General features: G+C 42.1%; 1 protein-coding gene and 1 long non-coding RNA gene across 4 annotated transcripts; both read left to right on the top strand.

Moving 5' to 3' along the window:
- Window positions 1–21419: 21419 nt before the first annotated feature.
- LOC101800730 (zinc finger RNA-binding protein) lies at window positions 21420–79176 on the top strand. 3 transcript variants are annotated; one of them, XM_038169590.2, is made up of 20 exons: window positions 21420–21546; window positions 21758–21842; window positions 37240–37525; window positions 39182–39323; window positions 41462–41680; window positions 44317–44564; window positions 45568–45759; window positions 48131–48419; window positions 50904–51097; window positions 51636–51755; window positions 53000–53145; window positions 53517–53679; window positions 55347–55552; window positions 55800–55950; window positions 58899–59040; window positions 70702–70799; window positions 71617–71712; window positions 75208–75319; window positions 75887–75984; window positions 76678–79176. In XM_038169590.2, exons 1-20 carry the CDS (start codon window positions 21510–21512, stop codon window positions 76855–76857), a joined length of 3204 nt encoding a protein of 1067 aa, XP_038025518.1. In that variant the 5' UTR covers window positions 21420–21509; the 3' UTR covers window positions 76858–79176. The 3 variants fall into 3 exon arrangements, 2 of the variants coding, with proteins under 2 accessions (XP_038025518.1, XP_038025517.1); XM_038169589.2 differs by having other exon boundaries at window positions 48131–48431; XR_011805573.1 differs by lacking the exon at window positions 70702–70799 and having other exon boundaries at window positions 48131–48431; window positions 76678–77521.
- A 32592-nt stretch (window positions 79177–111768) lies between these two features.
- Window positions 111769–123109, top strand: LOC140000537 (uncharacterized). The gene is made up of 2 exons (XR_011805577.1): window positions 111769–113843; window positions 118892–123109. It is a non-coding gene; the product is annotated as an uncharacterized lncRNA (long non-coding RNA).
- Window positions 123110–142884: the final 19775 nt, after the last annotated feature.

The raw sequence follows: 142884 nt of genomic DNA, 5'->3' as shown, positions 1-142884 counted from the left end.
AGGCAGGGACTAACTTGTTGAGAAGGGATTTGATGATAAATTGGGCATTCAACTAGTAAATTGTTAGACTGGAATAACAGTGTTATTAATGGAGTGCTCTCAGACCCTGAGAGCAAACATATATTCACCTCTGACTGGAAAGACCCTGAAATGGGGGCGGAAGCAACAATATAGGTGGACAATTTTACCTCAGGGCTATACAGGGCCACCTATCTATTTGGGTAAGTTCTAAAAAAAAAAAAAAAAAAAAAGACTTTGGAGCAATTACAACCTCCCGAGTAGGTATTAATGTTAACAAATATGTGGATTGTTTTCTATTGTCAGGACAGGAGAAAAGAGTTGTGAAGAAAGCTACTAACAAGCTATTCAACTTTCTGGGAAAGCAGGGCTTGGGAGTATTAAAAAAAAAAAAATAATAATAAATTACAATATGGAGAAAGAGAAGTCAGGTATTTAAGGCATCTAATGTCTGAAGGAAAACAAAGAATAAATGCAGAGAGGATTCAAAGAATTGTTGAAAATTAAGAAAGAACTAAAAAGTTTTAAAAGAAAGATTTTTTTTAAGAAATCAGGAGCCATGAAGTCTGAAGGAAAATGGATACTCCCTGATGGGAGAGAAATGCTGAATAAAGTGATAATGAGGCAAATATTAACTGTTTTACATCAAAAGAGTCATTGGGAGGTGCAAGCAACGTGTGATGTTGTGCTAAAAAAGTATGTCTGTATAGGAATATACACTTTAGCGAAGCACAAATGCAGAGGATGTACTATATGTCAAAAGGTAAATAAAAAGGTCTTCTGTAACCCATCTAGAGGGGGATGGGAGCCAGGGATTTGACCTTTCCAAAGTATACAGGTAAATTTTACTGAGTTACTTGTTTGTCCTAATTGACCACGTGACTGGATGGGCGTAAAGCTTTACTGCAAGGGTTAAAGCAGGCCTTAGAGATTGAGTGGGATTTTCACAGCCCCTGGCACCCCTCCTCTTCTGGGAAGGTGGAGCTAATGAATCAGACATTAAAGAAGCAATTAACTAAACTAGTGTTAGAAATCCAACTTCCTTGGGTAAAATGCTTACTCCTACAGGTTTAAGCAGCACCAAGAAAGGACATAGGAATTTCACCATATGAGATGCTGTTCAGATTGCCCTATCTGGGCAGAAGGGATGAGATACCACAATTCGAAACCAGAGAGTTTTCTTAAGAACTGTATTCTGGGGTTGTCCTCTTCTTTGTCATTTCTCAGGACCTGTGGGTTGTCGGCTCAAACCCCACCTTTGGAATTCCCCATTCACCACCATCACCCAGGAAACCGGGTCCTGATTCGGACCTGGAAAGAGTCAACTCTGGCCTGAATGGGAAGGACAATTACTAACCACTGAAACAGCCGTAAGAACCGCGGAAAAAGGTTGGACTCACTATACTCGAGTGAAGGCATCCGTCGACGCTAGTACCTGGGAAGCTGTTCCTACAAAAGACTTGTTGGAAGTTGAAATTGAATAGAAAAATCTCATAGTGGACTCTGAGCAAGATAAGAGCTTACAATTGTAAACTAACCTTTTATTTTCACAGGTAACTAAAGACTGTGACTTGTGATTGAGAGAAAGAACAGACCTATAGTGAATTGCAGTGCTCCCAAGGGGGGGTTGTTATAGTAGTAGTGTACATCTTACTTTTTGTATCAATAATTATTTGGAAACCTAAGGTTTAAAAATGATGACAGGGAAAAATTGATTACTAATTTTGTTTTTAGTGATTCTAGGCCTCAGAGAAGGCCTTGGTCAATTGGCAACTTGCAAAAGGCATGACTAGATAATAGCAAAAACGAGATACCCCATCAAAATATGGGTGACTCTGACAGAGGGTTATGTACCACATTCTGTCACGTTTGATGTTTGTGAGGTGTTAGCTTGTGGAGATTTAAATGCCCAATGACAATTGAGCAGAGAGAACCAATAACTGAAAGAGACCCAACAGCCAGATTGAGAATACTGTATGGAAACAATCCTCTATTGCCATCAGAGAAAGGGAGAAACTCAAGGAGAAAACAGGAGAGAAAACAGGAAGCCCTCTGAAATGTGTCAGTTCAAACAGGGTATGGGGATGTGAATGCCTGGATAGAATGGGTCAAATATACCGTCCAGAGTCTCAACCGTAGCTACTGCTATGCTTGTGCCTCGGGATGACCGATTGCCCAGATAGTGCCTTTCCCATGGTGGTGGACCAAAGACTCCCAAGGGATGCGATGTATGATTGCATTGTACCAAGAAAAGACTGCCTGGGGAAATGAGGCCTGTAAGTCTCTCTTTGCTGTTCCTTGCATGATAACAGTATCACGGTTCCCCCTGCATTCTCTACAGCTATAGGTAACCATACAGCTTGCCTCTCACGGCAGGGTGTGAGTGCTACCTGGCATCTACGAGAATTTGCCTTGTGCTACCAAGGACTTGATGGGAAACTGCTCAAGACTAGAGATCCCCAGGGCAGATCTCTGGTGGTACAGTGGAGGGAAGATCTTATGGTCCACCCTACCACCTAATTGGGAAGGCACTTGTGCACTTGTTCAATTAGCTATACCCTTCACCCTGGCATTTGAAAGAGAAACATCACAAATACCCAGAGGAAGTAAAAGAGGCTTAGGAATATCATTTGATGATAGAGTATACATAGATTCTATTGGGGTACCTAGAGGAGTTGCAGATGAACATAAAGCCAGAAATCAAATTGCTGCAGAGTTTGAGTCACTGTTCTGGTGGGTAACAATCAATAAAAATGTGGATTGGATTAATTATTTCTATTATAATCAGCAGAGATTCATCAATTATACCAAGGATGCGATGAGAGGAATCGCTGAACAACTAGATGCCATCAGCAAAATGGCTTGGGAAAACAGGATAGCATTAGATATGATGCTCGCAGAAGAAGTAGGTGTGTTTGTGTGTGTAATACTGAGCAACCATTGTTGCACTCTTATACCCAACAATAGTGTCCCAGATGGCTCGGTAACAAGAGCATTGCAAGGGCTTACCACCCTTGCCAGTGAATTGGCAGAAAAAAAAAATAAAAAATAAAATAAAAAATAGGCATATTTGCAACATTGATCGTAGTTGTAGGAGTTTTGACAGCCATTGGTTGCTGCATTATCCCCTGTGTAAGAGGACTAGTACAGTGGTTAACTGAAACCGCACTATTGAAACAAATGACCATGGAGCCACCACCTTACTCAGATAAGGTGATAATGAGGAGATGGAAAGCAAAGAATGCAAAGAAGAAGAAGTCTATCAAATTGCACCTTAGAGAAAGGTTTTGCAAAAATCAACAGTTTATAAAAAAAAAGAAAAGGGGGGAATTGTGGGAATAGAAATGTTGTTTTTGCAGAGTTACATTGTTTAGAAGGAGGGAATGTGGTACTGAGATATGCTTACAGTGATAAGAAAGTTTAGCAGGCGACCTAGTAAAATGCAGACAACCAGTCTCCTTAGGACAATTAGGTGAAAATCACGGTGTCAAGTCAAGTCAGATAAGTGAAGAAACATTACCACTTCAAGCAGTAAAAATGTCAAAAGAAATTTGAAATTTAACAGGCCGGCAACTGAAGACTATGCATTGTTTGTGAAGCATCAGATAGATTGTGAACCTGGATTACCCACTCAGTGGGGAAACAGGGGAGGGTCCTGCCATCAAAAGGTATATAAACTGTGTTTTGGAACTAGTAGATGCGCTCTCTCCTGCTTGTGGGGCGCCCGCCATTGCAATCGCGAATAAATTACTACTTCACTGAGATCCTCGCCTGAGCCTAAGTTATTGGCTACAGAGTGTTTCTCACACCCTGACCTCCCTATTAAGAGTTTATGATAGTAAACAATCTCCCTTCCCTTTTCAATTCAGGGCATTCTCATTTAAAATGACCTATTTGCCCACATTTAAAACATCCTTTCTGTACCTGTCTCTGTCCTGGCTGTGGAGGAAGTGGCCACTGATTTTACATTCCCATTCTCTTTTTCTTCTTCATTCCACCCTTGTCTTTCTTAAAAAATCTTTTCCCATTGGTTCCCCCTTCTATCCCACCACTTGATTCACCATGGAGATCATCATTTTCGCCTTTTGTTTCTGTTTCTCATCTTCCCTTCTAACATACACTTTCTGGGCTTCCCTCAATTTTTTTTTTCTAACGGCTGTTCAGTTAATTCCACCCCTCCCATTTCTGAAGTTCACTTTCTATGTCCAGCCACACTTTCATCACAAAATTAATCTTCAAGAGCCCCTGAGCTATGGGGTCGTCAGGATTCATTCCTGAATACTTTCGCATCCTGTCCCTGAGCCTTTCCAAGAAACCACTTCACACAGTCCCCACTACACCATATCCCTAAGCTCTACATCTAAACGTCTTTTAAAGACTTCCAGGGATGGTGACTCCACCACTTCCCTGGACAGCCTGTTCCAATGTCTAACAACCCTTTCGGTAAAGAAGTTCTTCCTAACATCCAGCCTAAAACTCCCCTGGCGCAACTTAAGCCCATTCCCCCTCTTCGAGTTTCATCTTTACTCTGCTGAACCTCAAAGGCTTTAATAAAATTCTGAAACTTAGGTACTGCCTCTCTAATTCCTCTAATTACCATTTCTCTCAAGTTTCTCATGTTAACCCTATCCTGCACATTATTGTTGTCCCAATTAGGGTCCACATTTGGAAATTTTTGCTCTGCTGGAATCACTCCATCTCCTGGAGGATGATCCTTTTCCCATTCCTGCATTGCTGCTCTTCTAATCATTCCTCGTTCTTCCCCTGAGAATAGCAGATTCAGAATTGCCATAATTTCTCCCCAGCAATATAGGTTGGGTCCCAAAAACTGATCTAACTGTTCTGCTAATCCAATGGGGTCCTCAATCAGAGATTTCATTTCCTTTTTAAAATTTTGCACTTCTCCGCTAGAAAGGGGGGCAAATACATATCCTATCTGTCCAGATCCCAGCAGCACTTCACAGAAAGGATACATAGCAGCTTCAGTAGATTTAGTAGTATTAGTACCAGGGAGTGGAAAATTCTCAAGGTCTTTTTTACGTGGTTCCAATTCTTTTACAAGTCTGCAGTACCTCCTGTTCCCAGGGCTAATGTTACTTACAGTTCCTGTCTCTTCCCTCAGAGAAACTGCTACAGCAGCCACTGCTGCAGCTTGGGGGTTATAAGGAAGAGGTAAGTTATCCAGAAGGTCCCATTTATCATTTGTCTCTTCCTCTTTCTTTCCCTCTTTATTCTGATTTTTACTCACATCCAAATTTGTTCTTTTTATCCAACAAGCTGCATACTCCGATTCTTCTTCCAAAAATGGGAATTTGTTATTAACTGTGTTGGGTCTGTCTGAGCTGGAGTCACCTTTTCCCTGCAGCAGCCCACACAGTGCTGTGCTCTGCACTCGTAGCTGGAATGGCACTGATATCACTCCAGTGTTGTGTCTATTGCTGCGTAGTGCTGGCACAGCATCAGGACTCCTTCCAAGACCCCAAGAGCCAGCAGGCTGGGGGTGGGCAAGAGATGGGGAGGGGACATCGCCGGGGCAGCTGACCTAAACCAACCAAAAGGATATCCCATAACAACTGATGTCACACTCAGCAATAAAAAGGGGGGTTCTCATGGGGGAGGGGGCTGTTCCTCCTGAACAACCACTACGCGTTTTGAGGCCCTGCTTCCCAGGACGTGGCCGAACATCGCTCACTGATGGGAAGTAGAGAATAATTTTTTTCCCCTCTCTCTGTGCTTCTGCGCAGACTTATTGTTTCTGTGGTTTCTTTTTTCCTCCCCATTCCCTTTTCCTTTAATTAAACCTTTCTCATCTCAAACCTCGAGTTCTCTGTGTTGTATTTTCTCCCCCTTCCTCTTTGAGGAGAGGGGGAGTGAGAGAGCGGTTGTGGTGGAGCTCGGCTGCCCACCTGAGTAAAACCACCACAGCCCTTTTTGGTGCCCAACGTGGGGCTCAAGGGTTGAGATAACAATAGCATTGGTTGAAGTATTTACAACTAACATACTGGTAGTCACAACGTTTGGTTTTCCATTAATATTTTTCTGTGTGACTGTGTTGTATGTAGTCCATTCCCTGTTCTCTTTTTTCCTTTACATCCGATCGGAGAAAGTGTTGAAGTCTGTGCTTGGTTTCTTTATCATGATGTGCTGTAACATACTGGCCTTTAGTTTTGTCTGGTACTCAGGCCCGGCATTGTTATCTTCCTGGTCTCATGGATATTATCTTTCTGGAAATATTAAGAATTACAACGCCTACTTTTTTGCCCCTAGCAGTCAATCTGTGAATAATATCGGGTGTGGTGCCTTCTACTTTTCTCCCTGTGGGCTAATTACAACAGCCTTTGAGTATTTTGGATACCCTTGATCGGATATTATCCTCCTATTACTAGTTCTAGTGTTTGTCTTCTTCCCCAAGGTAAAGAAATTTATTAAGAATATTATCCAAGGACCTGTCCCCAGACAAAGTAGTTGTGGGTGGCAAGGCGTGTGGGGGGATTTGGGCAGGTACCTGTCATGGTTTTCTCCTCCAATGGTTCTAAATTTCACCCCTGAACAAGTACAAAATCCAAGAAAACTGGTAAAATGTTTGAAAGACGTATGCCCTGACCCTGGCAATACTAGAGAACTCCACCAGCTTGCTGCACTCTGCTGGGGTCTGGCTTACGCCTATCAAATGTCAATTAACATTGCTCAGCACTCTCAAGGGGATAGGGAAGTTCCTGAATTTGATGATGAGACAGCACACACTGTGACCACCCCAGAGGACCGACCATCTATGGTATCAGTCGCCCCTATAGTAAAGACAAAACAATGGAAACGGAAATCAGGTCGTTTAGTAAGGGAAGAAGCTCCTCCTAAGGATGAGGGAGAAGAGGAAAAGGCAGGCAGCTCTACAGCAGCGTCATCATGGCAACATCAGGGAGAAGAGACTGAAATCATAGATGAATCAGAAACTACTCGATCTCTATCCTTGAGTGAGCTGCGAGAAATACGAAAAGATTTCAGTCGTCATCCAGGTGAGCACATCCTCACCTGGTTGCTTCGATGCAGGGACACTGGGGCCAATAGCCAACAGCTAGAAGGCAATGAAGCCAAGCAGCTGGGATCCCTCTCTAGAGAAAGACTCATTGATAGAATAATTGGGAGAGAGGCACAAGTTCTCAGCCTCTGGAGGCGACTCCTAACAGCTGTGAAAGAAAGGTATCCCCACAAGGAAGATATTGTATACCAAGTAGGCAAATGGACCACTATGGATAAGGGCCTCCAGCACCTGCGGGAATTAGCTGTGCTGGAGATGCTTTATAGTGATTTAAACAATGCCCAGACACCTAAAGACCCTGATGAAGTCCAACGCACAGCATCCATGTGGCGGAAGTTTGTACGGGCTGCACCCTCATCACATGCCAGCACACTGGCAGCAATGGATTGGGAGGAGGGGACGGGGCCAACTGTGGATAACGTGTCCAACCAGCTTCATAAATATGAAGAAAATCTCTTTGCCCCAGTACGGGCCTGCATTTCACCTGTGGAGAGACTGTCCCAACGGTTAGAACACATAGCTTCCTCCTCACCTAGATGGAAGAATCTTTCGGCCATCAAGCGCCAGCAGTCTCTGGCTCAAACAAGGGAGAATCCGGGACACACACCGCGGGGTACCTTGTGGTTTTATTTATGTGACCGGGGGAAGATATGAGGAAGTGGGACAGTGAACCGACCTCAGCCCTAGCTGCACGGGTATGTGAGCTGCGGAAAGATACAGCAGCAACAAAGGGGGCCCCTAGGAGGATTGCTGCCCCAGTTTCTGTTGGGCAGTCCCCCAGAGGCAGTAGAAGGGCTAGTATTACTCCTGACCCTGACGAAGAGACCTCTGATTCACATTTGGAAGAATTAATTGATAGATGCTCCAACCAGGACTAGTGGGGCCCTGCCTCTGGCCAGGTAGAGGAGAGGGACAACCGGATTTACTGGGCTGTGTGTATTCGATGGCCTGGCACACCGGAACCGCAGAAATATAAAGCTTTAGTGGACACAGGCGCACAGTATACCCTAATGCAGTCAGGCCACCAAGGGGCAGAACTCATCTCTATCTCTGGAGTGATGGGGGGATCCCAAGAGCAAACTGTATTGGAAGCTGAAATGAGTCTAACTGGGAATGAGTGGCAAAAGCACCCCATCGTGACTGGCCCAGAGGCTCCATGCATCCTCGGCATAGACTACCTCAGGAAAGGGTACTTCAAGGATCCAAAAGGGTACTGGTGGGCTTTTGTCATAGCTGCCTTGAGCACAGAGAAGATTAAGCAGCTGTCTACCCTGCCTGGTCTCTCACAAGACCCTTCTGCTGTAGGATTGCTGAGGATTGAAGAACAGCAAGTGCCAATTACGACTACAACTGTGCACCGGCGGCAATATCGTACCAACCGAGACTCCCTGATTCCTATCCATGAGTTAGTTCACCATCTGGAGAGCCAAGGAGTGATCAGCAAGACTCATTCACCTTTTAACAGTCCTATATGGCAGCGTGAAAGTCTAATGGCGAGTGGAGGCTAACAGTGGACTATCGGGGCCTGAATGAAGTCACGCCACCACTAAATGCTGCAGTGCCAGACATGCTAGAACTCCAGTACGAACTAGAGTCAAAGGCAGCCAAGTGGTATCCTACAATCGATATTGCTAATGCATTTTTCTCTATCCCTCTGGCAGTAGCATGCAGGCCACAATTTACTTTCACTTGGAGGGGCATTCAGTACACTTGGAATCGACTGCCCCAGGGGTGGAAACACAGCCCTACCATTTGCCATGGACTGAGCCAGACGACACTGGAACAGGGGAACGCTCCTGAACACCTGCAGTACATCGATGATATCATCGTGTGGGGTAACACAGCAGAAGAAGTTTTTGAGAAAGGGAAGAAAATTCAAATTCTCCTGAAAGCTGGCTTTGCCATTAAACAGAATAAGGTCAAGGGACCCGCACAGGTAATCCAGTTCTTGGGGGTAAAATGGCAGGATGGACATCGCCACATTCCGACGGATGTGATCAACAAAATAACAGTTATGTCTCCGCCAACTAGCAAAAAAGAAACACAAGATTTCCTAGGCCTTGTGGGATTTTGGAGAATGCATGTGCCAGGCTATAGTCGGCTTGTGAGTCCTCTATATCGAGGAACTCTTTCGAGTGGGGCCCTGAGCAACAACAGGCCTTTGAACAACTCAAACAAGAAATAGCTCGTGCAGTAGCCCTTGGGCCTGTCTGTACTGGACCAGCTGTGTAAAACATACTTTACACTGCAGCTGGGGAGCATGGCCTCACCTGGAGCCTCTGGCAGAAGACTCCAGGAGAAACTCAAGGCCGACCTCTGGGGTTCTGGAGCTGGGGCTATCGAGGATCAGAAGCCAATTACACCCCAACTGAAAAGGAAATATCAACAGCATATGAGGGGCTTTGAGCTGCTTCAGAAGTTGTCGGTACAGAAGCACAACTCCTCTTGGCCCCACAGCTACCTGTGTTACATTGGATGTTCAAAGGGAAAATCTCCACTACAAATCATGCAACCGACGCTACGTGGAGTAAATGGGTAGCATTAATTACACAGAGTGCTCGAATGGGGAAACCTAACCGCCCGGGAATCCTGGAAGAGATTATGGACTGGCCAGAGGGCAGGGATTTCAGAGCACCGACAGAAGAAGTAACTCGTGCTGAAGAGGCACCACCATACAATGAGTTGCCAGAAGACAGAAAGCAGTATGTGTTGTTCAATGATGGATCCTGCCATGTGGTAGGGAGCCATCGGAAGTGGAAAGCTGCTGTATGGAGTCCCACACGACAAGTTGTGGAGGCCATGGAAGGGGAAGGTGAGTCGAGTCAGTATGCAGAAGTGAAAGCTATACAGCTAGCCCTAGAAATTGCCGAAAGAGAAAAGTGGCGAGTACTGTATCTCTACACTGACTCATGGATGGTGGCAAATGCACTGTGGGGGTGGCTGTGACAATGGAAACAGAACAACTGGCAGCACAGAGGTAAACCTATCTGGGCTGCTACCCTGTGGCAAGATATTGCTGCCCGGGTAGAAAACCTGGCTGTAAAGGTACGTCATGTAGATGCCCACATGCCTAAGAATCATGCTACCGAAGAACATCAGAACAATGAAGAAGTAGATTGAGCTTCGAAAATTGAAGTAGCTCAGGTGGACCTGGACTGGGGATGTAAGGGGTGAGCTGTTTGTAGCTCAATGGGCCCGTGAAACATCAGGACATCTAAGGAAGGATGCCACATACAGATGGGCTCGTGATCGAGGGGTGGACCTAACCATTGAGGCCATTACACAGGTTAGGTTACCCAGTGTGAGACCTGTGCTGCAATCAAACGAGCCATGAGGGTAAAGTCTCCCTGGAATAGGGGGAGATGGCTTGGATTTCGATACAGCGAGGCCTGGCAGATTGACTGCATCCAACCACTCCCACAAACCCGCCAAGGTAAACGTTACATACTCACCATGGTAGAAGCAACTACTGGGTGGCTGGAAACATATCCAGTAAACCATGCCACGGCCCGAAACACTATCTTGGGCCTGGAAAGACAAGTGCTGCGGCGACATGGTACACCAGAAAGAATTGAGTCCGACAATGGGAGTCACTTCAGAAACAATTTGGTCACTTCCTGGGCCAAGAGACATGGCATTTGTGGGATGTGGGTGTATCACATCCCTTATCACCCACAAGCCTCTGGGAAGTTTGAGAGGTACAATGGACTGTTAAAAACTATGCTGCGAGCATTGGGTGCTGGGACGTGGAAACATTGGGATATAAATCTACCAGAGGCCACTTGGCTAGTTAACAACAGGGGGTCTGACAGCCGTCCTGGTCCTGCTGAAACAAAAGCCCTACACATTGTGGGAGAAGCTAAAGTCCCTGTAGTGCATGTGGGAAAGTGGATGGGGAAGGTGGCGTGGGTTGCCCCTGCCAAGGGAAAAGGCAAACCCACTCGTGGGATTGTCTTTGCCCAAGGACCAGGGTATACCTGGTGGGTAATGCAGAAGGATGGGGATATCAAGTGTGTGCCTCAAGGAGATTTAACACTGGGAGAAAATTAATCTGTAATCCAAGTTATGTGTTGTAGGAGGACACTGCAGAACCAATGACAGGTCAACTTCGCAAGGAACCGGGCAAGTGCAACAGTGATGTGAGCTAAGCTGGTGCTGGTGTCAAGAAAACCAACTTCTCCTGCCCTGAGTGACCACTTTGACAGATGAAGCTGAAACCATCAACAGTTTTTATGAAAATGTTGGGAAAAGACCTATGGAATAAAGGGAAGTACAGACATATAAATGCTTCAATGGACAGAAAACAATGGTGATGAGAACATCTATATACTAAACTGTACCTGATTGTGACACAAATGTTATGGAATAAGGGGTGGAAGTTGTGTTGGGCCTGTCTGAGCTGGAGTCACCTTTTCCCTGCAGCAGCCCACACAGTGCTGTGCTCTGCACTCGTAGCTGGAATGGCACTGATATCACTCCAGTGTTGTGTCTATTGCTGCGTAGTGCTGGCACAGCATCAGGACTCCTTCCAAGACCCCAAGAGCCAGCAGGCTGGGGGTGGGCAAGAGATGGGGAGGGGACATCGCCGGGGCAGCTGACCTAAACCAACCAAAGGGATATCCCATAACACCTGATGTCACACTCAGCAATAAAAAGGGGGGTTCTCGTGGGGGAGGGGGCTGTTCCCCCTGAACAACTACTGCACGTTTTAAGGTCCTGCTTCCCAGGACGTGGCCAAACATCGCTCACTGATGGGAAGTAGAGAATAATTTTTTTCCCCTCTCTCTGTGCTTCCGCGCGGACCGATTGTTTCTTTTGTTTCTTTTTTCCTCCCCATTCCCTTTCCCTTTAATTAAACCTTTCTCATCTCAAACCTCCAGTTCTCTGTGTTGTATTTTCTCCCCCTTCCTCTTTGAGGAGAGGGGGAGTGAGAGAGCGGTTGTGGTGGAGCTCGGCTGCCCACCTGAGTAAAACCACCACAATAACTATCTAATTGGAAAAAATATTGCCAGGATCTTATATGCTACCATCACTCAAATAACTTAACAATGTGATCTTTGTCTCCAGACTAACCCCAAAAATGCCCCCAAATTAAAACTGTCAAATTGGAAAAGGCCATGGGCCAGGGCAACAGTGGCAAATTGACTTGTTTGAAATTCCAAGAAAAGGGGGGTGTTGATATTTACTGGTGTTAACAGATACCTTTTCAGGATGGCCAGAGGCTTTCCCCACTAGGGCTGCCAAAGCCTGAGAGGTAACTAAGTCTCTTGTAGAGAAAACTTTGAAACCACATTGGGAAGGACTATATCAGGTGCTCCTTACAACCTCCACCGCAATTGAGATCAAGGAACAGAGTGCCTGGATTCACCATTCTCAAGTGAAGAAAGCTCTAGAAGCCCCTTGGAAAGTAACGCCAGGTGACAGTGAACTGAAACTAAATCTCAGTCGAGCAAAAAGAGGACATTACAGTCAGGAGTATTTAATAATATAGTTAGCAGGAATTTAGTTAACAGAATTGTTTTATTTCTATGGCTTATAAGTTGTAATTGTGATTCAAGAAGGTGCCTCTATGATAATAGAGAATGGTGAGTGGCCTTGGTCCAAAGCTGTAACAACAGAGGATAAGAGCATTAATGGAAAGTTAGCAGTTGTGGTTATTTGGTGAACAGATGGTGACCATTTATATACATTATAAGAGTGGAAAAAATTAGGGGAAGAATGGACACACCAAAGAACCGTAGGGGACGAAATTAAAATAGGGTGCCGAATGATTAATGGAACGACCCACGAGAAAGTAACGGGGATTTTAGTAAAACCGATTTCCAGAAGTGGCCAACAAGAAGGTTGTATCCGTCCAGGTAAATCAGATTGCTGGTATAATTTTATATTAACACAGACTGTAGTAATTAGCTGTTTTTGGCTGTACTTCCTACAACAGCGGGACAAAACTAAAACAGCCTCTACAATCATCCTTATTGGCATTGGGAACTAGCCAATAGCAAGTTTCAAAGGTGTCACCGAGATGGGAAAAGGCTAAGACCAAGACCACTAACTAATAATAGATGCACTTAGTATGGTTCAAGATAATGTATCTTTAGCTGTTAGTTGTATGCAAGCACAGTTATGGTTGCAGGCAACATCTGCCTTGATCATTAGGGAAGGAAGTGAGGGCATTTTTCTGGCTGAAGTCCAAAAGACTGTTTGGGACAATGCCAAAGATTTTGAGAAGAAGTTCCAGTCTTGGTGGACTCTGGTAAATTTTACCTGTGATCCCATTGTTAACATGGCTACTGCCTTTGTGCTTACTATAAGTAATGCCACAGTTTATGTTATCCACCCCATCATTGCACTAGGATTAAGCCATGAGGAGACAGTGCTCTATCCTTCGGAGCATAGAACATGGGCACAGATGGAGAATGGGAAATGGCAGTCTGTAAATCTAGAATCACGTGTTACCTGGGAACAACAAGGATTTATTTGTGAAAGCAACACAATTGATGCTCAGGATGTATGTCTTGACACGGAGCAAGGTGTTTGCCACTTTGAAATTCATCCAAATACTAATCAAAAGACTGTGCATGTATATGTTGGTCAAGGCCGTGTGTGTTTAAGAACTGCTTGTGATTTTGTAGAAGTAGATAAGGAGGACATAACTCTCCCTAGCAAAAATCATTCTAATTTTTGTATTTGTAACTTTGTTAGAATTGTAAGGTGTGATTTTCTATATTTGGCACCAGTGGTATCCCACCAGTTGATCAAGTCTAACAACACAATGCTATTACCTACACCTATTGGGATGAACCTCGCACTAGTGAAGCAACTAGTTGAACACCAAGACCTGATTAAAATTTTAAAAGGCATTCAGGAAAATGGAAAGAAAACTCCAATCACTGTCCATCATGATACAAAGGAAATAAGCAGAGTTTTGCAAAGAGTAAAACAAGACACAAGTCACAACTGGTGGGACACACTCTTTGGATGGTCGCCAACTGCAACTGGGATTTTGAACACATTGAGTCACCCAATTATTGTTTTATTGATATTAGTTGGTATATGTTTAATATTGTCCTTTGTAATACTTGTTTGGAATTGGAAATTGTTACAACAAATGGCTATATTAGCTTCCTTGACAAAAGTGCATGGCAAAGCATTGAGGGGTACATATCATAGAGACTGGGAAGAAGAATTTTTGTATTAAGTAAAAGAATTTACTACATTTTCCAGAAAAGGTGGGACTGAAACATGGGATTAGAAATTAGAGAGCGATTGATTAAGAATGAATATGTAGGCAACATTCATTGCTTAAAATGTGCTATATTTGCCTGTGTTGCGCTTAGGCCTCCAGATAACAGGAGCCCCTCGGACCCCAAGAACCAGATCAAAACAACGTTATGGCCCAGATTGTGACCAAGGCCTCAGAGAGCATGCGCAAAGAGATGAGGTGAAAAGTTCAACCCTGATGAAGACATCTTACTTCATCCCCATGACCCTCAGCGCCCACCACCACAAGGCACTGAGCAAGCGCAGACAAGAGGAATTTATGGAAATGACTTCTTGGAACTAATTTTAATACTAAGCGGGGACAGGTTATGCATATGTATAGGCGTATTGGGAAACTTCATGCATATGTAACTCTTTACTGCATATAACCACAGCAAGTTGCCATGTCAGGTGCGCACGACTTTGGAGGGACTACTCCCTGTGCTGCCCACCGCTGAATAAACATACCTACTTTACAATCATATTGATTGTGGAGTCAGCTTTCCACGAGTCAGTTATATGCAAAGTTGTTTGACCAATGAAAAGGTGTTTTTGAAAAGAACTGCTGTGGGGAGAAGGCTTTAAGAGGGGAGCCTGTCCTCGAGATAAATAAAAAGGCAACATGATGAAGTCATGTCATCAATAAAAAAGTAGAAAGAAGGAATGAAAAGAAACAGGTTAGCAGAACGGAGACCAGGATGGGAACAGGCACATTGATCGCCTCATGAAGATGGGTTCGGCCAAACTCAGCAAACCACTAAAAGAAACTCGTACAGAAAGTCGCTGGAAATGGCACGCCGGAGCTGGAAAGAAGCTCAAGCTGAGAGAAGCAGACCTGTGCACACAACTGCCTCTCGCTGGTAAGCAGTTGCACATTATGGGGAATCATATGTCCTTAGGAACAAAGACTGTCCTGGAAACCTTACAGCTTATTCCCTTTATTAACAATCGGGCAGTTTATGATCCTGAAACATGGGACCAAATTGAGGTCAAGGTGTGGGACTCTGCAACTAAAAACGACAAGGTGGCAGTGGGATTGCTTGGCACCTGGCGAGCTATCTCTGAGGCCTTAAAGAGCCATGTGAGACCACAGTCACAAACGTGTGGTTTGCCAGACAGTGAGGGAGCTGCGGGCTCCTTTACTGATCCGACTGCTACAGCATCAGCCGCTCTGCTGCTACAGCCATCGAAGGCTTTTGCTGTTACGCCCCCTGCTGACCTGAACGTGCCTTTTGACCCAGGCCCTATTGGCCTTGAAAAGGAGATGGACATGTTTTTCTTCGATCCGGGAAGAACGGGATACATAAGGCCCGAAGACCGAACGGGATTGTGGGAATAGAAATGTTGTTTTTGCAGAGTTACATTGTTTAGAAGGAGGGAATGTGGTACTGAGCTATGCATACAGTGATAAGAAAGTTTAGCAGGCGACCTTGTAAAATGCAGACAAACAGACTCCTTAGGACAATTAGGTGAAAATCACGGTGTCAAGTCAAGTCAGATAAGTGAAGAAACATTACCACTTCAAGCAGTAAAAATGTCAAAAGAAATTTGAAATTTAACAGGCCGGCAACTGAAGGCCATGCATTGTTTGTGAAGCATCAGATAGATTGTGAACCTGGATTACCCACTCAATGGGGAAACAGGGGAGGGTCCTGCCATCAAAAGGTATATAAACTGTGTTTTGGAACTAGTAGATGCGCTCTCTCCTGCTTGTGGGGCGCCCGCCATTGCAATCGCGAATAAATTACTACTTCACTGAGATCCTCGCCTGAGCCTAAGTTATTGGCTACGGAGTGTTTCTCACAATTTGGGGGCTCGTCTGGGATCCAGTCACCTACTGGGGAGCCCCACCGCCGCAGCAGCAGGAAGGCATGCCCCGCTGATTTCAGCGGTCCTGTGCATCGACGGTGGCGGTTCTGCGGAAAGCTGACAGAGGGCCCGAGACTGGTTAAAGAGGCAGGATCCGTGAAGTAGTGGGGAAAGGAAGAAGGTAGGCACTCCGGGTTTTTAAGAATCGATCCGGTAACTCTGTGCACAGACCAAAGTAAGAAATATTAAGTATTGCCTTGGGGGTCGGGTATCTGGTGTACGGTAATCCTTGCACGGGGAAGTGCTTGGCGGTACACCCCCATTTTTCAGTACTGATTAAGGAGGTATTGGGGAGGCATTGGGGAGGCAAGGACAATCCCCAGACATGGACTGTATATCTCGAAACAAGACACTGGAACTCATGATAAGGAAGCGGCAGACGGACAGAGAAACAAATGTAAGGACTATAAATCTCAAAACTGGACATTGGAATTCATTATAAAGATACAACAAACGGAAGAATTGGCAACAACCAGCTCTCGCAATTAAGAAACGTGCCAATTCAGCAGATTCCTGACCAAAGGTGAAAAGTACACTGTGAGGAAGACTCGGGGTCTTCCTCCCAAAGACCCCTGCCCACAATTCTTGGGAGGCTCTACGCAGGTGCAAGGTGCCAAAAGGCTAATTAGCATGAGAAGCGAGGGAAGGTGGGGATAGGTAATGCATATGTATAGGCGCTTGTAGAATATTGATAGATTGATTGTATAAATTCAAGACTGCTTTCAGCTTTGGGTATGCACGATAGGTGGAGAGATCCCCCGTGCATCCAGCGCTGCAATAAAGAATATACCACTTAAAGGAATTTCGGCTTCGATCTTTGAATCACAAGGAGGTATTAATGTTAACAAATATGTGGATCATTTTCTATTGTCAGGACAGTGTGAAGAAAGCTACTAACAAGCTATTCAACTTTCTGGGAAAGCAGGGCTTGGGAATATTGAAAAATAAATTACAATATGGAGAAAGAGAAGTCAGGTATTTAAGGCATCTAATGTCTGAAGGAAAACAGAATAAATGCAGAGAGGATTCAGGGAATTGTTGAAAATTAAGAAAGAACTAAAAAGATTTAAAAGAAAGATTTTTTTAAGGAATCAGGAGCTATGAAGTCTGAAGGAAAATGGATACTCCTTGATGGGAGAGAAATGCTGAATAAAGTGATAATGAGGCAAATATTAACTGTTTTACATCAGAAGAGTCATTGGGATGTGCAAGCAATGTGTGATGTTGTGCTATGAAAGTATGTCTGTGTAGGAATATACACTTTAGGGAAACACATATGCAGTGGATGTACCATATGTCAAAAGGTAAATAAAAATGTCTTCTGTAACCCATCTAGAAGAGGACGGGAGCCAGGGGTTTGACCTTTCCAAAGTATACAGGTAAATTTTACTGAGTTACTTGTTTGTCCCAATTGACCACGTGACTGGATGGGTGTAAAGCTTTACTGCAAGGGTTAAAGCGGGCCTTAGGGATTGAGTGGGATTTTCACAGCCCCTGGCACCCCTCCTCTTCTGGGAAGGTGAAGCTAATGAATCAGACATTAAAGAAGCAATTAACTAAACTAGTGTTAGAAACCCAACTTCCTTGGGTAAAATGCTTATTCCTACAGGTTTAAACAGCACCAAGAAAGGATATAGGAATTTCACCATATGAGATGCTGTTCAGATTGCCCTATCTGGGCAGAAGGGATGAGATACCACAATTCAAAACAAGAGAGTTTTCTTAAGAACTGTATTCTGGGATTGTCCTCTTCTTTGTCATTTCTCAGGACCTGTGGGTTGTCGGCTCAAACCCCACCTTTGGAATTCCCCATTCACCACCATCACCCAGGAAACCAGGTCCTGATTCGGACCTGGAAAGAGTCAACTCTGGCCTGAATGGGAAGGACAATTACTAACCACTGAAACAGCCATAAGAACTGCGGAAAAAGGTTGGACTCCCTATACTCGAGTGAAGGTATCCGTCGACGCTAGTACCTGGGAAGCTGTTCCTACAAAAGACTTGTTGGAAGTTGAAATTAAAGAGAAAAATCTCATAGTGGACTCTGAGCAGGATAAGAGCTTACAATTGTAAACTAACCTTTTATTTTCACAGGTAACTAACGACTGTGATTTGTGATTGAGAGAAAGGACAGACCTATAGCGAATTGCAGTGCTCCCAAGGGGGGGTTGTTATAGTAGTAGTGTACATCTTATTTTTTTGTATCGATAATTGTTTGGAAACCTAAGGTTTAAAAATAATGACAGGGAAAAATTGATTACTGATTTTGTTTTTAGTGATTCTAGGACTCAGAGAAGGCCTTGGTCATTTGGTAACTTGGAAAAGGCATGACCAGATAATAGCAAAGACGGGATAGCCCATCAAAATATGGGTGACTGTGACAGAGGGTTATGTACCACAAGCCGTCACGTTTGATGCTTGTGAGGTGCTAGCTTGTGGAGATTTAAATGCCCAATGACAACTGAGCAGAGAGAACAAATAACTGGGAGAGACCCAACAGCCAGATTGAGAATAGCTGTATGGAAACAATCCTCTATTGCCATCAGAGAAAGGGAGAAACTCAAGGAGGAAACAGGAGAGAAAACAGAAGGCCCTCTGAAATGTGGCAGTTCAAACATTTGAGATTCAAACAGGGTATGGGGATGTGAATGCCTGGATAGAATGGGTCAAATATACCGTCCAGAGTCTCAACCGTAGCTACTGCTATGCTTGTGCCTCGGGATGACCGATTGCCCAGATAGTGCCCTTCCCATGGGGGTGGACCAAAGACTCCAAGGGATGCGATATATGATTGCATTGTACCAAGAAAAGACTGCCTGGGGAAATGAGGCCTGTAAGTCTCTCTTTGCTGTTTCTTGCATGATAACAATATCACCGTTCCCCCTGCATTCTCTATAGCTATAGGTAACCATACAGCTTGCCTCTCACGGCAGGGTGTGAGTGCTACCTGGCATCTGGGAGAATTTGCCTTGTGCTACCAAGGACTTGATGGGAAACTGCTCAAGACTAGAGATCCCTAGGGCAGATCTCTGGTGGTACGGTGGAGGGAAGATCTTACGGTCCACCCTACCATCCAATTGGGGAGGCACTTGTGCACTTGTTCAATTAGCTATACCCTTCACCCTGGCATTTGAAAGAGAAACATCACAAATACCCAGAGGAAGTAAAAGAGGCTTAGGAATATCATTTGATGATAGAGTATACATAGATTCTATTGGGGTACCTAGAGGAGTTGCAGATGAACATAAAGCCAGAAATCAAATTGCTGCAGGGTTTGAGTCACTGTTCTGGTGGGTAACAATCAATAAAAATGTGGATTGGATTAATTATTTCTATTATAATCAGCAGAGATTCATCAATTATACCAAGGATGCGATGAGAGGAATCGCTGAACAACTAGATGCCACCAGCAAAATGGCATGGGAAAACAGGATAGCATTAGATATGATGCTCGCAGAGGAAGGAGGTGTGTTTGTGTGTGTAATACTGAGCAACCATTGTTGCACTCTTATACCCAACAATAGTGTCCCAGATGGCTCAGTAACAAGAGCATTGCAAGGGCTTACCACCCTTGCCAGTGAATTGGCAAAAAAAAAAAAAAAAAGTAGGCATATTTGCAACATTGATCGTAGTTGTAGGAGTTTTGACAGCCATTGGTTGCTGCATTATCCCCTGTGTAAGAGGACTAGTACAGTGGTTAACTGAAACCTCACTATTGAAACAAATGACCATGGAGCTACCGCCTTACTCAGATAAGGAGATAATGAGGAGATGGAAAGCAAAGAAAGCAAAGAAGAAGAAGTCTATCAAATTACACCTTAGAGAAAGGTTTTGCAAAAATCAACAGTTTATAAAAAAAGAAAAGGGGGAATTGTGGGAATAGAAATGTTGTTTTTGCAGAGTTACATTGTTTAGAAGGAGGGAATGTGGTACTGAGATATGCTTACAGTGATAAGAAAGTTTAGCAGGCGATCTAGTAAAATGCAGACAAACAGACTCCTTAGGACAATTAGGTGAAAATCACGGTGTCAAGTCAAGTCAGATAAGTGAAGAAACATTACCACTTCAAGCAGTAAAAATGTCAAAAGAAATTTGAAATTTAACAGGCCGGCAACTGAAGGCCATGCATTGTTTGTGAAGCATCAGATAGATTGTGAACCTGGATTACCCACTCAGTGGGGAAACAGGGGAGAGTCCTGTCATCAAAAGGTATATAAACTGTGTTTTGGAACTAGTAGATGCGCTCTCTCCTGCTTGTGGGGCGCCCGCCATTGCAATCGCGAATAAATTACTACTTCACTGAGATCCTCGCCTGAGCCTAAGTTATTGGCTACGGAGTGTTTCTCACAGGATACATAAGGCCCGAAGACCGAGTTGCTTGACAACTTAAAGCAAGACATAATGTTCCCACTACTAGCCCTGGAATTCTCCAGGTTTTGTAATCAGGAAAAGGAATGAAAAATGGAGACTATTTAGTCATGGAACTTAAAGGATTGTTTGTTACCTTTTCTGATTGCACATGTATAGGCATATTTGGGTGTAGTATGTAAAAGCAGTGTTCTGTATATTTAGAAGTTTCGATGTGTGTGTGTGCACGTTGGTAGAGCATAGACTCCCCGCGCACCCAGTGCTGTTTACTTGCCTTTTGTTAATATTCCTTTTATAAATATTACTAAATTCAGATTGAGATGAGACTTCATTTATAACCGTACTGACACATCCAGTATGTTCACAGGGAAAATAGCAGTATGTGGCAAGCGTGGTGGTGAGCCCTTTCACCTGGACTTCATCTACTTGGGTTACCAACTGCTGTGTGTTCTGCCTGTATAGGCAGGAATGAGAAATCCGCCCTATAGTTTGACATAAAAGTTAAGGGGTACGTCTGTGGTGTGATTATGGGCGCAAAACACAGGGTAATGGAGGGAATAAGGAGAGCGGTACATGCAACGCTCCCTCCCGCGTGGGTCTGATGGATCAGGACTACACTTCCCAAGAGCTTTTGCACATCCCGCGCATGCGCGGCAGCTCCTGCGGCGTCAAGCACGCGCATCTGCGGGCGAAGGCAGCAACGGGCCGAACTACAGCTCCCAGAGGCTTCTCTCATACGTCGCATGTGCGTACGGCGCCGGCCCGTCCGTACTCCGCAGTTGTCGCCATAGGTGGCTGGAGGGAAGGGAGCAATCGTGGTCGTCAGGAGGAGGAGAGGAGAGGAGGAGGAGGAGGAGGAGGAGGAGGAGGGGGGGGGGGGGGGGGGGGGGAGGGGGAGGAAAGGGTGAGTGAGTGAGTGAGTGAGTTCAGACGTCGTTGCCGCCACCAGCTCGGACTCATGATTCCCATATGCCCGGTAGTTTCGTTCGCCTATGGTAAGTAACAGCGCTTGGGGAGGGCGGCTGCGAGGTGGGGGGGGGGGGGAAGCGGAGGGTCCTGAGGCACCGTGTCTGACTAGGCGCTGTCACGCTCGTTCTGTCTCTTGTCCGTCTGTCCACTTCTCTTACCCCCTGCTTTCTCTTCCTTCTTCCTCCTGTTATGGCCCTGTCTGCCGCTGCCGTCTCCTCTCGGTTACCGCCACCGTAGTGCCCAGCCGGCTGGGAGAAGATGCCAAAATGGCTACCGGCAACTACTTTGGATTCACCCATAGTGGGGCTGCTGCTCAGTACAGGTAACTGCCGCCACCCTTCCCTTCCCCGCCCCACCGTCCCTTTCCTCGGCCAGGCCCGAAGCCCTCTTCTCTCCCCCTTTGGTCCCTGAGGGGGTGGTTCTCCCCGCCCTCTCGGGGGGGGGGGAGCCTGGGGCTTGCCACCTTTGCCTGTCCGTCTCTGGGAGCCTCTGCTGCACCGTGTGCCCCCGGGCTGGTTGTGCTAGGGACCCTTTTGCTCGCCCGCACTGTCATGGGTGTGTTTGCTTATCCTGCTGCCACCCGTGTCCCCTGTGGTGTGGGGGTGGAGAGGTGGAGCTGGGCACCACAGAGGAGGAGAATCAGTGGCAGGATTAGGGCTCAAGGCTTGCATACCTGGCGTAGTTTCAGGAAAGTGCAATTTTATGGAGGTCTTGCAGTGATGCTCAAGTTGATGCATCTATTCTTTCCTGGAAATGGATGTAAAATGCATTTGTTTTAATTTACTTCCGGTGTTGAATAGTTAAAGGAAGGGATTAAACTTAGCATGTCTTCTAGTTCTTTTAAGATGAGGTGCTCACAGCATATTTATGTGTTACTTGACAGTTATAGTGAAATTTGAAACTGGGTCCTTGTGGGATGTAGAGCAGTTTTTAAATAGCATAGAGGATTTTCTTTTCTTGATAAGAAAATAAATGATCTTTAAGTGAATAATAAACTATGAGATCCATATGACTGCAGTTATGAAGTGGAGATTAATTTTTAAAATTACTTTTCCTTTTGTTGTGGAGCTGAAGAGCTGTATAGATTTAAGAACCCAAACAACTCAGTTGGAGTTTCCTTCTGCATTGCAATATTAAAGTATAATTGGAATAAAGTTGAAGTTCAAAACTCTCTTCCTTGTTAATCATAAATGCGTTCTTGAGGAAAGAAAAACTGATCAAAAGGTTTTTCCTTTCTTACCACAAGTATATCAGTAAGACTCTGTGTTCTATAAATGGTTTGTATGTGTATCATGTCTGAGTGTGATGAGAGACAGTGATTGGTGTTCAAGTGGTCTTTTCATAAGAGAGAAATTTAATATTTTGAGCAGAAAACACAGAAATTGCTTAAAGCATCTGAAAGGGGGTCTTACCTTCATAAAGCATGTTTGACAGGTCCTTAGTAGCTTATTTACTGAGTACTACAAAATGTATGTTCTACTCTAGCATATTTTAGAGGTAATGGCATCAGGGTAAGATAATTGAAGATTTAATATTGCAACAAGCTCTTTAAGATTGTTACCAGTATTCGAAGTATCATAACATATAAAAATAATAAAATTCCTGCCTCATTAGAGAACAGACTTGTAGAGAATACAGATTAATGTTTATCTGATAGCTAAAGTGCAGGTGGGCCTCATAACTCTACAGTAGACTTTTTCTGGTCACAGAACTACTCCATGGTTTTCAAAAAGTTGATCAAAACAGCAGGTTGTTTTAGGAGAGTAAATTAGACACTTGCAACTGCAGACCTTATTTTTTTTTGACATAGGCTTTTTAGAAGTTTTACTCCTGTGGGTATTATAGAATGTAACAAATGTTCATAATAAACATGATTAGTCACGTTTTTGGGTTCTCTCTTGATAAAATGGCTGTCAAAAATTCTGATGCATTGGGAGAACTTCAGGATAGAACTTTAAAAGCAATCTCAGTGCTTCTTTATTATTATTCTAGGTTGTTTGTGGCCATGGTGGATCACTTAAATACTCTCCCATCCTTTGTGTGCTGGATGAATGATTGGTAGCTGCTCAGATGTTAGAACTCCGTTTGGGAGATTCATGAGCAGAGTGTTCAGGAGTTAATAACATGTTTACTGTTGTAAGATGTAAGCAGTATAGCTCCTGAGTTGACTAGATAAGAAAGGGAATAGATGTCTTTTTTATTTGCTCATAAATATTAGTTTTCATAAAGCATGTTTGAAACTTACCTTATTTCATGCTTAAGGGCAGAAAAAGAGCTAAGTGCCCTTTAAACCTATAAATAATGGATTAGAAGCATTCTTGTTTCTTTTAGTGTTGTTACTGCATAAAATTTCCTGCTGCCCGCTTCATTTAGAATTCTTCTATGAACTGTACGTTAATAATATCATGACTTAATGAGAGAAGAATTAGATTATGCAAATACCTATACAGGAAATTTCTCTGCAATAGCTTTACTTTATGTTGATGGTGGTATTAGGACCTAACATCATAAATCTGTGTGCAGTGCAAAACTCATCTGTTACTTATTTCAGTAACCGTATTAATCTATTTAGGAGTCTGAAATAAATGTGTAACTTGGTGATACCAGTCCTCTTCTCTTCTGTGCGCACACTCCATAACTCACATGAACCACTGTATCTCCAATTTGAAATGAAGAGCTTAATATTGGCTTGTATTTCATGTGTAAAAAACAATATTAGCATTCTTGATTTGGTGCTGTAGAGTCATTGTTACGCTTTTATTTGAAAGTTGGCTGATTGAAATGTGGGGATGCTGGTGGAGAGATGAGAGCATTGAGAAACATTTGGATAGAAAAGTGAGTTTTTCTTTGCTTGCAAATGTGATGGTATCATTTAACCAACCTTGTGTTAAAATTTTGGTTTCAAGAAGATAGAGTAATTCTTTGAATTTCATCTTAGTGATGTTCTTATCAAGGCTCTGCTGTAATGAGACAGGTGGGAGATCCTTGGGTAGTTAGGAGTGATTTGTTAACTTTAAATTGCCCTCAAGTAGCGTGAATATTATACATTCAGTATTGTGAGCTGTAACACACAAGGGCAAAGGAAGATGTTTGGGTCCAGAGCAGATCATGATGCCTGTGAGTTTAGGTTAAGATGCAATCTTCTAGGCAGCCATATGGAAGTGAATTCTTGCAATTATAGCTAGTCTGGCATTCAGGTACAGTGCTTAAAATGAATGGGGAACAAAAGTAATAATTTTATCATGGGATGAACCTACTTATATCAGAGTGTAAAAATTGTAAATGCTTTCTTTCTGTGAATTTTATGACTGTGGTGCCTTGAATTGCACCACATCTTAAAGGATATGTGTTTTTAGCAAAAAGAGCTTCTTAATATGATCAAACTGTGTATGATGCTGATTCTCCTTTGCTCAGTCTATGATAGTCTTAAGTGTTGTCTTAAACATGCTGTTCTATCTGTCTTAATGTACACAAGAAGCCTCCATTAAGCTAGTGCTGTTTATGCAAAGATTTTGGTAGACTTGTTTCCAAACCAGTGAGGTGCCACCCTCGAGTGAGATCTGCCAACATTAGTAAGGCAGTAAGGAGCCTCTGGGTTTGTTAGCGTGGGCTGTGTGCCGGTACTGCAGTTGACTATTGACAGGGAATCAGAGGAGGTGGTGGTAACTGGGGAGGAAAGGTGCTTCAGTAATCAGAGGAAGTTTTGTCATTTGGAAGAGTGAAGTCTGCCAATGAGGTGAAATTTGCAACAGGCTCATGATTTTAAAAATCGAGCACTTGGGAAAAATTTTCTGTTAATATTAAGTCCTTTGTAGTTGTAACCTCAAAATGTATTGATGATTGCAGGCTTAACTCTGGGGTGTTAAATTATTTGTAAAAACTTGTTACCTAGATGCAAAAATGGTAGGGTAAAATGTAGTTGAGTTATTGGTACCTAGAAAAGCGAAGTAGTGGCTAAAGGCAGGAAATATAGAACGCTTCAAGAATTGAATACATTTTTCCTTACTAGTGAAGTTTCTCTCACTTAATAAAGAGCTTGCCATTTTTTTTTTTTTTCTGACAGGGAAAATGTCTGTAGCTAGTATTTTTCAGGCAGATGTGATGTCTTGAGCTCAGTTATTTTCGTGTTGTGCTATCATTGTGAACATGGCTGTTAACTAGACTCTTGAATAAAAGCAATGTTTTGATGATGAAGGAAGTAATATAGGGAAGAGCCATCTGTTGTATGCAACTGAGTATGGGGGTGGTAGATACAGAGCATTTATTGCATCACTGTTTTAGATGCTAGCAGTTATGGTCTGATGTACAGAGATAAACGTTACCTGATTTGATTGGTTTTAAAGCAGGTAGTGAGAATAAATGTGAAGATTAAACAGTAATAGTATATTCAAAAGATGAACATTTTAATCTTTGAGATGAATTACTGGTAGCGTATAATTTAGCTATACGGTGGTAATTTCAGATTCCTTTTGACTTTTTTGCTGTTTGAAGTGGTAATGTTTCTTCACTTATCTGACCGTTTTATTTGACCATTTTATGCTGTGTATTGTTAAGTGTGTTCAGGAGAAAAGAGTTGAATGAGGATTATTGTTTTTCACTCTGCCCTACTTTCATTAACATACCTGAAACTTCATCTGACCAGTTATTCAGTAGTTCCTCTTTATCCACTTCTCTAAAGAAGCAGCAGGTTGTAGTGCTTCATTCAGTTTTTGGAGAGTTAGGTCATACTTGTTTCAATCTTAATATCACTAAAAGAAAAACTGCAGAATTATGTTTTTAGACAGAGCTTTGCTATTCTGCTATTGATAGAATAGTCTGTGAATCTTTGAAAAATCCTGCAGTTGGGTCTCAATAAGTACAGTTTCCTTAATGCTAAAATGTTCTAAGAAGTTAGAATTTTCAAGATATAAGGCTTAATTGTTTTGTCTAGATATTCGTATTTTTAAAATTATGCTTAAAAGTAGTTTAAATGTCGTGTTAAGCTAGCCTGCAAATCGCTTCTTTAAATGAAAAAATATGCAAGAAACATAGTTAAGAAGTTGTCATTTCTGAGGAAGTTCATAATTTGGATTGAGACAATTGGTTTTAGCCTTAGTTTTAAATCTGTTAGAATAGTACTCTTCAGAAAGTTAAAACTAAATATACAACAGTGTCTTTTGCCTCTAGAAATAGAGATTTCTATGTTCAGTGCTCTAAACCAAGCTGGAATAGCAGCAGTTATAATGTATGTGTTGGTTGTTAGTACATAGATACATAGGAGATGACCATTTCTATATTCCTTGGGCTTATGTGCACATGAACTGTAATTCATTTTCAAGTTAAATCAGTTGGTGTGATGAAATGCAAGGCTTATAGGGAGCCTTATTTGTGCTATCCTTTTTATCTTTCATGTGCTTCGTACCCTCTATGGAAATACTGTTTTCTTCTGAAAGTAAATTCCCTTGACAATAAATGCTAAAGATATTGTATTAAGATTCTTAATACACAGCTTACTTTATTTTCCACATTAGGATGCCTGTGGAGTATCTTACAGTCTCAAGTCACCTGAAGTTATTACCTGATAACACATGGATATAATGCTATTTTAAATTCTCCTGATATTAATAAATAAATGAAATAAAACAATAAATAAATCTTTCTACCTTCAATGTATTTTTTTTATTTTTTTTTTAGCAAAGCTTCAATTTTAATAAAAAAGGTCAATATCTGGAAAAGGACAGGAGCAAAGTGTTCTCAGGGGAGGATTTAATATTTATTTCTTAAATTTAAATGCTCTTAATTCACTTTCAGTGCTTAGTAGTACTTGGAATGGTCCTTCCCCTTCAGGACAAAGTTTTGATTCTTTCCAGGTTCGAATCAGGACCCCATTTCCTGGTTGATTTGGGGGTGGGGTGGGGTGTTGAGCCAACAACCCATAGGTCCTAAGAGATAACAAAGAGGGCAACCCCAGAATACAGTTCTTAAGAAAACTCTTGTTTTGAATTGTGGTATCTCATCCCTTCTGCCCAGATAGGATAATCTGAACAGCATCTCCTTTCTTGGTGCTGTTTGAACCTGTAGGAGCGCTAAAGGTAAGCATTTTACCCAAAGAAGTTGGGTTTCTAACACTAAATTAGTTAATTGCTTCTTTAATGTCTAGTTCACTTGCCCCACCTATCCAGAAGAGGAGGGTTGCCAGGGGGTGTGAAAATCCCACTCAATCTCTAGGGCCTGCTTTAACCCTTGCAGTACTTGTGAAATGAAATGACGTCCTTGATCTGAATCAATGTTTTCAACTATCCCATATCTAGGGACTATTTGCTCCATTGATACCTTAGCCACCGTGTTCGCAGTGGCAGATACCAAGGGGAAAGCTTACACCCATCCAGTCTCCCTACTTCAGGTAACTCAGTAAAGTCTACCTGTATACTTTGGAAAGCTTGAAACTCTGGCTCCCGCCCCCCTCTAGGTGGGTTACAGAAGACCTTTTTATTTACCTTTTGACATATGGTACATCCTCTGCATATTTGCTTCACTGAAGTGTATATTCCTACACAGTCATACTTTCTTAGCACAACATCGCACATTGCTTGCACCTCCCAATGACTCTCTTGATGTAAAACAGTTAATATTTGCCTCACTGGTGCTTTATTCAGCATTTCTCTCCCATCAGGGACTATCCATTTTCCTTCAGACTTCGTGGCTCCTGGTTCCTTAAAAGAAATCTTTCTTTTAAAACTTTTTAGGTCTTTCTTAATTTTCAACAATTCCCTGAATCCTCTCTGGATTTATTCTTTGTTTTCCTTTAGACATTAGATACCTTAAATACCTGACTTCTCTTTCTACATATGGTAATTTATTTTTCAATACTCCCAAGCCCTGCTTTCCCAGAAAGTTGAATAGCTTGTTAGTAGCTTTCTTCACAACTCTTTTCTCCTGTCCTGACAATAGAAAATGATCCACATATTTGTTAACATTAATACCTCCCTGGGAGGTTGTATTTGCTCCAAAATCTGTTCTGGAACTTGCCCAAATAAATCAGTGGCCCTGTAAACCCCTGAGGTAAAACTGTCCACCTATATTGTTGCTTCCGCCCCCATTTCAGGGTCTTTCCAGTCAGAGGTGAGTATATCTTTGCTCTCAGGGCCTGAGAGCACTCCATTAATAACACTGTTATTCCAGTCTAACAATTTCCTATTTGAATGCCCAATTTCATCATCAAATCCCTTCACAAGTTAGTCCCTACCTTGGGTAGATACAGTAATTGCCCAGTGATCATTTTATCCCCTAGTCTCTGCTTGGTATCCCCCAAAGGTGGCACTGATATCCCAGCCCCTTCTGCCCCCATCACTTTTTAGGGTTTCATTAGTGAATTTAATCCCTGATACTTTACAAGCCGGTAATGACCTAGCTGCCCCAGTGTACTGGGTTCGATGGCAAGGTTCGGGGGGGGAACTGCAGTGGCAGCCCCCATGAGAAAAACCCAGAAGCCTCCCCGTGGCAGATAAGGGACAATTTCATCCGGCCCGAAAGGGGCCCACTGCTGCCCAGAGCCAAGCCATGAGCAACACAGTCTGTGCCTCTGTGAGAGCCCATCCAAGAAAACAAACAAACATAAACCTGCTGTTCCAAAGCAGCTGGGAGAGCGAGGAGTAACAAACCTCCCTGCAGACATCAAAGTCAGTGCAGAAGGAGGGGGAGGAGGTGCTCCAGGCACCAGAGCCAAAGCCCCCCTGTGGTCTGTGGAGAGGCCTCTGGTGGAGCAGGCTGTCCCCCCCAACCCCCCCCACTCCTGATACTTGGGAAACTGGCCAAACACCACAGCAAATATACCAAAACTTCTAGACTGTTACTTAGATAATGCCTACATCTTTCCCTGTGTGAGAAACACTCTGTAGCCGATAACTTAGGCTCAGGCGAGGATCTCGGTGAAGTAGTAATTTATTGCAATGGCGGGCGCCCCACAAGCAGGAGAGAGCGCATCTACTAGTTCCAAAACGCAGTTTATATACTTTTTGATGACAGGACCCTCCCCTGTTTCCCCACTGAGTGGGTAATCCAGGTTCACAATCTATCTGATGCTTCACAGACAATGCAAAGAAAACAATATATACAAAGAAAGCATCGTCAATACAGAAGTAGCTTTACAAGAAGCTGTTCTGAGGAAACCAGACTGGAAAGAAAGCACTGGATAGTACAGCTGAACCTTCATCTGAATTGAGGATTGTGGCCATCCACAGTCATAAAAGACAAGTAGGTAGTAAATAGGTGCAAAGATTCACTGCAAGAAAGATCAGTGGAACAGAGGGGGTCTGGCAGAATAGTCTGAGAGAGGATTTGAGTTGTGTGATGATCGCTTGTCACTGAACAATGGTAAAACCTCTTGTAAGTTAATTGACAAAGTTGGCACAAAAATCTTTAGATATAAATTAATTATATGGAAGCGTCTGGTCATCTTAATGTTAAAAGGTTTTCAGCAAGAAAATGGGAGAAAAAAGAAGCCCATAAATTTGAAAAAGATGTTGTGAATTTCTGTAACATAATGAGTAGTTCTTTCAAAAAGGAAGAAGCAGGCAGTTCTAGAATATTTTTCTTGTAATATTGCAAACTCAATCACTAGCTTAATCACTTGCATGTTATAAATGAGGTCTCAATTCAGTCTGAATTTTGTAATATTTATAAAACAAATATTTGTAAAAGATATAAAAGGCAAGTAAACAGCGCTGGGTGTGCGGGGAGTCTATGCTCCACCAACAAGCACACACAAACATCAAACATTCTAAATACATGTATACAGAACACTGCTTTACATAATAACCCGAGTATGCCTATACATACATACAATCAGGATAGGTAACAAACAGTCCTTTAAGTTCCATAACTTAACAGTCTCCATTTTCCATTCCTTTTCTTGCTTCAGGCCTTATGTATTCCGTTCTTCCCAGATTGAAGAACATATCCATCTCCTTGTGAAGGCCAAGAGGCCTGGGTCAAAAGGCACGTCCAGGTCAGCAGGGGGCGGAACAGCAAAAGCCTTCGATGGCTGTAGCAGCAGAGGGGCCCATGGCGTAGCAGTCGGATCAGTAAAGGAGCCCACGGCTCCCTCACTATTTGGCAAACCACAGGCTTCTGACTGTGGCCTCACATGGCTCTTTAAGGCCTCAGAGACTGCTCGCCACGTGCCGAGCAATCCCACTGCAACCTTGCCATTTTTAGTTGCAGAGTCCCACACCTTGACTTCAGGTTGGTCCCATATTTCAGGCTCATAAACTGTCTGATTGTTAATAAGGAGAATAAGCTGTAAGGTTACCAGGACAGTCTTTGTTTCTAAGGACGTATGATTCCCCATAATGCGCAGCTGCTTACCAGCGAGAGGCAGTTGTGTGCGCGGGTCCGCTTCTCTCAGCTTGAGCTTCTCTCCATCTCCAGTGCCGCCTATTTCCAGCGACGAGCTTCTCTGAGCGGTTTGTTGAGTTTGGCCGAACCTATCTTCATGAGGCGATCAAAGCGCCTGTTCCCGTCCTGGTCTCCATTCTCCCAGCCTGTTCCTCTTCACTTCTTTTTCCTGCTTCTTTACTGATTCAAAGATCGAAGCCAATATTTCCTTAAGTGGTATATTCTTTATTGCAGCGCTAGATGCACGGGGGATCTTTCCACCTATCGTGCATGTCCGAAGTAACAAGCCATCTCATATTTATTCAGCAAAACGATGAATATTCTATTAACGCCTATACATATTCATTACCTAAACCCGCCTACTCTCGCTTCGTATGCTAATTAGCTTATCAGTCCTTGCGCTTGCGCAAAGCCTTCCAAGAATTGTGGGCCCGGGTTCTTCGCTTGCGCAAAGCCTTCCAAGAATTGTGGGCCGGGTTCTTCGGGACGTGGGCAGTAGTCTTTGGGAGGAAAACCATAGGTCTTCCTCGTGATGCACTTTTCACGTTTTGCTTAAAAATGCCAGATAGGATGAATCAGTTGTTTTCCAAGCTGAGTTGGCTTTCGGCCTAACTGAGGGTCGGCAGATAACGGGATGTCTCAGTTAACAAGACATAACAGACAGTTGACTCAAGTTATCTCAAGTCTCAGCCTGACTGAGGGTCGACAGATAACAAGATGTCATCTATTTTGTTCTCATTAATTTTTAACCACAAGATTTATTCTATCCTAAAGTGAGTCTATACAATATCATTACTGATGTAACTTCATCGTGTTGCCTTTTTTTTATCTTGAGGTCAGGCTCCCCTCTTATACCCTTCTCTCCACAGCAGTTCTTTTCAAAACAACTTTTCATTGGTCAGACAACTTTGAATGTAACAACAGCAAACACCCCGAAACATCCATGCCTTAATGGCTGAAGAACAAGAGAACCAGCTGGAGAACAAGCAACAGGACAACATGGATTCTCCTGAATCACCCTTCTTTGTTCCCTCTAAACTCTTTTATATTCCTGATGGCCTCATTGTTAAGAGTCTAATGTTATCTCAACCATGGGGCTTTCCAACCCCCCATGGCCACATTCCCAAATCTTCCCCTTCTTTATTAATATCAACCATTTTCTTCATACGAATCACCACTCCAGATATATAACATTGCAGAAGCAAGAGGAACAGTTTTGCTAAAGTGAAAATGGTGATAGAACTAAGCCTTAGAAATCAAATGATTGGGGCTGTTCATTCTATACCATGATAAGGAAATTTAATACAAAAATAGCAAAGAAGAAATGAGACTGAGCAGAATTGTGATGGAATTGTATGTGATGGCCAGATTTGATATATGGGAGGAAGGAAGAGTGAGAATGAGGATAGGGTGGAGCAAGACTGTCCCTTCATTGGCAGTATTGCACTGTTGATGAGTTCAGTTGTAATCCAAGTGAAAGTATAAGGCTTCCTGTTTTCTCAGTAATATATTTTGAGTAGATGCATGTGATACTGTGAATTACTTTTGAACGTGTGAATATTTTACACTTTTGTGCTGTTAGGTACGTAAACAATGCAGCCTAATTTTATAGATTATCATACACTTTTACCATCATAAAATAGTTTTCATGAGTTTTCTGACAGTGATTTCTGACCCAAAGCTGACAAAACAAAGGCACTACCTATATAAATCAAATAGGAGGAATTGTTTCAAGCAGTGACTCGAGCTACACCAAAGTATTTTAGGTCTTATCCTTCCACTGTTACACCAAGAAGCTAAAAATAAAACGTAATATAATATTTAATATTAATACATATAAATAACATTAATATATATAATGTAATATAATCATGAGTACAACTCACAACTGAGTTGAATTTGGATGTAATGTAAAGGGTCTTTTAAACAATGAAATATCAGGGGACTATGGTGGGAAGAAGGTAGAGCCTAGACATGGAAGTCCAGTAGTAATAAAAATTTCTCTGTGTGTTTCTGACATAAAAATGGCTTTTTGATATGTTAAAGTCAATGTGTTCTGCTGTAATTAAATGACAAATTTTATTTTTAATTACTAAACGCAGTAGAGTTATGGAAATGTTTTTAGCAAAAATATCTACAGCAAAAAGGTGCTTTGTTTCTGGAAGTTATGTCAGAGATAATATTGCTGTCTTTTGGAAAAGCTGTCTTGACTTCTTCTTGTTCCTTTTGTGAGAAACACTCCGTAGCCAGTAACTTAGGCTCAGGCGAGGATCTCAGTGAAGTAGTAATTTATTCGCGATTGCAATGGCGGGCGCCCCACAAGCAGGAGAGAGCGCATCTACTAGTTCCAAAACGCAGTTTATATACTTTTTGATGACAGGACCCTCCCCTGTTTCCCCACTGAGTGGGTAATCCAGGTTCACAATCTATCTGATGCTTCACAAACAATGCATGGCCTTCAGTTGTCGGCCTGTCAAATTTCAATTTCCTTTTGCCATTTTTACTGTTTGAAGTGGTAATGTTTCTTCACTTATCTGACTTGACTTGACACCATGATTTTCACCTAATTGTCCTAAGGAGTCTGGTTGTCTGCATTTTACAAGGTCGCCTGCTAAACTTTCTTATCACTGTAAGCATATCTCAGTACCACATTCCCTCCTTCTAAACAATGTAACTCTGCAAAAACAACATTTCTATTCCCACACTTTTGGTTTTGAGCATAACCATGCTTCAATTCCACTGTGCCATTGTGTATGTTTCTTTCAAGTAAGATATCATTTCTGTTTTCTTTAAAATAGTGTATGCTATCTCCTTGACAGACACGAAATTGGATTTGAATTATCTTTTAATAGTTCTATGGAGTTGTAGAACCCTATGATTATTAAATATTAGTGAATAGCAGTGCTGGAAATGTATGGAAAAAAATCAGAATAATCACTGAATCCCCATTTCATATAATTATTCTACATAGTGATATTTATCTCAGTTCACTGTATTTGTTCAAAAAATCAGAACAGATATTGTAAGCTTTTAATCATAATGCATGGGTAGGGATTGAAATAAGACAATAACATTTGTTTCTGTTCAAAAAATAAACCCATCATAAATTTTCTGTTTCCATTGTTAGTAATTACTCGTTCTTAGTAAATAGCCACATATTAATGTCCTACCTGCAAATTTTAGAAAGGCATGTTAGTCTCAGCATGTGCCTGGAAGATTGCCAGAGTTCTGGTGGAAGTCTTCTTCCTTGATCTGGCTGTCTTTTGATGATCCTTCATGCGGTAAGGCAGTGGACTCCTGTTCAAGTGGGGCTGGTATTTTATAATTGTAAACTTTTGTGGGAAAAGCCTGGTATCACAGGTATGTTTTTAAAGTGTCTCTGCTTTAACTTTAAGAGTTCTGAGCTAATTTTCATGGAAATCTTTACAACCTCATAGCTTTAATATAGTGTCGTGGTTCTGCTCGAGTGGGCAGCCGAGCTCCACCACAGCCGCTCTCTCACTCCCCCTCCTCAAAGAGGAATGGGGAGAAAATATGATGAAAAGAGCTCAAAGGTTGAGATAAGGACAAGATCACGCAGTAATTATTGTAACGGGCAAAACAGACTTGGCATAAGGAGATAGTAAGATTTATTGCTTATTACTAACAAGCTAGAGAAGTGAGAAACAAAGGAAAGAAACCAAAAGCACCTTCCCCCCCATCCACCCTCTTCCATCTCCTCCCCCTGAGTGGCGCAGGGGAACAGGGGAATGGGGGTTATGGTCAGTCTATAGCGCTTCTCTGCCGCTCCTTCTCGGTCACTCTCGTCCCCTGTGCTGTGGGGTCCCATCCACGGGACACAGTCCTTGATGAACTGATCCGGCGTGGGCTTCCCACAGGCAGCAGCTCTTCCAGAACTTCTCCAGATATGGGTCCGTACCACGGGGTCCATCCCTCAGGAGAAAACTGCTCCAAACTGGGTCCCCCATGGGCAGCAGCTCCTGCCAGGTCACCTACTCCTGCGTGGTCTCCTCTCCATGGGCTACAGGTCCGGCCCGGAATCTGCTCCGGCAGGGGTCTTCCACAGGCGGCAGCCTCTGTCGGTGCAGGGCCACCTGCTCCACCGTGGTCTCCTCCACGGGCTGCAGCGTGGAACCCTGCTCCACCGTGGTACTCCATGGGCTGCAGGGGGACATCCTGCTTCACCATGGTCCTCACCACAGGCTGCACGGGACTTCTGCTCCGGCGCCTGGAGAACCTCTCCCCCTCCTTCTTCACTGACCTTGGCGCCTGCAAGGTCGTTCCTCACTCCTTTCACTCTCCGAGCTGCTGTGTGGCGCAGTGTTTTTTTCCCTGTCTTAAATATGCTCTCACAGAGGCGCAAAACAACATCACTTATTGGCTCGGCTCTGGTCAACAATGGGGCCCTTACCAAACATGGGGCAGCTTCTAGATCCTTCTCACAGAAACCACCCCTATGGCCCCCCTGCTACCAAAACCTTGCCATGTAAACCCACTACATATAGTTTACTGAAAAACATAATGCAAGTGCAGGTCAATAATGAGCTGTCATAGAAAAGTAGTATTTTTCTTCATTTGTCAGGTGGTTTTATTGAAGAACTAATGAAGCAGAAGCTTGTCAGGCATGAAAAGATAATAGTTTAAAACGTTGAATGAAAGATTTCTTTTTCACTGCTTCAGGAAAAAAAAAACAACACAAAACCAACCCACAAACCCTCTTCTTGTAAATGAAGTCTCAACTCAATCTGAATTTAGTAATATTTATAAAAGGAATATTTATAAAAGGTATAAAAGTCAAGTAAACAGCGCTGTGTGTGCTGGGTGTCTACGCTCCACCAACACGCACACACGAACATCAAACATTCTAAATATACAGAACATTGCTTTTACATACTAAACACGAGTACACCTATACATATGTACAATCAGAAAAGGTAACAAGCAATCCTTTAAGTTCCATGACTTAACAGTCACCATTTTCCATTCCTTTTGAACAATATGTCTCACTTTAAGTTGTCAAGCAACTCAGCCTTTGGGCCTTGTGTATCCCGTTCTTCCCAGATTGAAGAAAAGCATATCCATCTCTTTTTTAAGGCCAATAGGGCCTGGGTCAAAAGGCACATCCAGGTCACCAGGGGGCAGAACAGCAAAAGCCTTCGATGGCTGTAGCAGCAGAGGGGCCCATGGCGTAGCAGTCGGATCAGTAAAGGAGCCCACGGCTCCCTCACTATCTGGCAAGCCACACGTTTGTGATTGTGGCTCCACATGGCTCTTTAAGGCCTCGGAGATAGCTCGCCAGGTGCCGAGCAATCCCACTGCAACCTTGCCATTTTTAGTTGCAGAGTCCCACACCATGACCTCAGCTTGGTCCCATATTTCAGGCTCATAAACTGTCCGATTGTTAATAAGGAGAATAAGCTGTAAGGTTACCAGGACGGTCTTTGTTTCTAAGGACGTATGATTCCCCATAATGCGCAGCTGCTTACCAGCAAGAGGCAGTTGTGTGCGCGGGTCCGCTTCTCTCAGCTTAAGCTTCTTCCCAGCTCCGGTACGCCTATTCCCAGCGACTTTCTGTAAGAGCTTCTCTGAGCAGTTTGCTGAGTTTGGCCAAACCTATCTTCATGAGGCGATCAATGTGCCTGTTCCCATCCTGGTCTCCATTTTGCTAACCTGTTCCTTTTCATTCCTTTTTTCTACTTCTTTATTGATGACATAACTTCATCGTGTTGCCTTTTTTTTTTTTTCTTTCCATCTTGAGGGCAGGCTCCTTTCTTATACCCTTCTCTCCACAGCAGTTCTTTTAAAAACAACTTTTCATTGGTCAAACAACTTTGCATATAACAACAGCAAACACCCCGAAACATCCATGCCTTAATGGCTGGAGAACAAGAGAACCAGCTGGAGAACAAGAAACTGGAGACTGCATGGAGTCTCCTGAATCACCCTTCCTGATGGCCTCATCGTTAGGAGTCTGATGTTATCATCAACCACAGGGCTTTCCGACCTCCATGGCCCCACTCCCACATCTCCCCCTTCTTTATTAATATCAACCATTTTCTCGACACAAATTACCACTCCATATATAACACTCTCTAAGAAGAATGTCATTAGCCACTTGATATTTCTGTATTCACAGAAACTTCAAAATGATAGTGTTTTTTTTTAATGTGAGTAGAAGAGAGGTAATACTAGCTATTGAAGCGTATGTACAGGTAGATAGCCATTCCAGCTTTGTTTGTAGAACAGGCAAATATTAATTAAATCCAGGATTTTGAAATGCTTATGTATTAGCTTAATATGTTGAATTAACCTAATTATTTACTTACTGTCTTTTTTCCATGTAGCCAGCAGCCAGCATCGGGTGTAGCCTATTCCCATCCAACTACAGTTGCTAGCTACACTGTCCATCAAGCCCCAGTTGCTGCTCACACGGTTACTGCAGCCTATGCCCCAGCAGCAGCTACGGTTGCAGTAGCTAGGCCTGCTCCAGTAGCTGTCGCAGCTGCTGCAACAGCTGCTGCATATGGAGGCTACCCTACAGCACACACAGCTACAGATTATGGTTATACACAGAGGCAACAAGAAGCTCCACCACCACCACCACCTCCTGTCACTACGCAGAATTACCAGGTATGCTTAAAAAAATCTTCTGCTTAATGGTTTTTAAATTTGTATGTTAAAAGGAAGAGGCCTGTTTGGAGAGAGATTTGTTGGTACTTTAGACAGCTTCCCACTCTTGGACTGGCTTAAATGTAGTATGACAGCATCCTGTTACTGGATTGTATTCCTTCTCAGTTCATGAGTTAGTAAACTTGCAGTATAAATCAGTGTGCTACATTGATTTTGCAGCTGGAAGATTTCAGTCTGTAGAGGTCATGTTGGGACTTTCTAACATATGTGTTTATTCCTGTTCGGATTTTAGAAGTGTCAGAAGTTGCAGTTTTTCCTGTCTGTCTAGATTCACATAATACAGGTGTATCTGCACATCAGCAATCCTAGCCCGTTGGTTTCAATTAGACAGTTTAGATGCAGAAAGAGGAGGGGTTTTACATGGCCGTGTATTTTTCCATTGGAAATGTGAGCATTATTTGCATTTTTAACAGCTTTTTTTCTACATTAGCATTTGTTAGTCCAAGCCTTCAGTGGATATCTCTAGGCTGGTGTGTTTATGCACAAGAATTACATAAATTTTGTGGCATGGTTCATATTTAAAATTTGCATTTACTAGTGAGACAGAGGACATTGAAACAGTATGTCCCTTGTAATATTTCCTTAATATATTAGTTGTAAAATTATCAAGGCATTATATAGATTCTAATTAGTGGGTTTGTTTGTTTAAAAGGATGATTCTGTTGCTTTAGGTTATCATTTCTTTTGTGCAGCTTTTAGAATTTGTTACATATAGTAATGAATTGTAACCTAGGAGTCCTTCCAGTTGGGTGTATATTCACGTCATTAAGGTAGTCAGTTACTCGATGTATTCAGAGAAGAGTCCCCTAAATTAAAGAAAATTTCATGTCAGTAGACTTCAGTTAACGTAGCTTATGCCCTGCTACCCATCAGTTGGTCAGCTAGTCACACTTTACCGTAAATATGGTATGGATGAGAAAATATGTATACATATGTAGTGGTTTCCAGGCTCACCTATTCTAAGCTTACTAGCCATCTTCTGAGTTCTGGCTGTATTGAATGGGCTACTTGCCTTACCCTTGTAGACTAGTTATGGTTCCCTAACGGAACAGCTGATATGTCAAAAAATGAAGAAGGCTTTGAAAGTCACTTCCACACTCTTAACAAATATAACCAAGAAAACCATTATAACTATTTTTAAGGCAAATATAGGATGATGTTTGTAACCTTGTGACTTTATTGTGGTTTATAGAAATTAACATTTTGTGGAGATTGGTGGTGGTTTTTTTCCTTCATATTTTTTTTAGGAATTTGATATAGTTTCTATGAAAAACTAATGAAAGTAGTTGCTTTTCAGTTACGAAATAGCTTGGAAGGGAAAGTGATTTAATTAAGTGAGGTTAATTTTTATATAAAATCTGAAAAAGACCATCAGGTTTGTATTCTGGCCAGAAGCATTTGTAAACATTTAATTTCTTTAATGCATATATCTATGTATGTTGTCTCCATGAATAATTTTTTTTAAAAACTATCTCATTTAGTGTAGACTAGAAGGAAATATATTGTTTTTATTTTTTGACTCTGGTAATGAGCTTTATTACTCCAGATACCTATTTTAAGGAGAAAATCACTGTTTTCTTTTTTGAAAATTTTTAGGAATCCTATTCTTATGTTCGATCTACTGCCCCAGCTGTAGCTTATGACAGCAAACAATACTATCAACAGCCAACAGCAACTGCTGCGGCTGTGGCTGCTGCCCAGCCTCAGCCTTCAGTAGCTGAATCGTACTACCAGACAGGTGGGTTGCACACTTCCAACTCCTGTCATTATACAGTGTGAGTACTACATTAATACCTTAAAAATATGTATTTGAACATTATCACATTACCCAGATTTTTTTTTTTTCACGTAATCCTTGATAATTGTGTAGAAGAATATGCTGCATCTGGAACTTGAATGTTAATGCTGTAACTTTCTTTGGATAGCTGGACATTGCTGTAGCTATCTTTGAATTTTGGATTGTTATTAAATGCACACAAGGCATACTTCTAGGCAAACGTTTTGCTGATTTGTCTAGAAAGTTTGCTGAGCTATGTGCAGATAGTCAGTGGTGGGTTCAGATGATACTTTGGTTAGACTTTATTTGTAGTTCTGCAGTTACTTAATGATGTATGTAGTTATTTAATTGTTGGTATCATGACTGCTACAAAGTCTTTTTATATGTTAATGAAAAGTAATATGAAGGTTTAGATGTTCTTTAGCTTAGTGTATTCCAGTAAAAACTAAATTCGAAGGTTATTTGATGTTATAAATGAGGTCTGAATTCAATCTGAATTTCGTAATATTTATAAAACAAATATTTCTAAAAGGTATAAAAGATATAAAAGGTATAAAAGGCAAGTAAACAGCGCTGGGTGTGCGGAGAGTCTATGCTCCACCAACACGCACACACGAACATCAAACATTCTAAATACATGTATACAGAACATTGCTTTACATAATAACCTGAGTATGCCTATACATACATACAATAAGGATAGGTAACAAACAATCCTTTAAGTTTCATAACTTAACAGTCACCGTTTTCCATTCTTCGGGCCTTATGTATCCCGTTCTTCCCAGATCGAAGAAAAACATGTCCATCTCCTTGTGAAGGCCAAGAGGCCTGGGTCAAAAGGCACATCCAGGTCAGCAGGGGGCAGAACAGCAAAAGCCTTCGATGGCTGTAGCAGCAGAGCAGCTGATGCTTTAGCAGTCGGATCACTAAAGGAGCCCACAGCTCCCTCACTGTCTGGCAAGCCACACGTTTGTGATTGTGGTCCTACATGGCTCTTTAAGGCCTCAGAGATAGCTCGCCACGTGCTGAGCAATCCCACTGCCACCTTGTCGTTTTTAGTAGCAGAGTCCCACACCTTGACCTCAGCTTGGTCCCATATTTCAGGCTCATAAACTGTCTGATTGTTAATAAGGAGAATAAGTTGTAAGGTTACCAGGACAGTCTTTGTTCCTAAGGACATATGATTCCCCATAATGCGCAGCTGCTTACCAGCGAGAGGCAGTTGTGTGCACAGGTCCACTTCTCTCAGCTTAAGCTTCTTCCCAGCTCCGGTGCACCTATTCCCAGTAACTGTACGAGCTTATTGAGCAGTTTGCTGAGTCTGGACGAACCTATCTTCATGAGGCAATCAAAATGCCTGCTCCCGTCCTGGTCTCCATTCTGCCAGCCTGTTCCTCTTCACTTCTTTTTCCTGCTTCTTTATTGATGTAACTTCATGTTGTCTTATCTTTATCTTGAGCGCAGGCTCCCCTCTTATACCCTTCTCTCCACAGCAGTTCTTTTAAAAACAACTTTTCATTGGTCAAACAACTTTGCATATAACAACAGCAAACACCCCGAAACATCCATGCCTTAATGGCTGGAGAACAAGAGAACCAGCTGGAGAACAAGAAACTGGAGACTGCATGGAGTCTCCTGAATCACCCTTCTTTGTTCCCTCTAAACTCTTTTACATTCCTGATGGCCTCATCGTAAAGAGTCTAATGTTATCTCAATCATGGGGCTTTCCAACCCCTATGGCCACATTCCCAAATCTCCCCCTTCTTTTTTTTAATATCAACCATTTTCTCGACACAAATTACCACTCCATATATAACATTTGAGAACATGGCAGCGTAGCTGAAAAACAAAATAATCTGAGGCCTACTAATGTGACCTGAGACATATTTACACAGTTGTGTGTTTTTTGCACAATTACACAGTACATAACCATGACTGTTAAAATAGTGCTAATAAAGGAACCAACCAAAAAAACACCTCTCCTTGTTATGTTTAATTCCCAGAATGTTATTAGGTATCATTAAGCATTACTTAATATGGTTTACACTTCATTCAACTAAAGCCTATGTTTGTATACTTCTGTTTTCTATCCTCATTAGCTCAGAAAGCAGGATATAGCCAAGGGGCAGCTCAATATACTCAAGCCCAACAAACGCGACAAGTGACGGCTATAAAACCTGCAACCCCAAGTCCAGCAACAACTACATTTTCTATATATCCAGTATCCTCTACTGTACAGCCAGTGGCAGCTGCAGCTACTGTTGTTCCATCCTATACTCAAAGTGCAACGTACAGTACAACAGCAGTTACTTACTCTGGTAAGAGTTTTGTGTATTATGCTGCTGGGATCTTTTTCACAGAGGATTACGGGATTTAAATACTCAAAATGTTTGTGTTCAATTGCATCATAGTCTACTGAGAAGTATCAACCAGTTGCATCAAAATGTTTTGCCAGTATAATGATTTATCTTTAAAAGTTTTTATGCTTAAGTATGCCTATTTTTTTACATGTGAAAATATAGAAAGTATTAGCATTGCTATGTACATGGTGTTTTGTGACTTGTTTAAAGTTTTGGAGAGAGAAGGTGGGGGAATAGAAAAAAATGGAGAGACATCCACACAAATAAAACCCAGGGAAATTGGAAGAGCATGATGCTATTGTTATAAATGAAGTCTCAACTCTGAATTTAGTAACATAAAAGAATATTTATAAAAGGCAAGTAAACAGCGCTGGGTGCGCAGGGAGTCTATGCTCTACCAACACGCACACGCACCTGTCGAACTTTCCAAATATATATAGGACATTGCTGTTACATATTTACAAGAAACCCAATTATGCCTATACATATGGATATCCTATCCCCACTTCATATTATAATTCTCTTTGTGCTGGTCGTTGTGGGTGAAAGGCTCACAGTTTCCCCATCACCATTAGCAACCTTTTGTTCCAGACTGCAGGAGCGGCTTCGACTGTCTCCCTCTTCTTCTGCACATGCTCTGCCCACCACAAGGTTCCCAAAAGCAACAAAACGTGATTGCTTTTCCCTCATTTCGTTAACCCTTGAAACCACACTAATAATATTATTATCATATAACATTAAACAATAAATGTTAACAGTTCTAACCAGCAACCCCCCCAGCAACTTCCGTGCCTTAACAGAGGGGAAAACAAGCAACCCCAGACGGCAGGGCGTTGCCTCAATCACCTTCTTTGTTTCCTCTAAACTCTTTACATTCCTGATGACCTCATCGTTAAGAGTCTGATGTTATCACCAACCTCGAGGCTTTCCGACCCCCATTGCTACATTCCCAAATCTCCCCCTTCTTTATTAATATCAACCATTTTTCTGACACGAATTACATATATAACACTATCAAACCAACAGGGAGAACCAATCCAATATAAATCTTGTAATTTTGGGTTCTGTTGGCACAAAATGGGAGGAGAATGGGTGCTAAAAAACAATCAAATAAACAAAAAAACACTTTTCTTTAAACATTAGAATCCAAAGCCTAGTTAAATGTGAAAAGAAACTTCAGGTTTATGGCCAGATGGTGATCAACTGACATGTTATATCTACCTTGAAGTTTTTGGTTTTCTGTTTAAAATGGGATTTTAAAGGGACTTCCTTGAAAGAGAACCTGATCAGAGGATTAAAATAGTTGAACCAGTAGATGTAAAAAGTTTATGGGAAAACTATCTCAAAGATATGAAAGCCCGGTTTCCTTGATTTATTCAGCTTTGAGACTAGAAATCAAGGAGTGCATATCTAGGGTGTGCTGCAGAGGTTTTAGCAGACAAGTAGCTTTGCATTGAAACAGTTTAAATCACTGAGGTAGAATGTAATAATAGCGCTAGCAGTTCTATCTTTTGTATTTTTTTTTGCCTTCCTCTACATAATTTGTCCTCCTTTTTGTTTTGGATCTTGAACAATAAATCTGCTTCCAAAAGACTATTTATTCCATTTGGCCTTTGAGAAATATTTTGTTCTTGTTATGTCGTGAACATGAGCCGGCAGCGTGCCCAGGTGGCCAAGAAGGCCAACGGCATCCTGGCTTGTATCAGGAATAGTGTAGCCAGCAGGACCAGGGAGGTGATCGTCCCCCTGTACTCTGCTCTGGTGAGGCCACACCTTGAGTATTGTGTTCAGCTTTGAACCCCTCACTACAAGAAGGACATCGAGGCCCTGGAGCATGCCCAGAGAAGGGCCATGAAGCTGGTGAAGGGCCTGGAACACAAGTCCTATGAGGAGTGGCTGAGGGAACGTGGGTTGTCTAGTCTGGAGGAGAGGAGGCTCAGGGGAGACCTTATTGCTCTCTACAACTACCTGAAAGGAGGTTGTGGGGAGCTGGGGGTCGACCTCTTCTTACAGATAACCAGTGATAGCAATAGAGGGAATGGCCTCAAGTTGCCCAGGGGAGGTTTAGGTTGGAAATTGGGAGACATTTCTTCTCAGCAAGAGTGGTCAGGCATTGGAATGGGTTGCCCAGGGAGGTGGTGGAGTCACCGTCCCTGGGAGTGTTTAAGGAAAAGTTGGACGGGGTGCTTAGGGACATGGTTTAGTAAGTGACATTTGGTAGTAGGGGGATGGTTGGACCAGATGATCTTGGAGGTCTTTTCCAACCGTAATGATTCTATGAATCAGTCTTGCCAGATGTACGAGGAATTTTCACATATTCTTTAGGGATGATCCAGCAACATAACTATGTCTCTGTGAAGATGTCCAAAAAAAAAAAAAAAAAAAAAGATACAAGTGGTATGCTATATATTTGTGTACTGTGAAACATCAAGAAAAACTTGGACTATGTAACGAGATATCAATAAATTGTTTATATCCTGTCCCCCCACCTCTGTTACACAGTGTGCTTGTAAGTAGTGTGTTATGTAATTGATACATGATGTACTATACAGTGATGTAATATTTATTTTATTTATTTTATTTTGATCTTTGAGGTACCTCTTATTCTGGCTATGAAGCTGCTGTGTATTCAGCTGCATCGTCCTATTACCAGCAGCAGCAGCAGCAACAGAAACAGGCGGCAGCAGCTGCTGCTGCTGCTGCTGCAACAGCTGCTTGGACAGGGACCACCTTTACAAAAAAGGCATCATTCCAAAATAAGCAACTGAAAGCAAAACAACCTCCCAAAACACCCCAGATCCACTACTGTGATGTTTGTAAGATCAGCTGTGCTGGACCACAGGTACTTGTATTATGTAATATTCTGCTATACGTTTTTTCGTCATAATTTCTTCAGAAAAAAAATGACCCCCTTTATAAAACTCCTTAAATTTTAAGGACCTGATTCTGCAGTTTTATTAAAGGAATAATTAAATGAAAGTTTGTGCTATTATAGAGTTACTACGTGAAGGCAAAAGATGCATCCTGTTAGCTTGTACAGAGAACCTTTAACAATACTTTGAACTCCAGAAGTATTATAAACTATGAATTTGATTTGCTTTTTTAGCACAGCAAACTTCTTAGGAAACACTTTTTTTCAAAACTACTCAATTATATAAATTTTGTGAATGGGAAGCCCGAAAATTTATTTTTCATGGTATTCTGTCATCTCAGTGTAGTTTCACAGTGGGTACAAGTGTGTAAAATGTAGACATCAATTCATGTAGTATCTGTGTGTGTTTGGCTCAACAGTTCTTTAAGGAAGTCTGTCATTATTTCCCACCCTGTCTCTCTAGGTTGTCAGTGACGTTATAGGAGCAAATCTCAACTTCTGCATTTCATTTTCACCACAGCTTTTTGTGCTACCTTCTTTTGAATCAATTTTTTAGCTCTCAGGATACACTTAATCAGTGTCATCATGCAGGTTGAGGAAAATTCAAAATCAAGAATAATTCAATGTAGTGCAGGAAACTGCAACTGAGATACAGTTTTGTGATCATCTCAAGTTTTCAATATTAATATCTTTTGAACTGTACTTGATTGAGGAAGTGAGCAGGTAGGGGAGGAGAAGCCCGGTTGTATTACTTCTAAAAGTGGAATTCTGGTAGTGGAGAAGAAAATTTCTTGTTCTTGCAAGTGGCCTGTTTATGCCTTAGAGCATGTAATATAAAATAAATGTTCAAAGTAGGAAGTAGTTCTTATACAAAGCATGTATTTTATGTTATGGTCTATTCTATGTGTATTCACTTGAAAGATGAACAAGCAGTACAAAGGTAGCTTACTGTGTATATTATTTATTTAATCAGACTTATAAAGAACACTTAGAAGGCCAGAAACACAAAAAGAAAGAAGCAGCATTAAAAGCTTCCCAGAACACCAATAACAGCAGCACATCTGCTCGTGGATCTCAGAATCAGTTGCGCTGTGAGCTTTGTGATGTGTCTTGTACAGGAGCAGATGCATATGCTGCCCATATCCGTGGAGCAAAACATCAGAAAGTAAGAGTCTTCTTTGTTCTTATTACACAAGTCAGTTGTATGTTTTTCCCCTCATCTTAGAGGGGAGAAAATAAGCAGACACAATATAGTTTGAATAAGTTTGTTTTAAAATGTTTATTTCTGCTTTTTGTTTCAAATGTAACTTTAAGCTCACTATTAGAAGGGCATTGTCGGGAGAAAGGGAGAAAAATACTGCTGCTGCATCAATAAGAAGGGGATGTATTAGGGAAAGTATGGAAATTGTAGCATGAAGGTGTAGAATAAGGTGGGGAAAAGAGTCAGTGAAGACGTGGTAGCATGCTTGTCTTCAGTAACTCTTTCCAAGACTTTTCTCAGTAGTCAGCTTACTTGCTTGGTGCTGTGAAGTTCACAGTGCGTTTTGAAATGCTGTAAACCGAGTCAGTGCCAAGGGACAGGATAATTATGCACCTTGGCATTTCTTGCAAACAAAATTGGTATATGGGAGCACAGAACAGTGCACTGTAGTAGTAGACTTCATAGTGTGTGTTTGGAATACTTCGGGTAAGCATGCTTTCCCTACTGTCTGGGTGCAGGTATGTAGGTATTCTGGAAAGAAGACTTGGTCTTCACTGTGAACCCCTGTGACCTGTATTTTGAATTTGGCCATACAATAGTAAATAGAATAGCACTGTAGTCTGTGTTTATATATTTATTGCGGTTTAACCCAGACAGCAGCTAAACACCACACAGCCGTTCGCTCACCCTCTCCCCTCCCTCTCTGGGATGGGGGAGAGAAATGGGAAAGTGAAGCCTGTGAGTTGAGATAAAGACAGTTTATTAAGACAAAAAAATAATAATAACAATAATAATAATAACAGTAATGATGATAATAGTACTACTACTAATAATGTGTACGAAACAAGTGATGCACAATGCAATTGTTCACCACCCGCTGACCGATGCCCAGCCTATTCCTGAGCAGCACGGCCCCCCCACCCCGGCTAGCCACCCCTATGTGTTGTTCAGCATGATGTCAGATGAGATGGAATACCCCTTTGGCCAATTTGGGTCAGCTGTCCTGGGTTTGTCCCCTCCCAGCTCTTGCTGCACTCCCAGCCTGCCCGTTGGCAGGACAGAGTGAGAAGCCGAAATGTCCTTGGCTTGGTGTAAGCACTGCTCTGCAACAATGAAAACATCAGCATGTTATCAGCACTCTTCTCATCCTAATCCAAAACATAGCACCCTACCAGCTACTAGGAGGAAAATTAACTCTGTCCTAACTGAAACCAGGACAGTATTACAGATTTTCTTCGTTACTTGGGCAAGATTAATGTCAGTAACAAATACAGTATTAATATTCAGCTTTTACAGCTCTTACCTTTCTAACCTAGAGCACTGTACAAAGTGGCATCAGTAACATCATTCCTATTAAAATAAATAAATCTCACAATGCATTTAAAAGTTTCCTTAATATGATTTTTGTTAGTGCAAGAACAAATATAATTTAGACGTGTCTAGTGTTTTTTTTATAAATACATTGAGCCATTATTTTTTTTGTGGTGTCCCTAGTAATTGGATAGATATATGGAGTTTGGTATGTTATCTTAATACATGTGGATGTAGCTTTCTTTTCCTTATAGATAGTCACTATCTACTGCTAATTTAGGTTGTCATCTGCGTAAAACTGAAATCTCAAAGGAATCTATTACTTTGGTACACTGTGAAAAATCTTGTGCATTCTACTGCAGAAGTCATTTTGAAGAGTTCCTTAAACTTGAAGTTATAGCCTGTATTCCAATGGGGGAAATATGATTTACTTTAAAAGAAAAAAAAAATGAGCAAAAACCCAAGAAGCGTATGTATACTGTTATATGCGTATTATTGTTGTCTACACTTTTGCATTAAAGGTGTGTCTAGCAGATTTTTTATTGCTACTTTTAAATCTTTCCCAATCTTTAGCTTTCATTTTGCATGTTTAGTTTTTATGGACTGCTTGTATTCCTTTTTCAGGTGATGGTCAGCTCTTTCAAAAAAGTAGTTTAATGTATTATGCTTTTTGAAGAGAAGAAAAAGCAACCGGACAGCAAAACAGTGACATGGAAACATTTTGAGCAAAATTCCTCCTTCAGTTTTACTGGCCTTTCAGTTTATTGGCTATCTTATCCATGTAGCTTTTGGAGTAAATACTGAATTTGCGATGGAAATAAGCAATCTGAGACAACAGTTAACAATTTCCTTGTTACAGATGACAAAAACTTCTACATGTTCACCTTTTCTTGCCAAGATCACTTTTTATTTTTATTTTTTCAATGTTATATTTGTTTGTGTTACAGCTTCCATAGCCTATAACAAGTTCATTTTTTTCTAGTTGTCCCAGGGAGAGTATATGAATTTCTCTTTTTTCTTATAGGTAGTAAAATTGCACACAAAACTTGGCAAACCCATTCCTTCAACTGAACCAAATTTGGTTACCCAGGCTACTTCCTCAACATCCACATCTGCTTCCAAACCAGCTGCATCTGCTTCAAGCTTATCAACTAGCAGCAGTACTGTGAACTCCTCTGTTACATCCTCTGCAGTGAAAATTCTTATTCCCACGGCAAGCACACCACTTAACACGGCGTCCAACAACAAAATATCTTCAACTGCTGCTAATATAGCTGTAAAGAAAACATCTACACCGAAAATAAACTTTGTTGGCAAGTACAGAAGTCAGTCTTTATTTTGAAACCTAACCTATTCCTTATATTTTTTAAAGATCTTAGTTTAGTAAATACAAATGTATTGAGTTAACTATGCATGAGTAACTCCTGATAGGTGAAAATAAAAATGTGTATAAAAGTTCTGCTTCATAATTTATGGTGCAAGTCGATGGGGCTGGATGGGATCCACCTGAGGGCACTGAAAGAACTGGCAGAATAGCTGACCAAGCTGCTTTCCATCATTTATCAGCAGTCCTGGCTATCAGGGACGTCTCAGTTGACTGGTGGCTAGCAAACGTGACACGCATCTACAAGAAGGGCTGTGGGTAGACCCAGGAAACTATAGGCCTGTTAGTTTGACCTCAGTGCCAGGGAAGCTCATGGAGCAGATTATCTTGAATGTCATCATGCGGCACTTGCAGGGCAACCAGGTGATCAGGCCCAGTCAGCATGGGTTTATGAAAGGCAGGTCCTGCTTGACGAGCCTGATCTCCTTCTATGACAAAGTGACATGCTGGGTGGATGAGAGAAAGGCTGTGGATGTGGTCTACCTTGACTTCAGCAAGGCTTTTGACAGTGTTTCCCACAGCATTCTCCTCAAGAAACTGGCTGCTCTTGGCTTGGACTGGCGCACGCTTCGTTGGGTTAGAAACTGGCTGGGTAGCCGGGCCCAAAGAGTTGTGGTGAATGGAGTTAAATCCAGTTGGAGGCCGGTCACTAGTGGAGTCCCCCAGGGCTCAGTACTAGGGCCAGTTCTCTTTCGCATGTTTATCGATGATCTGGATGAGGGCATTGAGTGCACCCTCAGTAAGTTCACAGATGACACCAAGTTGGGTGTGTGTGTCAATCTGCTCGAGGGCAGGAAGGCCCTGCAGGAGGATCTGGATAGGCTGGACCGATGGGCTGAGGTCAACTGCATGAAGTTCAACAAGGCCAAGTGCCAGGTCCTGCACCTGGGACGCAACAACCCCAAGCAGCGCTGCAGGCCGGGAGATGAGTGGCTGGAAAGCTGCCTGGTGGAGAAGGACCTGGGAGAATTGGTTGATAGTCGGCTGAATATGAGCCAGCAGTGTGCTCAGGTGGCCAAGAAGGCCAGCAGCATCCTGGCTTGTATAAGAACCAGCAGGTCTAGGGAAGTGATTGTCCCCCTATACTTGGCTCTGGTGAGGCCGCACCTCGAGTACTGTGTTCGGTTTTGGGCCCCTCACTACAAGAAGGACATGGAGGTGCTCAAGCGAGTCCAGAGAAGGGCAATGAAGCTTGTGAGGGGTCTGGAGAACAAGTCTTATGAGGAGCAGCTGAGGGAGCTGGGCTTGTTCAGCCTGGAGAAAAGGAGGCTCGGGGCGACCTTATTGCTCTTTATAAGTACCTTAAAGGAGGCTGTAGTGAGGTGGGGATTGGTCTATTCTCCCACGTGCCTGGTGACAGAAGGGGGAACAGGCTAAAGGTGCTCCAGGGGAGGTTTAGGTTGGATATTAGGAAGAACTTCTTTACTGAAAGGGTTGTGAGGCATTGAAATGGGCTGCCCAGGGAAGTGGTGGAGTCACCATCCCTGGAGTTCTTTAAAAGACGTTTAGATGTAGAGCTTAGGGGTATGGTTTACAGAATCACAGAATTTCTAGGTTGGAAGAGACCTCAAGATCATTGAGTCCAACCTCTGACCTAAGAGGAGTTTAGTGGAGGACTGGTTAGTGTTAGGTCAGCAGTTGGACTAGGTGATCTTGGAGGTATCTTCCAACCTAGATGTTTATGTGATTCTGTCTTCTGTCCTTTTGTCTCTACCTGACTTTTCCTGGAGGCTTCTTCCTCCTTCATAAAAGTGTTTTGGTTTCTTACATAGTAGTTGATGGAGTATTGCAGTTTATAGTCCAGTTGGTCCTAATTTCAGTTTACAGCCTGGACTGCTATGGCAGACAGGCAGTTGATTACTGGGCAGCTGAAACATCCTTGTAACAGTGGAAGTGTATAGTGAAAACTTTTTGAAATTAGCATGATAGACATACAGAGATGGGAAGTAGATGTTCTGAAATAAGCTGTTCTCCTCTTGAAGGAAAAACCTATGCAGTTGCAACATTGAGAGCATAGTACCTTTGTTAATACACAAATTATATGGTTTTTCAAATATGGTTTTGGATCCATTTACAAAAAAAAAAATATTAAAATGTCTTTGTTCCTTTCGGTCCTCTCTCAAAAAAGCATGTTAGTGAATGATGAAAATTACGTAAAGTAGTAGGTTTTTGTGCTAAAATTAAAAGCTAATACTACGTGCTTTAAACAAACTTGAATGTTTTCAAACTTTTATTTATTAAAAAAACCAACACTTATATTTTAAATATGTTTAAGTTTTAACTAGTTTTAAAAGACTGATAAAGTTTTGGGCAGAACATTGATACTTGCAAATAAACTCTTCAGTCTGTACATCACGTGTAATCATGTTTGCATTTTATGGAAGTTAAAAAAATTTAATATTTTAATTTGTAGGTGGTAATAAGCTTCAGACAACAGAAAGTAAACTGGAAGAAATGAAATCAGCTGAAAGTGTTAAAACAACTCTTGTTGCCACGGTACAAACACAGGAAGTAACACCAAACACAGCAACTGAACCAGTGACTCCTGCGACTCTTGCTGCCCTGCAAAGTGATGTACAGCCAGTGGGCCATGACTACGTGGAGGAGGTATTGATGCAAAAATATGTATTATTTTAACTATTTCAGTGAAAAATTGTTCATTATGAAACAAGGCATCACACCTGCAAAGGTTTGTGCATATATTCACATTTTTGTATTGTATATGTTTTGAACTGAGCGGGGGACTCTTCACGTTGGTGGTATGAGACGTGGATCAAGTCGATAGGATCAGAATCTGATGTAAATCTTTCATTATTTTTCATTATTTGATTTTTTTTTCTAATTTTCATTATTTTTGTTTTGCTATTATTAATTTCAGCTCAATATGTTCAGGTTCAAGTTTAAAGCTGTGTGCTCATTGGAATGGAAGAACTCGGTTCGTTATGGAGCACAATGGTGTCTCTGGCAGAATTGAAAGCTAGCCTTCTTTCAGTTACTGTGTGAACTTTTTAGTATGTGTTATAGATGAGTACACATTATCCAATGTTACTGAATTCAATTCATGTTTACATCATTTTTGAGTTTAAAACAAAAACAACAACAACAAATAAACACAAAAACAACTGTGTTAAACTTTATTTTCCAGGTAAGAAATGATGAAGGAAAGGTGATCCGCTTTCACTGTAAACTTTGTGAATGCAGTTTTAATGATCCAAATGCCAAGGAGATGCACTTAAAAGGGAGGCGGCACAGACTTCAGTATAAGGTTAGTAGAAATGTTTATGCTTCTATCTGAAAATCCATCAGATTGTAATCTAATTGTACAGTCTTACGTTTAAAGAATGCCAAACTAAGTACTCTGAGTAAACAGCATTTTAAAGAAGGTAGAGAAATATATTGATTTTCTTTGGATTATAGTCTTCAAAAAAAAAAAATTGTGCCAGGGGAGTTTTAGGTTGGATGTTAGGAAGAACTTCTTTACCGAAAGGGTTGTTAGGCATTGGAACGGGCTGCCCAGGGAAGTGGTGGAATCACCATCCCTGGAGGTCTTTAAAAGATGTTTAGATGTAGAGCTTAGCGATATGGTTTAGTGGAGGACTTGTTAGTGTTAGGTCAGAGGTTGTACTCGATGATCTTGAGGTCTCTTCCAACCTAGAAATTCTGTGATTCTGTGATTCTGTGATTCAAAGCAGTAATGCAGACTATGAAACTCCATTTTGATTTTGTTTGTTATTAAACATTTTGAATGTTGCTTTTGGGAACCTTTGCAACATTGAAATATGGTACAACATATGCAAGCAACAGTAGGTTCTTTTATGTTTTTTACCATTAATTTCAAGCAGTGTAATAGAATAGTGCTTAATGTTTTTGGCAGGATAGACCACACAAACCTTTTGTGGAGACATTTGAGAAATGAGCATTGGAGCTTTTTTTCCAGTCATGAGTGGAGAGCCACCTGTATTGATATATGGTGTGCATTTTGATTATTATGAAACAATGTAAGAAGAATCTACTGTGGTCTCAGGAATTGTAATGGGCCTGTGTAATCATGAAAGGGATGAAAAAAGAGAATTGCTAGAAAAATGTGTTCAGTAACTCATGATGATACATCTGTATGAGGTACCTTTCAGGAATTAGGGTGTCAGGAAGCACACAGTAGTTGAGAGGAAATGTTTTTTCAGGCTACACATTAGTCACCTGGCTACAGAATGAACAGCAAGTTACTTGGTCTTTCATGTAACATTTTCATCTTAAATTACTTTGTTCCTGATGTAGGTAAAGAGGGGATTCATGCTATTTGTAATATGTTATTTCTTTAAAATACTGGACATGATTTTCGTCAACTACTCATTCAATGTAGTTCTAAAACTGCATTTTACTCCCCTTGATTTTATTGTAGACAAGTAGTGTGTGTTAAACATTCCAGGAAAAAATAAATAAATTTGTAAATTTGAGTAAATTTGAGATGACGAGGAAAACCAGCATTTCATTCATTTTTTTCTGAACTAGAAAAAAGTAAACCCAGATTTACAAGTAGAAGTAAAGCCCAGTATTCGAGCAAGAAAAATTCAAGAAGAAAAGATGAGGAAACAGATGCAGAAGGAAGAATACTGGAGAAGGCGAGAAGAGGAAGAACGCTGGAGGATGGAAATGAGGTAATGCATTGTTTTATCAGTAAATGAGACAAAGCTGAAGTCGGATTAAAACTAACTCTGCTTCTGTAGTTAGTTCTTTTGAATGATGTGGGAACTCTGTACTGTCTTGTTTTAAATTAAATTGTCATTAATTCACTGGGGTTTTCGTTTGCTGGTCTTTGAGCCCTCTGAGGAATGTGGACTTACTAGAATTATTTTGCTATAAACAGACTCACTTTCAAAAAGCCATTCCTTTTTACTTACCCTCTGGAATTCCCTGGTATTTGCACAATTACTAGAAATGAGTTAGTGAGGACATCCAAGAATTTATTTAGAATGTTTGGAAGTACTAACAGCTATGTAAAGAGAATGCTTTGTTTCATGCACTTCAGGCGATATGAAGAAGATATGTACTGGAGGAGAATGGAGGAAGAGCAGCATCACTGGGATGACCGTCGCAGAATACCAGATGGAGGATATCCTCATGGTCCTCCAGGACCTCTAGGCCTGCTGGGAGTTAGACCAGGAATACCTCCTCAGCCCCAAGGACCAGCTGTGAGTTTCTTAACTTGAAGGGAAAACAATGAAATCTTACTTACCAGGAGGCACAGTTAAGGACTATAAATTATTCAGTGCAGAGTTGTCTCCATCCTTTCTTAATAAAGGATTCATAAAGGTGAAGAAAAAAAATTATATGCTAATGAAATTATGTAGATGAACCTTTCTTCCAAAATAAGTCCACTTAATATGACAATAAGATGCCTCGAAATATACTTGAAATATACTCGAAAAATACTGATGCTTCTGAAATACAAGTCTTTCTGGATTTGTGTATTACTTTTATTTAATTGCATTATAAAACATTATTTTCTTGATCTTTAAAGATCCCTTCCAACCCAAACCATTCTATAATTGTGGACAAATGTATTAGGTAAAAAGTGGTTGGATCATGAGTCCCAGAGGATAATGGTTAGTGGTGGGTACTACTCTCCTTTGAGGTTGGTAACAAGTGGAGTACCATATGGGTTTATCCTGGGATTTGTCTTGTTAGTACCTTATCAGTCATCTGAAAGGTGATGGAGTTTAGTGTGTGCTCATCAGGTTTGCTGCTGACATGAAACTTAATCGGCTCAGGGTGGGGAGAAGAACCTATACCTTTAAGGACAGGACTTCTGTCCAGATGGACCTAGGCAAGCCGGAGGAATGAGTTGACAGGAGCTTTACACGATTCTGCAAGGACAAATGGCTAGTGCTGCACCTGGGCAGGAGTAACCCATTGCACTGGTGAAGGCTGGGAAGTGACAGGCTGGGTAGTAGCCCTACAGAAGGGAACCTGGGGATCTTGGCAGAGAACAAGCTGAACATGAGCCAGCAATGTGCTCTGACAGCAAGGAACACCAACAGTATCCTGATTTGTATTAACAGGAGCATAATCAATAGATGATAGGAAGCAGTCAGCTTTCATTAGACCCAAGCTGCAATACTGCATTCAGTTTAGGGCATTCTAGTACAAGAAAGATACTGATAAATCATAGCAGGTTCAGTGTGGGGTCACCAGAATGACTGGGGACTGCAGCATGTGTGCTACATGGAGAGACAAGGATCTTGCCACTTTCAGCCTGGAGAAGAGAGAGCGTCAGTAGGTCCTAAGAGCCTTCTAATGTCTGTGCCTTAGAAAGACGATGGAGCCGGGTTCTTTGTAGTGGTGAGATCAAGATAGAGCCAGCTTAAGCTGAGATGAGAAGTTCAGACTGAATACAGGAAGTAACTTTTTCACAGAGAAGTTGTGCAGCCTCCATCTTTGGTGTTTTTTCAAGACATGACTGGATAAATCCCTAAACAATGTGATCTGATCTTATAGCTAACCGTTGTTTGCACAGGAAGTTGGACTAGAGACCTCCTGAGGCCCCTTACTATTTGAATTCTTCTTTCTCTGAAAGAAACCATAGATACTTTATTTTGCAGCAGTGAATAAGTATGCAAGTATTTAGCGGTTAATAAAAAGACAATAGATACTTATTTGGGAGAGAGGAGTACTTTGGATCTGTGGATTTCAAAATTTGTTTTATTTCTATAGTTTCTTCAGACATGATTGTGAGCAGTGTAAGTTGTTAAGGACATCTCAGTTCATGTTTTGTTACATTTCAGTCATTTGAGGCTTGAATATTCTATGAACTTTGAAGTGTTCCCACATTTCAGAAATACACTTTATCTCTGTTTAGCCTCTATGCCGCCCTGACTCCTCTGACGACCGTTACGTGATGACCAAACATGCGGCAATATATCCAACAGAGGAGGAACTTCAGGCAGTCCAAAAAATCGTTTCTATTACTGAGCGTGCTTTGAAACTTGTTTCTGACAATATGACTGACCATGAAAAAAACAAGAGCAAAGAGGGAGATGATAAAAAAGATTGCAGTAAAGACAGGTATTTTTTTTTTTTAAGAAATGCATCTTTTGTTTCTAAAATCATGTTATGTTTTTCCTTGTACTGTTCTTAGTGCTTCCAGGGATCCTGTTCTCTTTAAGTTTTTATACAGCAAATTTTGATTAGGACTGTGTCCTCAGGAGTATGTGGAATATTCCTATTTCATTTCATTTTTCTATCTTCATGACTAGCATTTAAAATAATAGTAAAACCTTAAAGCAATTTCTAACTGTAATTTACTTCACAGAGCTTTGAAAGGAGTTTTACGGGTAGGCGTTTTGGCTAAAGGTTTGCTGCTCCGTGGAGACAGAAATGTCAATCTTGTTTTGTTATGTGCTGAGAAGCCTTCAAAGACTTTACTCAGTCGTATTGCTGAAAGTCTTCCCAAACAGCTTGCAGTAAGTAGAGTTTAGATTCTTTCATCTGATTTTTTGTAAAGATACTTAAAAAAAAAAATCTGTCCTCAAGTCATATGTCTGCAGGGCTGACAGCTGCTCAGCTGACAGCATAGCTCAAGTTGAGTTTCTTTTGTTTTTCTGGGTGTTTCCATCTGAATTCAGTGACCACACTGCATGTTTTGCTTTCTGTACATTGTGTTTACAATTGTCTAAGTGTTTATGCTAGTGGTGTAGTATCAATCATCATTTAATAGAGTTCATTTAATTGGAAAATATATAAACAATTGAATAAATGAATAGAAGAAATGAATAATTAAATGAATAGAATAAATGAGTAGAAGATGACTTTCTATTGTCCAGTTACCACCAGTGACAGAGGTAATTTGTGCAGTGTTATAGAAAGCTTACTGCCTGAAGGTCAAAGTTCTCCATTAATGCCAGTGTGTTTCCAGTATGTGTGCTTCATAGTTCCACAGTTAACAGATTAAGTCTTGTTGCTTTTTAATGTTGTACCGTTCTTAAAAGTTACAAAAAAAAAGTCCTAAACCATTCAGTGGAACTCGTATAAACTATTTGCTATATTTCCATAAGAAATGTGTAAAAGTCTTTGCTCCCTACTGAAATAAAGCCTGCTGTTATAAATGAAGTCTCAACTCAATATGAATTTAGTAATATTTATGAAAGGAATATTTATAAAAGGCAAGTAAATAGCGCTGGATGTGCGGGGAGTCTATGCTCCACCAACACACACCCATGAACATCGAACTTTCTAAATATACAGAACATTGCTTTTACATACTAAACCCGAGTACGCCTATACATATGTACAATCAGAAAAGGTAACAAACAATCCTTTAAGTCTATTACTATTAATGTCCATGACTGGGGGAGCATAGTTGAAGTTGGTAATCCTGGTTGAAGTGCTCCCATATCTTCCATGATTTAACAGTCTCCATTTTCCATTCCTTTTCTTGATTACAAACACCAGAGAATTCCAGGGCTAGTCGTGGGAACAATATGTCTTGCTTTAAGTTGTCAAGCAACTCGGCCTTCGGGCCTTATGTACCCCATTCTTCCCAGTTGGAAGAAAAACATATCCATCTCCTTTTCGAGGCCAATAGGGCCTGGGTCAAAAGGCACATCCAGGTCACCAGGGGGCAGAACAGCAAAAGCCTTCGATGGCTGTAGCAGCAGAGGGGCTGATGGCGGAGCAGTCAGACCAGTAAAGGAGCCCACATCTCCCTCACTGTCTGTCAAACCACACGTTTGTGATTGTGGTCCTACATGGCTCTTTAAGGCCTCAGAGACTGCTTGCCAGGTGCCGAGCAATCCCGCCGCAACCTTGCCGTTTTTAGTTGCAGAGTCCCACACCTTGACCTCAATTTGGTCCCATGTTTCAGGATCATAAACTGTCCGATTGTTAATAAAGGGAATAAGCTGTAAGGTTACCAGGACAGTCTTTGTTTCTAAGGACATATGATTCCCCATAATGCGCAGCTGCTTACCAGCCAGGGGCAGTTGTGTGCACAGGTCCACTTCTCTCAGCTTGAGCTTCTTCCCAGCTCCAGTGTGCCTATTTCCAGTGACTTTCAGTACGAGCTTCTCTGAGCGGTTTGCTGAGTTTGGCCGAACCTATCTTCATGAGGCAATCAATGTGCCTGTTCCCATCCTGGTCTCTGTTCTGCTAGCCTGTTCCTTTTCATTCCTTCTTTCTACTTCTTTATTGATGACATAACTTCATTATATCGTGTTGCCTTTTTCATCTTGAGGACAGGTTCCCCTCTTATACCCTTCTCCCCACAGCAGTTCTTTTCAAAAACAACTTTTCATTGGTCAAACAACTTTGCATATAACAGCAACAGCAAACACCCAGCAACTTCCATGCCTTAATGGCAGGAGAACAAGAAACTGGAGACTGCATGGAGTCTCCTGAATCACCCTTCTTTGTTCCCTCTAAACTCTTTTATATTCCTGATGGCCTCATCGTTAAGAGTCTAATATTATCATCAACCACTGGGCTTTTCTGACCCCCATAGCCCCACTCCCACATCTCCCCCTTCTTTATTAATATCAACCATTTTCTCGACCACGAATTACCACTTCATATATAACGCTGCCCACCTTCATTATAGAAGGGTTGCTTGTAGCATCAGTGTTTCAGTAGTCTGGTAAATTGCTTGGCAGAATCAGTGGCATGGTAGAAGCATTAGGAGTATCAAATTAATTAGGAAATAATTTTGGGTCCTGCTCAAAAGTTACAAAGAAAGAAAAGCTAAAAATTGCACATCTTGGTCTGTCTTTGTGGAGAACTGACTTCTAGTTTGTAAAAGGAGATGACAGAGGTGCCTATACCTTCCTCTTGAGATATTTAGAACTATTAAATCACTAGCAAGAACCAATTAAGAATAACTACCTTGTTATTCTTATGTTTTCCCCTGGTGTTTATCTTGCTCTTTGTTCTCATCTGAGGATGTTGCGACAGCCAAGTATAGAATGTGCCTAGCAGTACCCAACCTATAAGTGAGAGCTGGAAGGAGGGGAACCACTGCAGCTTTGTGCTTTTTAAAGACTTGTATGTTTGAACAGGAAACATACCCAGTAGCTGTTTCAAGTGGCACTGAGGCTTTTCTTTATTTTAAATGCTGTTCATGTTACATAATTTACTTGGCGTATGAATTTCCTTTATGGATAGTTTTCCCTTTTCTTTTGCATGCTTGGTGAGTGCTTTGTATTTTCATTAATGATTTGGTAACAGTAAGTCCACAAATCTTTGTACATATGTATATATATTTTTAATTGCATATACTGTGACTTTTATGAATAGAGATACCTGCTGCTTATAATTAATACTGTATTTCTGTCTTTCTGTTTAAAAAGACTATATTGAAGTCCATTTTCTTCTCCATACTTTTCTTGGTGCTAATAGAAATCTGTTTCCCAATATTTAGGTAATAAGTCCTGAGAAATACGATATCAAGTGTGCAGTCCCAGAAGCAGCAATAATTTTAAATTCATGTCTGGAACCCAAAATGCAAGTTACTATCACGCTGACATCTCCAGTCATTCGGGAGAAGAACATGAGGGATAGAGGTTGGGAAGTTGTTGAAGATGTTACTTCTTTCTTATGTATTTTATATGCTTAACTATTCTGCTTAAGATGGCATTAAGGTCCTGGAAGGTAACATGCTGGCACAACTAATACCCATTGAAAACTTGTTTTTCAACAACCAGTCTCAGTAGTCAACAGTTGGTTAAAAATAAATGTTTATATGATGCATTTATTTAATTTTTTGAAATTGTAACTTTTATGTCCAACCTCAGCTTTCTGGAAAAGGTACAAACTTGACTATTTTTTTCCCTCTTACAAAATTACTTGAAAAACTAGGTATTTTACAGCAAATGGCTATAAACTGGCTTTGTAGAGCAGTCTTGTCCTAAGATAAAGATTGTATCCTTTTAGAAAATCAAATCATATGGTCTTGTATTTAAACTGGATCAGTATTACCATCACTTACACGTTCCAATTAGCAGTACCACTTAAAATACACTTATGTAATAATTTTGATGGTAATGGTGCTTCTAACCTTAAAAGACAGTGTGATTTTTTTCCAGCTCTCTGAGGTTGCTTTTTGGTCTGGAGTGCTTTTTGAGTATATTTAAGCTCCTGGCATTACAATCAGTCTTCTGTCCAACTGGCGAACCCAGACTTGTACAATAAGAATTGGCTTTGTCATTGAGCTGAAGCAGAAGGTGGAGCTTATAAATCAATTTACATTTCTGAAGTCCACAGTTTCTCTGGTGCCAGCAGTGTTGCTTTAGATTCTGTTCTGTAACACTTTCAAAGCTCCAAAAGCTTTTAAGCCAACAAGCATGTTTAATGTCTGAAGTACATTGGTTCTTTTTGTTTACGGGTCAGATAAAATTAACTTTTGTTTCCTTTTAATCCTGTATTTTCATAGTTGAAAGACATCATGGTGTGAGAAACACTCCGTAGCCAACAACTTAGGCTCAGGCGAGGATCTCAGTGAAGTAGTAATTTATTCGCGATTGCAATGGCGGGCGCCCCACAAGCAGGAGAGCCTGCCTACTAGTTCCATAACACAGTTTATATACTTTTTTTCCTCGAGGACTGGGACCCTCCCCTGTTTCCCCACTGAGTGGGTAATCCAGGTTCACAATCTGTCCTATCCGGTGCTTCACACACAAGACCCGGCTTTCAGTTGCCAGCCTGTTATAAGTCAAGTTTCTTTTGACTTTTATACTCTTTGAGGTGGTAATGTTTCTTACACGGTGATTTTTGCCTAATTCCTCTAAGGATTCTGGTTGTCTGCATTTTACAAGGTCGTCTGTTAAGCTTTCTTATCACTGCAAGCATATCTCAGTACCACATTCCTTTCCTCTAAACAATGTAACTGCAAAAACAATATTTCTATTCCCACAATTCCCCCCTTTTCTTCCTTATAAACTGTTGATTTTTGACAAAACTTTTCTCTAAGGTGTAATTTGGTAGATATCTTCCTCTTCTTCACTTTTTTGCTTTCCATTTCCTCTAATATCATCATCTTATCTGAGTCGGGTGGTGGCTCCATGGTCATTTGTTTCAATAGTGCAGTTTGAGTTAACTGCTGGACAAGTCCCCTTACACAGGGAATAATGCAACAACCAATGTCTGTCAAAACTCCTGCTACTATGATCAAGGTTGTAAATATGGACACTACCATCCCTTTCCATTTACCAAACCAAGATTCCAACCATCCGGTGATGGAAGTGTCTGCTCCTGAGTTTTCTGCCAATTCACTGGCAAGGGTGGTAAGCCCTTGCAATACTCTAGTTACTGTGCCATCCGGGGCAGTATTGTTAGGGATAAAAGTACAATGGTTGCCCAGCATCGCGCACACACCTCCTTCATATCTAATGCTATTCTGTTTTCCTAAACCATTTTGCTGGTGGCACCTAGTTGTTCAGCAATACTTTTTATCACATCCCTTGTATAATTTATGATTCTCTGCTGATTATAATAAATATAATGAATCTAATCCACATTCTTATTGATTGTTACCCATGTAACATGTAACCCATGTACAATGAAGTCTCAACTCAATATGAATTTAGTAATATTTATAAAAGGAATATTTATAAAAGGAATAAAAGGCAAGGAAACAGTGCTGGGTGTGCGGGGAGTCTACGCTCCACCAACACGCACACACAAACATCAAACATTCTAAATATAAAGAACATAGCTTTTACATACTAAACCCAAGTCTGCCTATACATATGTTCAATAAGAAAAGGTAACAAACAATCATTTAAGTTCCATGACTTAACAGTCTCCATTTTCCATTCCTTTTCTTGATTAAAAACAAGTCTCCATTTTCCATTCCTTTTGTACAATATGTCTTGCTTTAAGTTGTCAAGCAGGCCTTCGGGCCTTATGTACCCCATTCTTCCCAGTTGGAAGAAAAGCATATCCATCTCCTTTTCAAGGCCAATAGGGCCTGGGTCAAAAGGCACATCCAGGTCACCAGGGGGCAGAACAGCAAAAGCCTTCGATGGCTGTAGCAGCAGAGGCCACACGTTTCTGATTGTGGTCCCACATGGCTCTTTAAGGCCTCAGAGACTGCTCGCCAGGTGCCGAGCAATCCCGCCGCAACCTTGTCGTTTTTAGTTGCAGAATCCCACACCTTGACCTCAATTTGGTCCCATGTTTCAGGGTCATAAACTGCCTGATTGTTAATAAAGGGAATAAGCTGTAAGGTTACCAGGACAGTCTTTGTTTCTAAGGACATATGATTCCCCATAATGAGCAACTGCTTACCAGCCAGGGGCAGTTGCGTGCGCAGGTCCACTTCTCTCAGCTTGAGCTTCTTCCCAGCTCTGGTGCACCCATTTACAGTGACTTTCAGTACGAGCTTCTCTGAGCGGTTTGCTGAGTTTGGCTGAACCTATCTTCATGAGGCGATCAATGTGCCTGTTCCCGTCCTGGTCTCTGTTCTGCTAGCCTGTTCCTTTTCATTCCTTCTTTCTACTTCTTTATTGATGACATAACTTCATCGTGTTTCCCTTTTTTTATCTTGAGGCTCAGGCTCCCCTCTTATACCCTTCTCCCCACAGCAGTTCTTTTCAAAAACAACTTTTCATTGGTCAAACAACTTTGCATATAACAGCAACAGCAAACACCCAGCAACTTCCATGCCTTAATGGCAGGAGAACAAGAAACTGGAGACTGCATGGAGTCTCCTGAATCATCTTCTTTGTTCCCTCTAAACTCTTTTATATTTCTGATGGCCTCATTGTTAAGAGTCTAATGTTATCTCAACCCCGGGGTTTCAGACCCCCATGGCCACACTCCCACATCTCCCCCTTCTTTATTAATATCAACCATTTTTTCGACAAGAATTACTACTCCATATGTAACACCTACCAGAACAATGCTGAATCAAACCCTACAGCAATTTGATTCCTGGCTTTCTGTTCATCAGGAACTCCTCTAGGCACCCCGATACAATCTATGTATACTCTGTCATCAAATGATACTCCTAAGCGTCTTTTACTTCTTCTAGGTATTTCTGATGTTTCTCTTTCAAATGCCAGGGTGAAGGGTATAGCTAATTGAACAAGTGCACAAGTGCCTTCCCAATTAGATGGTAGGGTGGACCGTAAGATCTTCCCTCCACCGTACCACCAGAGATCTGCCCTGGGGATCTCTAGTCTTGAGCAGTTTCCCATCAAGTCCTTGGTAGCACAAGGCAAATTCTCCCAGATGCCAGGTAGCACTCACACCCTGCCGTGAGAGGCAAGCTGTATGGTTACCTATAGCTGTAGAGAATGCAGGGGGAACCGTGATACTGTTATCATGCAAGGAACAGCAAAGAGAGACTTACAGGCCTCATTTCCCCAGGCAGTCTTTTCTTGGTACAATGCAATCATACATCGCATCCCTTGGGAGTCTTTGGTCCACCACCATGGGAAGGGCACTATCTGGGCAATCGGTCATCCCGAGGCACAAGCATAGCAGTAGCTACGGTTGAGACTCTGGACAGTATATTTGACCCTTTCTATCCAGGCATTCACATCGCCATACCCTGTTTGAATCTCAAATGTTTGAACTGCCACATTTCAGAGGGCCTCCTGTTTTCTCTCCTGTTTTTTCCTTGAGTTTCTCCCTTTCTCTGATGGCAATAGAGGATTGTTTCCATACAGCTATTCTCAATCTGTCTGTTGGGTCTCTCCCAGTTATTTGTTCTCTCTGCTCAATAGTCATTGGGCACTTAAATCTCCACAAGCTAACACCTCACAAGCATCAAACGTGATGAATTGTGGTTCATAACTGTCACAGTCACCCATATTTTGATGGGCTATCCCGTCTTTGCTATTATCTGGTCATGCCTTTTCCAAGTTGCCAATTGACCAAGGCCTTCTCTGAGGCCTACAATCACTGGAAACAAAATTAATAGTTGATTTTCCCCCGTCATCATTTTTAACCCTTAGGTTTCCAAAGAATTATCAATACAAAGAATAAGATATATGTAGTACTAGAACAAAAACCCCTTGGGAGCACTTCAATTCGCTATAGGCCAGTCCTTTCTCTCACTCGCAAGCCACACTCATTAGTTACCTGTGAAAATAAAAGGTTACTTTAAAACTGTAAGCTTTTATCCCACTCACAGTCCACTATGAGATTTTTCTCTTTGATTTCAACTTCCAACAAGTCTTCTGTAGGAACAGATTCCCGAGTACCAGGGTCGACAGATGCCTTCACTCGAGTATAGTGAGTCCAACCTTTTTCCGCAGTTCTTATGGCTGTTTCAGTGGTTAGTAATGGTCCTTCCCATTCAGGCTGGAGGTTTGATTCTTTCCAGGTCCGAATCAACACCCGGTTTCCTGGGTGATGGTGGTGAATGGGGAATTCCAAAGGTGGGGTTTGAGCCAACAACCCACAGGTCCTGAGAGATGACAAAGAAGAGGACAACCCCAGAATACAGTTCTTAAGAAAACTCTCTTGTTTTGAATTGTGGTATCTCATCCCTTCTGCCCAGATAGGGCAATCTGAACAGCATCTCATATGGTGAAATTCCTATATCCTTTCTTGGTGCTGTTTGAACCTGTAGGAGTAAGCATTTTATCCAAGGAAGTTGGGTTTCTAACACTAATTTAGTTAACTGCTTCTTTAATGTCTGGTTCATTTGCTCCACCTTCCCAGAAGAGGAGGGGTGCCAGGGGCTGTGAAAATCCCACTCAATCTCTAAGGCCTGCTTTAACCCTTGCAGTAAAGCTTTCCCCCCTCCAGTCACGTGGTCAACATGGACAAACAAGTAATTCAGTAAAGTCTACCTGTATACTTTGGAAAGGTCAAATTCCTGGCTCCCGTCCCCCTCTAGATGGGTTACAGATGTCCTTCTTATGTACCTTTTGACATATGGTACATCCACTGCATATTTGCTTCACTCAAGTGTATATTCCTACAGAGACATACTTAGCACAACATCACACATTGCTTGCACCTCCCAATGACTCTTTTGATGTAAAACAGTTAATATTTGCCTCATTATCACTTTATTCAGCATTTCTCTCCCATTAGGGAGTATCCATTTTCCTTCAGACTTTGTGGCTCCTGATTCCTTAAGAAAAAAATCTTTCTCGTAAAACTTTTTAGTTCTTTCTTAGTTTTCAACAATTCCCTGAATCCTCTCTGGATTTATTCTTTGTTTTCCTTCAGACATTAGATGCCTTAAATACCTGACTTCTCCTTCTAGATATTGTAATTTATTTTTCAATACTCCCAAGCCCTGCTTTCCCAGAAAGTTGAATAGCTTGTTAGTAGCTTTCTTCACAACTCTTTTCTCCTGTCCTGACAATAGAAAATGATCCACATATTTGTAACATTAATACTGCCTTGGGAGGTTGTAATTGCTCCAAAATCTTTTTAGAACTTACCCAAATAGATAGGTGGCCCTGTAAACCCCTGAGGTAAAACTGTCCACCTATATTGTTGCTTCCGCCCCCATTTCAGGGTCTTTCCAGTCAGAGGTGAGTATATCTTTGCTCTCAGGGCCTGAGAGCACTCCATTAATAACACTGTTATTCCAGTCTAACAATTTCCTATTTGAATGCCCAATTTCATCATCAAATCCCTTCCCAACAAGTTAGTCCCTGCCTTGGGTAGATACAGTAATTGCCCGGTGATCATTTTATCCCCTAGTCTCAGCTTGGTATCCCCCAAAGGTGGCACTGATATCCCAGCCCCTTCTACCCCCATCACTTCTTAGGGTTTCATTAGTGAATTTAATCCCTGATACTTTACAAGCCAGTAATGACCTAGCTGCCCCAGTGTATTGGGTTCGATGGCACGGTTCGGGGGGGGGAACTGTAGTGGCAGCCCCCGTGAGAAAAACCCAGAAGCCTCCCCGTGGCAGATAAGGGACAATTTCATCTGGCCCCAAAGGGGCCCACTGCTGCCCAGAGCCAAGCCATGAGCAACACAGTCTGTGCCTCTGTGAGAGCACATCCAAGAAAACAAAAACAAAGAAAGAAACAAACAAACAAAACTACATTCCCTACCTTCTGGAGCATTTTCTGTGTATCTTGCCAGGCTTTAGTCACAAAATGAACTTTCAAGAGCCCTTGGGATACTGGGTCCTCAGGAATCATTCTTTCTCATTCTGACCCCAAGTCTCTCATTTGATTTCTGTGTTGCACACTGTTATTATTCTAGCCAGGATTTGCAAGTGGGTATTTCTGCCGTGCCGGTATTACCCCTGGTCCTGGAGGATGAGCTCTTTCCCATTCTTGTATAGCAGCTCTCCTCCTGATCATTCCCATTTCTTTCCCTGTAAACAACATACTTATAGACATAATTCCCTCCCCCAAGAGTATAAATCAGGTCGTAGGAACTGGTCTAATTGTTCAACTAGGCTGTTGGGGTCCTCCCAACACAGTTAGTGTTAGTACTGTTGGTATCAGGGAAGGCAAAATTCTCCATATCTCTTCTACCTTGTTCTAATTCTTGCCAGAGCCTAGAGTACGATCCTTCTTTTAGGGACAGTGTTAATTACAGTCCCTGTCTCCCTTCCTGGAGTGACTGCTGCTGCCACGGGTACAATATTAGGATTATAGGGAGCATAACTTGGCTCCTTCTCCGAAAAAGGAATCTTATTGTTTACACATAAATTTAAAGCCTGAATTTTCATCAGACCTGTATTTTGGCCAAAATACTGCTGTTTCCTTAATTGGTTCTTTTGTCCAGACTGATACACAATATTTAACCTTTTTTTTTCTTTCTTTTATCATCTCCTCTAATTTTGGGATTATTTTTCCAATTGCTTATCATTCTTCAGGAAGAACTGTCGGTAGGCACTCCTCCAGGGATATCTCCCTGTCCCCTGGAACTCATATTTCCCCTTTTTCCTAGCCCTTGTCAGTGTGCTGCTACAGAAATTTCCCTCCTGCAGGGTACCACACACTAATGTTCCGATTCTGAAAAATGGGGGTGTACTGCCAAGTACTTCCCCGTGCAAGGATTTGCCGCACACCAAATTTCCCTAGACTCTTCCTTTCTCTCCCTTATCTCACCCTTCATCCGTCTCCGGCCACCCCCCTCGCGGAGCTATGGAACTGCGGATCAGGACTCCACACTGGGTTCGTACAAAAGTACATCTGAATTACACATCACACAGCATCTCACCCGACCCTCAAGGCAATACTTAATATTTCTTACCTTGGTCTGTGCCCAGTAACCGGATCAATTCTTAAAACCTGGAGTGCCTACCTTCTTCCTTTCCCCACTACTTCACAGATCCTGCCTCTTTAACCAGTCTCGGGCCCTCTGTCAGCTCTCCACCCAACCGCCACCGTCCATGCACAGGACCGCTGAAATCAGCGGGGCATGCCTTCCTGCTGCTGCGGTGGTGGGGCTCCCCAGTAGGTGACTGGATCCTGGACGAGCCCCCAAATTTTGAGAAACTCTCTAAGGAGTCTGGTTGTCTGCATTTTACAAGGTAGTCTGCCAAGCTTTCTTATCACTGCAAGCATATCTCAATACCACATTCCTTTCCTCTGAACAATGTAACTCTCTGCAAAAACCACATTTCTATTCCCACAATGGCAAACAGTGTTCTGGTGTATTATAATGAACCTACAAATAAGAAATCAGGTTATCTTAACATTTTTCATGCAGGTTTAAAAAAATTGTGTTTATGTATGCATGTGCTTGTGTATATACATATTTATATAAGCCACAGCTTTTTATTTCATCTCATCATTACATGTCCTCTAAAATACATGAGGTTTTATACTGCATTACTAAATGTTCTGTAGCTGTGACTAGTGCATCAAAAGCAAACTTTGTTAACACAGTCACCGTATGTAATCAGAATAAATTCAAGATTCATTCTGTAGTTTGGATGACTTCTGAAGAGTATTTGAGTGCTTTGTACATGATTTTTAAGCTGTGCACATCATACCTAGCTATAAATGCTTTGTACATTTACTGTCACACCCAACCAATACTACTTGTTTTTTTGCAGTCTTAAGTGTTACATGAATCTTGGTTTGTTTGTGCTGAATCAGACTTTGTATATTGCTTAAGTCCATAAAGAATACTTTCACTTAAAACCTTTGATTATTAAATTAGATTAATCATTAAAAGAAGTTAACCTGAAACACTATGTTAATTTTAATGTACTGTACAAAAGTGCAGTATTGATTCCTGCTACAATTTCAATGGAATTGTTTCTGGCCTAAAATTTTATGAAGTGGACTAAAAATAGATTTAAAATGCCTACAATCAATCCTTTAATTTATGCCTCCTAAAGGAAACAAATGTTTTTTTGTCTGACCCACACTTGAGTTAAAATGATCGTTATGAGTTTATTCACTACTGAATACAGTACTGCCTCTAGGCAAGTCAATTCAGTAGATTTCTCTTCAAAACACTGAGCATTGTAAAATGGATCTGCAGTAGTTTGCTCTCAAAACAAGAAAATACAAGACTCAATTGCAAATTATTGCAGCAAAGATGGCCTTATTATGAAGACTGCTTCTTATTTGCTGTAGAGTTAACAAGTATATGTGTGTGTGTTTTTTCTTGCTGCAGCTTCTCATGCTCCGTGTCTTACAATGGTTTAAAGTTGGTTTTTTTTTAGCTTGCTTGGGGAACTAGTTCAGGTGATAAGGAAGGCTTTACCGGAAGAACTGGTTTGAATAAAGATGAGACTGAAACTTGCAGAATTGTGTTTGATGTGTAATAATACAGTTACATGATTAAAGGGCTAAAAGAAAACACAAATAGTGTGAAATAAAATTGTTAACCGCATAGCTACTGTTCCTTACAGTGTTGTGCATTTGACAGTTTCCCAAATCTGATATGTTCAAAGTGATCTAACTCCTGCTGTGGAATCTTTCCTTCAGCAAACAAAGTGTACATATGTATAAACGCATATGTGTGCGCATGTGTTTTTTCTATCCTTAGCTAACAGCCCCGGTCCAAAGCCTTCTAGCAGAGGGACTTGATTCCTGTCAGGGGTTGCTGCCAAGACATCGGAAGGATTTTTGACCAAGGTTTTCTAAAGCTCAGTGTCACACCTGCTATACTTTATAAAGGAGGGGAGTTTGGCTGTCCTAGCATCTCCTGTTTCTTTGTTTGGCTTTTTTTTTTTCCTTTTAATCTCTGTCTTTCTCTTAGAATTAAGCAGTGTTCACACTAGTTTTGAAATAGTTGACTGGGTAATATGTATTTTGCATAATAAAGCTTACCAAAATTAATATACCTGTTAACTTTTAATGAAGAAGTAGTGTGGACACAGCATGTATAACCAAAGATTACCCCCTTATATTTAGGCTAGTAATAAGTATGTAGGGTGAGAATTCATGATTGTGTTTTGTAAATTAATTCCGTTTTGTTTTTTAGTTTCAAGGGTATTCATATGATTTCTGTTAGTAGTAGTACACTTTAGATTGACATTTCCAGCACTAAGTGCACTTCTGTGTGTTTGCAGTGTAGTAGATTTAGTAAAATTATTTTCCAAATTGAAGTTTTTGAGACCTAGAAGTCAAGTAATCAAAGTTTTAAATTACGTAGTGAATTATTGTGATAAAAATTTGCAATGCATCTTTCTTGTATTGGTTTGTGCTGACTTCTTTTTGTTGTTTGTTGTTTTTTTTTGGAGTTTTTTGATTTTGTTTTAAATGAACCAATTTAAATGTCTTCATTTGCTCTGTAAATGCTTTGTTAGTTTCTTCTTTCCACTTTAACATATGGTCCATAAGTCTGAATATCTTTGAGAGAAGATAACCATATTCTTTGCAACTAGGTTCTTATTTTGAAAACCTTCTCTTTTTAACCCTGTGCAGAGCAATAAGAATATCATATAAAAATGCCTAAATCTAGTACCTTAGATTAAATTCAGTTATAATACTGGAAAATTGTAGCACTGTGCTCATTTACAGCTTTTTTGCTCTCAGTATAATAAAAAGTACCCTACTGTTCATTATATATTTGTATATGTATATGGCAGCTTCAGAGCTGTCTTTGCAGCATCCCTAAAATTTTCTCTATGTTGGCCTGTTTCATGTCTCTCCGTTTTTTTTAATTTGGTTCTCTGACTTAACCTAAATTTGTATCTTGCTGCAATAAACCATACAGTTTCACAGTCAATTGCTGTGAAATAACTACCATTGAGAGGTGGCTTTTCGTTTTTTCTTATCTGGTATATTACCAGTCATGCTACCGTTTTTTTGTGTTGCTAGTCACAATAATTCATAAATAATAAAATAAAGGTATGTTAAAGCTGATTACTGCATTATATCCTTATAATTTTAAGTAACCTGAAAATACCATTTCAGATTGTTCAGTGGTTCCTGTTTTGTTGATTAAACCAATTCTAAAATGATCTTGTGGTCTATTCTATTTAGCTAACAAAGCAATCAGCTTGGTAACTTAAATAATTTTCTGAATATTTAATATATGAGATCTTCTATATTTTCTTTCAGACATTCTGCTTTTGTTTTTTTTTTATACTATTCCTTGCTTTTCTTTTTCCTGCTGAATCTTAAGTAAAGCAGTCCCCTTTCAGATCTTTCTTTACATCCAAAGTTATATTGGAGCACATATATTATGGGTTGAGGAATTTGAGTAAGAGGGGATACTAGAAGGTAGTGGAACTCAGTAATATTGAAGAGCATTTCAGATTCCTTTAATTAGCTTTTAAAGCAAAATCATTGCATTCTAAGGTTAAGGTATAATAAAAATAACATAATTACTAAGCATCTAGTGCTTTTGAGATTTGTTATACTTTTTTTGAGGACTAGGTCCCAAATAACAGGTAGCAGTTAAAATATGCAAGAAACTAAGATTTAATATTACTACTTGGTTAAAGTGGATTTTTGTGTTCCTTCTGTCTTGTGTTCTCTGTGCTGGTGCACTGTGTCCAACCATCCTTCCTTCCCTATTTAATTTTAGCAGATATGTATTTTTCCAGTGGTAGCTTAAATAAAGAAGCACTAAGCATTGCATAATCTGCAATGCATTTGAAAATAACCTGAGAGCTAAATAAAGTTTATTATGCTCTTGATCTTCATGCTGGGTTGGTACACTAATCCTAATTGAATACCTTGTATGGAACATTTTCACTTGTTGTTCAAAGGTTTAAACTTTAAAATGGCATGTGTGACATTGAAGCTACTTTCAGGAACTGTCTTGCTCACCTGGTCAAACACCCATTCCTCACTGCATTTTGCCAATTCAATCCATTTTAGATGTAACCTCGGGTATGGTGAAAGACCCACCGGACGTCTTGGACAGGCAAAAATGCCTTGACGCTCTGGCTGCTCTACGCCACGCTAAGTGGTTCCAGGTTCGGAACATCATTTTACTTTCTTCTTGTAGCCTTATGAGAGATTAGTTCAGTTGCAATATAAATGTTTAATTGTGTGAAAACACTCAGCGTTGTTCATGCTAATAATACTTATTACTTTTCTGGTCCCTAAATTTAAATGTAGAAAGTTGAGTATGGAGGAACTGCTTTATGCAGTTAATTGCTCGTTTGACATGATTTTTTTTTCTGGTCATTGAGAAGGCGATGTTGAAAGTTTGACTCGCTTGGGGTGATCATACGTTGTATATTTGTTATATATTCCATAAGGCTGCAGAGTAACTTTGCTTTAAATGATGGAATATGTGTTTAAAGCTTTGTGTTTAGATTTAAGACTTTTTTCCCATTTCTTTAAGTGCATTAAGTGTAGGGAATGAAAGGTGAGAAACAACTGCTTGGTTTAGTGACTTTGCATTCTGGCAAAGGCACAATAAAGAAACCAAACAGATTCCCTTGACCTTTCAGTCTCTATACCTATTTCTTAGACCTTTACTTTATCCTTTATATTTCTAATATAGAAAGATACTGTATTTATTGTTATAAGTGAACATAGGTCAAAGTGTACAGGGGATCAAGAAATGTTATTCTTGTATAACCTGCACACTTTGACTTTTACAACCTTAAATTACTAATCCTGTATAAAATACTGCTGTAAATGGCAGCTCACTGAATAAACTTGGATGATTTGTATCAGTCTTGTATCTGAGCTTCCATTGAACAGTGGTGTTTTAGTCTTTCAACAAGGCCTATTTGCTGTAGGTGCTGGGATTGATTAATTTGATTTTGTTTTGCTCTCAAGGCTAGAGCTAATGGTCTGCAGTCCTGTGTGATTATCATACGTATTCTTCGTGACCTCTGTCACCGTGTTCCAACCTGGTCTGATTTCCCAAGCTGGGTGAGTAATACTCTTTTTGAATGAGTCTTTTCAATACACATGGTACTACAAGTAGGGCACTGGAAAGTGTTACTGCAGTTAAACGTAGACTTTTTCAAGAAGTAATATGCTTTTTGTGCTTGTATTTACAGGTAGAGAGTCCCTCTAAAAACTTAATTTTCTGAAATTTAGTCATTTGGAGCTGGATTTTTTTTTCCAAAAGAATTTTCTTGTTCTTTTGAGTTCTTTGTGCTTAGCATCCTTATTCTAGATTTTAGGTGTTGTTTTTTTAAAAACTGTATATAAAGAAATATTTTTTTTTTTTTTTTTTTTACCACCTACTGGTGGTTAGAAATTCCTTGGATTTTACTGAAATTGATTTAAAGTGATGTCAGCTGTGCCCAGATACCTCTGTGATAACAGAAAGGTTACTTAAAGTAAAAGAACAAATCACAGTAATTCCTGTGATTGTTAATGTGACCCTTCTCCAAGATGAAATACCACAGTACTAGTCAGTGGATGTGTCAAAATTAGTATCTTTAATCAGTGTCACTTAGAAAAAGATCTCTAGGTTCAACCTGTTTACTTCTGATAATTCCTGCAGCTGAGCATTCTTCAAACATTTCTTTTGCATTGACTGTTTTAAAAGATGCTCTTCAGGAATGTAATTTGTTTTCCAATCTGTGGACCAGCCAAAATTAGTCTGAAAGAAAATTTCAGAAATGTATGTAGATAAACTGACCATTTTGTTTCACAAACCCAATCCTGTTGCACTATGCTGCTTCCCAGTGTAAACTTTTTGGTTTTGACAAGAAGAGCACTAAGTTGGCATTCTTTGAATGAGAAATGTGTTAGGCTTACATATGATTTTATTAAATTAGTTCTGATAATATTATTTCTGGAAAAATGTAGAAAAGGTTATATATGTTTTTAAAGTATTAATAGAAATATATATCCTGCCAGTTTCTGTGCTACATTTCTGAAAGATGCACTGTATAAATAAAACTTAAAAGAAGCTAGAAAAGTGTGTAACTGTCCTCTTAATTATCACTGTGATGCTGAAATGCCAAAGAATAAAAACTGGAGTGCTTGCAGGAAAGCACCATTATAACTCCTGCAACACACATGAAGATGAAGAATAAAGAACGTTGTTTCTTCTTTGTCACATTGTCTGTTCTAAGGCACATCTGAAAGGGAATAGAGGTGTGTGTCAAGTCTAGCTGCATCTCTGCTCTCTACAAGAGTGCTCTCTGGTTTGCTGAATTGATTTTTGACAATGCTGGGATGCATTGTCAGTGACATGGATCAGCACTGAAGTCTGTGTAGTCAGTTGTTCTTCTGGTCTATTGGCAAAGTCTTACTTGACAAAAGCAGTGACAGAATGAAAATTTGTGATTTTAAATATCTGTAATTTCTGCTAGTCACAGGTGGAATTTCAGATAGAAGAAACAGACTTTTCTGAATATAGAACTTCTCTTGACCTGTATGCTAGAAGCCTGTCACAAACCAAGGAGCTTTTCAAAAAGAGCCTAAGTGTTTGTAATAATAGAAAATAGTAGGAAGTTTAAACACAATTAGTAGTGACCTCCCTATATACCTAAAAATAAAAAATAAATTGGAAGAATTTTGTCAATTTCCTACAAGTTGGAAGTAATGATTATTCAAGGTTGATTTTTCTGACATGAAATCCAGCCTTTCATGCACACAAACACCAGGTCATTGTCCTGGGCTAGGAATGAGCGCCCTTAATGAAGAATTGTAATCAACACTGCCTATAGTTACTGCATGCATCAGAATAGGCATTTACTCTTAGTGAAAATAAAAGACAACGTTTGAAAAAGTGTAAATTCAGAGGAAGGGGGAAAAAAAGACATTGTTTGAAAATGAAACTTGCAAATGAAGTGGTAGTGAAACATCTTAATGCTGAAACAGCTAAGGAAAGCTATTCCTTACTATTGCAAATCTTTTTTTACAGTCTATTGAAAAAACGTCTAATAAAAGGAAACAATGGAAATAGTCACAGAGGAAAAAATAGTATTTAAAAGACACCTTTTTAAACTGTCATTTAAAATTTTTTGGTGTGTACATTTTTGAAAATCTGTTGATTGGTAAGATTTTTTTTACGCTTGTTTATCATCTGAGTTAGTGTTAGGCTAAGTCCAGGAAAAAAACACGTGAGCTTCAGTTTTGTTCATCTGAGGAACTAGTAACCATTTAAACTAAACTTCAAACAAAAGACCATTATATTTTTGATGATTTGAGTTGGTGTTCTTATAGAAAAAACAATAGATTTTTTGTCATATTCTTTTACTCTTATTCGATACACTGTGTGCTGTTTATTCATCTGGCTGCCACGTTTAGATAACCCATCATTTTTCATGCGTTCCCAATAAATTGTTGGACAAATTGGCTATCTGCACATGTATAGTTACTAATGTATAATAATAATTTTATAAAAAAAAAACAACTTTTGGGCAATCTGTGATGAGAAGAGGCATGTCTGTATTGGTACCCAGTGTTAATCTTGCACCAGTCTTTTTTATGCACTTTTACAAAATATGCTTTTTTTTTTTTTTTTCCATTTTAACTGAAATTGTTCTGTGATGTTCTTCAAAATTTCTACGTCAAAAGTTGTTGAGTGAACCTAATGAGGTTCAACAAGGCCAAGTTGCAGGATGCTGCACCTGGGTCAGGGCAATCCCAGACATGAGTACAGACTGGGAGAAGAACCCATTGAGAGCAGCCCTGCAGAGAAGGACTTGGGGGTTCTGGTAGACGAAAGGCTCAACATGAGCCAGCAGTGCATGCTTGCAGCCCAGAAGGCCAACTGCATCCTGGGCTGCATAAACAGAGGAGTGGCCAGCAGGTTGAGGGAGGGGATTGTCCCCCTCTTCTCTGCCCTTGTGAGGCCCCTCTTGGAGTACTGCATCCAGGTCTGGAGCCCCCATCAAAAGAAGGATGTTGATCTGTTAGAGTGGGTCCAGAGGAGGGCCACAGAGATGATCAGAGGGCTGGAACACCTCTCCTATGAAAAAAGGCTGAGAGCTGGGGCTGTTCAGCCTACAGAAGAGAAGGCTCCAGGGTGACCTCGTTGCAACCTTTCAGTACTTGAAGGGGTCTTATAAAAAAGATGGAGAGCAACTCTTTGCTCAGTTGGATAATGACAGGACGATGGGGAATGGTTTAAAACTAAAAGAGGGGAGATTTATATTAGAGGTTAGGAGGAAATTCTTCACTCAGAGGGTGGTGAGGCACTGGAACAGGTTGTCCAGTGAGGTTGTGGATTCCCCATCCCTGGAGGTGTTCAAGACCAGGTTGGACAAGGCCCTGGGCAACCTGGTCTTAGTGGGTGGCATCCCTGCCTATGGCAGGGGGATTGGAACTAGATGATCTTTAAGGTCCTTTCCAACCCAAACCATTCTATGGAAAGTTCTGTATTGAACAACAGTAGTGTGTTTTTTTTTTCTGTTTCAATCAGTCTTCTGAATTAACTGGATTTTGTTGTTGTTGTTACAGGCTATGGAGTTGCTCGTGGAAAAAGCAATCAGCAGTGCTACTGGACCACAGAGTCCTGGGGATGCGCTTAGAAGAGTTTTTGAGTGTATATCTTCAGGAATCATCCTTAAAGGCGAGTTGAATTTGATCAATGTACTTATGCTCATCTTATGAAGATGGTGAAAGGCCTGGAGGGGAAGACGTACGAGGAACGGCTGAGGGCACTGGGCCTGTTCAGCCTGGAGAAGAGGAGGCTGAGGGGAGACCTCATCGCAGTCTACAACTTCCTCGTAAGGGGGTGTCGAGAGGCAGGAGACCTTTTCTCCATTAACACCAGTGACAGGACCCGCGGGAACGGGGTTAAGCTGAGGCAGGGGAAATTTAGGCTTGACATCAGGAGGGGGTTCTTCACAGAGAGGGTGGTTGCACACTGGAACAGGCTCCCCAGGGAAGTGGTCACTGCACCGAGCCTGTCTGAATTTAAGAAGAGATTGGACTGTGCACTTAGTCACATGGTCTGAACTTTTGGGTAGACCTGTGCGGTGTCAAGAGTTGGACTTGATGATCCTTAAGGGTCCCTTCCAACTCAGGATATTCTATGATTCTATGATTCTATGATTCTATGCTGAAGTAATATAAAATATATAGTCTTGGTCAAAATAAGGTATAGATGTTCTACTAATTAGCCTAACTATTATAGGTGGTCCTGGCCTTCTGGACCCTTGTGAGAGAGATCCTTTTGATACACTTGCTGTAATGACAGATCAGCAACGAGAAGATATTACTTCAAGTGCACAGGTAAGGGAAAATATGTGTAAAATAACTAAAGTTGAAGACATTAGTGTTTTTTCTGAATGAGGCTATGTGGATGTGAATTTTCCTTTCTTATAAGAACATAGTCCATTTTTTTTAGATGATGAGCCTTAATCTAGGCAATGAAAATGTCGCAGGAGAGGATGCGGAGCAGTGTTGTGTTTTGCACTGAAATAAATGTGACAAGTTTGGAACGTTCCTTTCTATATACATGTATATCCATAAGGATGCTCTGCCTACAACAGTATTCTATTAGATTTAAAATGTTGTTGGAACTTAAGATCATACAAATAAATATGTTTAAATTTTAATATTTATTGTTTCTGTTCATAGTATTGACCACTCATGCTTGCAGCTGAATAGCTCACTGTCTCTACGAGTTTGTTTGATCCTTTTGCCAAAGATTACTAGCATGTAATGGGATGTGTGAAAAGCCTTGGCTGCTTCATTTGCAAGTCCAACAGTTAAAACATATTATTTTGAAGCTGAGATGCTGGGCTTTGTACAGAGATAACAAATGTAACATGCATATATTACTGTGTTGATGCTGTGGAAAAGAAGAGGATGGATAGTAAGAGCTAAGGATGATATCTTACACCACTTCTCTGTTGTTTGACAAAGTACTCAAAATTGACATTTGTTTCTAACTGAAATATCTTCTTTCTACCCTTTTTGTAGTTTGCATTGAGACTCCTTGCATTCCGTCAAATACACAAAGTTTTAGGAATGGATCCATTACCACAGATGAATCAACGCTTCAACATCCATAACAATCGTAAAAGGAGAAGGGACAGTGATGGGGTTGATGGCTTTGAAGCAGAGGGGAAAAAAGACAAAAAAGATTATGATAACTTTTAAAAAAAAAAAGTTTTTCATTTATGCTAAGATTGAAGGTGATAAAAAGTCCATTTGTTGCCTTGCTTTTACTTCATAATAATGTCTGTTTAAAACATCCAAAACCAGCTTGGGAATTAGAACAACCTAGCTTTTCTGTGAGATTCTGAACATTGTAATGGATGTGCTGTATCACACAAATTATGGATGGAAAGACTACAAATGGAAACTGTCATTGGGGGGAAAATAGATTGATTTTTTTTTCCCCCCATTGCGTTTCCTTTAAATGTATTGCTAACTTCAGTAACTTTTCTTCTTTTTTGACCTTTTTTATTAACAAGTGTGTTTTCTTATCTTGACTGTATTTAATGCAGCATTTCTGCTTCTGTTGCTATGTGTATTTTGACATTTTATTTAGAAGGTTTTTTTGTTTGCCCTTGACACTAGTTGTATAAGTTACTTTGTGTTAGATAGTATAAACTGTTCCTCTCCCAATTAATATTTTACAGAACTTTTTTTTGTAAAGTGAGACTGCAGGATTATACTTTTTTTTCCCTAAATGTGAAGGGGTTACAACAGAATTAGCCTGCCATTTGAGTGCTCAGAATTAAATGCTTTTGCCAATCTTGTAGCATTTGTCATCTTAGTGTGATATAACAGTGTAATTAAAACAAATTTGTGTTAATCTAATCAAGTTTGCTGTTAGTTTTGCATTAGCAGTATAAAAGCTAATATATACATTATGGTCTTGCAACAGTTTTAAAGCAGCTACATAATTGATCAAAGTTTAGCATGATTTTGTTTTTAATAGAAGGGCTTTTAAAACTATCATTTTAGGTTAAATGTGTAGTTCTTTGTATGATAGACTTTGTGACATAGCAAGGCCAAAAAATAACTTTCTGAATTTCTTAATATATAAGCAGAAACGGGCATTTCCTATTTGGACAAAGTTAGTCATTCTTTTCAATCAGCTTTGTCAATATAATATTAATGCCTCTTAGACCTTAAAAATAGATATTTGTCATATCAGTGCCTGTAAGTTATTCCTTATAGCTATTCCTGTATAAAATTTCTGTGATTTTTTTTTCAATAAATCAAAATTTAAAAGTGAAGTATTACTAATAGAAGGCTATCAAAGAAAAAAACAAAACAAACAAACAAAAAAAAACACCACCAAAAAAAACAGAAAATTATTTGATGTGGCTATAGTGTATGCTTATGTCTCTTTCAAAAAGCTAAATATAGTAGTGGTGTAAGGAAAGTTACATCATGCTGTTGATATATGCTCTGATACGCAGGTGTGATTTATTGTAACAGCACTGAAGTGGAACACTCAAAAGCTAAAATTTATTAAATGACTTAAATTCATTATATACTGGAAACTGAAGTTTCACTTATTCTGTTCAATGTGTATTATACTTTGTTGCAAACCCATAAAACATAGATAACATAGACTAACATTCTGGTATCTACTTAATCACAGGCTGTATGAGAGCATCAGCCATCACAAAGATCATTTGTCATTTCACAGAATCACAGAATTGTAGGGATTGGAAGTGACCTAAGGAGATCATCGGGTCCAACCCCCCTGCCAAACCATTTCTGATACCATTTGTTAAAAACTTCTGTGTTTTTTTAAAAACTTTTGTGGTTTAATTTATCTTTGACCTTTTTAATAAAACAAGTTTTGGAGTAGGGGGATACTTTTGTCTTGCAACACCTACTGCTAACAGCATGGGTCCATACAATGCAAATAAAATATTTTAGAAAATAGAGGGTCTTAAAGAAAAATTTTAATATTTTAATTTATTTAAATTGTAATGTTCTTCAAGCATCAGAGTGCAATTTTAAAAGGAGTGAATATTAATGGTTAGCAAATAAAGAGAAAGCAATCTTGTTAAGAAAAACTTTTTAAATAATTTCAGTGTCAGAAATAGAATAATTAATGTGTGCTTTAAAATGACTAAAAAAAAATTGCAGTAGTTTCTGTTGTCCAGGCATAGCTTCCAAACACGTGCTTGTCCTTATTTTTATTTTTATTTTTTTAATAGGAGTCTATCTTGCTGCCATGGTGTCTAGTTAGCCATTACTATTTATTTTGAAAGCTACAGGTGCTATTCACGTAGCTAGTTTAACTCCATACAAAGTTTCTTTCCTCATAAAGTTAAAACTTGTCTATTCAGGCATGTGACCCTCAAATTTAGGATTAAAAAGGTCAAAGATGTAGTTTGGATTTCCTGTATTTTTGTTCTGCTGGCTTTTATCTCTTAACTAATTTCTGGATCTTTTGAAATACTGTATACTTAAAGTGATTCCACATTAAATATGAAACTGTGACTGTGATTTTTGTGCTGTGTAGTGAAGAGTGAATTTCAGTTTGTTGCTGTTTTTCCTGCCCATTTTTACGGCCTGTTTTAACTAGGTAACTCCTGGCTCTGTCAAAGCTAAGAGTGGAAAAACAACACTTTAAAAAGTACAGCGATAGTTTTGACTTTTAAATATTACATTGTGTGCTTATGAAAACAAAACTTCCATTTTCTTTATTTTTTTCTCTGAAGGTTGTAAGCCAAAGAGTTTTCTAGCCCAAAAGGCTACAAATTAAATTTCTTCTGACAGATTACTTTATAAATCTTCTCAATACTTTATTTTTTTTTTTTATTCAGCGCGGTCTTTCTCAGCCTTTTTTGAATGAAACAGCTATGAAATCTTTTGAGGGTGGGGGAGAAATCCAAGAAGTATCATCTGTAGTATAGTGTTACCTCAGAGGTTCTCACAACCAAATAAAAATCAGGCTTAATTCTGTATCTGTTAATTTGTATTTTCCCATTTTGTACCAGTTTCTCATTTGGATTTATGAAAATGTGCGATTGTACATATATGTTCATAGTACTGGAAGATGTTTCCAGTTGGACTACTTTCTGATGTTTACCATTCACATTTTCATAGAATCATAGAATATCCTGAGTTGGAAGGGACCCTTAAGGATCATCAAGTCCAACTCTTGACACCACACAGGTCTACCCAAAAGTTCAGACCATGTGACTAAGTGCACAGTCCAATCTCTTCTTAAATTCAGACAGGCTCGGTGCAGTGACCACTTCCCTGGGGAGCCTGTTCCAGTGTGCAACCACCCTCTCTGTGAAGAACCCCCTCCTGATGTCAAGCCTAAATTTCCCCTGCCTCAGCTTAACCCCGTTCCCGCGGGTCCTGTCGCTGGTGTTAATGGAGAAAAGGTCTCCTGCCTCTCGACACCCCCTTACGAGGAAGTTGTAGACTGCGATGAGGTCTCCCCTCAGCCTCCTCTTCTCCAGGCTGAACAGGCCCAGTGCCCTCAGCCGTTCCTCGTACGTCTTCCCCTCCAGGCCTTTCACCATCTTCGTAGCCCTCCTCTGGACACTCTCCAACAGTTTAATGTCCTTTTTATACTGTGGTGCCCAGAACTGCACACAGTACTCGAGGTGAGGCCGCACCAGCGCAGAGTAGAGCGGGACAATCACCTCCCTTGACCTACTAGCGATGCCGTGCTTGATGCGCCCCAGGACACGGTTGGCCCTCCTGGATGCCAGGACACACTGCTGGCTCATATTCAGCTTGCTGTCTACCACGACCCCCAGATCCCTCTCTTCTAGGCTGCTCTCCAGCGTCTCATCGCCCAGTCTGTACGTGCAGCCAGGGTTTCCCCGTCCCAGGTGCAGGACCCGGCACTTGCTCTTATTGAACTTCATGCGGTTGGTGATCGCCCAGCTCTCCAACCTATCCAGATCCCTCTGCAAGGCCTTTCCACCCTCAACAGAGTCCACAACTCCTCCAAGTTTGGTGTCATCAGCAAACTTGCTCAAAATACCTTCTATTCCTACATCCAGATCGTTTATAAAAATATTGAAAAGTACCGGCCCTAAAATGGAGCCTTGAGGGACCCCACTGGTGACCGCCCACCAGCCTGACGCAGCCCCATTCACCATAACCCTTTGGGCCCTGCCCGTTAGCCAATTGCTCACCCATCGTATGATGTTTTTATTTAGCTGTATGGTGGACATTTTGTCCAGTAGGATCCTATGGGAAACCGTGTCAAAAGCCTTGCTGAAGTCCAAAAAAATCACATCAGCTGGTTTCCCTTGGTCCACCATACGGGTGATCTTATCATAAAAGGAAATCAGGTTAGTTAGGCAGGACCTACCCTTCACAAACCCATGCTGGCTGGGACCAATGACTGCTTTGTCCCCCAGGTGCGCCTCAATAAGTTCGAGAACCATCTTCTCCATGATTTTACCAGGCACTGACGTGAGACTGACAGGCCTGTAATTGCTAGGGTCTTCTTTCTGACCCTTCTTGAAAATCGGCACAACATTTGCCAGCTTCCAGTCTACCAGGACCTCTCCAGATTCCCAGGATCGTTGAAAAATAATTGAGAGAGGTTCCGCGATGACGTCCGCCAGCTCTTTCAGCACCCGGGGATGAATCCCATCCGGACCCATGGACTTGTAGGGATCCAGGTGGAGTAGCAAATCCCGCACACGTTCAGGGTCGGTTGGGAGTTAGTCATCCCCACCGTCCCGGTCCTCCAGCTCAGGGCACCCTGGGTCCCGAAGCCCATCATCGGCATTGAAGACAGAGGCAAAGAAGGCGTTAAGCGTCTCTGCTTTGCCTATGTCATTGTCTGTGAGGAGACCTTCCCTATCAAGGAGCGGCCCTATGTATTCTTTAGTTCTCCTTTTTCCATTCACATATCTAAAAAAACCCTTTTTATTTTCTCTCACAGACACAGCCAGCTTCAACTCTAGGTGTGCTTTGGCCACACGAATTTTCTCCCTACAAACACGAACAGCATCCCTGTATTCTTTCCATGACACCCGGCCCTCCTTCCAGTAGCGAAACACTCTCTGTTTCCGCCTAATCTCCATCAGAATGTTCCTGGTCAGCCACGCCGGCCTCCTGCCCCGCCTGCCTGACTTGCGATATTTAGGAATTGCCTGATCTTGTGCTTCTAGGAGGCATCGCTTAAAGAATGACCAGCACTGGTGGACATCGAGGCCTTCAAGAGCAGCTTCCCAGGGGACCTTGCTGACTAGTTCCCTGAGCAGCCTGAAGTCCGCTTTCCACATATCTAGGGATGAGGTTTTGGTGGCACTTTTCCTTCTGTCACCGTAAATTTTGAACTCAACCACTTCATGGTCGCTATGACCGAGGCGGCCACCGATCACCACATCTCCCACCAGACCCTCTCTGTTTTCTAGCAACAGGTCTAGGAGGGCACCTTTCCTAGTTGGCTCCGTTAGCACCTGCACCAATAAGTTATCATCTAGGTGCTTCATGAACCTCCTGGACTTGCTCGTGTCAGCCGTGTGGCACTCCCAGTTAACGTCTGGCAGGTTGAAGTCCCCCATAAGGACAAGGGGAGTTAATCTCAAGGCCTCTCTTAGTTCTGTAAAGAATAATTTATCGGCGCTATCGTCCTGGCCAGGCGGTCTGTAATAGACTCCCACAACGACATCCCCTTTATTCGTTCGTCCCTTGATCCTTACCCAGAGGATCTCAACTTTGCCATCGCCGACCTGAAGTTCCACACAGTCCAGCCCCTGCTTCACATACATCGCCACCCCACCACCTCGCCTACCCTGCCTGTCCCTCCTGAAGAGCCTGTAACCATCTATCGCAACACCCCAGTCACAGGACTCATCCCACCAGGTTTCGCTTATGCTGATGATGTCGTAGTTGCGGGACTGGGCCAGGACTTCTAGCTCATCCATTTTATTCCTCATACTGCGTGTGTTCGTGTAGAAGCATTTCAGGTGTGTCTCCTTACACTCAGCACCTTGTGGATCTAACCGAAGGATCTCACTGGCACACAGCCCCTCTGATTCTAGCATACCATCCCTTAGGTCTTCACCGGCGTGCCTGGTTTTAGCCCCTTCCCCCTTCGACTCTAGTTTAAAGCCCTATCTATCAGCCCTGCCAACTCCTGACCAAAGATCCTTACCCCTCTCCGAGAGAGGCCCTTCCCATCCGGTGCCATCAGGTCCGGTGTAGCATAGACCTTCCCGTGATCAAAGAACCCAAAGTTCTGCCGGTCACACCAGTCTCGAAGCCACGAGTTTATGTGAACAGCACACCTTTCTGCTTCGATCCCCCCTATCGGAAGGACAGAGGCAAACACAACCTGCGCGCCTGATCCTCTAAGTAGTCGCCCCAAATCCCTGAAGTCTCTTTTGATTGCCTTCGGACTTCTCTTTGCTACTTCATCGCTACCAGCCTGAAAGACCAGTAGCGGGTAGTAGTCAGTGGGCCGTACCAGGCGCTTGACTTTCTTGGCAACGTCCCTGACCCTGGCCCCAGGGAGGCAGCAGACTTCCCTACGGGTAGGGTCAGGCCGACAAATAGGGCCCTCTGCTCCCCTAAGGACAAAGTCTCTCACAACAATCACCGTCCTGTCTTTCTTGGTGGAGGCAGTCCTGAGGCATGGAGTCGACCTCCTCGCCCTAGGCATCCTCCTGGGAACACTTGCTACCTCTTCCTCAGTTGCTGGTCTCTCAATCTCCAGGGCCTCAAACCTGTTCCGTAAGGGCACCTGGGAAGGTGGGGCCGGAAGGGGAGGGCATCGCCTGCCATGTCGAGCAGGGACCTGTCTCCATTCCTCCTCAACTCCCAGATCCCCTCCCTCTGCCCGACGGCGACAGGGCAGGGGGTCCACCCCCATTTGGGGTGTCTCACCCCGGTACCTCTCCTTGAGGCCCTGCAGGGAGTTACTCCACAAGTCTATCTCCCGCTCACACTCCCTGATGGCCCTCAACCTCTCTACCTCCTCCTTGAGCTCCGCCACCATGCGGATCAGGTCATCCACCTGCTCGCACCTCACGCACGCAGCATCTCTGCCTCCCGCCGATGGCAGCAGCAGGCTCTGACACTCCCTGCATCCGGTGACCTGAACCGCTGCATTCTTTAACGGGCAGTCGGTCTGGGCGTATACCGACTTCCTGGAGAGCGCGCCGTGCCTGGTGGAGACCATTATCACCTAGCTAACGGCTGTCGTTAACAGGTGTTTGTGTGGGCGGGGGTTGCTCTCCGCCCTGCCTGCGCGAACTGCCGCGCGAACTGCCGCGCCACTCCCCTCTGACGCGCCACGCCCTGTTTGCCCGTCCTGGTCGCCGCGCTCCTGGTCGCTCGCGCTCCCTAGGGGCTGCTTTTGAACGGCCGGGGAGGGGGCGCTGCTGGCTCCGCCTTCGCCTCGTCAGCCTCCCTCACGAGGGCTGCCGGGTCCTAGCGGCTCCCTGAAGTCGGCTCGATGCCGGAAAATTAGCCCTGCCTGGCCTGATCCTCCGCTCCGCTGCAGAACGCGTCTGCCCCGGAGCCGATCGCCTCGGCAAATGGCCATTAAGAAATGCTACCCTAATATAATACTTGGCAAATGTAAACTTCCTAACAGGGTAGAGTGCATCATTTTTCATAGGCATCTGATTGGCAGCGGGGGATTTTTGTCCTACACAGTATGTACTTTCCCACTTAATGTTGTCTTAACATACCAGCATTAGTAATGGTCTTCTTCTTTAATGCATATATTTTCTTAAATCATTTTGCAAAGACATATATATTACTATTTATTCTGAAGCCAGTGATTAATTTATTTCAGGACTGTTTAAAGCCTGACAGCTTTTAGAGGCTTAGCCTAGCTTAAATACTTTGAAATGCATTCTACATCAATCCTATTTCAAGTTGATATCCTAAAATCCAAAGACACGTAGAAGGTATCAAGAAATCTCTCTTAATTTTTGAAGCTTCCTACATTTTAAAATCTAAATTTGCAGAATGGAATAGCTGACCAAGAGAAAATAAATAATTCATTCTACAGTGGAAGCTTACTTTATCATTAAAAAGAGATGAAAAGTCTTGTTTCTACGTGAGTCATAAACCTTGCTCCTTATATAAGTCTTTTTCCTTTGCTACATACTCTTATCATGTTTACATCAATTGTATGTATATGATTAGGAAGTTCTGTCCAGAATATGAGATACCTTTATCACAGACTTAACTTCAGGCATACATTTAGATTTATCTGTAATTTGCTGGTTATGCAAGTTAACGGTTTGTTATTAAGACATCTGCTGAGCTGAATTGCTGACAATGCAAGTCAGAACAATATGGGAGAGGTTATGGTGCCTAAATACAGGGGTTTAGTACCATTTTATGTGTTCCTAGGGTATGTGGTGCTGCAAAAGAGGACAGGTTTCACAGAGGTCCGTGACTGTATTAGCCAGCCTTGTGTCACGGAATGTCTGAGGTTGGAAGGGACCTCTGAAGATAATCTAGTCCAACCCCCCTGCCAAGCAGGATCACCTAGAGCACATTGTGCAGGATGGCATCCAGGTGGGTTTTGAATATCCAAACAAGGAGACTCCACAAACTCTCTGGGCAACCTGTTCCAGTGCTCTGTCACCCTCACAGTAAAGAAGTGCCCCCTCATATTCAGCCAGAACTTCCTGTGCTTCAGTTTGTGCCTGTTGCCTCTTGTCCTGTTGCTTTTATTTTCTTGTTAGGCTTCTAATGAGAGGTGATGGGCACAAGCTGCAATATCCAGGAAAAAAATCCCCATGAAAGGGGCCCAGGAGTGGAGCTCTTGACTCCAGGAGAGCTGCAAGTGCAGGGATAGTGTGAGCCTTTCTGGAGTAGAGAGTAGCACATAGTAGGGCTGGCCACTGTGCCTCCCCACTAGCCCTCCAGTGCAAGGTGCTATTTTCCATCTAGGCTTTGCTACAGGGGAGTATAAAATAAATATTAAAAAAAAAAAAAGTATTTCAGAGGTTTTTTTAATATAGTTTAAGGAAACGCTAACATAATAAACTTACAGGGTGAGAGATTTTGTGTACAAGCAGTGAAGACACAAAGCAACATCTGCACAAGATTTCATGATGGATATTTCACATGCCTGATGACATCTAAAATGGCATTTAGGTAACTACCATGTATTTATATGCATGAAAGGAAAGTGTTAGCATTTTTACCTTTTTAGAGTTTGTGCCAGTGTGGGCCAGAGCACTGCCAATATAGTCACATGAAACAGCTACAAGGTTGTATAATCATGAAGAAAGCACTGGTATTAGCAATGGCACATGCTTGTCACAGAAGCTCAAATGCCTGTGATAATTAAATACCATCCCAATTTCTCCAAGTAATTTTTTAGCGTGTGTTTTGTGATTTACACCTGTCCAAGGTTTTGAGAATACATAGGAATCATGGTCTACAGCTTCCTCCCAAGGGGAGCGGAGTGTCAGGCGCTGAGCTCTGCTCTCTGGGGACATCGACAGGACCTGAGGGAACAGCATGGAGCTGGGACAGAGGCGGGTCAGGCTGGGTGTTAGGAAAAGGTTCTTCACTGAGAGTGTGATCGGGTGCTGGGACAGGCTACCCAGGGCAGTGGTTGCAGCACTGAGCTGCCAGAGTTCAAGCAGCATTTGGACAATGCTCTCAGGCATAGGATCTGATTTTTGGGTGGGCCTTTGTGGAGCCAAGAGTTGGACTTGTCATGGACAAGTTGGACTTGTCTTGGACACATGTCTCAAGAATGTCACCCAACAGTGTTTTTCCAGTCCCAAATGTATTGTTTCTGATAATGTAACTTATTTCAAGTTCATTGTGATTTTGGTGCCACTTTGCAGGAACAAGGATGTACATGTTTTGGCAGGAAAAAGAAGTAGAACTTCAATGAATTATGAGAAGAAGGGGAAAAGTGAGTAAAACAGTATCAGAAAGAACAGAACTGATTAAATGGGTCCAACTGAAGAAATAAAATGTGGAAGGCTTTGCTGGAGAACTACATGTGAAAGCTAAATGAAAAATGGAAGAAAAGTTATGTCAAGTAGTAAAACAAACAACTACACATACAAATAGTGCAAGAACATGAAGAGAGAAGCTCTGTTCAATGCAGAGAAGGGTCAGTGCAGTATGTGATTTGCCACCCCCCATGCCAACTACTGCAGTGCTCCACTAAAGCATGGAAGACAAAAAGTGCCAGGTGATTGAGGAGGCTGAGACTGAAATTGTTTAGGCCAGTCGGTCACTGTGCTCATGTGCTGAGGCGAAAGGTGAAAGGGAAGATGAAGAGAAGGGGCTGACCTTTAATGCATCCATCTTAGCAGGCAAAGCTGTACATCTGGCGTTCATGCCTTGTTCTGCTACATTTGAACGAAGGGAGTATGCGAGCAACATGTAAAAAAAATAAAATCGGAAATCAATATGCTACACAGACAAAATTAGTGCAATTTTATGCAGGAAATCAACCACTTCAGCTGGGCTGATGCTTGTAACATTTCTGTGTGTTCTGAACATCAGAGAGCCCTCTTGCCATTAGCAGCAGCTGCAATCTGGAAAGGGCCAGTCAATTCTCACATCACCTGTGACAAGCACGAGGCAAAAACTGTGATCTTTCAGCTACTCCGGTGTGCCTCCGTACTGACAAAAGGTGCACATAATAAAAAAAAATAGGCAAAAAAAAAACACCTTTATGCAGCCAAGTTGCCATGGCAGTAAAATCCATAGAAAAACACTGCTAGTGCATAAGAAGAGAGCAGTAGTTAGAAGCACAGTCAGGACTATCCCATTAATAAATTAGAAGTAAATACTTTCTGGGGTAAAGAAATAAAACATTTCAGCTAGTAGATTTCGGAGAAGACAGATTCAATTTGTCCAGAGTCACTGTGGGACTGTGAAGAAGACGTGAGCTCTAGAAGTTTTCCCAGGTAAAGATTCACACTGAGAAAGCGGCTATAGAAGAAGACTTCAGAAAATGTGTCAGAAGAATCTGTCTTGCAAGTCATTGGGAACAGGAAGAGAGGCATTTTAGATGTAATTCCTGTATGAGGAGACAGCATATTTTTGCATTCTTGCAGCTGTGGCAACAAAAATGTTGTTTTTGTGCAGAATTACACTGTTTAGAGGGAAGGAATGTGGTATTGAGATATGCTTGCAGTGATAAGAAAACTTAGCAGACTACATTGTAAAATGCAGACAAGCAGATTCCTTAGAACAATTAGATGAAAATCATGGTGTCAAGTCAAGTCAGATAAGTGAAGAAACATTACCACTTCAAGCAGTAAAAAAGTCAAAAGAAATTTGGAATTTAACAGGCCGGCAACTGAAGGCCATTCATTGTCTGTGAAGCATCAGATCGATTGTGAACCTGGATTACCCACTCAGTGGGGAAACAGGGGAGGGTCCTGTCCTCAAAAAGTATATAAACTGTGTTTTGGAACTAGTAGATGCGCTCTCTCCTGCTTGTGGGGCGCCCGCCATTACAATCACGAATAAATTACTACTTCACTGAGATCCTCGCCTGAGCCTAATTTGTTGACTATGGAGTGTTTCTCACAGAAAAGTGTGTGGTACCCTGCAGGAGGGAAATTTCTGTAGCAGCACACTGACAAGGGCTAGGAAAAAGGGGAAATATGAGTTCCAGGGGACAGGGAGATATCCCTGGGGCAGTGCCTACCAATTCTTCCTGAAGAATGATAAGCAATTGGAAAAATAATCCCAAAATTAGAGGAGATGATAAAAGGAAAAAAAGAAAAAAGAAAAAAAAAAGAAAAAAAAAAGTTAAATATTTTGTATCAGTCTGGACAAAAGAACCAATTAAGGAAACAGCAGTATTTTGGCCAAAATACAGGTCTGATGAAAATTCAGGCTTTAAATTTATATGTAAACAATAAGATTCATTTTTCGGAGGAGCCAAGTTATGTTCCCTATCATCCTAATATTGCACCGGTGGCAGCAGCAGTCGCTCCAGGAAAGGAGACAGGGACTGCAATTAACACTGTCCCTGAAGAAGGAGAGTACTCTAGGCTGTGGCAAGAATTAGAACAAGGTAGAAGAGATATGGAGAATTTTGCCTTCCCTGATACCAACAGTACTAACATTAACTGTGTATCCTCTTAGGTGAACTACCCCCCCCTCCTTACCAGCAGAGAGGTTAGGAGTTTTAAGAAGGAGAGGAAGTCTTTATCTGAGGACCCCATCAGACTAGCTGAACAATTAGACCAGTTCCTACGACCTGATTTATACTCTTGGGGGAGGGAATTATGTCTATAAGTATGTTGTTTATAGGGAAAGAAATGGGAATGATCAGGAGGAGAGCTGCTATACAAGAATGGGAAAGAGCTCATCCTCCAGGACCAGGGGTAATACTGGCAGAGCAGAGTCCTCTCCATGGGATGCAGCATGGAGATCTGCTCTGCCGTGGTATGCCATGGGCTGTGGGGTGGTGGACACAGACAGCCTGCTCCACAAGGGGCCTCTTCACAGGCCACAGGGGGATTTCGCCTCCAGAACCTGGAGTGCCTCCTCCCCCTCCTTCTTCACTGACTTTGGTGTCTGCAGGGCAGTTTCTCACTCCTCACTCTCCCAGCTGCTGTTGAGCAGAAGTTGGTTGGTTGTGCGTTTCTTTGGTTTTGTTTTTTTCCTCTTTTTTTTTTTTTTTTTTGGATGTGCTCTCACAGAGACATGGACTGTGTTGCTCATGGCTTGGCTCTGGGCAGCAGTGGGCCCCTTTGGAGCCGGCTGAAACTGGCCCTTATCTGCCACGGGGTAGCTGCTGGATTCTTCTCACAGGGGCTACCACTGCAGGCCCCCTGCTACCAGAACCTTGTGTGGGAAGCCCACCATTGCAATCGCAAATAAAAATGCTACTTCACTAAGATCCTCACCTGAGCCTATGTTATTGGCAACAGAGTGTTTCTCACATGAATGCCTTAACTAATGTTCCCAGCATGCTCTCCAGCATATCCAAAGGCGTAAGATGTGCCAGTTTACAAGCTGCACGACTGATTCAGAGCTCATATTACAGGAGCTGCCAGAACAGAAGTGTTTCCTAAGGAGCAGTGAAGCAAAGTGAGAGAAAACAGATGTGAATGCCATGGGCTTGGAACAAAGACCCCACAGAAAAGCTTTCACCTCCCCTCTGCTGTTTTATGTGTTCTCCCTGAGGAACAGTCCCTCTACAAATGTTACCCATGCATTAGGAAAGAGCAGAGGATTTAAAGTAACCAATTTCCCTGGAAAAATGTTCTCGCATTCTGGAAGTGGAAGTGAGTGCTGGAATCCCCAAGACAAACAGCCAGATTTCCAAATATCCATCTGACATCCAGGAGTGCCAAACCTAGTGCAGGCATCACTGCAGACATGTTTTAAGTCTAGAAAGTTTGGTCAAGAAACTTTCCACATGCCTAGAACTGAAAACCACAGCCATTCCAGAGAAAAACGTTCTAGTAAATGGAAGACAGTTGCTAACACGGAAGAATACATGGCTTTAGCAGATTTATTTTACAAGATTTGCTTCTTTTACAAAGGTTTGCTCTTTCAAAGATTCAGCTGGTGACCGGTGACCAGTGGTATTCCCCATGGGTCGGTGTTGGGGCCCATTCTCTTTAATATCTTTATTGATGATTTGGATGAGGGAAATAAGTGCATCCTCAGTAAGTTTGCAGATGACACCAGGTTGGGGGAAAGTAGTGATCTGCCAGAGAGTAGGAAGGCCCTGCAGAGGGACCTGGACAGGTTGGATAGATGGGCAGAGGCCAATGGGATGAGGTTCAACATGGCTAAGTGCCCGGGTCCTGTACTTTGACCACAACAATCCCATGCAACACTACAGGCTTGGAGCAGAGTGGCTGGAAAGCTGTGTGGATGAAAAGGATCTGGGGGTGCTGAGCAATGCTTGCCTGAACATGAGCCGGCAGTGTGCCCAGGTGGCCAAGAAGGCCAACGGCATCCTGGTTTGTATCAGGAATAGTGTAGCCAGCAGGACCAGGGAGGTGATTGTCCCCCTGTACTCTGCTCTGGTGAGGCCACACCTCAAGTACTGTGTTCAGCTTTGGACCCCTAATTACAAGAAGGACATCGAGGCCCTGGAGCATGTCCAGAGAAGGGCCGTGAAGCTGGTGAAGGGCCTGGAACTCAAGTCCTATGAAGAGCGGCTGAGGGAATTGGGGTTGTCTAGTCTGGAGGAGAGGAGGCTCAGGGGAGACCTTATTGCTCTCTACAACTACCTGAAAGGAGGCTGTGGGGAGCTGGGGGTCAGCCTCTTCTTGCAGATAACCAGCAATAGGACTAGAGGGAATGGCCTCAAGTTGCCCAGGGGAGGTTTAGGTTGGAAATTAGGAGGCATTTCTTCTCAGCAAGAGTGGTCAGGCATTGGAATGGGTTGCCCAGGGAGGTGGTGGAGTCACCGGAAAGGTTGGACAGGGTGCTTAGGGACATAGTTTAGTGGGTGACGTTGGTAGTAGAGTGATGGTTGGACCAGATGATCTTGGAGGTCTTTTTCAGCCTTAATAATTCTATGATTCTATGATTTATCTTATCAATATAGAAAGTTTACCTTACTTAGACAAAGGTCATTTTGGAGTCAGAGACAAAAATGTGAAGCTATAGCCAGCCTCTAGACACATGTTTGTGTTTTACCATTAGTTTCTGCTAAAAACTACATAGCTTTCTTTAATGGGTGAGTTTACGCCTGTTTCTTAAATTATTCATGTTGTAATTTTTAGTTACAGCAACTGTATGGGTACTGGGGATGACAGCAGGAGCATTGGGCTGGATGGCTTATGTCAATACCCAAGATACATGATTACTGTGAGTTACACGTGCATTTTTCATTGGGAAATCAAAGCCAAGAGTATGTCAAGGGCTTAGTAGCCAAATTAAAACAAACACATTTTACTTCAGTCGTGCTAGATACAATTTTTACTGATAAAGTAGAAAACAGAAGAAACAGGACATCGCTAGCAAAAGCTTCAACTCTAAACATGCTTTACAAGGAGCAGAGGCTGCTGTTGAGAGCAAACACTGAATATTCCTCCCTACTGGTGTGCTGGAACCGTCCTGTCCTATCCTGACTCAGATGCTGGATCGATCGTTCTTTCTGACTTCTCCCAGAGCAGTACTGTTAGAGGAAGCACGGCCGAAAGCACCAGCAGAGTCAGATCATGCTCTCTTTTATTGCCCAAATAGTCTAACTTTTATAGTGAACTTAACAGGGGCGGACAGTGTTTCACAGAAGATTATTGGTCAAAAGCACTCAGACAAACAACTACAAGAAAACAACCCCACCTGCAAGAAAACAACCCCCTTGTGATTAGCAGTCACATAGACCTTGTCCTTGAAGCCAGCTGCTGGTAACAATATTTTTCTGAGTTTCTCGATTGGGCGACGTGGGAACACTGTCATGGGAACTTCTCATAGTTGCCCTGGTAGCTTGGTTTGCTCAGCTACAGCAAGCCATGGGATTTGCTGAGGCCTACTCCTGGTTGCTTAGAACAAGCTCAGATCGAACAACTGTTCCATGGACTCATGTCCACACCCTTTGTGCCAATTCCCAACACAGGGCCACTCATAACCAGCAGGAAAGGTCCTGATGTAGCTGCCCCACATCCAGCCTTGGCATAGGCTTTCTCCTGACGAGGGTGGGCCTTGGTTCACCCTTCAGGCATGGTTAAAGAGAAGAAGTCTGCTTGAGGTAATTTGGATTTGGAGCCTTTGCAGAAGAAAACAGAGGTATACCACACAACAAAGACAACTCATCATGCCCATGCACAAGTAATTGTGTTTGCTTTCAAGAGAGATTTAAAAAAGGTGGAGAACTTCCCTAGCTCATGTAGTTTTTATTTCTGATGCACATGCTTCCTCGGGTGATTAGAGTTATTAGTTACTTCCTATTCTCCCACTTAAAGTTAAGAAAAGAAGGTGCTAATAGATGTGAAATGCTTTGTTCGCTCAATTTTTACAGCTCTCATAGCAATACTTTGCTTTCTATTCTCAAGTTTAAAACATGCAGTTCCCAAGTACATCTCTATGACTCCAGTAAACACTTTGCTCCAGGGTGTGTTCTCAGCAGTGAATGCTTCTGTCCTAATCTTCATTATGTTGTTGCTAATAAAGTCTTGCATTCATGTTTTCACAGGTGAACCCCACATGGTAGGTGAACCTTCCTGGTAATTGGTGAAATGCCCTCATGGCATCTCTCTACTGTCTTTTAATACCTGGATTGCCACTTGACCAGGGTTTAAAAATCTCAGTTTCTTCAATTGGCTCTGGAAGATCCTTGTAAAACAAAAAAAAATGTGGTAATTAGAGGATGGACACAAAACTGTAATGGCCTGTATCACTAGGGCTGAAGGAACTGCTGTTTACCATCTGAGTCATGACCAATGGCCAAGTGGGACCTCCTAGACGGTTTCACTTAAGAAGTTAAAATGCATCTCTTCAGCCACCTTCAGAGAGGAACTGGACACATGCTGTCCCAGGGCTGAGTCACAGGATGGTGCAGGAAAGCAGCTACGGAGCTGCTTTGTCTTTACTGGGGGAATGTTTTTTTTCATGTTCTACATAATGTCACCCCTCAGATATGTGCGCGCAACACTCCCCAGAGAAATTAGGTTCTCCCAACAATGAATAGAAAATGTTGCTTAAAAATTAAAGTGCATAATGGGTGAGCAATTGGCTAACGGGCAGGGCCCAAAGGGTTATGGTGAATGGGGCTGTGTCAGGCTGGTGGGTGGTCACCAGTGGGGTCCCTCAAGGCTCCATTTTAGGGCCGGTACTTTTCAATATTTTTATAAACGATCTGGATGTAGGAATAGAAGGTATTTTGAGCAAGTTTGCTGATGACACCAAACATGGAGGAGTTGTGGACTCGAATGAGAGTGGAAAGGCCCTGCAGAGGGATCTGGATAGGTTGTGTGGGAATAGAAATGTTTTTTTTGCAGAGTTACATTGTTTAGAAGGAGGGAATGTGGTACTGAGATATGCTTATAGTGATAAGAAAGTTTAGCAGGCGACCTAGTAAAATGCAGACAACCAGACTCCTTAGGACAATTAGGTGAAAATCACGGTGTCAAGTCAAGTCAGATAAGTGAAGAAACATTACCACTTCAAGCAGTAAAAATGTCAAAAGAAATTTGAAATTTAACAGGCCGGCAACTGAAGGCCATGCATTGTTTGTGAAGCATCAGATAGATTGTGAACCTGGATTACCCACTCAGTGGGGAAACAGGGGAGGGTCCTGCCATCAAAAGGTATATAAACTGTGTTTTGGAACTAGTAGATGCGCTCTCTCCTGCTTGTGGGGCGCCCGCCATTGCAATCGCGAATAAATTACTACTTCACTGAGATCCTCGCCTGAGCCTAAGTTATTGGCTACGGAGTGTTTCTCACAATTTGGGGGCTCGTCCGGGATCCAGTCACCTACTGGGGAGCCCCACCGCCGCAGCAGCAGGAAGGCATGCCCCGCTGATTTCAGCGGTCCTGTGCATCGATGGTGGCGGTTCTGCGGAAAGCTGACAGAGGGCCCGAGACTGGTTAAAGAGGCAGGATCCGTGAAGTAGTGGGGAAAGGAAGAAGGTAGGCACTCCGGGTTTTTTTTAAGGAATCGATCCGGTAACTCTGTGAACAGACCAAGGTAAGAAATATTAAGTATTGCCTTGGGGGTCGGGTATCTGGTGTATGGTAATCCCTCGCACGGGGAAGTGCTGGCACTACACCAGGGGAATCTGGTGTACGGTAATCCTTGCACGGGGAAGTGCTTGGAAGTACACCAGGGAATCTGGTAAACTCAGGTGTGCGGTAACGCTGGCACGGGGAAGTGCTTGGCGGTACACCCACATCTTTCAGTACGTTGGTGTGTGGTACACTGCAGAAGGAAAAATTCTGTAGCACATACTGGCAAGGGTTAGGAAAGATGGGAAGAACGAGTTCCAGGGAATCTGGTAAACTCATAGGTGTGTGGTAACGCTTGCACGGGGAAGTGCTTTGCGGTACACCCCCGTTTTTCAGTACGTTGGTGTGTGGTACACTGCAGAAGGGAAATTTCTGTAGCACATACTGGCGAGGGTTAGGAAAAATGGGAAAATATGAGTTCCAGGGGACAGGGAGATATCCCTGGGGGAGTGCCTACTAATAGTTCTTCCTGAAGAATTAAAAGAAATTGGAAACATAATCCCAAAATTAGAGGGATTGTAAAAGAAAAATAATTTTTAAAAAAGGTTAAATATTGTGTATCAGTCTGGACAAAAGAACCAATTAAGGAAACAGCAGTATTTTGGCCAAAATACGGGTCTGATGAAAATTCAGGCTTTAAATTTATGTGTAAACAATAAGATTCCTTTTTCGGAGAAGGAGCCAAGTTATGCTCCCTATAATCTTAATATTGAACTGGTGGCAGCAGCAGTCACTCCAGGAAGGGAGACAGGGACTGTAATTAACACTGTCCCTAAAGAAGGATCGTACTCTAGGCTCTGGCAAGAATTAGAACAAGGTAGAAGAGATATTGAGAATTTTGCCTTCCCTGATACTAACAGTACTAACACTAACAGTGTATCCTCTTAGGTGAACTACCCCCTCCTCCTTACCAGCAGAGAGGTTAGGACTTTTAAGAAGGAGAGGAAGTCTTTATTCGAGGACCCCAACAGCCTAGTTGAACAATTAGACCAGTTCCTACGACCTGATTTATACTCTTGGGGGAGGGAATTATGTCTATAAGTATGTTGTTTACAGGGAAAGAAATGGGAATGATCAGGAGGAGAGCTGCTATACAAGAATGGGAAAGAGCTCATCCTCCAGGACCAGGGGTAATACCGGCAGAAATACCCACTTGCCAATCCTGGCTGGAATAATAATAGTGTGCAACACAGAAATCATATGAGAGACTTGGGGTCAGAATGAGAAAGTACTTGGGGATGAGACCTGAGGACCCGGTATCCCAAGGGCTCTTGAAAGTTCATTGTGTGATTAAAGCCTGGCAAAATACGCAGAAAATGCTTCAGAAGGTGGGGGGATGTAGTGAACAGTCACTGGGGGACCCTCCTGCGGGAGGCCCTGGAGGTGTGTGTCCGGAGGGGAGATAAGAAGGAAAAAAAAAAAAAAAAAAAGAGTGAAACTAATGGTATTGACAGTGCAGCGGGTAGTGAGGCAGAGGGTTGGAGAAAGAGGAAGAAAATCTTCAGGGGGAGTCAGGGCCGGGATGAAAAGGAGAGGAAGAGAGATGAAGGAATGGCAGGCAAAGAAGGCTGCCTGTGTTGTGGCCTGAGTCCTAGCAGAGACAGGCTTTGATAAGATGTTTTAAGTGTGGCCAGGCTGGCCACTTCGAATAGGAATATCCAGAGTGGAAGAAGGAGGAAAGAAGGAAAATGGGATGAAATATTCTATATTGATATGTTGTTTATCTTGGAGGGAAAAGGTATGGAATTAAGTTGGACCCTGACTGAGCCTTTGGTGCTGATATTAGAAAAGTACAGGCTGGAGAAAGATAAAGGAAGTGTTAAAAGGGTTGCTGAAGGTGTTAAAGGTGTTGCATGTAGTATTTAACAGAGATGTTTGAAGTTGAATGAGCAGGGAAAGGTGATGTAGGCATTATCTAAGTAACAGTCTAGACGTTTTGGTATATTTGCTGTGGTGTTTGTTCAGTTTCCCAAGCATCGGGGAGGGGGGAACAGCCTGTTTCACCAGGGGCCTCTCCAGCAGCCGCAGGGGGGCTTCGGCTCCAGCACCTGGAGCGCCTCCTCCCCCTCCTTCTGCACTGACTTTGGTGCCTGCGGGCGGGTTTCTCGCTCTCCCAACTGCTGTTGAGCAGCAGGTTTTTGTTTGTTTCTTTGTTTGTTTTCGTGGATGTGCTCTCACAGAGGCACGGACTGTATTGCTCATGGCTTGGCTCTGGGCAGCAGTGGGCCCCTTTGGGGCCAGATGAAATTGTCCCTTATCTACCACGGGGAGGTTTCTGGGTTTTTCTCACGGGGGCTGCCACTGCAGTTTCCCACCCCCACACCTCTCACACCCCCCGAACCTTGCCATCAAACCCAATACACTGGGGAACAGCTAGGTCATTACTGACTTGTAAAGTATCAGGGATTAAATTAACTAATGAAACCCTAAAAAGTGATGGGGGCAGAAGGGGCTGGGATAACAGTGCCACTTTTGGGGGATACCAAGCTGAGACCAGGAGATAAAATGATCACTGGGTAATTATTGTATGTATCCAAGGCAGGGACTAACTTGTTGAGAAGGGATTTGATGATTAAACTGGGCATTCAAATAGTAAATTGTTAGACTGGAATAACAGTGTTATTAATGGAGTGCTCTCAGGCACTGAGAGCAAACAAACATGTATATTCACCTCTGACTGGAAAGACCCTGAAATGGGGGCGGAAGCAACAATATAGGTGGACAATTTTACCTCAGGGGTTTACAGGGCCACCTATCTATTTGGGTAAGTTCTAAAAAGATTTTGGAGCAATTACAACCTCCCAAGGAGGTATTAATGTTAACAAATATGTGGATTGTTTTCTATTGTCAGGACAGGAGAAAAGAGTTGTGAAGAAAGCTACTAACAAGCTATTCAACTTTCTGGGAAAGCAGGGCTTGGGAGTATTGAAAAATAAATTACAATATGGAGAAAGAGAAGTCAGGTATTTAAGGCATCTAATGTCTGAAGGAAAACAGAATAAATGCAGAGAGGATTCAGGGAATTGTTGAAAATTAAGAAAGAAATAAAAAGTTTTAAAAGAAAGATTTTTTTTAAGGAATCAGGAGCCATGAAGTCTGAAGGAAAATGGATACTCCCTGATGGGAGAGAAATGCTGAATAAAGTGATAATGAGGCGAATATTAACTGTTTTACATCAAAAAAGTCATTGGGAGGTGCAAGCAATAAGTGATGTTGTGCTACGCAAGTATGTCTGTGTAGGAATATACACTTTAGTGAAGCACATATGCAGAGGATGTACTATATGTCAAAAGGTAAATAAAAAGGTCTTCTGTAACCCATCTAGAAGAGGACGGAGGCCAGGGATTTGACCTTTCCAAAGTATACAGGTAAACTTTACTGAGTTACTTGTTTGTCCTAATTGACCACGTGACTGGATGGGTGTAAAGCTTTACTGCAAGGGTTAAAGCAGGCCTTAGCGATTGAGTGGGATTTTCACAGCCCCTGGCACCCCTCCTCTTCTGGGAAGGTGGAGTGAATGAATCAGACATTAAAGAAGCAATTAACTAAACTAGTGTTAGAAACCCAACTTCCTTGGGTAAAATACTTACTCCTACAGGTTCAAACAGCACCAAGAAAGGATATAGGAATTTCACCATATGAGATACTGTTCAGATTGCCCTATCTGGGCAGAAGGGATGAGATACCACAATTCAAAACAAGAGAGTTTTCTTAAGAACTGTATTCTGGGGTTGTCCTCTTCTTTGTCATCTCTCAGGACCTGTGGGTTGTTGGCTCAAACCCCACCTTTGGAATTCCCCATTCACCACCATCACCCAGGAAACCGGGTCCTGATTCGGACCAGAAAAGAGTCAACTCCGGCCTGACTGGGAAGGACAATTACTAACCACTGAAACAGCTGTAAGAACTGTGGAAAAAGGTTGGACTCACTATAAAAGGTTGGACTCACTATAGTCGAGTGAAGGCATCCGTCGACGCTAGTACCTGGGAAGCTGTTCCTACAAAAGACTTGTTGGAAGTTGAAATTGAAGAGAAAAATCTCATAGTGGACTCTGAATAGGATAAGAGCTTACAATTGTAAACTAACCTTTTATTTTTCACAGGTAACTAACGACTGTGACTTGTGATTGAGAGAAAGAACAGACCTATAGCGAATTGCAGTGCTCCCAAGGGGGGGTTGTTATAGTAGTAGTGTACATCTTATTTTTTTTTGTATCGATAATTTTTTTTTTATCGATAATTATTTGGAAACCTAAGATTTAAAAATAATGACAGGGAAAAATCGATTACTAATTTTGTTTTTAGTGATTCTAGGCCTCAGAGAAGGCCTCGGTCAATTGGCAACTTGGAAAAGGCACGACCAGATAATAGCAAAAACGGGATACCCCGTCAAAATATGGGTGGCTGTGACAGAGGGTTATGTACCACATTCTGTCACGTTTGATGTTTGTGAGGTGTTAGCTTGTGGAGATTTAAATGCCCAACGACAATTGAGCAGAGAGAACAAATAACTGAGAGAGACCCAACAGACAGATTGAGAATAGCTGTATGGAAACAATCCTCTATTGCCATCAGAGAAAGGGAGAAACTCAAGGAAAAAACAGGAGAGAAAACAGGAGGCCCTCTGAAATGTGGCAGTTCAAACATTTGAGATTCAAACAGGGTATGGCGATGTGAATGCCTGGATAGAAAGGGTCAAATATACTGTCCAGAGTCTCAACCGTAGCTACTGCTATGCTTGTGCCTCGGGATGACCGATTGCCCAGATAGTGCCCTTCCCATGGTGGTGGACCAAAGACTCCCAAGGGATGCGATGTATGATTGCATTGTACCAAGAAAAGACTGCCTGGGGAAATGAGGCCTGTAAGTCTCTCTTTGCTGTTCCTTGCATGATAACAGTATCACGGTTCCCCCTGCATTCTCTACAGCTATAGGTAACCATACAGCTTGCCTCTCACGGCAGGGTGTGAGTGCTACCTGGCATCTGGGAGAATTTGCCTTGTGCTACCAAGGACTTGATGGGAAACTGCTCAAGACTAGAGATCCCCAGGGCAGATCTCTGGTGGTACGGTGGAGGGAAGATCTTACGGTCCACCCTACCATCTAATTGGGAAGGCACTTGTGCACTTGTTCAATTAGCTATACCCTTCACCCTGGCATTTGAAAGAGAAACATCACAAATACCCAGAGGAAGTAAAAGAGGCTTAGGAATATCATTTGATGATAGAGTATACATAGATTCTATTGGGGTACCTAGAGGAGTTGCAGATGAACATAAAGCCAGAAATCAAATTGCTGCAGGGTTTGAGTCACTGTTCTGGTGGGTAACAATCAATAAAAATGCGGATTGGATTAATTATTTCTATTATAATCAGCAGAGATTCATCAATTATACCAAGGATGCGATGAGAGGAATCGCTGAACAACTAGATGCCATCAGCAAAATGGCTTGGGAAAACAGGATAGCATTAGATATGATGCTCGCAGAGGAAGGAGGTGTGTTTGTGTGTGAGATACTGAGCAACCATTGTTGCACTCTTATACCCAACAATAGTGTCCCAGATGGCTCGGTAACAAGAGCATTGCAAGGGCTTACCACCCTTGCCAGTGAATTGGCAGAAAAAAAAAAATAAAAAAAAAAAATAGGCATATTTGCAACATTGATCGTAGTTGTAGGAGTTTTGACAGCCATTGGTTGCTGCATTATCCTCTGTGTAAGAGGACTAGTACAGTGGTTAACTGAAACCGCACTATTGAAACAAATGACCATGGAGCTACCGCCTTACTCAGATAAGGAGATAATGAGGAGATGGAAAGCAAAGAAAGCAAAGAAGAAGAAGTCTATCAAATTACACCTTAGAGAAAGGTTTTGCAAAAATCAACAGTTTATAAAAAAAAAGAAAAGGGGGGAATTGTGGGAATAGAAATGTTGTTTTTGCAGAGTTACATTGTTTAGAAGGAGGGAATGTGGTACTGAGATATGCTTACAGTGATAAGAAAGTTTAGCAGGCGACCTAGTAAAATGCAGACAACCAGACTCCTTAGGACAATTAGGTGAAAATCACGGTGTCAAGTCAAGTCAGATAAGTGAAGAAACATTACCACTTCAAGCAGTAAAAATGTCAAAAGAAATTTGAAATTTAACAGGCCGGCAACTGAAGGCCATGCATTGTTTGTGAAGCATCAGATACTGACAGTACTAACAATAACTGTGTATCCTCTTAGGTGAACTACCCCCTCCTCCTTACCAGCAGAGAGGTTAGAACTTTTAAGAAGGAGGGGAAGTCTTTATTCGAGGACCCCAACAGCCTAGTTGAACAATTAGACCAGTTCCTACTACCTGATTTATACTCTTGGGGGAGGGAATTATGTCTATAAGTATGTTGTTTACAGGGAAAGAAATGTGTTATAAATGGCTCAGGATTCAAATTAGGATTAATTAAAAAAATAGGATTTATTAAAAGAATATAAAGGAATAGAGGTAAGCAAACAGCGCTGGGTGCACCGGGAGTCTCCGCTCCACCAGGACGCACACCAGTTACATCAAGCAGCTGATTTTTATGCACCTAGACTAATACATATTCATTACTACTTCTAAAAAAATAGGTTATTATAATTAGCTTCCGGGGTCCAGTTCCTCCTACTGGAGCATGTGCATCAGTCTCCTCTGAGGGTCTCCAGGGGTCTTTCATGCTGAAGGCTCGTAGTCTTCCTCTCCCCTTTGTACTCACTTGGCACCATTCCAAGTTTATGGAGCACTTTCTGCAGTTCTTGTCTCCCAACCGTCCTTCAGCTTCTTTTTCTTCCTCTTAATCTCTTGGCCCCCCTAGCCAGATACCAAGGATCCTCATAGTATCCCATAACAGTCACTAGTTGTTATCAGTTGTTCTGAAACTCCCAGACATCAAACACAAACAGCTTTCTTATTTGACGCTTCACGAGTAATTAAAACATTCTTCCCCAGCCATTCACAGACACATCTATAGCAGTGTTAAGTTAATCTCAAAGAAGACAGGAAAAAAGGCTGTAACTGTTAGAAATAGAAGTCCGGAATAACAAAGGCAAACAGGTTCATAAATTTAGGGAGTGTTTTCTGAAGACGTGATAAATTGACTAGAATGAGGGGGAGACTGGGGCACACTGCATCTGTGGTTCAAGAATTGCCAGTGCAGGGCCCAGAGGCAGACACGATTCAAACAGAATTGTTCTTTATGGACACGAATTGTTAACACATTCCTCACAATCCCTTATCTTCTTTTTAATATCAACAATTCGTGTCTTTTCTGTTGTTAAATGGATTTCATCAGTCCGTTCTTGGAGGGTCCAATTCTTAAGCATCATAATTGACATATTCCCTTCCTTTTTTAATGAAGTTATTACCGATGTACTTATTTATCACCCGGTGTATTAATAATGTAAGACAAGGTATCATACAAGGTATAAACAATAACATGTTTAGACCACATAACAATAAAAATAACACTCTTTTAACCCATGGTCCACCAGGCAGCCATGAAAATAAATCCCATTCCATATCTTTCCAGGTTTGTGTTTGCTCGCTCACCTCCCCCCGCTCCTTCTCTGGGATGGGAGAGAGAAATGGGAAAGTGAAGCCTGTGAGTTGAGATAAAACAAGAAAATAATAATAATAATAATAATAATAATAATAGTAATCATGTGTATGAAACAAGTGATGCACAATGCAATTGCTCACCACCTGCTGTCCGATGCCCAACCTAACCCCGAGCAGTCCGGCCCTCCTCCCAGCCTGCCTGCTGGCAGGACAGTGAGAAGCTGAATTTGGCTTGGTCCTTGGCTTGGTGTAAGCACTGCTCTGTAACAATTAAAAACAATTAAAACATCAGCATATTATTAACATTCTTCTCATCCTAAACCAGAACATAACATTCTATCAGCTACTAGGAAGAAACACCCTTTTTATCAATCTTTAAACAGCAATTACTAAAGCTAAATTTTCCACAGACTTCTCCTTCTTGTGCTAGTAAATAATCCAAAACTAGGCAATTTTGATACAAAGCAGTTCTCATCATTTATAACTATTTCTATTACAGTTAATAACCTAATTATTCTATTAAGTATATATACTGGGGTCCTATAGTCCCAGGATCTGTCTTCTGCCCACGTATCTGGATCATAATAGGCAAACACCTTCAGGGTTGATTCAGGCTTGTGTTACCGTTCGGCCTGTCAGGGTGATCCAGCTCCTGGAAAACGAATCACAATTTTATATAGGTTAAAAAAAAAGGTTCTTATGTTATTTTCTCAGGACAACCTGACCTTAGTGTGGGAGAAGTCCGGTCGAGGCCCTCTCACTCGGCAGTCAATACCCATAGGGGTTGCCTCCCTCGGTAGACCATACACACCGCAGTGGAGGGTCCTGCCCTGGTCTTGCCTTCTCCCTTTCCTCACTTCAAGCTTGTCCCCTTTATTTGGCATCCTTAATTCATGCAGAGCCTCGTTGCCAGAATATTAGTTCTTCCTTAGCTTGAGTTTCAGTTTCCCAGGAGCGGACTCAACCCTCCAAGTTTCAGTAGTTACTGGTCCTTTTATTCTGGATGCATGGATCCCTTTCTGTGGTTCTCACAGCTGTTTCAGTAGTCAGTAAAACAAGGTACAGTCCCTCACATCAAGGGTTCAGTGATTCTTCCCTCCCATGGCTGCTTGTTGAAACACTTTCTATTTTTATCTTCTGACAAGTTAAATAACAGTTATCTAATTTGCTTTGCCGTATGGCCCCTTCCAGGTTCCTGTAGCAGGATTCATCTGATAGCCTTTCGGGTTGATACAGATTTGACTACAGATACCAGGGTTTTGGCATTCATCACTATCTCCACAGTTTCCCAGCTGGACAATCACATTCATTTACATTGCATTCCTTCAGGGGCTCATCACCCCAGTCCTTGCAGTCTCTCTGCTGGTTACACACTTTATTGATATCTATGCATTCTCCACTTCTGCACTTGAATTTGCCAGGTCCAGAGCACTGAATAACATTGTTACAGTTTGCTTCATCAGTGCCATCCAGACAGTCTCTCACACCACTGCACTGCCTACTCCCATGGACACAGTTCCCATCTTCACATCTGAACTGGTCCAGGAAGGGCAGTTAATTTCATCACTTCCATCCTTGCAATAAGGATCTCTGTCACATCACCACTTCTTGTAGATACATTCACCTGAGCCGCACTGCACCTCACTCACAGAACACTTCACCGGAGGTGCAGGCTGGCAGTCACTGCTCCAAAGATTCATCCGAGTGGTCAGAGCAGTCACCTTGACCATTGCAGACAAAGCTTTTGGAAATACATTGTCCACTACTGCATGTGAACTCTGCTGCACTACAAGTCACATTGCCACAATTCTCTTCATCTTCTCCACTGTCACAGTCTCTTTCACCATCACATTTCCACGACACTGGGATACACTGGGTCGACTGAGGACCACAGCTGATTTCATTTACCTGGCATGTTCTCATATGACACAGCTCAGCACTCTCGTCAGACCCATCTTCACAGTCCGGATCCCCATCACACTGCCATCTGTTTGGCACACACTGACCACTGTTGCACACAAAGTCAGATTCAGCACACGTCTTCTTCACACAAGCACTCTCATCACTGCCATCTGAGCAGTCTTCACATTTTACTCTAGCACCGTTGGCAGCAGTGCACAGTCAGGCGAGGGCGAGCAGCACGCAGAGTGCCCTGCACCATCACCTGTGTCACTTATACTACTCCTATTACCCATGCTGTTAGTGTCAGTGGCATCCTCGTTTTCTTTCTGCCACTGACCATTCACCACAAATGGATGAGACACATGATTACTAGTTAGGAAAGAGAGTGTAACGTCTGCTATACGGCTGCAGGCAGTGCCAGCTGCAACCTTAGGTTTGTGAAAGAGCCTGCCGGTGGTCATTTGGCAGTGTAATCTGCGTCTCTGCACTCCTGCCCTGCAATAGAGCTAAGTCGTCATTAGTAATAGTTATAACACCGATCTGGGGACTAATAGTCTTTTTTGCATTGCAAGATAAACCTTTTATAAAAAGAATGCTACAGTGAAGCAGCACAGCCGCTGCTGCCGCTGCCTCCATGGTTATGTCAGACAGGCTGCAGGGTCCTGATGTCCGTCTCTCTGCTCTGTGCCGACTCGCCTCTCGGTGAGGGTCAGCTACCGGTGTCCACTGATGCCTCTGGTCTCCCGTAGCAACTCGATCTCGGATGTTCCGCAATTACTTCAATTTCCCTGCGTTTTGCAGCTTCTGTCAGGTCTATTCTGTGTCTCTCAGAGCTGTCCGTGGCTCTGCAGCGTCTCTCAGGGCTCCCTCCTCCAGCGGTAGTCCCTCCGTAGTGTCTCGGCTCTCCCGGCGCCACTCCAGTCTCGGCGCCGCTCCGGTCTCTCGGCCTGTTCAGGTCTCAGCGAGTCTGGGTCTCAGTGAGTCCAGGTCTTGGCCTGTGCGGGCCTCATATGTTGCAGGAAGCATGTCATATCATGCTCCTGCCTTTTTCTTGTCACAGTCAAAACATTTAAGAGCAAAAATAGGATACACAAGATACACAAGATACACCGGGCCCATATATTAGGCACCACCACTCAAAACTTGGATAAAACAGCACTTCTTTTCAGTCTGTCAAGCACTTCGTTTGTCTCTGCCCACTCCCCTTGCAGAGAGTACAGAACCACGGATCAGAACTCTGCACTCGCTTTGCAGCAACGCTGCGTCTCACTCACACAGCACAATCGCACACGGAGGCCTCCAGCACATCTCATTCATACCACAGGAATATAATTTAGAATGATAACCAACCAAATAAGTATTGTCTCTGACTGTTTTCTTCGTGAAGTGACTTGTAACACTTTGTTTCAAACCCTTACATTTACACAAATACTTTCAACACAAAATACATACATAAAAACACATACAATTATTAACACTCCAGTTAGTATCCCTCCAGCAGCGGAAAACATACCGTTTGCAGTTTCAGGAGATCTTTGCTCCTGCGGTGAGCAGCCGAGAGTGGAGTCCCCTCCGAGCAAAAACACTCAGGGTGCACCTAGGGGCGTCCGCGCTGCAGCCGATCCCGCAGCCGAGCAGAGTGTCTCCTGCCTGGCTCACCAAAATGCCTCACAGAAAGCTGACTCCACAATCAGTAAGATTGGAGTCACCATCCCTGGAAGTCTTCAAAAGACATTTAGATGTAGAGCTTAGGGATATGGTTTAGTGGGGACTGTTAGTGTTAGGTTAGAGGTTGGACTCGATGATCTTGAGGTCTCTTCCAACCTAGAAATTCTGTGATTCTGTGATTCTGTAGATATGTTTACTCAGTTCCGTGCAGCACGGGGCGGGTAGTCCCCCCAAAGTTGTGCAGGCCTAACGTGACAAATTGCTTTAGTAAAAAGTTACATATACATGAACATTCCTATACATATGCATAACCTCTCCCTTTGTGAACACTCCTCCTTATCTTAGACCCCTTGGTTAAAGTCTGAACCATGAGGTTGTTTTTGATCTGGTTCTCGGGGTCCGAGAGGCTCCTGTTATCTGGAGGTATAAGCGCAGCACAGCACAGTAGCACATATTCATTCTTAATCAATTGCTCTCTCATTTCTAATTCCAATGTTTCAGCTTGCTCTTTTCTGGATCCACGGGTATTCTACTATTAATGTTCAAAGCCTGACAGACCCCATCCTCCGTGGATCAAAATACATGGGGTCTTAAGGGTTCTTTTGGTCATTCTATCATATAATACTGGATCATTTTTAATTTACTCTTTAATTTTCTGGGGCCCCTATTGTTCCAATTTCTAATCATTATTCATAATGGACTTTTTGCTCCCTTCTTCCTGGTCCTTGGTCTTCGATTTTATCTGACCCATCCGGGAATTTTACTTGTGGCAATTCCCACAGCCCTTGGTTGCCCCCAGTGAGAGTGTCTTGCAGGGGGTTTAGTACCTATCACCCACCCACGTATCCCTCTTCTCACCAGTCCAGACTCCCCGACAGGAGATTAGAACCAGTGAGAAAACAAAAAGACCTCCACGCTGACTTTAGAAGTCTCAGTTACACTCTCACACACAAAAACTGGCAACCGCACCTTTACCCAACTGGACGGTATCTTACGAATCAGTCGTCTTCGTCCAGAATCCAATCGGACGGTATCCACCAGCGTCTCTGCTGTCTTCGTCTGGGATCGAACCAGACGGTATCCAAACGACTGTCGTCTTCATCCAGTTTGATCCCGGACACTGGAATCCAACCAGACGGTATCGTTTTGATACCGTCTGGTTGGATTCCGGTGTCCGGGATCAAAACGATACCGTCTGGTTGGGAATGATCAGGAGGAGAGCTGCTATACAAGAATGGGAAAGAGCTCATCCTCCAGGACTAGGGGTAATACCGGCAGAAATACCCACTTGCCAATCCTGGCTGGAATAATAATAGTGTGCAACACAGAAATCATATGAGAGACTTGGGGTCAGAATGAGAAAGTACTTGGGGATGAGACCTGAGGACCCGGTATCCCAAGGGCTCTTGAAAGTTCATTGTGTGATTAAAGCCTGGCAAAATACGCAGAAAATGCTTCAGAAGGTGGGGGGATGTAGTGAACAGTCACTGGGGGACCCTCCTGCGGGAGGCCCTGGAGGTGTGTGTCCGGAGGGGAGATAAGAAGGAAAAAAAAAAAAAGAGCGAAACTAATGGTATTGACAGTGCAGCAGGTAGTGAGGCAGAAGGTTGGAGAAAGAGGAAGAAAATCTTCAGGGAGAGTCAGGGCCAGGATGGAAAGGAGAGGAAGAGAGATGAAGGAATGGCAGGCAAAGAAGACTGCCTGTGTTGTGGCCTGAGTCCTAGCAGGGACAGGCTTTGATAAGATGTTTTAAGTGTGGCCAGGCTGGCCACTTCGAATAGGAATATCCAGAGTGGAAGAAGGAGGAAAGAAGGAAAATTGGATGAAATATGCTATATTGATATGTTGTTTATCTTGGAAGGAAAAGGTATGGAATTAAGTTGGACCCTGAAGAAAAACAAAGAATAAATGCAGAGAGGATTCAGGGAATTGTTGAAAATTAAGAAAGAACTAAAAAGATTTAAAAGAAACGTTTTTTAAGGAATCAGGAGCCATGAAGTCTGAAGGAAAATGGATACTCCCTGATGGGAGAGAAATGCTGAATAAAGTGATAATGAGGCAAATATTAACTGTTTTACATCAGAAGAGTCATTGGGAGGTGCAAGCAATAAGTGATGTTGTGCTAAGAAAGTATGTCTGTGTAGGAATATACACTTTAGGGAAGCACATATGTAGAGGATGTACCATATGTCAAAAGGTAAATAAAAAGGTCTTCTGTAACCCATCTAGAGGGGGACGGGAGCCAGGGGTTTGATCTTTCCAAAGTATACAGGTAGACTTTACTGAGTTACTTGTTTGTCCTAATTGACCACGTGACTAGATGTGTGTAAGCTTTACTGCAAGGGTTAAAGCAGGCCTTAGCGATTGAGTGGGATTTTCACAGCCCCTGGCACCCCTCCTCTTCTGGGAAGGTGGAGCAAATGAACCAGACATTAAAGAAGCAGTTAACTAAATTAGTGTTAGAAACCCAGCTTCCTTGGGTAAAATGCTTATTCCTACAGGTTTAAACAGCACCAAGAAAGGATATAGGAATTTCACCATATGAGATGCTGTTCAGATTGCCCTATCTGGGCAGAAGGGATGAGATACCACAATTCAAAACAAGAGAGTTTTCTTAAGAACTGTATTCTGGGGTTGTCCTCTTCTTTGTCATCTCTCAGGACCTGTGGGTTGTTGGCTCAAACCCCACCTTTGGAATTCCCCATTCACCACCATCACCCAGGAAACCGGGTGTTGATTCGGACCTGGAAAGAGTCAACTCCGGCCTGAATGGGAAGGACAATTACTAACCACTGAAACAGCTGTAAGAACTGTGGAAAAAGGTTGGACTCACTATAAAAGGTTGGACTCACTATAGTCGAGTGAAGGCATCCGTCGACGCTAGTACCTGGGAAGCTGTTCCTACAAAAGACTTGTTGGAAGTTGAAATTGAAGAGAAAAATCTCATAGTGGACTCTGAGCAGGATAAGAGCTTACAATTGTAAACTAACCTTTTATTTTCACAGGTAACTAACGAGTGTGATTTGTGATTGAGAGAAAGAACAGACCTATAGCGAATTGCAGTGCTCCCAAGGGGGGGTTGTTATAGTAGTAGTGTACATCTTATTTTTTTGTATCGATAATTATTTGGAAACCTAAGGTTTAAAAATAATGACAGGGAAAAATTGATTACTAATTTTGTTTTTAGTGATTCTAGGCCTCAGAGAAGGCCTCGGTCAATTGGCAACTTGGAAAAGGCACGACCAGATAATAGCAAAAACGGGATACCCCATCAAAATATGGGTGACTGTGACAGAGGGTTATGTACCACAAGCCGTCACATTTGATGCTTGTGAGGTGTTAGCTTGTGGAGATTTAAATGCCCAACGACAATTGAGCAGAGAGAACAAATAACTGGGAGAGACCCAACAGCCAGATTGAGAACAGCTGTATGGAAACAATCCTCTATTGCCATCAGAGAAAGGGAGAAACTCAAGGAGAAAACAGGAGAGAAAACAGGAGGCCCTCTGAAATGTGTCAGTTCAAACAAGGTATGGGGATGTGAATGCCTGGATAGAATGGGTCAAATATACCGTCCAGAGTCTCAACCGTAGCTACTGCTATGCTTGTGCCTCAGGATGACCGATTGCCCAGATAGTGCCCTTCCCATGGGGGTGGACCAAAGACTCCCAAGGGATGCGATGTATGATTGCATTGTACCAAGAAAAGACTGCCTGGGGAAATGAGGCCTGTAAGTCTCTCTTTGCTGTTTCTTGCATGATAACAGTATCACGGTTCCCCCTGCATTCTCTACAGCTATAGGTAACCATACAGCTTGCCTCTCACGGCAGGGTGTGAGTGCTACCTGGCATCTGGGAGAATTTGCCTTGTGCTACCAAGGACTTGATGGGAAACTGCTCAAGACTAGAGATCCCCAGGGCAGATCTCTGGTGGTACGGTGGAGGGAAGATCTTACGGTCCACCCCACCATCCAATTGGGGAGGCACTTGTGCACTTGTTCAATTAGCTATACCCTTCACCCTGGCATTTGAAAGAGAAACATCACAAATACCCAGAGGAAGTAAAAGAGGCTTAGGAATATCATTTGATGATAGAGTATACATAGATTCTATTGGGGTACCTAGAGGAGTTGCAGATGAACATAAAGCCAGAAATCAAATTGCTGCAGGGTTTGAGTCACTGTTCTGGTGGGTAACAATCAATAAAAATGCGGATTGGATTAATTATTTCTATTATAATCAGCAGAGATTCATCAATTATACCAAGGATGCGATGAGAGGAATCGCTGAACAACTAGATGCCACCAGCAAAATGGCATGGGAAAACAGGATAGCATTAGATATGTTGCTCGCAGAGGAAGGAGGTGTGTTTGTGTGTGTAATACTGAGCAACCATTGTTGCACTCTTATACCCAACAATAGTGTCCCAGATGGCTCGGTAACAAGAGCATTGCAAGGGCTTACCACCCTTGCCAGTGAATTGGGAGAAAAAGTAGGCGTATTTACATCCTTGATCATAGTTGTAGGAGTTTTGACAGCCATTGGTTGCTACATTATCCCCTGTGTAAGAGGACTAGTACAGTTGTTAACTGAAACCACACTATTGAAACAAATGACCATGGAGCTACCACCTTACTCAGATAAGGAGATAATGAGGAGATGGAAAGCAAAGAGAGCAAAGAAGAAGAAGTCTATCAAATTACACCTTAGAGAAAGGTTTTGCAAAAATCAACAGTTTATAAAAAAAAAGAAAAGGGGGGAATTGTGGGAATAGAAATGTTGTTTTTGCAGAGTTACATTGTTTAGAAGGAGGGAATGTGGTACTGAGATATGCTTACAGTGATAAGAAAGTTTAGCAGGCGACCTTGTAAAATGCAGACAACCAGACTCCTTAGGACAATTAGGTGAAAATCACGGTGTCAAGTCAAGTCAGATAAGTGAAGAAACATTACCACTTCAAGCAGTAAAAATGTCAAAAGAAATTTGAAATTTAACAGGCTGGCAACTGAAGGCCATTCATTGTTTGTGAAGCATCAGATAGATTGTGAACCTGGATTACCCACTCAGTGGGGAAACAGGGGAGGGTCCTGCCATCAAAAGGTATATAAACTGTGTTTTGGAACTAGTAGATGCGCTCTCTCCTGCTTGTGGGGCGCCCGCCATTGCAATCGCGAATAAATTACTACTTCACTGAGATCCTCGCCTGAGCCTAAATTATTGGCTACGGAGTGTTTCTCACACCTCCAAGATACTGAAACAACATATCAATCAATATACCATATTTCATCCCATTTTCCTTCTTTCCACAAAAACAACATTGACTGTAATATGGTGTTATAATTAATAGTTCCATTTAGGGGCCACTCTGCTCCATCCTCTAGTTTATAAAGTGGCCACCATTGATTGCAATATTCGATAAGAGTTCTTTTACTTTCTGTACCCTCTCACCCCACTATATCCCTCCAATGTGTTAGTATACATCCTAGAGGGCTTTTCCTCAGGATTTCTTTGCTTTGAACTTTTCCTATTGTAATCTACAGTGGTTAATATTCCACTGTTTTCCTAGAAGCTCTTTACTAGTCAATCCCAATCCCTCCAAAATCCACAATATATAGATACACAAGTAAAATCAGACCACTGTAAATTAACTACCTGTTGACAATTACACTGAGGACATTTAAACCTGATGAGCCGATAATATGCCTGGGCAAATTTTGTTCCCTTAGACATACACCTCAATGGCAGTCCTTATATTTACATATTTACATATTAACATATGTATAAAAGAATACTTTAACAAAAATGCCCGGGCTTTTATATATACAATATACAATGTACAGTTATTATTCCAGTTAGAATTATTCCTCAGCAGCTGCAAACATGCCAGTTGCCATTAAAGCTCGCTTACCCTCCTCCTGTCCTTTTCTTAAAATCTCAGACATCCCCAGAGTTAATGGGGATGGCCACATATTCCATTCCTGGCTGGGGTCCCCCCATCACTATTTCTCGTAGGGGATATAATACCTCCCTTAAAGCAGATTTCTGATTTCTTGCCCTGCTTCTGGTTACCGGCCCCTGTGTTTCATGATCCGATTCCGATTCTCCTGGATTAGCTAATTCAGGGAGTCCATTAAGGATGGGAGCCGTTAGTGCGGGCGGTGGAATAGGGTGCGGGCGGTGGAATAGGGTGGGGGCGGTGTCGGGACTTCCAAGTCCTTTCTCTTTTTATCCCGCCCTCCTTTTTCTTTTAGAGGATATAGATGCGTCCTCATATCTGAATTTATCCAGAGGTGCGCATACTCATTTTCTTCCAGACTAAAGGGTTCCTTTGAGTTTACATAAATATTTAGGCCTGACAAACCCAATCTTCAAAAGACCCAAATACAGGCCAGTAAAGGTGGTCTCCTCGAATCTGTTTACTACCCCAAACTTCAACACAATAATGTATCATTTTTACTTTATTCCTTCCCCGCCTAAAAGGGGAATCCTGCCAATTTTTAATCATTAATGCTGGGGTAACCTAACATCAGATGTTACCCCACCCATGGGAACAGAAGGCTTACTCTTCTTCTGTCCCATCTTCCGGAACACCTTCACACACACACACATGGATCGCTTCCCCCTTTTCGTGGCCCAGTCCCTCGCGGGAGGTGGGAACCGCACTACCAAGGGGTCCATACTCGCTTTGTCTGCAATTGGACGTCTCGTTTGTTGTGTTCCGGGATACCCAACCCCAACCAAACGGATCACCGGCCTATACTTACCTACCCTGTGGGTCTTTGTTCGGGCTTCGTGCACAAAGGTTGCCTGGGGTTTACCGGTTTTATTTGCTTGTGTCTAATTTTGGGTTTGTCGGTGAAGGATTTGAATGAAAGTAGTCCTAGTGAAGGCCGCTGAAATCAGCGGGGCGCCCCCTCTGAAGGTCTTTCAATCAGATTGCCTTTATCTGAGTCACGGCACCAAATTGTTATAAGTTAGACCACACAATTTTCTGGTCTATTGAAATTATTTTATTAATCAAGTAAGCAGACACAAGCAAAACAGCGCTGGGTGGCTGGGGAGTCTCCGCTCCACCATGGCACGCAACTTCCCCTTTCCAGTGTCGCTGTTTTATAGCATTCAAGTTCTGGCTTGTCGAGACTTGTCAAGACCTGTCGACTTGTCGACTTGTCGAGACTTGTTCTGAGGCTGTGCAGTCTGTTGTTGGGGGTCGTTATTCTTCCTCCGGTGATCATGCGTTGTGCTTGTGTTCAGGTGGGGGCAAAATAGGATGTCTTGCGGTGGGTGGGTGGTATCTTACAAAATCCTTGTTTTAACAAGGATGTTTACCCAACCCCCCTTCCCCATTTGTCCCCATGTTACAATGCCTTGAGTTGTGAAACCTTATCTCCTCAGTAGATTCTTTAAATTCTCAAGGACAATGAACAAACCCCTACTAATTTATCACAGCCCTTGACTGAGACTTTGGTGAAAGTACAGGCTGTAGAAAGAAAAATAGAAACAAGTGTTTTAAAAAAAAAAGTTACTGAAGGTGTTAAAGGTGTGGTATGTAGCGTTTGACAGAGCTGTTTGAAATTGAATGAGCAGGGAAAGGGGATGTAGGCATTATCTAAGTAACAGTCTAGAAGTTTTGGTATATTTACTGTGGTGTTTGGTCAGTTTTCCCAATGTGGGAATAGAAATGTTGTTTTTGCAGAGTTACATTGTTTAGAAGGTAGGAATGTAGGAATGTAGTACTGAGATATGCTTACAATTATAAGAGAGCTTAGCAGGCGACCTTGTAAAATGCAGACAACTAGACTCCTTAGGACAATTAGGTGAAAATCACGGTGTCAAGTCAAGTCAGATAAGTGAAGAAACATTACCACTTCAAGCAGTAAAAATGTCAAAAGAAATTTGAAATTTAACAGGCTGGCAACTGAAGGCCAGGCATTGTTTGTGAGGCATCAGATAGATTGTGAACCTGGATTACTCACTTAGTGGGGAAACAGGGGAGGGTCCTGTCATCAAAAGGTATATAAACTGTGTTTTGGAACTAGTAGATGCGCTCTCTCCTGCTTGTGGGGCGCCCGCCATTGCAATCGCGAATAAATTACTACTTCACTGAGATCCTCGCCTGAGCCTAAGTTATTGGCTACGGAGTGTTTCTCACAATTTGGGGGCTCGTCTGGGATCCAGTCACCTACTGGGGAGCTCCACCGCCGCAGCAGCAGGAAGGCATGCCCCGCTGATTTCAGCGGTCCTGTGCATCGACGGTGGCGGTTCTGCGGAAAGCTGACAGAGGGCCCGAGACTGGTTAAAGAGGCAGGATCCGTGAAGTAGTGGGGAAAGGAAGAAGGTAGGCACTCCAGGTTTTTTTTAAGGAATCGATCCGGTAACTCTGTGAACAGACCAAGGTAAGAAATATTAAGTATTGCCTTGGGGGTCGGGTATCTGGTGTATGGTAAGCCCTTGCACGGGGAAGTGCTGGCACTACACCAGGGGAATCTGGTGTACGGTAATCCTTGCACGGGGAAGTGCTTGGAAGTACACCAGGGAATCTGGTAAACTCAGGTGTGCGGTAACGCTGGCACGGGGAAGTGCTTGGCGGTACACCCCCATCTTTCAGTACGTTGGTGTGTGGTACACTGCAGAAGGGAAACTTCTGTAGCACATATTGGCGAGGGTTAGGAAAGATGGGAAGCATGAGTTCCAGGGGACAGGGAGATATCCCTGGGGGAGTGCCTACCGACTGTCCTTTAGGAAGGATGCTGAAAAATTGGAAAAATAACCCCAAAACTAAGGAGAAAGATAGGAAGAAAATGGTTAAATATTGTGTATCAGTCTGGACAAAAGAACCGATTAAGGGAACTGCAGTATTTTGGCCAAAATACGGGTCTGACAAGGATTGGGTATGTCAGGCCTTAAACTTGTATGTTAATAACAAATTTCTATTTTCGGAAGAAGAATCAGAGTATGCAGCTTGTTGGATACAAGGATCTAATTTGATTTTAAGCAAAAGTCAGAATAAAGAGGAAAAGAAAGGGGAAGGGACAAGTGATAAATGGGACCCTTTGGATAATTTACCTCCTCCTTATAACCCCCAGGCTGCAGTAACAGCAGCAGTCACTGTAACACCTTCTCTAAGAGAAGAAACAGGAACTGTAAATGACATAACTCTGGGAACAGGGGGTACCCCAGACTTGTAAAAGAATTGGAACAATGCAAAAAAGACCTTGAGAATTTTCCACTCCCTAGTACTAATACTACTAACACTAATGAAGCTGCTATGTATCCTCTCCGTGAAGTGCCGCTAGGACCTAGACAAATAGGATATGTAAATGCCCCCCTTTCTAGCGGAGAAGTGCGAAATTTTAAAAAGGAAATGAAATCTCTGATTGAGGATCCCATTGGATTAGCAGAACAGTTAGATCAGTTTTTGGGACCCAATCTATATTGCTGGGGAGAAATGATGGCAATTCTGAATCTGCTATTCTCAGGGGAAGAACGAGGAATGATTAGAAGGGCAGCAATGCGGGAATGGGAAAAGGATCATCCTCCAGGAGATGGAGTGATTCCAGCAGAACAAAAATTTCCAAATGTGAACCCTAATTGGGACAACAATAATATACAGGATAGGATTAATATGAGAGACTTGAGAGACCTAGTAATCAGAGGAATTAGAGAAGCAGTACCTAAGTCTCAGAATTTTATTAAAGCGTTTGAGATTCAGCAGAATAAAGATGAAACCCCAAGTGATTTCTTGTAAAGGCTCAGGGATAGGATGCGAAGGTATTCAGGAATGAGTCCTGATGACCCTGTAGCGCAGGGTCTTTTGAAGATTAATTTTGTACTGAAAGCGTGGCCGGACATACAAAGGAAACTTCAGAAATTGGAGGGATGGAATGAACAGCCGTTAGAAAGACTTTTGAGGGAAGCGCAGAAAGTGTATATCAGAAGGGAGGATGAAAAGCAAAAACAAAAGACGAAAATGATGGTCTCCACAGTGAATCAAGTGGTGGGGCAGAAAATGGGGAACCGATGGGAAAACGGGTTTCAAGAAAAACGAGGTTTGGGATGGAATCAGGAAGAAAAAGGAAACAGGAATGTGAGATCAAAGTGGCCACTGCCTCCTCAGTCACGGCAGCTACAGGGAAGATGTTATAAATGTGGGAAAATAGGACATCTTAAACGAGAATGTCCTGAATGGAAAAGGGAAGAAAGATTGTTTACCATCATAAACTCTGAATAGGGGGGTCAGGGGCTCTTTGAACAGTTGTCCCACCCAGAGCCCTTGATAAATTTAGAAGTGGGACCTAATAAAGAAGAGGTTGTATTTTTAGTAGATACAGGAGCAGCCAGATCCTCTTTAGCTTATAACATTTCGGGACTCAATTTAACTAATAATACTCTACGAGTAACAGGGGTAGAAGGATTTGGTATGGTAATGCCACTTTTTGAAACTACTGAATTATCTTGAGAAACTAAAACCGTCACTGGGCAACTGTTATATGTACCTGAAGCAGGGACCAATTTATTAGGAAGAGATTTAATAGTCAAATTGGGATTACAATTGAAGACCTGTGAAACAGGAATAACAATCGCAATGAACTTATTAACAGAAAACGATGAAAAAGAAATAAATCCCATGGTATGGGTAAGGGAAGGAAATCGAGGAGGGCTTAACATAACTCCCTTAAAGATAACTGTTCAAGAAGGGAGCGGAGTAGTTAGACAGCGACAGTATCCTATCTCTTATGAAGGGAAAATGGGCCTGAAACCTATAGTGCAAACTTTAGTTAAAGATGGTCTTTTGGAGCCTTGTATGTCACCATATAACACTCCAATTTTACCAGTACGAAAGCCAGATGGTTCATACCGATTAGTACAAGACCTAAGAAAAGTTAACGAGATAACACGGAAGCGCCACCCTGTGGTTCCTAACCCTTATACCCTGATGAGTAAAATCCCTTATGAGCACAAATGGTTCAGTGTTATAGATTTAAAGGATGCCTTTTGGGCATGCCCATTAGATCCTGGAAGTCGAGATATTTTTGCATTTGAATGGGACCTAAGACAGGTCGCAAACAGCAATATAGATGGACTGTTCTGCCTCAGGGATTTACTGAATCTCCCAATTTGTTTGGGCAAGAATTGGAAAAAATTTTAGAAACATTTCATATTCCAGTAGGAGTGACATTGTTACAGTATGTAGATGATTTACTGGTATCTGGGGAAGAAAGATCAGAGGTAAAAGAAGCCACCAATAAACTTCTGAATTTTTTAGGAGAACACGGGCTAAGGGTATCTAAAGATAAATTACAGTATGTAGAAAAAGAAGTTAAGTATTTGGGACATTTAGTCTCTGAGGGCAGACAGAGAATAAACCCTGAGAGGATTCAGGGAATTGTGCAACTTCCTCTCCCCAAAACAAAGAAAGAGTTGAGAAAATTTTTGGGTTTAATTGGATATTGCAGACTGTGGATAGAGGCATATGCACAGAAAACAAAGAAATTATATCTCAAATTACTGGAGGAAGAACCTAATATACTGAACTGGACTAAAGAGGAAAAAGAAGTAATGGAAAAATTAAAAAAAGACCTTATTACAGCACCAGTCTTAGCTCTTCCTGCCCTAAAGAAATCATTTTATCTTTTTATAACTGTAAGTGAGGGTGCTGCTTTGGGGGTGTTAACCCAAGAATGGGGGGATAAGAAGAAACCTGTAGCGTATTTGTCTAAATTGTTAGACCCTGTATCCCAGGGATGGCCAGAATGCATTCAGGCAGTAGCAGCAACTGCCTTATTAGTGGAAGAGAGCAGGAAATTAACCTTTGGAGGACAATTGATTGTTGTTACCCCTCATCAAGTAAAGGCTGTTCTCACTCAGAAAGCAGGAAGGTGGCTGACAGACTCCAGAATACTAAAATATGAAGCAATACTAATTGAAAAGGATGATTTAACTATAACTACAGAATCTATTTTGAATCCTGCCTCCTTCTTGTCAAAGGGAATTGAGGATCCAATAAATATGGAACATAACTGCTTAGATTTAATAAATTACCAGACAAAGGTAAGATTAGATTTACAAGAGGTGCCCTTAGAGGAAGGAGAAATATTGTTTATAGATGGATCTTCTAAGGTAGTACAAGGAAAGAGATGTAATGGTTATGCCATCATTGAAGGAACAGATGGGAATGTTGAAGAAATGGGAAAACTGCCTAGCAATTGGTCAGCTCAAACCTGTGAATTATATGCATTAAATCAAGCATTAAAATTATTAAGAGGGAAACAGGGAACTATATATACTGACTCACGATATGCATATGGGGTGGTACATACATTTGGAAAAATATGGGAAGAAAGGGGCTTAGTAAACAGCAAGGGAAAGGAATTAGTCCATGAAGAATTAATTAGACAGATTTTGGAAAGCCTGTTACTACCGGAGGAGGTTGCTGTGGTGCATGTGAGAGGACATCAAAAAGGAAACTCCCTAGTTGAATGGGGAAACAGAATTGCAGATGAAAAGGCTAAAGAAGCAGCTTTGCAATTAGAAGTAGAAGCAAAGCTGCTTCTTGTACCTGAAATAAAACCTCCACCTGAAAAGCCAATATTCAGCAAAAAGGAAATAGAAGCCTTTAGGGAATTAGGAGCAAAAGAGTCTGAAGGGCGGTGGACTCTCCCTGATGGGAGAGAAATGGTAAACAAACAGATAATGAGAGAAATTTTAGCTGTTCTACACCAAGGAAGTCACTGGGGAGTCCAGGCAATGTGTGACGCTGTATTAAGGAAATATATATGTATAGGCATGTATACTGTAGCTAAACAAGTGTGTAATAGTTGCATAACATGCCAACGAGTGAATAGGAAGGCTCTATGGAAACAGCCCCTGGGCGGACGGGATCCAGGACTTCGACCTTTCCAGAGCATTCAAATAGATTTTACTGAATTACCTAAAGTAGGCAGATTTAAGTACTTGCTGGTGTTGATTGATCATTTGTCAGGATGGGTAGAAGCTTTTCCTTCAGCATCAGCAACAGCTAGTGTGGTGATAAAGGTAATCCTGGAACAAATAATCCCTAGATATGGGATTGTTGAAAATATAGATTCAGATCAAGGAAGTCACTTCACTTCATCTATTTTACAAGGATTAATGGGAGCCTTGGGAATAAAATGGGAATTTCATACTCCATGGCATCCTTCCTCATCAGGGAAAGTGGAGCGAATGAATCAGACATTGAAGAAACATCTGTCAAAGCTTGTTTTAGAGACTAAGCTTCCCTGGACAAAGTGTTTACCTTTAGCACTTCTCAGAATTCGAACTGCTTCTAGAAAAGATATAGGAGTTTCACCATATGAGATGTTGTTTGGACTGCCGTACCTGGGTAGAAGCGGTGAGATACCCATTTTTGAAACTAAAGATATTTTTCTCAAAAATTATATACTTGGATTATCTTCTTCCTTAGCATCTCTCAGGGTTCGTGGACTGTTGGCTCAAACTCCACCTTTGGAATTCCCAGTACATTCATTCCATGCAGGAGATTGGGTCCTGATACGCACCTGGAGAGAATCAAAACTTCGGCCTGAATGGGAAGGACCATTCCAAGTACTGCTAACTACCGAAACAGCTGTAAGAACTGCGGAAAAAGGTTGGACTCATTATACTCGAGTGAAAGCATCTACTGACCCTGGTGCCTGGGAAGTTGTTCCTACAGAAGACTTATTGAAAGTTAAAATCAAAAAGAAAAATCCCGTAATAGACTCTGAGCAGGATAAAAGCTTATAATTGTAAACTAACCTTTTATTTCCACAGGTAACTAAAAAGGACAGACCTATAACAAATTGAATTGCTCCCAAAAGGAGCTTACATCCTATTTTTATTTTTTTTATTCTTTATTGTTACTTCTTTTGGTTGTGTGTTAATAATTATTTGGAAGCCTAGGATTTAAAAACAATGATAGGGAAAAATCAATTATTAATTTTGTTTCTGGTAACTATAAGCCTCAGAGGAGGCTTTGGTCAAGTGGAAACTTGGAAAAGATTTGATCAAATGATAGCAAAGACAGGGTATCCTGTCAAATTATGGGTGAATGTGACAGAGAGTTATGCACCACAATCTATTACATTTGATGCTTGTGAGGTGTTAACTTGTGGAGATTTAAATGCTCAACGACGATTGAGCAAGGAACATAAATATCTCTGCCCTGAACCTAGGACAGGCAACATGTTTAAAGGACCCCCTTGTTCGGATTGGGCTGATGTGTGGTGGACGACCAATCATAAAGGATGGTCATATACACCCACACCTATCTACTTTATGAGATTAAAGGAACAAATTAACATATTTAAAGGAATGGCTCAGCCCGACTGTCAGCATCTACAATGTAATCCAATAACTATAACAGTTAATCGGGCTGACTACCTTACAAACCGCACTTATGGTCTTGGAGCAGAAGTAACTGGACGAGACCCAACAGCTAGACTGAGAATAGCTGTAAGGGAACGACTCTCTCCTGCCATCATAGAAAGGGAGAAACTCAAGGAGAAACTCAAGGAGAAAGCAGGAGAGAAAACAGGAGAATCTCTTCAAAATAAGGCAGTTGTCACAGTTAAAGAAATAAAAGATCTTAGACAAACATTTGAGGTTGAAACAGGGTATGGAGATGTGAATGCCTGGATAGAATGGGTCAGATATACTGTCCAGAGTCTCAACCATAGCAATTGCTTTGCTTGTGCCTCAGGACGACCGATTGCCCAGATAGTGCCCTTCCCATTGGGGTAGACCGAGGACTCCCAAGGAATGCGATGTATGATTGCATTGTACCAAGAAAAGACTGCCTGGGGAAATGAAGCCTGTAAGTCTCTCTCTTTGCTATTCCCTTCCTTGCATAATAGCAATATCACGGTTCCCCCTGTATTCTCCACAGCCATAGGTAACCATACAGCCTGCCTCTCACGGCAGGGTGTGAGTGCTACCCGGCATCTGGGAGAATTTGCCTTGTGCACGAAGACCTTGAATGCTACCAAGGACTTGATGGGAAATTACTCAAGACTTGAGATCCCCAGGGCAGATCTCTGGTGGTACGGTGGAGGGAAGATCTTACGGTCCACCTTACCATCTAATTGGGGAGGCACTTGTGCACTTGTTCAATTAGCTATACCCTTCACCCTGGCATTTGAAAGAGAAACATCACCAATACCCAGAAGAAGTAAAAGAGGCTTAGGAGTATCATTTGATGATAAAATATACATAGATTCTATTGGGGTACCTAGAGGAGTTCCAGATGAACATAAAGCTAGGAATCAAATTGCTGCGGGGTTTGAGTCACTGTTCTGGTGGGTAACAATTAATAAAAATGTGGATTGGATTAATTATATCTATTATAATCAGCAGAGATTCATCAATTATACCAGGGATGCAATAAGAGGAATCGCTGAACAACTAGATGCCACCAGCAAAATGGCGTGGGAAAACAGGATAGCATTAGATATGATGCTCGCGGAGAAGGGTGGTGTATGCGTGATGCTGGGCAACCGTTGTTGTACTTTCATCCCTAACAATACTGCCCTGGATGGCACAGTAACAAGAGCATTGCAAGGGCTTACCACCCTTGCCAATGAATTAGCAGGAAATTCGGGAGCAGACACTTCCATCACAGGATGGTTGGAATCTTGGTTTGGTAAATGGAAAGGGATGGTAATGTCCATATTTACATCTTTGATTGTAGTAGCAGGAGTTTTGACAGCTATTGGCTGTTGCATTATCCCCTGTGTAAGGGGACTTGTCCAGCGGTTAATTGAAACCGCATTACTAAAACAAATGACCATGGATCCACCACCCTACTCAGATAAAATGGTGATGTTAGAGGAAATGGAGAGCAAAGAAAGTGAAGAAGAGGAAGATATTTACCAAATTACACCTTAAAAATAAATAAATAAGTAAATAAATAAATTAAAAAGAGTTTTTGCAAAAATCAACAGTTTATAGAAAAGAAAAAGAGGGGGGAATTGTGGGAATAGAAATGTTGTTTTTGCAGAGTTACATTGTTTAGAAGGTAGGAATGTAGGAATGTAGTACTGAGATATGCTTACAATTATAAGAGAGCTTAGCAGGCGACCTTGTAAAATGCAGACAACTAGACTCCTTGGGACAATTAGGTGAAAATCACAGTGTCAAGTCAAGTCAGATAAGTGAAGAAACATTACCACTTCAAGCAGTAAAAATGTCAAAAGAAATTTGAAATTTAACAGGCTGGCAACTGAAGGCCAGGCATTGTTTGTGAGGCATCAGATAGATTGTGAACCTGGATTACTCACTTAGTGGGGAAACAGGGGAGGGTCCTGTCATCAAAAGGTATATAAACTGTGTTTTGGAACTAGTAGATGCACTCTCTCCTGCTTGTGGGGCGCCCGCCATTGCAATCGCGAATAAATTACTACTTCACTGAGATCCTCGCCTGAGCCTAAGTTATTGGCTACGGAGTGTTTCTCACACCAAGTATCAGGGAGGGGGAATGGGGTGGGACAGCCTATTTCACCAGGAGCCACAGGCCGCAGAGGGGCTTCGGCTCCAGCACCTGGAGCGCCTCCTCCCTCTCCTTTGCGCTGACTTTGATGTCTGTGGGGAGGTTTCTTGCTCCTGGTGTTGAGCAGCAGGTTTTTGTTTGTTTGTTTGTCTTCGTGAATGTGCTCTCACAGAGGCACGGATTGTGTTGCTCATGGCATGGCTCTGGGCAGCGGTGGGCCCCTTTGAGGCTGGATGAATCTTCTCCCCCCCCCCGCCAAGTTATTGGCTATGGAGTGTTTCTCACACTGGCAAGCAGTTGCGCATTATGGGGAATCATATGTCCTTAGGAACAAAGACTGTCCTGGTAACCTTACAGCTCATTCTCCTTATTAACAATTAGACAGTTTATGAGCCTGAAATATGGGACCAAACTGAGGTCAAGGTGTGGGACTAAACTAAAAATGGCAAGGTTGCAGTGGGATTGCTAGGCACCTGGCGAGCAGTCTCTCAGGACTTAAAGAGCCATGTGGAGCCACAATCACAAACATGTGGCTTGCCAGATAGTGAGGGAGCTGCGGGCTCCTTTACTGATCCGACTGCTATGCCATGGGCCCCTCTGCTGCTACAACCATCGAAGGCTTTTGCTGTTACGCCCCCTGCTGACCTGAACGTGCCTTTTGACCCAGGCCTCATTGGCCTTGAAAAGGAGATGTGTATGCTTTTCTTCGATCTGGGAAGAACGGGATACATAAGGCCTGAAGACTGAGTTGCTTGACAACTTAAAGCGAGACATATTGTTCAAAAGGAATGGAAAATGGAGACTTGTTTGTAATCAAGAAAAGGAATGGAAAATGGAGGCTGTTAAATCATGGAACTTAAAGGATTGTTTGTTACCTTTTCTGATTTTACATACGTATAGGCATACTCAAGTTTAGTAAGTCATAGAACTTAAAGGATTGTTTGTTCTTTCCTGATTGTACGTATGTATAGGCATACTTGGGTTTAGTATGTAAAAGCCATGTTCTGTATGTTTAGAATGTTTGATGTTTGTGTGTGCGTGTTGGAGCGTAGACTCCCTGCACACCCAGTGCTGTTTACTTGCCTTTTATACCTTTTATAGCTTTTATACCTTTTATACCTTTTAGAAATATTTGTTTTATAAATATTACAAAATTCAGATTGAGTTGAGACTTCATTTATAACACTAACAATTATAGGCCTGTAAGTCTCATGTCAGTACCTGGTAAAATTATGGAGAAGATGATCGTTGAAGTTATTGAAGCGCACCTGAGGGATAGGTCCTGTTTGACTAACTTGATTTCTTTTTAAGATAAGATCACCTATCTAGTTGACCAAGGGAAACCAGCTGATGTGATTTATTTGGACTTCAGCAAAGCTTTTGACACAGTTTCCCATAGGATCCTACTGGACAAAATGTCCAGTATACAGCTAGACAAAAACATCATACGATGGGTGAGCAGTTGGCTGACGGGCAGAGCTCAATGGGTTGTGGTAAATGGGGCCACATCAGGCTGGCGGATGGTCACTAGTGGCATCCCTCAAGGCTCCTGAAATACGGGAACAAACTGAGGTCAAGGTGTGGGACTCTGCAACTAAAAATGACAAGGTTGCAGTGGGATTGCTCAGCTCCTGGCGAGCAATCTCTGAGGCCTTAAAGAGACTTGTGGGGCCACAGTTAACAACGTGTGGTTTACCAGACAGTGAGGGAGGTGTGGGCTCCTTTACTGGTCCGACTGCTATGCCATCAGCCCCCCCACTGCTGCTGCCATCGAAGACCTTTGCTGTTATGCCCCCTGGTGATCTGAACGTGCCTTTTTACCCAGGCCCTATTGGCCTTGAGGAGGAGATGGATATGCTTTTCTTCCATCCGGGAAGAATGGGATACATAAGGCCCATAGGCCGAGTTGCTTGACAACTTAAAGCAAGACATATTGTTCAAAAGGAATGGAACATGGAGACTTGTTAGTAATCAAGAAAATTAATGGAAAATGGAGACTGTTAAGTCATGGAACTTAAAGGATTGTTTGTTACCTTTTCTGATTGTGCATACGTATAGGCATACTCGGGTTTTGTATGTAAAAGCAATGTTCTATATATTTAGAATGTTCGATGTTCATGTGTGCGTGTTGGTAGAGCTTAGACTCCCTGCGCACCCAGCGCTGTTTACTTGCCTTTTATAAATATTTGTTTTATAAATATTGCAAAATTCAGATTGAGTTGAGACTTCATTTATAACACTACCATCTAATTGGGGAGGCACTTGTGCACTTATTCAATTAGCTATACCCTTCACCCTGGCATTTGAAAGAGAAACATCAGAAATACCTAGAAGAAGTAAAAGACGCTTAGGAGTATCATTCGATGACAGAGTATACATAGATTCTATTGGGGTGCCTAGAGGAGTTCCCGATGAACAGAAAGCCAGGAGTCAAATTGCTGCAGGGTTTGAGTCACTGTTCTGGTGGGTAACAATCAATCTCCCCATGCAGGGAAGCCCCCCTCCTCTCCCCTCCCCCACCCGGGCAGGGATCCAAATGTCAGTAGGCTGTAGGACATGATTACTGAGGTGCTGAAAACAAACTTCACAACTCACGAAGAGTTATAAAGCAGGTATGTTTATTGCAGTGCTTGGTGCAAGGGGGATCTTTCCTCCTAGCTTGCACACAAAGGGTTACTGCCAGGGTGCTTATATTAGTTGGATACATACATATTCCTTAAGTTTCTTGCATATTCATCAGGTCTCTGAAGAATCATTAACATAGATTCCCGCCCCTATTCGTATGTGTATTGGAGTCCTTGGGTGGTTGTCTGGCATACCCTGGTGGTCTTTTGACGAAGGCCAGAAGTCTTCCTCACTGCTAAACTTCTGACCTTTCCTTTCTTTGACAGACATCAGTAGTCCAAGCCAGTTCTTGCTGGTTCCATTATCTACGCATACAGTCTTTTACTCCCTTATCTTTGGGGTCATCCTGTCTTTGTGGTTAATGTACAATTGTGTTAGCTAAGACCTACATAATCAACGTCCTTTATCTTGTTCCCTGTCTCAAGTCCTCCCTTTTCTTTACCCTAAGCAAATTCTTTTGCTTATAACATTCCTTCTTGATTCAAAGTTTTCATGAAATACTTACCAGTTTCTACTTGGTGCTTGATTCGGTTACACTTCCAGGTTTCATAATCATCTAGTCCTTTTATACAGCACCAAAATGCACACTGTACTAATACACAGGGTAAGAATACTAGTATAAGCAAGATCAATATTCCTATAAACAATTGCTTAAGCCAAGAAAAGTTGGGTAACCAAGAGGTCAGTTCGTTCCATAATTCTCAAAAACCTCACAAGGTGTCATCTTGAACTACCTTATGTAAGATCTTGGTCTTTTCCCAAATATTTTTTGAGATCAGTCACAATTCGTACTGCCTCATTTACATACCTAGAGCAACTAATATTTATTAAAGTGCATACTCCCCCTTGGGAGGCTAATAAAAGGTCTAGTGCCTAAAACGTTCTTATTAATTTGTTCTAGTTGCTTGCCCAAAACTATAATATGTTGTCATAAATATTGGTTTCCTACTTGCGTTAGATCTTCTCCTTCGTATGGCATTTGGTAAGGCCTGCCATACAATATCCCAAAGGGGCTTAGTTTTTCCTTGCTCCTAGGCCTAGTTCTAATTCTAAGAAGTGCCATGGGTAGTGCCTGATACCAAAACATATTGGCTTCTTGACAGATTTTAGCAATCTGTTGTTTTATCAAATGATTCATTTTTTTCCACTTGGCCACTTGCCCATGGCCTATACGGAGTGTGTAGTTGCCAATCAATCCCCAGCACTTTGCTGACTTGTTGGGTCAGTTCTGCAGTGAACCATGGTCTCTTGTCAGATGAGATTACTGAGGGTACACCAAATCTTGGTGTAATTTCATTCAACAATACTTTGGACACTTCTCTAGCTTTGTTACTTCTACACAAGAATGGTTCTGGCCATCCAGAAAAGACATCTGTTAGTACCAATAGGCATCTAAACCCCCCTTTTTCTTGGGAGTTCAAAAAAATCAATTTGCCACTGTTTCCCAGGAACATTTCCCTTCCCTATTGTTCCCATTTGGGGTTTGATTCCTGTCTGTGGGTTATTTTTAAGACATATGACACATTGTTTTGATACCTGTCAGACAATGGTATACTATCCATTTTCTACTTAAAAACTGATATAATGTTTCAGCTCCCTAGCATGTTTTATTATGTTCTTCATTTGCCATCTGATATAATAGTTCGGAGGGTGTCACAATTCTCCCACCATTTATTTGTGCTAAGCCTGTAGGTAATATTTTCCATTTACATCTTCAATCAATTGTTTATTGATCATAGAATATTCTATTTCATTCTCTAAGGCTTTTCTTACTGCCTGGTTTTATATTCCTGGTATTAGTGCCAAAATTTTACTCTCCGATGCCCATTCTGCTGCCCCTTTGGTCTCTGCATCAGCCAATCTATTTCCTCTTCCAATATCAGTATCCCCTGTTTGATGTCCTTTACAGTGCATAATGGCAACTTTAATAGGCAGGTATACTGCTTGGAGTAACTTCAGTATCTCTTCTGCATGTTTAATTGAGGATGGTAAGAGTCCTCTCTCCTTCCAAATTGCCCCATGTGCATGCACCACACCAAAGGCATATTTCAAGTTGTCCTGGTTTCAGTTAGAACAGAATTAATTTTCTTCCTAGTAGCTGGTGGAATGCTGTGTTTTGGCTTAGGATGAGAAGAGTGCTGATAACACCCCGATGCTTTAATTGTTGCAGAGCAGTGCTTATACTAAGCCAAGGACATCTCAGCCTTTTGCTCTGTCCTGCCAACGGGCAGGCTGGGGGTGCAGTAAGAGCTGGGAGGGGACAGACCCCGGACAGGTGACCCAAACTAGCCAAAGGGGTATTCCATACCATCTGACGTCATGCTAAACAATATATAGGGGTGGCTAGCCGGGGGGAGGGGGCCGGACTGCTCGGGGTTAGGCTGGGCATCGGTCAGCGGGTGGTGAGCAATTGCATTGTGCATCACTTGTTTGTACATATTATTATTACTTTCCTATTATCACCATTGTATTATTATTATTATTATTATTGTTATTATTTTTTTGTTATTATTATTTTCCTGTCTTATTAAACTGTCTTTATCTCAACTCATGGGCTTCACTTTCCATTTCTCTCCCCCGTCCCAGAGAGGGAGGGGGGAGGGTGAGCGAACGGCTGCGTGGTGTTTAGCTGCCGGCCGGGTTAAACCACGACAGTCTTTTTGGCGCCCAACGTGGGGCCCGAAAGGTTGAGATAACGGCAGATCTGACCAGAGTGTGTTAAACTAAAATTGGTGTAAGGATTAGACCTTAGTCACTTGTCATAATGCTGATTGCTTTAATCTCAACTCTGCTGCGCCTGTTTTCCAAATTGAGTATTATAGTACATTATTTTCCGTATTTGCTCTCTGTCATGTTGTTTATCCTCTCCGGGCCCTGGTTTCAGATCATTATGGTACTGAGTGTTATAGCAATGGCTTATGAGACGATAAGATATCTGGTCATGACTCTAACTTGGTATTTATACTCAGTAACATCGTGGACTCTGTACTTTGGAAACAGTGTCTTGGGAACTATTAGCAATTATACCTATTGTTTTTTTCCATTAGGGAGTCAATCTGTGGAGGGGAAAGGGGAGGATATTTTTTCTTACTTGCTTACTGTCCCTTTCTCCTTCACCACCCCTGTATCCTCCTGGATCACTCTGCCTTCCTCCTTCACCACCCTCTTATCCCCTGAGCTTGTCACAATAGCTCTCCAAGATATTGAATATTCTTGGGATACTCAGACCACCATAGTCTTGTTGTTCTGCCTCCTGAATGCACTTCAGGTTCTGCTTAAAGTTAAACAACTACTTAGGAAGCTCATCCGGAGATCTGCCCGGAGGCAGTATAGTTGTGGGTGGCAGGGAGTATGGGTGGATATGGGCAGGCATCTAGAGCAGTTGGCACCCCCAGTGTTTTGGAAATTCACCCCTGAACAATGGCAAAATCCTCAAAAACTGGCAGAATGCTTGAAAAAAAGGTGTCATGATTCTGGCAGTTCCAAAGTAACACAAATCATTGTAACGTGCTGGGGCCTGGCTCATGCCTATCAAGCTGCCATTGATACTGCTATCAACTTAGTGACAGACCCTGCGGCCACTCCAAGCCCTGTGACAGATCCAATGGCCACTGTGAGGGTAATCCAGGTTCACAATCTATCTGATGCTTCACAAACAATGCATGGCCTTCAGTTGCCGGCCTGTTAAATTTCAAATTTCTTTTGACATTTTTACTGCTTGAAGTGGTAATGTTTCTTCACTTATCTGACTTGACTTGACACCGTGATTTTCACCTAATTGTCCTAAGGAGTCTGGTTGTCTGCATTTTACTAGGTCGCCTGCTAAACTTTCTTATCACTGTAAGCATATCTCAGTACCACATTCCCTCCTTCTAAACAATGTAACTCTGCAAAAACATTTCTATTCCCACACCTTTACCAGTCGCAGATCCAAAGTCCAAGAATATCACATCGGGGTCACCAATTTGTTATAAATGAAGTCTCAACTCACTCTGAATTTAGTAACATAAAAGAATATTTATAAAAGTCAAGTAAACAGCGCTGGGTGCGCAGGGAGTCTATGCTCTACCAACACACACACGCACCCGTCGAACTTTCCAAATATATATAGGACACTGCTGTTACATATTTACAGGAAACCCGAGTATGCCTATACATATGGATATCCAATCCCCACTTCATATTATAATTCTCTTTGTGCTGGTCGTTGTGGGTGAAAGGCTCACGTTTTCCCCATCACCATTAGCAACCTTTTGTTCCAGACTGCAGGAGCGGCTTCAACTGTCTCCCTCTTCTTTTGCACATGCTCTGCCCACCACAAGGTTCCCAAAAGCAACAAAGCATGATTGCTTTTCCCGCATTTCGTTAACCCTTGAAGCCACACTAATAATATTATTATCATTTAACATTAAACAATAAATGTTAACAGTTCTAACCAGCAACCCCCCCAGCAACTTCCGTGCCTTAACAGAGGGGAAAACAAGCAACCCCAGACGGCAGGGCGTCACCTCAATCACCCTTCTTTATTTCCTCTAAACTCTTTCCATTCCTGATGATCTCATCCTTAAGAGTCTGATGTTATCACCAACCTCGAGGCTTTCGGACCCCCATTGCCACATTCCCAAATATCCCCCTTCTTTATTAATATCAACCATTTATCTGATATGAATTACCACTCCATATATAACACAGGGGACAGGGAGATATCCCTGGGTAGTGCCTACTAATAGTTCTTCCTGAAGAATGATAAGAAATTGGAAACATAATCCCAAAATTAGAGGAGATGATAAAAAAAAAAAAAAAAAAAGAAAGGGTAAGTATTGTGTATCAGTCTGGGGAAAAGAACCAATTAAGGAAACAGCAGTATTTTGGCCAAAATACGGGTCTGATGAAAATTCAGGCTTTAAATTTATGTGTAAATGATAAGATTCCTTTTTCGGAGAAGGAGCCAAGTTGCGCTCCCTATAATCCTAATATTGCACCGGTGGCAGCACCAGTCGCTCCAGAAAGGGAGACAGGGATTGATATAGTATAAACTCACTTTAGGATAGAATAAAACTTGTGGTTAAAAGTTAGCAAGGACAAAGTAAACGACATCTTGTTATCTGTAGACCTTTTGTTATGTTTAAGCATCTTGTTATTTGAAAACATCCCAGTATCTGTTAACCCTTAGTCAGGCTGAGACTTGAGATAACTTGAGTCAATTGTCTTGTCTTGTTAAGTGAGACTTCCTGTTATCTGCCGACCCTCAGTTAAACTGAAAGCCAACTCAGCATTTTTACAGCTTGGAAAACAACTGATTAAGCAAAGGTGAAAAGTGCATTACGAGGAAGACCTACGGCCTTCCTCCCAAAGACCACTGCCCACATCCTGGAGACCCCGGCCCACAATTCTTGGAAGGCTTTGCGCAAGCGCAAGGACTGATAAGCTAATTAGCATACGAAGCGAGGGTAGGCGGGGTTAGGTAATGAATATGTATGCATGCTAATTGAATATTCATTGTTTCGCTGTATAAATATGAGATATTTTGTCACTTCGAACATGCACGATAGGCGGAAGGATCCCCCGTGCATCCAGCGCTGCAATAAAGAATATACCACTTAAGGAAATTTCGGCTTTGATCTTTAAATCAATTTGGCGACCCAGATGGGACAACCTCTCTGCCGGTCCGCAGGACCCGCTGGGGACAGGACTCCCTAGGGTACCCCCGGGATTTCCCGGAGGGACTCCTCGACTCACCGGATCACTGCGGAGGCAGACAAGGACCCCATCATTGTAAGTGAGTATATTCTTTATTCTGGTTTGGTTTTCTGGTAGACCGGTCATTTGGAACTGTCCGTTAAGTCGGAAGGTGATCTTCTGCAGGACAGTATTTGGTATATACTTTGTGGTTAGTACCACAAGTATATTTGGGGACCTTGAGGTCCATCTGTATCTGGAACTGTCTGTAAGTCAGAAGGTGATCTTCTGCAAGGCAGTATTTGGTATATACTTTGTGGTAAGCACCATAAGTATATTTGGGGACCTTAAGGAAAGAGCTCGCTTTAAGGTCCATCTGGAATTGTGTTGCCTACTTTGGTTTTCTGACTCATGGAGTGTGATATTTAACTCTGGTTATTGTTACTGCGATTTTGGCTATTTTCTTGGTGATAATAGTAGTTTCATGGCGTTGTTATAAGAAAGATATCGTTACAGTGTTACATATTTTGGTTTTCTGACCTATCGCATGTGGAATTTGACTCTGATTATTGTTATTTTGGCAATATCTCCTGGTAATAATAGCAGTTTTGTGACATCGCTATTGAAAGATACCTGTGTGCCCACAGTTTCGTAAGTGATACATGTATTCTGAAAGTGTGAACTGGAAAATGGGGGGACGAGTAAGCAGTGAAATTCCTAAGAAAAGTACGTTGGGCTGTATTTTGAGTTATTGGAAGGATATGGGGGGGCTTCGGGTGGAAGTGAAAATAAGAAAACTCTGACAAAATATTGTAATCAATGGTGGCTGCTTTATAAGCTGGAATGTTGAAAAAAGTGGCCTTTTAATGGAGCTTTAAACTATAATACTTTGCTACAGTCAATGTTGTTTTTGAGAAGGAAAATAGGATGGAATGTTGTATACTGATGTTGTTTCAGCATCTTGGAGGGAAAAGGTACGGAATTAAGTTGGTCCCTGACTGCGCTTTTGATGCTGGCATTAGAAAAGTACAGGCTGGAGAAAGATAAAGGAAGTGTTAAAAGGGTTATTGCAAGTGTTAAAGGTGTTTGAAGTTGAATGAGCAGGGAAAGAGGATGTAGGAATGTTAACAGTTCTGCCTCGGCCTGGGGCTGAGACCTTAAAATCTTGGGTGTTAGCCCTCTGGGGCAAAGGGATCATGATGGGTCCCAGAGAGTTGTCACAGAAACAGAAAAGCAGTTAACTCTGAAAACAACCTGAGTTCATGTGTGAGCTCAGATTGCCGATGGGATCGCTCAGGGAACTGTGGACAATTGCATTTTCCTGACCGACCCCCACTAAGACCCTAATCATCCTGAAAATTATGAACGGTTAAGTAAATACTAGAATCTGGACGAATTGGGAATTGAGAATATGCTTCCAACAAGGCCTAAAAGAAACCCCTGTGGAATTTTTGGACCAACTCTGAAATGTAATGGGGAAGAAAGAAAAAAAAAAAAACAAAAAAAAACAAAAACAAAAAAAAAAAAAACCAACAAAAAAACAAAAAAAACGGTTTGGACCTGGCTTCAGAGGACAAATCGACTAGCCTTTTTCTAGGGTAATCATCGGCCCCTGATTTCAACAGGTCTAATGGGGACCCGGGGAATCTACCCTAGCAGATCCTCCACTGATTATAATGAAGTTAGGAGAGGAACAGAAGTGAAATTTCTTATTGATATGGGGCAACGTATTCAGTTCTAAATCAAGCATTAATGCCTTTACGGAATGATTATGTTAAGGTAAAAGGGTGTAACCGAAAAGGCTTATTTTTGTGAACCTTTGAAATACAAGTTGGGGAAATGTTACATATGGAGTGGTAATTGGTGTTCAGAAAATGGTTGATATTAACAAAGAAGGGTGATTCAGGAGACTCCATGCAGTCTGGGGTTTCTTGTTCTCCAGCCATTAAGGCATGGATGTTTCTGGGTGTTTGCTGTTGTTACATTCAAAGTTGTTTGACTAATTAAACAGTTGTTTTGAAAAGAACTGCTGTGGAGAGAAGGGTATTAGAGGGGAGCCTGCTCTTTAAAAAAAAAAAAAAAAAAAAGCAACACTATGAAGTTACATCAGTACAGAAGCAGGAAAAAGAAGTGAAGAGGAACAGGCTGGCAGAATGGGGACTGTTAAGTTATGGAACTCAAAGGATTGTTTGTTACCTATCCTGATTGTATGTATGTATAGGCATACTCGGGTTATTATGTAAAGCAATGTTCTGTATACATGTATTTAGAACGTTTGATGTTTGTGTGTGCGTGTTGGTGGAGCGTAGTCTCCCTGCACACCCAGCGCTGTTTACTTGCCTTTTATATACCTTTTAGAAATATTTGTTTTATAAATATTACAAAATTCAGACCTCATTTATAACAGGAAACAAATGGGGATACATAGGTTTTTATATCTACCTGGATCTCCAAAATCTCTATTAAGTTGAGATCTGTTAGAACAATTAGAAGCAGAAATTATCTTTGAAAAAAGGAAAATGGAATTAAGGATAGGAGAAGAACAACTAATAAATGTGTTAAGCCTGGCACTAATACAAACCGACCCTAAAAGTGAAATACCCTTAGAGATCATAAATCAAGTATATCCAGGAGTTTGGGCCACTGAAGTCTCTGGAAGAGCTAAAAATGTGACCCCAATAATTATTAAATTAAAGCCAGGAGAGAAACCCGTTAAGGTTAAGCAATATCCTTTGAGGATAGAAGATAGGAAAGGAATTAAAGAGATCACAGAATCACAGAATCACAGAATTTCTAGGTTGGAAGAGACCTCAAGATCATCGAGTCCAACCTCTAACCTAACACTAACAGTCCCCACTAAACCATATCCCTAAGCTCTACATCTAAACGTCTTTTGAAGACTTCCAGGGATGGTGACTCCACCACCTCCCTGGGCAGCCCGTTCCAGTGCCTCACAACCCTTTCAGTAAAGAAATTCTTCCTAACATCTAACCTAAAACTCCCCTGGCGTAACTTTAGCCCATTCCCCCTCGTCCTGTCACCAGGCACATGGGAGAACAGGCCAACCCCCACCTCTCTACAGCCTCCTTTAATGTACTTATACAGAGCAATAAGGTCACCCCTGAGCCTCCTCTTCTCTAGGCTGAACAAGCCCAGCTCCTTCAGCCGCTCCTCATAGGACTTGCTCTCCAGGCCCCTCACCAGCTTCGTCGCCCTTCTTTGGACCCGCTCAAGCACCTCGATGTCCTTCTTGTAGCGAGGGGCCCAAAACTGAACACAGTACTCGAGGTGCGGCCTCACCAGAGCCGAGTACAGGGGGACGATCACCTCCCTAGCCCTGCTGGTCACAGTGTTTCTGATACAAGCCAGGATGCCGTTGGCCTTCTTGGCCACCTGAGCACACTGCTGGCTCATATTCAGCCGACTGTCCACCATCACTCCCAGGTCCTTCTCTGCCTGGCAGCTCTCCAACCATTCCTCTCCCAGCCTGTAGTTCTGCTTGGGGTTATTGCGCCCCAGGTGCAGGACCCGGCACTTGGCCTTGTTGAACTTCATACAGTTGACCTCAGCCCATCGGTGCAGCCTATCCAGATCCTCCTGCAGAGCCTTCCTACCCTCGAGCAGATCGACACACGCACCTAGCTTGGTGTCATCTGCAAACTTACTGAGGGTGCACTCAATGCCATCATCCAGATCATTGATGAAGATGTTAAAGAGGACCGGCCCCAGCACCGAGCCCTGGGGGACGCCACTAGTGACTGGCCTCCAACTGGACTTGGCTCCATTCACCACAACTCTTTGGGCCCGGCTATCCAGCCAGTTTCTAACCCAACGAAGCGTGCGCCAGTCCAAGCCAAGAGCAGCCAGTTTCTTGAGGAGAATGCTGTGGGAGACGGTGTCAAAAGCCTTGCTGAAGTCAAGGTAGACCACATCCACAGCCTTTCCCTCATCCACCCAGCGCGTCACTTTGTCATAGAAGGAGATCAGGTTCGTCAAGCAGGACCTGCCTTCCATAAACCCATGCTGGCTGGGCCCGATCGCCTGCTTGCCCTTCAAGTGCCGCATGATGACCCCCAAGAGGATCTGCTCCATGAATTGATAATTGATAGATTTATACAGTATGGATTATTGATTGAATGTGAATCAGAATACAGTACACCCATATTGCCAATTAAAAAGGCAGATGGAAAAAGATATAGGCTAGTTCAGGATCTGAGGGCCATAAATAAGATCACCGAGGATATACATCCAGTAGTGGCAAACCCTTATACTTTGCCGACTAAATTAAAGAATAGTCAAGTCTGATTTACCGTACTGGATTTAAAAGATGCCTTCTTCTGCCTACCTTTAGCCACTGAAAGCCAAAACCTATTTGCCTTTGAATGGGAAAACCCTGACTCAGGCAGAAAGACACAGTTAACGTGGACAGTGCTACCACAAGGATTCAAGAATAGCCCCACTATTTTTGGAAACCAATTATCAAAGGAACTTGAAACTTGGATACCTCCGGACACTGAAGGGGCTTTGTTACAATGCGTAGATGATCTCTTAATAGCTACCGAGACTAAAGAGAGTTGTATTCAATGGACTATAAGTCTCCTTAATTTTCTGGGTTTAAATGGACAACGAGTCTCTCAACAGAAAGTCCAGCTGGTTCAACAACACGTGACCTACTTGGGATTTGGAATTTCGGGAGGTCAGCGAGAACTAGGAACTGAACGTAAGGAAGTCATTTGCCGGACTCCAGAACCCCAAACGGTAAAGGAGCTACGAACCTTTCTAGGAATGACAGGTTGGTGTTGCCTTTGGATTTATAATTATGGACTAATGGTAAAGCCTCTATATGAATTGATAAAGAGTAATCAGTCAAAGTTAGTCTGGACTGGAGAAGCACGAAACGCCTTTAAACAACTTAAACGAGAATTGATGCAAGCTCCAGCTTTGGGATTACCGGATCTTTCGAAACCCTTCTGGTTGTTTTCTCATGAGAGACAAGGGATAGCTTTGGGAGTACTAGCACAAAGATTGGGTCCCTATAAAGGAGCAGTAGCTTACTTCTCTAAACAATTAGATGAAGTAAGTAAAGGATGGCCCGTATGCCTTCGAGCTGTTGCAGCTGTTGTTATCAATATACAAGAAGCTCGGAAGTTTACAATGGGACAGAAAATGATAGTGTTAGTCTCCCATATGGTCTCAACAGTTTTGGAACAAAAAGGAAACCATTGGCTTTCACCACAGAGATTTTAAAATATCAAGCAATATTAGTAGAACAAGATGATGTGGAAATTGTGGTCACTAACGTCGTAAATCCAGCTTCTTTCCTTAGCGGAACTCTGGATGAACCTATAACTCATGATTGTATAGAAACAATGGAGACTGTGTATTCTAGTCGACCCGATCTTAAGGAAGAACCTTTAGAAGATGCTGATGAATCTTGGTATACTGATGGGAGCAGCTTTGTAAAACAAGGACAACGTAAGGCAGGATATGCTGTTACAACTGCTCAACAGGTAATCGAGTCCAAACCATTACTCCCTGGGACGTCCACCCAGAAAGCATAGGTAATTGCACTTACGTGAGCACTGGAACTGGCAGCAGGAAGGAAAATAAATATTTGGACAGATTCTAAATATGCATTCGGCATGATACATGCTCATGGAGCGATTTGGAAAGAACGTGGATTGCTGACTGCTCAGGGAAAACAAAAAAAAACATGCTGAAGAAATTTTAAAATTGTTAGAGGCTGTAAAACAATCAGAAAAGGTAGCTATCATGCATTGTCAAGGACTCCAAAAGGGAAACGCTGATTTTGAAATTGGAAATCGATTGGCAGATCAGGAGGCTAAACAGGCAGCTGAAATAACTGAGGTGAAGGCATTGTCTTTAATACCAGACGGTAAAATCCAAACTATATACATGAACCAAAAAGCCAAATTATACAAAAGAAGACTTAAAATTAATTGAAGATTTGAAAGGTAAAATGAAACCAGATAGATGAGTATATTTAAAAGATAACTGTGTAATAATACCCTCTAATTTGATATGGCCCATAGTTTTTACAGAACACAATAAAACACATCGGGGAGCTGACACACTGCATAAGAGCATGAGTCAGACATTAGTGGGATGAAATTTATGCACAACAATAAAACAAGTAACTTAACAATGTAGCATCTGTTTACGTAATAACCCCAATACCAGGAATAGAATAAAATTTGGAATAATTGGTAAAGGAAATTATCTGGGACAACAGTGGTAAATTGATTTTTTCAGAACTCCCTAGAAAAGGGGGGTTTTGTTATTTACTGGTTCTGACTGACATGTTTCCAGGATGGCCCGAAGCTTTTCCTTGTCGAACAAACAAAGCAAGAGAAGTGGTTAAAGTCTTGTTAAATGAAATAATACCATGCTTTGGGATTCCAGTAGCAATGTCTTCTGAGAGAGGTTCACATTTTTGTGTGCAAGTGGTACAACAGATAAGTAAGATTCTAAAGATAGATTGGCAACTGCATACTCTTTATAGACTGCAGGCAAGTGGACAGGTAGAAAAATGAACCATTTAATTAAACAACAAATAGCTAAAATCGGACAAGAGGCTAATTTGTCATGGCCTCAATCCCTCCCTTTAGCATTACTTAGAATTAGAGTTAAACCTAGAGTAAAGAAGAATTTGAGCCCCTTTGAAATTTTATATGGAAGGCCATATCAATTTCTATTTAGTGGAGAGGATCTAATGCAGCTGGGATCAGAATATTTATATACTTATATAACTGAACTTCAAAAACAATTAAATAAAGTACATAAATTTGTGTTAGGGACTAGGGCTAGAGGGTTGGATCAACCAATCCACCCCTTTAAGCCTGCGGAATATATGTATAAAGACTTTTTCAGGACAATCCCTACAGGAAAAATGGAATGGACTGTATCAAGTGTTGCTGACAACTCACACTGCTATCAAGATTAGAGAACAAGCCGCTTGGATCCACTATTCCCGAGTGAAGAAGGCTCCAGGAGCTCCCTGAAAAGTAACACTAGGTGACAATGAACTGAAACTAAAGCTTAGTCGATCAAGATGAGGACATTATGGTCGGGAGTATTTGGTAATATAGTTGGTAGAAAATTTGTTCATAGAATTGTTTTGTTTTTATGGCTTGTAGTTGTAATTGTGATTCAAGAAGGTGCCTCTGTGATAATAGAGAATGGTGGGTGGCCTTGAACTAAAGCCGTAACAACAGAGGATAAGAACTTTAATGGAAAGTTATCAGTTATGGTCATCTGGCGAACAAATGGTAACTATTTACATAAACCATCAGAATGGTGAAAATTAGGAGAAGAGTGGACACAAGATAATGTATCCTGAGCTCTTAGTTGTATGCAAGCACAGTTATGGTTGCAGGCAACGGCTGCCTTGATCATTAGGGAAGGAAGTGAAGGCATTTTTCCAGCTGAAGTCCAAAAGGCAGTCTGGGACAATGCCAATGATTTTGAGAAGTTCCAGTCCTTGTGGACCCTGGTAAATTGTACTTATGCCCATTGTTAACATGGCTACTGCCTTCGTGCTTACTATACGGATGGAGAATGGGAAATGGCAGTCTGTAAATCTAGAATCATGTGTTACCAGGGAACAACGAGGATTTATTTGTGAAAGCAATACAATTGAGGCTCAGGATGTATGTTTTGACACGGAGCAAGGTATCTGTCACTTTTAAATTCATCCAAAGACTAGCCAAAAGAATGTGCTTGTATATGTTGGTCAAGGGTGTGTGTGTTTAAGAACTGCTTGTGATTTTGTAGAAGTAGATAAGGAGAACATAACTCTCCATAGCAAACATCATTCTAATTTCTGTATTTGTAACTTTGTTAGAATTGTTGGGTGTGATCTTCTATATTTGGCACCAGTGGTATCCCACCAGCTGATCAAGTCTAACAACACAATGTATCATAAGTTACTACCTACACCTATTGGGATGAACCTCACACTAGTGAAGCAACTAGTTAAACACCAAGACCTGATTAGAATTTTAAAAGGCATTCAGGAAAATGGAGAGAAGACTCTAATTACTGTCCATCATGATACAAAGGAAATAAGCAGAGTTTTGAAGAGTACAACAAGACACAAGTCACAACTGGTGGGATACACTTTTTGGATGGTCGCCAACTGTAACTGGGATTTTGAACACATTGAGTCACCCAATTATTGTTTTATTGATATTAGTTGGTGTAAGTTTAATATTGTCTTTTATATTACTTGTTTGGAATTGGAAATTGTTACAACGAATGTCCATGTTAACCTCCTTGACAAATGTGCATGGTCAGGTATTGAGGGGTACATATCATAAAGACTGGGAAGAAAATTTCTGTATTAAGTAAAAGAATTTACTAGATTTTCCAGAAAAGGGGGGAATGATATAGTATAAACTCACTTTAGGATAGAATAAAACTTGTGGTTAAAAGTTAGCAAGGACAAAGTAAACGACATCTTGTTATCTGTAGACCTTTTGTTATGTTTAAGCATCTTGTTATTTGAAAACATCCCAGTATCTGTTAACCCTTAGTCAGGCTGAGACTTGAGATAACTTGAGTCAATTGTCTTGTCTTGTTAAGTGAGACTTCCTGTTATCTGCCGACCCTCAGTTAAACTGAAAGCCAACTCAGCATTTTTACAGCTTGGAAAACAACTGATTAAGCAAAGGTGAAAAGTGCATTACGAGGAAGACCTACGGCCTTCCTCCCAAAGACCACTGCCCACATCCTGGAGACCCCGGCCCACAATTCTTGGAAGGCTTTGCGCAAGCGCAAGGACTGATAAGCTAATTAGCATACGAAGCGAGGGTAGGCGGGGTTAGGTAATGAATATGTATGCATGCTAATTGAATATTCATTGTTTCGCTGTATAAATATGAGATATTTTGTCACTTCGAACATGCACGATAGGCGGAAGGATCCCCCGTGCATCCAGCGCTGCAATAAAGAATATACCACTTAAGGAAATTTCGGCTTTGATCTTTAAATCAGGACTGTAATTAACACTGTCCCTAGAGAAGAGTGTACTCTAGGCTCTGGCAAGAATTAGAACAAGGTAGAAGAGATATTGAGAATTTTGCCTTCCCTGATACTAACGGTACTAATAATAACTGTGTATCCTCTTAGGTGAACTCCCCCCACCCCCTTACCAGCAGAGAGGTGTTAAGGGTTTTATGAAGGAGATGAAGTCATTAATTGAGGACCCCAACAGCCTAGTTGAACAATTAGACCAGTTCCTACAACATGACTTATACTCTTGGGGGAGGGAATTATGTCTATAAGTATGTTGTTTACAGGGAAAGAAATGGGAATGATCAGGAGGAGAGCTGCTATACAAGAATGGGAAAGAGCTCATCCTCCAGGACAAGGGGTAATAGCGGCAGGGCAAAAATACCCACTTGCCAATCCTGGCAGGAATAATAATAGTGTGCAACACAGAAATCATATGAGAGACTTGGGATCAGAATAAGAGAGTACTCAAAGATGAATCCTGAGGACCCGGTATCCCAAGGGCTCTTGAAAATGATCATTTTGTGATTAAAGCCTGACAAGATATGTAGAAAATGCTCCAGAAGGTGGGGGGAAGTAGTGAACCATCACTGGGGGGCCCTCCTGCAAGAGTCCATGAAGGTGTGTGTCCAGAGGGGAGATGAGAAGGAAAAGCAGAGAGCGAAACTAATGGTATTGACAGTGCAGGAAGTAGTGAGGCAGAGGACTGGAGAAAGAGGAAGAAAATCCTCAAGTGGAATCAGGGCCAGGATGGAAAGGAGAGGAAGAGAGATGAAGGAATGGCAGGCAAGGAAGGCTGCCTGTGCTGCAGCCTGAATCCTAGCAGAGACAGGCTTTGATAAGACGTTTTAAGTGAGAAGGAAAATGGGATGAAATATGGTATACTGATATGTTGTTTCAGCATCCAGGAGGGAGAAAGGTATGGAAATAGGTTGGCCAATGACTGAGCCTTTGGTGAAAGGCTGGAGAAAGATAAAAAGAAGTGTTAAATAGGGTTAGTGAAGGTGTTAAAGGTGTGGTATGTAGTGTTTGACAGAGCTGTTTGGAGTTGAATGAGCAGGGAAAGAGGATGTAGGCATTATCTAAGTAACAGTCTAGAAGTTTCTAGAATTTTTGGTATATTTGCTGTGGTGTTTGGTCAGTTTCCCAAGTATCGGGAAGGGGTTAATGGGGGGGGGGACACAGCCTGCTCCACCAGGGCCCTCTCCACAGGCCGCAGAGGGGCTTCAGCTCCGGTGCCTGGAGCACCTCCTTCTCCTGCTTCTGCGCTGACCTTGGTGTATGTGGGGAGGTTTCTCGCTCCTCGCTCTCCCAGCTGCTGTTGAGCAGCAGGTTTTTGATTGTTTTCATTTTCTTGGATGTGCTCATGGTTTGGCTCTGGGCAGCAGTGGGCCCCATGGGGCCAGATGAAATTGTCCCTTATCTGCCACGGGGAGGCTTCTGGATTTTTCTCACAGGGGCTGAAAAGTTGTTTTGAAAAGAACTGCTGTGGAGTGAAGGTTATAAGAGCTGTCTGACGTCATCGCGGGACCTCTCAATTATTTTTCAACAGTCTTGGGAATCTGGAGAGGTCCCAGTAGACTGGAAGCTGGCAAATGTACCAATTTTCAAGAAGGGCAAGAAGACCCTAGTGTTATATATGGAGTGGTAATTCATGTCGAGAAAATGGTTGATATTAATAAAGAAGGGGGAGGTTTGGGAGTGTGGCCACGGGGGATGGAAAGCCCCATGGTTGAGATAACATTAGACTCTTAAAGATGAGGCCATCAGGAATGTAAAAGAGTTTAGAGGGAACAAAGAAGGGTGATTCAGGAGACTCCATGCAGTCTTGGGTTGCTTGTTCTCCAGCTGGTCTCTTGTTCTCCAGCCTTTAAGGCATGGAAGTTTCTGGGTGTTTGCTGTTGTTACATTCAAAGTTGTTTGACCAATGAAAAGTTGTTTTGAAAAGACCTGCTGTGGGGAGAAGGGTATAAGAGGGGAGCCTGCCCTCAAGAAAGAAGAAGAAAAAAAAAAGGAAGGCAACATGATGTGATGAAGTTATGATCAATAAAGAAGCAGGAAAAAGAAGTGAAGAGGAACAGGCTGGCAGAACGGAGACCAGGACGGGAACAGGCACAGTGATCGCCTCATGAAAATGGGTTCAGCCAAACTCAGCTAACTGCTCAGAGAAGCTCGTACTGAAAGTTGCTGCAAATAGGCGCACTGGAGCTGCGAATAAGCTCAGGCTGAGAGAAGCGGACCCGTGCACACAACTGCCCCTCGTTGGTAAGCAGCTGGGCAATATGGGGAATCATACGTCCTTAGGAACAAACACCAAGAGTTACTTCCAGGGTACTTATATTAGTGGGAGATATACACATTAATCTCACAACCCCCCCCCCCCCCAGTCTCTTGCATATTCATTAGGTATCCAAAGAATCATTAACATAGGTTTCCATCCCTATTCGCTATGCGTGCTAGAGTCCTTGGGTGGTCGTCTGGTGTACGCTGGTGGTCTTTTGACACCTACAGGTGTCAAAGCTTGATTTAAAACTGAAACCATTGCTCCAGTGTCAATTAGAAATTCCATGCCCTGTTATTGTTTTCCTAGCTTTAATATAACCAGTGGATCTGCTAGGGTAGATTCTCTAGGTCCCCATCAGTACTCCTTGACATGGGCCCTTTCCCTTTCTGTCTCTCTGGACACTCATTTTTCCAACGTCCCTTTTGTCTACACCATGCACATTGATCCTTTCCCAGAGGCCCCTTAGGCCCTACACTTCTGAATCCCTTATTCTCTTGTAACGCTGCTATCAATGCCCGCTTGTCCTTCCTTCGTTTTCCTCTTCCCTATTACTAAACACTCTCCATGCTTCATCTAGTAAAGTCTCCAAATTTCTACTTTCTGCCAGTCTTAATCTCTGTAACGTTCTCCGGATATCACTTGCTGACTGCCCAATGAATAGAGACTGCTGGATTCCTATCTCCCATACTGGGTCTAGAGGGGTGTGCCTTCTCACAGTGTCCCGTAATTTATCTAAAAATTCCGAGGGGGTCTCTTTTGGGCCTTTCCGAATGGCATATAAGGCTGACCAATTGATTCCCTTTCTCCTTCACCACCCCTGTATCCTCCTGGATCACTCTGCCTTCTCCCTCAAAATATCTGCCTTCCTCCTTCACCACCCTCTTATCCCCTGAGCTTGTCAAAATAGCTCTCCAAGATATTGAATATTATTGGGATACTCGGAATACCATAGTCTTGTTGTTCTGCCTCCTGAATGCACTTCAGATTCTGCTTAAAGTTAAACAACTACTTGGGGAGCTCATCCGGAGATCTGCCCGGAGGCAGGATAGTTGTGGGTGGCAGGGAGTATGGGTGGATATGGGCAGGTATCTAGAGCAGTTGGCACCCCCAGTGTGTTGGAAATTCACCCCTGAGCAATGGCAAAATCCTCAAAAACTGGCAGAATGCTTGAAAAAAAGGTGTCATGATGCTGGCAGTTCCAAAGTAACACAAATCATTGTAACGTGCTGGGGCCTGGCTCATGCCTATCGAGCTGCCATTGATACTGCTATCAACTTAGTGACAGACCCTGCGGCCACTCCAAGCCCTGTGA

The sequence above is a fragment of the Anas platyrhynchos genome, chromosome W (assembly GCF_047663525.1).
Source record: "Anas platyrhynchos isolate ZD024472 breed Pekin duck chromosome W, IASCAAS_PekinDuck_T2T, whole genome shotgun sequence".
In the NCBI taxonomy this organism is placed as follows: Eukaryota; Metazoa; Chordata; class Aves; order Anseriformes; family Anatidae; genus Anas; species Anas platyrhynchos.
This window is presented reverse-complemented; position numbering and strand designations above follow the sequence as displayed.

Bases quoted from the DNA above. Each gene is read 5' to 3' on its own strand.
- LOC101800730 (XM_038169589.2), top strand. From the start codon at position 21,510: ATGATTCCCATATGCCCGGTAGTTTCGTTCGCCTATG. The intron at 21,547-21,757 runs GTAAGTAACAGC...CCGCCACCGTAG, and splicing joins GGTAGTTTCGTTCGCCTATG to TGCCCAGCCGGCTGGGAGAA. The intron at 41,681-44,316 runs GTAAGAGTTTTG...TTGATCTTTGAG, and splicing joins AACAGCAGTTACTTACTCTG to GTACCTCTTATTCTGGCTAT.